The 124,510-nt window shown below is 32.9% G+C and overlaps 8 protein-coding genes, 1 long non-coding RNA gene and 1 pseudogene across 18 annotated transcripts; 7 read left to right on the top strand and 3 right to left on the bottom strand.

Annotated features, from left to right (window-relative positions):
- The first annotated feature begins 9,640 nt into the window (after positions 1–9,640).
- Positions 9,641–12,836, top strand: LOC18604945 (Ribosomal protein L7Ae/L30e/S12e/Gadd45 family protein). 2 transcript variants are annotated; one of them, XM_088804435.1, is made up of 5 exons: positions 9,641–9,890; positions 10,114–10,183; positions 11,265–11,370; positions 12,064–12,195; positions 12,436–12,836. In XM_088804435.1, exons 1-5 carry the CDS (start codon positions 9,755–9,757, stop codon positions 12,550–12,552), a joined length of 561 nt encoding a protein of 186 aa, XP_088660561.1. In that variant the 5' UTR covers positions 9,641–9,754; the 3' UTR covers positions 12,553–12,836. The 2 variants fall into 2 exon arrangements, with proteins under 2 accessions (XP_088660561.1, XP_017973410.2); XM_018117921.2 differs by lacking the exon at positions 12,436–12,836 and having other exon boundaries at positions 12,064–12,357.
- On the bottom strand, positions 12,813–21,719 carry LOC18604944 (Phosphoribulokinase / Uridine kinase family). Of its 3 annotated transcripts, none has more exons than XM_007037664.3 (12): positions 21,477–21,719; positions 19,898–20,272; positions 17,388–17,502; positions 16,991–17,186; positions 16,724–16,837; positions 16,431–16,604; positions 15,550–15,744; positions 14,577–14,699; positions 14,397–14,509; positions 14,064–14,184; positions 13,398–13,670; positions 12,813–13,185 (listed from the first exon to the last, which is right to left on the bottom strand). In XM_007037664.3, exons 2-12 carry the CDS (start codon positions 20,235–20,237, stop codon positions 12,967–12,969), a joined length of 1,983 nt encoding a protein of 660 aa, XP_007037726.3. In that variant the 5' UTR covers positions 20,238–20,272; positions 21,477–21,719; the 3' UTR covers positions 12,813–12,966. The 3 variants fall into 3 exon arrangements, with proteins under 3 accessions (XP_007037726.3, XP_007037727.3, XP_017973409.2); XM_007037665.3 differs by having other exon boundaries at positions 19,898–20,267; XM_018117920.2 differs by lacking the exon at positions 14,577–14,699.
- A 1,965-nt stretch (positions 21,720–23,684) lies between these two features.
- LOC18604943 (uncharacterized) lies at positions 23,685–27,661 on the bottom strand. 2 transcript variants are annotated; one of them, XR_001926906.2, is made up of 4 exons: positions 27,323–27,661; positions 25,601–25,958; positions 23,939–24,115; positions 23,685–23,842 (listed from the first exon to the last, which is right to left on the bottom strand). It is a non-coding gene; the product is annotated as an uncharacterized LOC18604943 (long non-coding RNA). The 2 variants fall into 2 exon arrangements; XR_016025275.1 differs by having other exon boundaries at positions 23,685–24,115.
- A 154-nt stretch (positions 27,662–27,815) lies between these two features.
- On the top strand, positions 27,816–37,181 carry EMB1873 (porphyromonas-type peptidyl-arginine deiminase family protein). Of its 2 annotated transcripts, XM_007037658.3 has the most exons (10): positions 27,816–28,191; positions 29,041–29,154; positions 29,251–29,340; positions 29,491–29,575; positions 30,117–30,172; positions 30,279–30,357; positions 31,632–31,766; positions 32,428–32,660; positions 33,112–33,270; positions 36,812–37,181. In XM_007037658.3, the coding sequence occupies exons 1-10, from the start codon at positions 28,105–28,107 to the stop codon at positions 36,893–36,895; spliced, it is 1,122 nt and encodes a 373-aa protein (XP_007037720.1). In that variant the 5' UTR covers positions 27,816–28,104; the 3' UTR covers positions 36,896–37,181. The 2 variants fall into 2 exon arrangements, with proteins under 2 accessions (XP_007037720.1, XP_007037722.1); XM_007037660.3 differs by lacking the exon at positions 29,251–29,340.
- A 605-nt stretch (positions 37,182–37,786) lies between these two features.
- PK3 (serine/threonine protein kinase 3) lies at positions 37,787–42,567 on the top strand. The gene is made up of 6 exons (XM_018118439.2): positions 37,787–38,206; positions 39,199–39,341; positions 39,563–39,706; positions 39,998–40,183; positions 40,604–40,728; positions 42,037–42,567. The coding sequence occupies exons 1-6, from the start codon at positions 37,993–37,995 to the stop codon at positions 42,260–42,262; spliced, it is 1,038 nt and encodes a 345-aa protein (XP_017973928.1). The 5' UTR covers positions 37,787–37,992; the 3' UTR covers positions 42,263–42,567.
- Positions 42,568–44,128: 1,561 nt separating this feature from the next.
- On the top strand, positions 44,129–46,788 carry LOC18604940 (zinc finger protein CONSTANS-LIKE 1-like; annotated as a pseudogene). The gene is made up of 3 exons (XR_016025577.1): positions 44,129–45,512; positions 45,859–45,942; positions 46,306–46,788. The product of XR_016025577.1 is annotated as a zinc finger protein CONSTANS-LIKE 1-like (transcript).
- Positions 46,789–53,106: 6,318 nt separating this feature from the next.
- LOC18604938 (ASC1-like protein) lies at positions 53,107–59,072 on the bottom strand. The gene is made up of 7 exons (XM_018118604.2): positions 58,765–59,072; positions 56,358–56,587; positions 56,040–56,195; positions 55,613–55,798; positions 54,496–54,677; positions 53,659–53,730; positions 53,107–53,525 (listed from the first exon to the last, which is right to left on the bottom strand). Exons 1-6 carry the CDS (start codon positions 58,930–58,932, stop codon positions 53,702–53,704), a joined length of 951 nt encoding a protein of 316 aa, XP_017974093.1. The 5' UTR covers positions 58,933–59,072; the 3' UTR covers positions 53,107–53,525; positions 53,659–53,701.
- A 26,526-nt stretch (positions 59,073–85,598) lies between these two features.
- On the top strand, positions 85,599–86,868 carry SOB5 (suppressor of phytochrome b 5). Its single transcript, XM_007037648.3, has one exon. The coding sequence runs from the start codon at positions 86,085–86,087 to the stop codon at positions 86,568–86,570; it is 486 nt and encodes a 161-aa protein (XP_007037710.1). The 5' UTR covers positions 85,599–86,084; the 3' UTR covers positions 86,571–86,868.
- A 17,569-nt stretch (positions 86,869–104,437) lies between these two features.
- Positions 104,438–117,201, top strand: SPPA (signal peptide peptidase). 4 transcript variants are annotated; one of them, XM_088804450.1, is made up of 14 exons: positions 104,438–104,950; positions 105,423–105,564; positions 105,649–105,798; positions 106,347–106,484; positions 108,870–109,040; positions 109,118–109,221; positions 109,660–109,727; positions 110,543–110,709; positions 111,815–111,884; positions 114,072–114,226; positions 115,190–115,295; positions 115,519–115,606; positions 115,719–115,862; positions 116,685–116,917. In XM_088804450.1, exons 1-14 carry the CDS (start codon positions 104,507–104,509, stop codon positions 116,697–116,699), a joined length of 1,962 nt encoding a protein of 653 aa, XP_088660576.1. In that variant the 5' UTR covers positions 104,438–104,506; the 3' UTR covers positions 116,700–116,917. The 4 variants fall into 4 exon arrangements, with proteins under 4 accessions (XP_088660576.1, XP_088660574.1, XP_088660575.1 ...); XM_088804448.1 differs by having other exon boundaries at positions 104,439–104,950; positions 116,708–117,201; XM_088804449.1 differs by lacking the exon at positions 106,347–106,484 and having other exon boundaries at positions 104,439–104,950; positions 116,708–117,201.
- A 436-nt stretch (positions 117,202–117,637) lies between these two features.
- LOC18604932 (G-type lectin S-receptor-like serine/threonine-protein kinase SD2-5) lies at positions 117,638–120,711 on the top strand. The gene has a single exon (XM_018116974.2). It carries the CDS (start codon positions 117,922–117,924, stop codon positions 120,364–120,366), a length of 2,445 nt encoding a protein of 814 aa, XP_017972463.2. The 5' UTR covers positions 117,638–117,921; the 3' UTR covers positions 120,367–120,711.
- Positions 120,712–124,510: the final 3,799 nt, after the last annotated feature.

Raw genomic sequence — 124,510 nt, 5'->3', positions numbered from 1 at the left:
GTTGATAGTGACATTATGCATTTGAAATACTTAAATGGTGTCAAAAGCGGAAAAATGAAGAAAAATCATCCTTTGATCTTAAATTGTTCTTTTCTAGGGATTTGCTCTTCAATAGAAGTAACCATAGTTGAGAGGATAAATGGCAATGTTTCATTTTCCCTTCACAAATGAGAAATTATCCACTTGCTACCCCTTTGAGCCTATTACATTATCTCTAAAATGCACCTCAACCAAGGATCACCTCCCACATTGGGGGGCAATATTGAAGAAAATTTTTTGTTAAAAACATGGATGATAGAAGATTCATTTTGAGGGAAAAACGAACATCTGTTATATTATGGGGAACAGATGCAAAGTTGAGTTCTTGAAAGTTTCGAACTTAATCCATCAACATGAAGTTTGAAAAAATGAATGACAAAGAAAAAATGAAAATGAAAATTGAAAAAAAGAAAGGAAGAAAAAACATAAAAGAGAAATGGTGGAAAAAGCATGCTTTGAGAAAGGACAAATATCTTAAAAGAGTCCTTAGAGCAGTAATGAATGATCCTTGGTTTAATCACCTTTAAATACATGTTTTGGGCCTGTGTATCCATTTCTTTCAGAACCTTTAACCATAGCCTACATTACGTGCTTGAAGAAGTCCATTTTGATCAAGTGTGGATACTTAAATTAAAGAGCTATCTTAGAGAAAAAGACCATCAGATGAAAGATGAAACTTTAACTTCTTTTCTTTGCTAAAATTACATTCTTGAATCCCTTTAGTCGTTTTGGACTAAGTTTGAGTTTTTCAAGTGCATGATGGAACAATCGATCAAAAAAAAAGAAAAAAAAGAAAAAAGCAAGTGTGACAGATAAAGCTCTAGGGTGAAAACTCGAAAGGGCAGTCTAGAGCAAAAAAAAAAAAAAGTGAGTGAAAAAAATGAAGCTTTAGGATGAAAATCCAAAAAGAAAGTCTAGAGCGAAGATGGGAATTTATGAAGCCATTCATAATTCCAACTAAGGTGATAGCAAGAAGCACTAGAGATGGACCATTTCAGGGCAGTTGAATGCGTTGGGTACCTTCCTAAAGGTTTAAGACTCTCAAGCACCCTTAAAGATTCAAGATCATTTGAAAAAAAATCCATACTAAATTTTGAACCTATCTCTTTCAAAATAGCCTTCTACAATTTTAAGCCTACAATAGCTGGACTTGACATTTATCATCTTGTCACACATCATGAGGCTTAGAGAGTGTCAAATTTGATTGTGATTTGAAAGGAATCTTTTTGCAAAAAAAAAAAAATCAATATACCTTTGTGAGCTCAAACAAAGAAACTTCAACTTTTCTGCTTTTCCTCATGAAATGGTGAAAATCTTTATTGTTTACCAAGACCTTGATGTGTTAAACCATTCAATCCATATGAAAGATCAGATTGTTATTTGGCTCATCCAAAATAATTTCAAACAGTAATCATCAATTTTCAAGAGATTTAAGTATTACATGTTGAAAAAATTTCAAAATGACTCAGTTTTGTTCCAAACTTGAAGTACCTTTAGTCATAAAAAATTGATTTTAAGGAGCAATTTTATCAAAGTGCAAGATGCTTTGAAAGTAATGGAGAGTTCTTCATTTTTGTAAAGTAACTTCTGCTATTGTAGTATGAAGATCAAAAGTTTTAAATGATGAGACAAGCTTTTTTGTGAATATTTTCTCAAGGATCAAGAGGCATGGAACCATTGAAATCAAATTTGAATTAGCACATGTTCTCATGGGGGTATCCATATTTGGGAAGTAACTTCAAGAATTGGGAATGATATGACAAGACTAGCAAGAAAGTTCTTTTGTGATAAAGTGATTGGCAATTGCACAAAAAGATCATAGAAGAGTGTGCAAAGATAGGAAGAATGGCTTTTAATAGAGGAAAACACTAAAATGAAATGATGAGATAAATGTAACTTTCCCTTCTGTCATGCAATCATGCATCCATGCACATGACCATACAACAGTGAGGTTGGAAATTTTCTGTGCAATAGTCAATATTCACACATATTTCTATGCATTGGGAAAGGAGAAAATCCATGCAACACAAAAAACTATGCAAAGACATTAAGCTTTGATTAATTTGAGAACCACTCTGAAACATTTCAGATAATTAATGTAAAGATTTTTCAAAGTTATGTTGCCTCAGTTTTCGAGGAGCCACATTTCTTAAATCCTCTGGATACATTCTGAAGACCTCCGGACACATTATTCTCTTAAATTCTCCGGGTGCATCTTCTAAAACCTCCGAGTAATTAGTGTCAAGATTTTTTAAAGTTACGTTGCCTCAGTTTTAGGGGAGTCACATTTTCTAAATCCTCCGAGTACATTTTGAAGACCTCCGGGCACATTATTCTCTTAAATTCTTCTGGTGCATCTTCTAAAACCTTCGAGTAATCAGTGTCAAGATTTTTTAAAGTTACGTTGCCTCAGTTTTCGAGGAGCCACATTTTCTAAATCCTACAAGTACATTCTGAAGACCTCCGGGCACATTATTCTCTTAAATCCTTCTAGTGCATCTTCTAAAACCTCCGAGTAATTAGTGTCAAGATTTTTTAAATTTACGTTACCTCAGTTTTCGAGGAGCCACATTTCTTAAATCCTCCGGATACATTCTGAAGACCTCCGGGCACATTATTCTCTTACAACCTTCGGGTAATTAGTTTAAAGGTTTTTTTAAGTTGCGTTACCTCAGTTTTCAAGGAGCTACATTTTTCTCTTAAAACCTCCGGGTATATTTTCAAAACCTCCGGGTACATTTTCAAAACCTCCGGATACATTTTCAAAACCTTCGGGCACATTTTTTCCTCAAAACCTCCAAGTAATCAGTTTCAAGATTTTTAAAGTTACGTTGCCTTAACTTTGAGGAGCCTCATTTAAACGACAAAAAAATAAAAAAAAATAAAGAAAAACACAAAAAAAAACAAACACAAAAAAAGAGAAAAAAACAAAAAAAAAACAAAACAAAAACACAAAAAAAAAAAGAAGGAGCTTTGATAAGAGAATTAATGAATTAGATCAAGTACAGTGTCTACGTCTTTACACTATTTCGGTTTATCAAAATATGCAAAGAGGGGCAGCTGTAGACACTATAATTTTGCTTAGATAAATAAAAAAATTAAAAATTAATTAATTAAATAATTAGAAACAAAACAAAAAAATTAAAAAAAGAAAAGAAAAAAAAAGTACTGACAGGGCGCGGACGCCTTGCCAGTACCAGGCACCACTACAGTGCCAAACGCGACAAATTCGCTTCTGGCAGTGTAGTGGAATGGAGCCTGCAAAATGAAGCATGAAGAATGGGGTATAAAAACCCCATTGTAGCACAACAAAAGATGGGCATTCGGGAGCAAAAAATAAAAAAACAACAGCAGCAAACACAAAAAAAAAAACCTTAGTTTAGCAGTCGAAATCAACCTTAAAACAAGCAAAAAACCCATAAAAAATACACAATGATAAAGTAGAGAAACAGAGTAGCTTGGTTAAAGGATATTTTTTAGTTTGAGTTTTTAAGGATTATTTTATTTTATTTTATTTTTGGTTTTAGTGAGGGATTTCGGTGGTAGAAGGTTGGCAAAGTAATATTGTGGGGGTTTGGTGACTGCACGGCTAGCGAAATGAGGGAAGATCGAAGTTATTTGGACCGATCTAGACTTTACCGGCGGTGAAAGGAGGGTGAGGAAGGAAAAGCTTAGAGAGAAGTAGCGAAATTGGTGGTTAGAGAGAGAAACAAAAAGAGAAAGTGAGAAAAAGAAGAGAGAAAGGAAGATGAGAAAATGGGTTTGTTGACTAAGGTTTCTCTATCAAATGGCACCGTTTTGGTTTTAGAAGCAAAAGTGAAGTAAAAGAGGGCTGTTTAGAGAATAAAGGGAGAGCTGGAGGCTTGGGAAGTGTATTAAAGGAAAAAGACTAGATCCGTGTAGCACACAGAAGGAGGCCTGAAAGTCTTTAAAGCCTAGTAGTCTCAAGCTATTTCTAAGTAAGTTTTAATTCTTTTCTTTTTGGTTAATCTGTGAGTTTGAGATTTTGAGTTTATTTATGTGATTTATATATGTTTGAGTCTAGCAAAGTTAGGAAAATAAAGAAATAAAAATAAGATTTTTATAGAAATAAAATAAATTGAAAACATAGAAAGATTTATTATACGTGTATATATATATAGTATGGATATTAAGAACAAAGAGATAAAAATAAAAAAATAAAAATGAATAGAAAAACTGTAGAAATATATATATATATATATATATATATATATATATATATATATATATATATATATATATATATTTAGTATTGATACTTTTATGTCAACGGCATTACAAAGAAGTTAACTTCATTGTGTTTGTGAATATAAAACATTTAATGTTTTTAAAGAAGTCTATTGTCCTCTAGTTGATTCTAGGAAGCATAAGAAAGGTGGATTACTTTCCAGTTTATCAACTTTTAGTATGATAAATTCATAACTTTATGGCTAGAGTGGCATAGTGTCATTAGAGACTTGTTTCTAAAGTCTGTTGAAAAGAATAGTGAAGGGTCTGGAGTTAAATTGGAATAATTCGTTATGGTTCAAAAATTTCATGGAACATGAACTTAGGAATTTCTTATGTGTTTTTTTTTTAAAAAAAGGGGTATATTTATGTAAATAAAGTATAATAATGTAATAAGTATAAAGAAATAAGAAAAGTTTTGGTTATTAAAAATAGAGTAGGAAATAACATATATATATATATATATATATATATAATATAAGTATTGAAGATAACATTAAATTATACCGATGATGGGATGATTGGTCGGGACGTGAGAAGTCGCAATCTAGGGCTAATTTTCCCTAGGTTCGGAATCCGAATTAAGGCTCCACCAGTACAATTGGAGGGCCTTGATTCTGAGTTTTCGAGATTTTTATTTTAAATAAATAAAATTTTATTATATAAAAAAAATTAGTCAAGAATAAAAAATATATAAATAATAAAAAATAAAAAAATAATTAATTTCACAAACATAACATATATTTTTGTTGCATCAAGCATATCATTGCACATAAATATTTTTGTTTTCGAGTTTAAGCCCCGATGATGGGATTTTTCGAGGATCTTGCGAAGACGAGAATTTCTCGAAAAGTTTCCTAGGTGAAAAGATGTCCCCGAGTCCCACCAGTATGATGGGAGGGCTCGGAGAAACATCTTTAATAAAAGACTTTCGCTCGTATTAGGTTCATTATTCACGAAAATATTATTTAAAAAAAAACGTACGATAACCCCGATGATGGGATTTATTCGTCGAAGTTGTGAAGGCAAATTTCTCGGATAATTTCTTAGGTGAGAGAACACCCTGGATCCCACCAGTATGATGGGCAGATTCGGGATAACATCCTCAATAAAAGGTTATTCGTCCAACATTTTTATCTCATGCCATGCATCTCATCTTTCCTCACATTTGCATTCCATTTTAGGTTAAATATGAGATAAAATAAGAGAATAATAACTAAGAAAATATAGTGAACTTAAAAATTAAAGCCTCATAGGATAATCTAAAAAAAATGGTACCGTTCATGGAACGGGCGTCCCGGGAGTGCTAATCCTTCCTCGGGCGTAACCGTACTCCCGAACCTAGATCTAGAAAATCGTAGACCAGTTTAAGATTCTTTCGACGGCCTTAAATCTAATTAAGATTCTGTTGATTATAATCGAGTCAATAGGTGGCCAATCACACCTAGTAAAAAAAGATTGGTGGCGACTTCTAGTTTCTTAGAGTTTTCACTCTCGTTTGGCGGTCGGGTTGTCGAACCCGCACAATACGACAAGGGTGAAAACAATCAACTGACGACCGACACAGGAGTACCTGGTGAAATAGGAAAGTTTAGGGCCAGATGAGACCACCTAGGAAAATGAAGCCGACCTCCGTGCCTTCCAACAGAAGATTGAAGAATTCCAAGCTAACTAGTCAATAAGGACGTCGACAGATTGAGTTAGGGAGGATGTCATGAGCCAACCTTGTATCGGATTATGATAGAGTAGAGTTGTCTAAGAGATTGAGTCTTTTGTACTTGTAAGGGAAATGTCTCTCTTTCAAACATTATAATGGCTCGTGGTGACATCTCTAATAATACTTGTTAAGTCTTTAAAGGGAAAAACCCTTTAGGAAAAGAATGTCTTCATTTCAAGCATTGTAATGGTTATTGGTAAAATACATGTTAAATCTCGTAAACTCTTTATAAGGGGTGAGTAGTCGACAGATTGTTGGGCTACCTCACTGATAAAGGTATGTTTGTAACAAGTCATCTAGGGCTGCCTCTATGGCCTAACGATGGCGTGCCTTGTTCCCTTTTGTAATTATTTTCATATAAATAAAACATTTTTCTGTTTTATGACTTAGTGGTTGCATATATGGCATTCGGTATGCCTTATGATTTTAATGCGTATTCTCTTAGTTTGATTTGTTGTTATTATTGATGTTTGATAAGATATAACTGAGTATCGATTGACTTGCGTGGAAGCGTCAGCTCAAGTGCTGCACAAAATATCGCGTACTTAGGCGAAAAAGTATAATTTGTGACATCTAGCATGTCATCCGCATGTAACTTAATTACAAGTAATGGTGTACCTTTGTTGTTTTAAAAGGGTTTTAAATGTGTGCCAACTTCCAATGAATAAAAATGGGGTTGCGCTTATATGTCCCTAATCTATCAAATAAATTACTATAGTTTTCGTATCATATCATAATGATATTTAGTGTATGAGTTTAGACTTTTTTTCACTTAATTTTTTCAAGTTTGACCATAGTTTATTTATAAATCATTATTGATTTTTTTTAAAAACAACCTCTTTTAGAACTATGAATAAAATAATTTTCTGATATATATATTGTTTGAAATTAATTAAATTAAGTATTTAAAATAATTAAATTAAAAATTAATTTTTTTTACTACAGAAAATTAAAGTAAGAGACCCGAAATCAAGCAATGGTTGTCTTTACTCAATTGTAATTCATCAAACAACACATTAGTCTATAAATTATTTTTGTATTTAATTATCACATAATAATTTATTGTAAGTTCACTTTAAAAATACATAAATGATAAGTGATAAATTTACATCCTTGATTATCACTCTTTTTTTTTAATTTTGTTTTAAAGTGGGTTCCAATTTTAAACTCTTTAGAAAAATTTAATTCCTACTTTTAAATTCTACTAGTTTGAAACTCTTGTTATGCACGAGATAACTCAAGCTACTTCTCTTAGTTTGAAATTTATGTTATGCACGAAATAACTCATGTTAATTCTTAAAAAAAAAATATAATGAAAAATTATTTATCAAAATAAAAAAATATTTTATATTAAAAAATATCTAATTAAATCAAACAAATTTATTTGTGACGGGTGACATTAACCAATTAAGACCATCGACATTAAACCATTAACTTTTTTTTTATGAGAAATTTATGAGTGTTATCTTATTAAGATAAGATAACACTAATAATAAAACTATGTTTGTATAACAAATGGAAAGGCTATTTCATATCGATTGGTTTCTTTCATTTTTATTGAACTTAATTTTTTAGCATAATATCTAAAAAATTTCTAAATTATTTAAAAAATTTAAATAAATTTTTATTTTTATTACTTTTAATTAAACTCTTATTCTGTACTTAACTAAATAAATTTTTATATTTTTAAATCAAATAAGCCTTTAAAACTAATTTAGTTAAAATATGACTTGTTATTTAATATCATTTGATATTAACGTGACATGTTGATATAATATGCTGATATGATCATATAATATTTTCACATTTGACTTCAGGATTAGGTAAGAATAAAATAATAAGTGATATTTCGATTAATTACATTTAGTCAACCATTAGTAATAATAGCTTATTTAATCAAAAATAAAAATATAAGAATTTAATTGAACTTCATAAAAGAATAAAAATTTATTTAAATTTTTTTAAATAATTAAAAAACTTTTTCATTTTTTTTATTTTTATCATTGTCCTTGAACTTCATTATACTTGTTACAATTACCCAACATAATCAACACTCTTAACATATTTGATTTAATTACTACTTTATACAAATGGAACTACACATTTCTCACGTTTCACTATTTCTTTCCTTATAGTATTAAACTTATATTCTTTCTTTTTCCTTAATTAATTCATTTTTCTTTTCTAGAGATGAGGAAAAATTATTTGCTTCCTTTGGTTTTGAGACAAAATATGTACTTCATTTTCATTATATGTGATCTAACCTCTCAAGTAATTTTTTGGTACATTATGAGGCAAATAAGAACAATCCAATATTACTTGTTGTCCTTTTAGTGAAAAACATAGTTTGGTTGTCATCATCTTCGTTAAAGAAACGATAAATTATATGAAATGTTATTTTATTTTATTTTTAATTGAAAGAAGAAGAATTCAAATTTTATTCTCTAAATAGAAAATTATGCATTAATCAATTAATCAAATGCTCAAGTACTGAAATGTTATTTTATTGGAAGGGCATTGACATTACTATGTCATCTGATCTATTTTTATAATATCTATAATATATTTGTTTATAATCTATATCTATATATATAAGAATGAACATTATTTTTTTATTGATTAAAATATTGATCATATTTATTTATTATATTTCTAAATTACTATTTAAATATTTTTATTATTAATATTAATAAGATTTATCTAATTTGTAATATGTGAAAATTCTAATTGTATCAAATGACTTTTGCTAAATATATTTTTTATTATAAATATTAAACTTATCTAATTATAAATAAATATTTAAATTTCATTCTTACATTTTAAAATATTTTTCTTAATTCTAATACTGTAGTATGGAATGATTTATAGATTACCATTACAATATTTCAATTATATATAATTGAAACGTTATTTGCTTTTTTTTTATTTATAGACAATTAACTTTACACTCTATATATATATATATATATTGTATTATATTTTTATTTAAAAATAAATAAAAACAAGCATTTAGGTGAAATAAATATCTGTCTTTCCTTAAAAAGTGTATGTTAAAGTTTCTATTGTGACATATTGACAAATGGGCGCACAATCAAGTTTTCCTAGCCTAAAACAAACTTGTAGTGATCATCGAAATCTCTCTTGTAAATGTGAAATGATGCAAAATCTTAAAATTTAATTGATGTGAAATTTATTTTATTTTTACTAATCATTACTATTGGATCGGTGACGTGATTTGAATTGATTCTTATTTGAATGTCCATTTGTACAATTAATTCCAAAAAAAAAACATACATAGATTTGTCGAGTTTATTAACAAAATAGTGATTTGTCAATTTTTTTTATTAATTCAGGTCAATTAAATATAACTTTTCAAATAATATTAAAATCTTACCTAACTTAAATTTTAATACTAATTATTGATTCTTTTGTGAAAATTTCACTAAAAACATACATATTTTAAATATAACTAAGAAACCCCAAAGTGAATTGAGGTAGGAATTACTGAAAAATATTTGCGAGAACACTGAGATCCAGTTACAAAAGCCCAAGCTAAAACGTAATTGCAATGGGATCGACAGAAAAGCCCATTACGATATAAAGCTTAAACCCTGGAAATGCTAAACATACAAAAACCCTAATTTCCGCCATCACTCTGTTTCACATTATTATTGGTTGTACATTCATAGATTCTCTCTCTTGGCAGTGCTCCGTTTTTCCATTGTTAGCGGAAAAGAGAGAGAGAGGGAAATGGGAAGCGATAGCGAAGTAGAGAAGACGCAACAGAAGGAGAAGGAGAGGAAGAAGATGTTAGCTGTTGCTCCCATCGCAAAGCCCCTCGCTGGCAAAAAGCTCTCTAAGAAAACCCTCAAGCTCGTTCGCAGAGGTATCCCATTTTTATATATACACTCAACTCTTTTTAAGAACATCCGTAAGTTTATGGTGTTCCTAAGACCCAGAGCTCGAATAGTGGAATTTTTGTGATTGATGTAATGGATGTTTGGTGGTTTAAGTATTTCGGTGAAATTGTTGATTGTTTGAGTTTTGAATAGATTGTCTTTTTCTCTTTTTAGTTTTTCTTAAGAATGTGTTGCTTTTTATTGTTGTAGCCGCTGAGCACAAGTGCTTGAAGAGAGGAGTAAAGGAAGTGGTTAAAAGTATTCGGCGTGGTCATAAAGGGTAAGTTTTTAAACGTTTCTTACTCTAAACTGTGCCTTGATATACATTTACGTGGATAAACATATAAAATAAGTTTCATGGTCCGAGAAATATTGGTCATTCTGTCAGGGGAGTGGAAGTCTATGACTCTGTTTCATTATTTTGTTGATAATTGTTACAGTAGTAAATGGGGTTAAAGTTATTTATCTGTGTTTGGACGCAAATAGAAGTTGTGATAAATTGTGGTTATGACATATGGCTTGGTATCAGTAATGCGTTATCTGTTTTAATGCTATCATTAAAGTGATGACACCTATATATTTTGCTAATAAATTTGTACTGATTACAGTGGAAAAGAATGTGCTGATTTCAACATTTGTGCTACATTGAAAGATGTAGAGGGAATACTAAGGATATAGAGAAAAGGGGGAAGGAGAAAAAATTTATAAATTGAAATTAGCTTAATAATTTGACCTGTTAGTTTCTATAAGCGTGTTAAATGATGTTTCTAATTAAGAACATGGCATGAGTTAAGTAGACTATAACCTTGAATTTGTCGGACTATGCCTGTAAATGATGACTATGAGGCTATGACTACATCATCATTATTGCTATAGTTGTCATTGCTGCTTTAAGGGTTATCTGAAGTTTGTGGCTATAACTGCTCAACTTCATAGCTAATATATAAGAAAAGGAAATTTGTCTTATGGTCATCTGAACTTTGTCCTTAATATATCAGAATTTGAAACAGCATAGTTGAGTAGGAAAAGGCAATACTTTGTGCTGTTCCAGTAACATGTTGGCACTTTTGAGAAGGAAAAAAAGGTTAACTAAATGCTTATCTCGGCTGTATTTGCTTTATACAGCAATGTAATGCAGCTACACATGGATGCCACCTGTTTTAGCAGCAGTCCATGCTGCCAATTGATAAATTATTGAACAGCTTTTGTCAAAAAAAAAAAAAAAGGAAAAAGAATAATCATTTCATATTGCTTTTTGTAACACATTGCTGATAGGGCATTCTTTCTTGATTCATCAAAATTCAAACTTATGATTATGTGTTTTTTCAATCATGTTTTTTCAATCTTTTTGGTGGATGCAGATTATGTGTTATAGCTGGAAACATATCTCCTATTGATGTCATAACTCATGTTCCAATCCTATGTGAAGAGGCTGACATTCCCTATGTTTATGTTCCCTCAAAAGAAGTAAGCTGAAAACACTCTTTCTTCCTGTCTAATTTGGTGGCATTGCATGCTTAAAGTGGTTTAACCCCTTGACTATTTGAAACCCCACTGATTTCTTATTTATGTTCTAGCTTCCATATTATCCGCCATTGTCACCTTTGTAGAAAAAGGGGCAGGGCATGTCTAACCAATTTTTTTTCCCATTTTTTGTATTTATTTAACTGAGTTGCATTCTTTTATGTTAGGCAAACATGGTTGCCAATATGCCCGGAACATTCAGGGTTTGTGCTAGGAAATATTTTGGTTAATGATTTACAGTTATATAATGAGTCTGTGTCTATGTATGTATATGAAATATTTCTGCCAACATTATGGTATTTCTATTATGAATTGTAATCTTTGGAATTTTGTTTCATGTTCTGTGGAACTTTGTAAAGCATTTCAAAAGCGGGTCTGGAATGCTGTATATGGCTTTCCTTATGGCTCGTTTTTGTGAACCGAAAATTATATATGCTTGATTAAAGACTCTTGGTTTTTAGTCCACATATACAACTAGTTGGATCAGTCCATCCTGCAATTTGTCCCTGAACATGTGTAGCACATTTTAAGGCACTTTGCAGATTAGTCTTTCTTGTTTCGTTTGGTAATGTAAAATGAACTTAGCAATGAGCTCTCTATCATGCACCCTATAATTAGTTTCTTCTGCCATTTCAGGATCTTGCAACTGCAGGAGCTACCAAGAGACCGACATGCTGTGTTCTGGTGCTAACCAAGCCCACTAAAGGGGAACTAGGCCCTGAGGATCAAGAAAAAATAAAGGCTGATTATAGCCAGATAGTAGCGGATGTAACTGAGCTTACAACCACCCTTTTTTAATTAACGAAATTTTTTTTGTTGTGCTTGTTATCTAAGCTTTTGATGATGGCACCCTAGTTTCTGCTTCTTATGCAATGTGCTTTAGTTGATACTTATTGTAGTATACTGCTATTTACTTCTTCTTTCTTGGTATTTGGCTATCTGCTTTAACCAGGGAGGCTCCGGATGAAAACTTTCTTTTACTTACTTTAACCCTCCTGGCCTTTACAGATGTGTCACTGGTGCGAGTACAAAACTCGTGACTTTGCTCTCGCTACTTCATTCCCATGCAGTGTGACTCGTTACTTAGCGTGCATCACCAACGTTCCGCTCCGTTGCTTCAACTAAATGGTTTGCTTCAATAAGTTATTCTTCCAATCAATTGAAGAAGCAAAATCCGTTATTGAGATGGTAATTTTAAACAAAAAGTAGAAGAAGTTCGAATAACTAATGTTCCATTTCCCTCCTACTCATATACTCTGTTTGGTTCGTATCCCTTCCCTCTGTTTTCACGAGTCATTAATAAAGTACTATAAGTCAAGGGATTAATAACTTGGCACTCCCTGAAGAGGCACTATTCTAATTTACCATTAAATAGTGTAGATATCTTGAATATAACCCTAATTTCAGAATTTCATATATTTTTTTCAATATTTATGATTTTGCTATACAATGTCTCAAGAGTAACCACCAATGTCCCTCAAAGCACAAAGGGTGGTATAAACTTCCTCTCTACGCCGAAAATGACTGTTAAGTTTGATGTCACTTTTGGGATGTCGGACTCCTGAACAGAAAGACACCCAAACCACCAATTGCTAAAGTAAGAATCAGAGGAACACTGATGGTGCCAACGTCAATTGTTCTGTTTGTTCTCTGTGTTCTTTCCCGCTGAGACCTTCCTCCCCAGTATTCATGTAGCAGATTGCTCAGATTGTCTAATTGATGCATAATCTGGCGTTGACCTCGTGCAATAAGTAGAACCTCCACGGATAAAAACAGAGAATTAAATTAAAGCACAGTTTAGATGCCAAACCATGATATGGAAAACGTTCAGAAAAACATGATGATCGATGCTACCATAAAAACCAAGAATCAGACACAGTAACTTGGTCTATCTAATTCTGATATAAAGGATAAATTTTCAAAAAATAATGTGGGGGGGGGAAGAGAGACATGAAGTTTATCAACAGTACCTCTTCCACGAGTGGGGACTCCCGAGCCAACTGGGAAGAAGATGAAGAATGAGGCATTAGTGATCCAGTTAGTGAACCGTTACCCAAGCCAGTCACAAAAAGAGAAGTAGGTCCAGAACCATTGCTGGCTTCAGCCTGCACAGCTAAGTTTTGTTGGCTAGCTGAAACTTTCCTGGAAGAGAACTTGGAATTCAGCTCTTCAATACGAGCTGTGAACTCATCCATCCTTTCATTCAGAGTGGAAATTTGCTCTGAGAGCTGCGTAACAACTCCCTAAGATACAAAGGCAAATGAATCGCCAAAAATTAACACATGCCATCAAGTAAGAGGAAAGGACAAACTTATCAAGGAGGGAAGGAAAGAAACACCCGTTATTTATTTAAGAGAAAAAAAAAAAAAGATATAGGTACAAATATCTTCATGCATATAACACAATATTTTTAAGTGTGTATTCAAAGAGGTTGATGGGAACAAGTCTATGGAGGTTGTAATAACACCCTTTCTGCTAGTGCTATTCACCATTTGCTTCTAATCATACTTAAAATAATTAACTTTTGTTATCTTTCCTCCAATTTTTTTGCAACCAGAAAGAATGAAGGGTTCTTTGGCTGTGAATAAAGAAACCGCTGTTATATTCATTAAAATAATTTGAGGCAACGTACTCACCGGATTCACTAGTGGGGAAGGTAGCTCAGGTGCCCTTCCATCAAACCTTGTACTATTAATAGCAAGCCTTGTCAGCTTTGGCAAATTCTTGTCCCGCTGATTTGTATATGACTGTGAGATACTGGAGCACCACATTGATAGATGAATGTCACCCGTGATTGTTATCAGGATTTAAACATGTATTCTCTTAAAGAAAAATAAAACATAATTCCACTTTACATTGATCATTCAGCTGAAGCAGCTGAGAGACAACTTTTGTTCTTTTACCTAGTTTTTAAAAAATTTTCATTAAGGTGGAAAATTAATACCATCGTGGCTCGCAAAAAAGATTACCGGCTGAGATACTTCATTCTCCGATCAGCAGAGGCTCGAGAAAGGGCTTCTTTAGGACTTGAAACTACGTCATCATCAATGCTAAGCTTAGTTTTCAGATCATCTGGCAGTGCCTGCATATTTCTTGAATCAGCAACATACAGAGCTCAAAAATTTCATAATCAGCTCAGAGAATTATACCATAACATCATTTACAAGCTTCTCCAGCTGGATTTGTTCAATGTAAGTACGGGGAACATATGAACCTTCCAAGTTCAGTTGCTCAGCAACATATTTAACAAACAGACGATCTCGACCTTGCACCTTATAGAAACAGCATCAACATTATAGTTAGTTCTAAGCTTTGCAACATGTACCCAATAAGTCATCCTAAAGAACTTAAACGGAAGTACAGGCCAACTTTGAAGCTGCCTTCCATATTTTCAGAATTTAAAAAGAAGTAAAAAGGTATTTTGCTTGGGGAGGATGGGGATTCTTCCAATAGATGCTTTGTATTGCAAAGCAGCAGACATCCTTTGTTGAGTTACCCTTTGGCAAGACAGCTTTGCACCTTGATGTATGTGCTGCTGAGAATTCAGAGCAGTGGCAGGTTTTGTTAAGGATCAATTTTGGGCTTGGGGAGGTGTGCATACTTGTACAGATAGCAGAAAAGTAATAGAATCAATCCTCTAGCTATTTTTTGGATTTTATGGAGGGAGAGAAATGTAAGGGCATTCAATGGAGAAGAGTGATCCCTATAAAGTTATAGCTACTTGGTTCAATACTATATTTCAACAGGCAGCAGTCCTTGGATATGCTATGGTATTTTGTTGAATTGTTGTCTACTACGAACTAGTCTTGTTCATGGGTTGGTAACCTGCTGGTTCCTTTTAGTGCAGTGGTTTTTTCATTTGTCAAAAAGAAGAAAAGCAATTGTTTATTGCCATAACAAATATCATGCGGTTATCATAACCAAAGACTTCTAAATACTACTTAAGAACAAGAATGTTGTCAGGATAAAGAAAAAATGCGACTTTCAAAATAATAATAATAAAAGGAAGAAAACATCACATGGTCCTGATAAATAAAACATTTCGAACTTGCTCTGATAGAGGAAATTGAGGGTTATAAACTACAAAATAAAAAATATTCAGTGCATTAAATGATACGATACCTGAACGTATTTGCGATTGAGTTGCTCCAACCAATCAATCTTCACACAGACTTTATCATCAGAAAAGACATGGCTACTTCTTTTTAGGATGGTCGCAATTGTATACCCCAAAGCCATTAGTCCTCCAAGAAGGCGCACACTAACTTCAAAGGTTATTCTAGGTGATATTATGAACGGACTATCTGTTACCCATTCCTGAAAACCAGCCAAACTGGTCAGAAGCCCTAAAACTTACCACATTTCTATCAGACTTAAAAGAATATTAAGCACAACTCTAAAGGATGAAGTTAGGACAAATCAAACATTCAACATGGAATTAATTATCACAACCAACTCAAATTTACTTAGCTGTGTTTAGAACTTAAATTTGAAAGGAGGAATTTTGATATCAAATTTTGCATAAATTGTGCTATAGAACTCGTAAAAACATAAAAGTCAATTTTAAATCATCTTCTTCTACTCTCTCAATTATATCAATATATTGAATCTTTACTAATATTTACATAATCTTTGCATTTGTCATCATAATTCATATAAGAAACCAAACAAAATCCACTCTCAAATATTCATGCTGCTAAACATAGCATGTAATATTGAGCGTGCAATTATTGTTTAATTTTTATTCAAACAAATAATACTGACATACTATGTATAGATCTGAAAACAGGTGCTTTCTCCTTAGGTAATGATGGTAAAACCTAGCATCTAAACCCCATTGGAAGCAAATGCAGTAAAAAGCACTGAGCTGGACACATCTCATTGCTGACATAAAAGAAAAAATATTTCAGTAAATGCTGCTATATTCTGCTCAAGGTTAATTAAGAAAATGTTACAATGCATACAATAATTTGAAGAAGATACTAAGAAAATGACCATCCAACCTCAAACATGAGATTGTATTTGCCATCCCTATTCCTCATCCTCAGATATGATTGACATGCTTCAGGATCTTCACCAGGAGGTAGAAGATAAATGTCATAGGTTTCCTCCATATGTTCTTTATGTTCATCAGATACAACTTCCTTAATTTGATCCACTGTCACCATTCTTGTAGACTACAATGATAGAAGTCACTCAGCAGTTGTGACAAGGAAATACCATAGCAAGGAATGTATGACCTACAGAGTCATAGAACCTTTTATTCTGAAATAGGAATATGGAGTTAGAGCTTGACCTTTAAAATATAAGTAGGATTCTGAAACCCAGTGAATGGATTAAACTTGTTAATGATTTTAATATGCGCTGTTTGGAGATCTGGCTCAATAAAAGCCTTATACATAGGATATACCTGTGTGAAAAGAAGTGGATGAGAACTAGTATAAGTGCTATCTTGAGGAATTTGATTTTTGGAGCACTAAGGCTACAATTAAGTATATGATTTCATGAAGCAGTTAAATCAGACTCCTATAAAGAATTTCTAAAATAGGTTATGTAAAGAAACCGTTTCAGAGATTTGATGGATAATTTCTTCAGGCTCTTGGCCAGCACGTTGAATATCCCGTAATACTCGCTTGACAAGGTCAAAGTGAACCCCCCCAGTGATAGATACACGAAGATCTAGTAAAGGTCGCAATTTTTCACTTAAGGCATAGATTCCTTCAATAATCACAATGCGGGAGCTAGGCACTTCAACTGTCCTGTAATCATGATGAATAAAACTAGATCAAGAACATTCACATATTAATCACTATTTGTTTCGAACAGTCCACACTTTCCTATCTCTCTTTTTCTCTCGTCTTTCATCCCTAGCAGGTTGAATAAGCGGAGACACATTAACCCTTATGGAAAGAGTTTCCATGTCTTACAAAATAGGAAAACAGAAAGGAGAGATACAGAACCTGTATCCTGTGCGAGAGCTAGACTTGAAGTCATATATTGGAACTTGAACAGGTTTCCCTGCTTTTAAACCATGTATATTTTCAAGCAGTGCATCGTAATCTGTCAACCGTGGGTCTGTTTCATAACACCATAATAATCAGAACTCTGTCATGCATTCCCTCCATTCTTTTATCACTGAAATACAAAATCTTTCTATGAAAGAAAATGGATCCCACAGATTGGTGTAATTTGTGGCACATGGTAAGCCAGAACTAGTGTTAGATATACCAATCAATCAAGCTACCGATGGGACCATTTTATATGTTGACCAAATTGAGTTATCCGAAATGAATGATGCAATATGTATACAAAATAAATAATAAAAATGATACCATACAATTCAGCCAAGCCTTAATCCCAACCTAGGAAGTAGGAACCCTCAACTACATTAATCCTTTTCTCCACTCCATCCAATGAAAGGCTACATGAAGAGATTTGGAGATGCCAAATCCTTCCTAACTGCTTCAACGCATATGATCTTAGTTTATCTCTAGCTCTCCTCATTCCTTTAACTTGAAATACACTGGTGCAATCACGGTTCTATATTTCACATGACCAATCCATCACTGTAGCCATTTTATCAATACATCCTTAATCTACCACTTTTACCTTCTAAAGAATAAGTCCATTTCTTATTCGTATTTTCTTTTTGGCTACCATTTGTCTCAACATTCTCAAAGAATAGCTTCGTTTCTTATTCTATTTTTCCCTATATGATATTGACTACACCATTACATTGGAAAGGATTCTAAAAGGTGTAATGAGCCTCCATAGATTGGGTTGGAGGAACTACTTATATGATATGAATCTATGTCAAAGAGTTAAGAGTTGTAGATAACAAAATCATGATCTAAAAATTAACTCATGAGAATTACTATTAGAAGTTTAAATCAGTCATCGAAATGATCAATATTTGTTTCTTGAAGAGAGGCAAAATCAAACTATAGAATGCTAATAGCTATAAAAATGAGTTCAATGTAACTCTGCAGCCCACAACTGAAGTTATATTTTGCTATTATTAGATAGATTTAGCAATAAATTATCAGCAAAGGTAGTGAATGACATCTATTTATAGCATCTTTCCACCAACATGAATCAGCACACCGAATTAAGCACTAATAGAAGAATGTATAATTAAAATTAATAAGATAATCACCAAAAAAGAAACACATCTGCATACCTACCTAATCTTTTCACTATTTTTCCCAAATTCAATCCATCCCTAATTCAATAAGGCTACTATAACTGAAATTCTAATCTGTTCATTGAAATAAGTATACCATTTAAAATCCAAAATTTTCACATGCATATCTTCTAGGAGTATTCAAGTATTCAATGTATATTATACCAGCTAATCTTGAGGAATTACATTAAGGATAACCTTTACAATCACCTTGCAGTACCTAGCTTTTGAGTGTTGCATCTTGTACCTCGAAACTACTTCTACTAACAGGTTTTTCTTACTCAAGGCTTCTTACTTTTTCTAAATTAATATGTCATTTCAGTTCTTTAATTGGGCTTTTCTCAGTCTTTCTTAAACCAGGACTCATGGAACCTACGTTCAAGGCCTGTTGAGCAACCAATATAGTTTTCAGCCCAAAACTGTTCTCTTATCTGACCTAGGAAGAAGTACCCTCTCTGTCTTAGGCTCCAAAGTAAAACACAGCACCTATAAAATGCCTTAAGCTTAAACTAGGCTGCAGCAAGAGCATCTTAAGAAAAGCTTCAATGTACCAACAAGAAGAATTCACTAAACAGCATCCGGGAACTAACCATGCACAAACTAAACCAGCCACTGCCCAACAACCTACCACAGAATGCCAGAGTTTAGCAACCTCAGCACAACTGTCCTACAAACCATACCCTTTGAGTTCTTAGGAAAGCTTATGGTCTTGATCTCATAATGTCAAGGACAAATCATATCATAAACATGGAATCAATTATCTTATGGAGTATATGCGGTTGAATCTAATTGATTTGGACCTTATACTATAATCTTTTCTCTTACTAATTACAATCAGGCATGCATTATTGACAGTCTTGTTCATGTACTTAGTTGTCTTTCATACTCAACAATCCAGAGTACCACTTCATGTTCTGTTTCACATATTGCTTATTCCATTTTGTACATTTGAATCAATAATCTCCTTTCAATTGTCTATCTCAATCTTATTTCAGAGTAGAAATGCAACAGCATTAGCAGACAAAAGCAGCCCTTCCTATTGAAGTTCCATAATCATATCATGCTACAATTGTCAACCACATGTTGCATGCAATATCTGATAGTGCCCATTTTTATCGTATATGAAACAAACCACCAAAACTTTTAAGATGGACAAGAAAGATTATTCTCCTCATTATTCAAACTAGAGGATCAATTAAGACGCCACCAGTGACAACAAACCTTGACAATTATTATCACGACCTTACAAATTTAAAAAAAAAATAGAAAAAAAGAATTTGAGATTACCATCAAAGTTTCCATCGATAATACGGCTAGCATCATTATAGTTGTCCATTGTTATGACAGCTATGCTGGGCAAGAAGTTGAGCACCTTCTCAGTAAACACTGTTTTTCCAGCTCCAGATGGCCCTGCTACTCCAATTAAAATCAATCCATCATTCTTTTGGGCCAACAATTGGCATGCACGAATTACAATGAAGAAACCTTTATCAAAGGATAATGGATCTTCAATTGGAACAATTTCATAGCGATCAGAGTCCTTTTTCTTAACCAACTGGACCTGGTCCCGCAGAAGACCAGAACGTCGTCGAGGTGATTCAGCAGCAGAAGATGTATCTTGAGCCATTAAAAGATGAAAGTAAACTTCGAGTTTATGCTGCACTGAAAGATGCAAAGGTCCAAAATACATTTTCAGTGCAAGAGGATGACATAGCAAAGAAATCAAGGAGTTCTTGATGAGCATGACTTTCCATATACAAAGCTAGAAGTCAATCACTAAATATAATTAGTAATTAGTGACAGTAAAATATGAGGTAATGATTGAAAATTCAACAAAAAAACTGTTATATAAAGAAGTTTAATAACTTTTACAAATTATAAAGTGATAAAATCTAGCGGGATTCATAAAATGTGAAAAGGACAAAAGTTAAGATTGCTTAAACCACAAACACATGAACCGGTTTCTAGATCAGTAATAGTGAAATTAAGGAGTTTTCCAATGAATCCAGATGCCAGATTATACACGAAATCCAGCAAAACATGTAATGGTAACATTGAAATCAGTAAAAGAGAAATCAAAGCATTATTTATCTTTCGATGTTCCCCACATGCATAATGCATAAAACATGTTATGACCAGCAAAACATTTACACCCTCGGCCAGATTTATGAACATTAGTTCCTCTTTCTTTTACGATTTTCCCTGTCCCCTCTATAAGAAGCTAATAACAACATAATAAAGAACGTGTTCAAAAGAGCAAAAAGTTTCTGTATGACACAGAAATGCTTATGAGCTAACTTTTAGATATCACATGGCCCAGAAACTGAGAAAATATGCAGTCAAATTGAAGGATAGTATTCTTTAGCAGAAACTTTCATAATTCTAAACATAAAAAATTAAATGAAAATTTCTGGCATTTCAGGGCACCTTTTTTTTATCACTAATCATCTATCAATCGAAATAATAATGACTCTGCATTCAAGTGAACCACATAAGATGTTGATTCAATATAAGCAATTATACCAAGGAAAAGTAACTAAGAATATGATCAAGAATCATGCTTTTCATTTCCTTTTTGCTCTTGAGTGAATGAACACAAGAAACAAGCCTGGATTAAATTTAATGGTACAAAAGAAGACCGAACTAAACCTAAAAAAATTGGACGTACAGGCACCCAAAGATATGTAAAATATTCAACGCCATGAAATCCAGCGACAACCAACCAAATAAACACAAATAGCAAATTCCCAGAAGGGAAAACTCAAAAAACAACAAGTACCCAGAAGTTAAACTCAAGCAAATATCACTATGTAAAAATTTCTGGTAACATTGAACCAAGTTTTTAAGTATTATAATATCATCATACCTTTTTCTTTGTTATGTCCTTTCTGTCTTAGTTCTGGTCTGCTTAGTATTAGGACCTCGGAGTCTATTAACTTAAGACCAAGAATAAGATGGGCAGCGGCAACTGGGATTTTTATGTAAAAGGCGACAGGGGTGTTAAGATTCTTGTGATCACTATGTGGACAGAGAGAGTTACAGTCAGGATGTTGGTGGGATGTTAGTGGCAAGAAACAAAAGGATGCGCTGCCTTGCCAGCTTGCGGAATTCAGACAAACGCATGAACTGATTTTGGATTAGTAAGAAAGAAAATTGGGACCACATTGTAGCCATGTCATGTCGTCTTTCATTAGTAAAAGATAAAAATATCCTTGGTGGCTTTCCTTTTTTTAAAAAAGGAAAAGGTGAATTCTCATAGAAAGCTTTTGAAAGTTTCGGATACTTTTCCATGGAAACCTTAGACTTTGGCAACGGTTACAGTATAAGGGATATGTTGTCATTTTTTTTAAAAAAAAAGGTTATTTGATTAATATCAATAAATCAACATTATTTTTAATTTTTCTTTATTTTATTATTTTTTATTCCTTTCATTCCCATTCTTCTCATTTTTTTTTTCAAAAATATCTCCTTTCATACATCCTCTCTGTTAATCCTTTTGCCCCTCACTCTTTAATTTAGGGCTGAGAAAAAAAAATGGAGAAAACCGATTCCTATTATAATCTTCAGTTCAATTCCAATGAGGTTTTATGGTACTCAATTCACTTGTGGTTCCAATATCAAAATTATCTATTCTAATTTATTTAATTTTAAGTTCACGAGGTAATGAATTAAAATTATCTAATTCAAAGTAAATTACTTTTTTATTAATTTTATATTTTTATATATTAGAATGTAATAAAAAAATGTCACATAACATGATTTAGAACATCTTATACTCATAATATAATAAAAGTAACTACTTCATCACATTACCAAAATGAGTAACGTCAGCGTTGATGTCATTTCTTTTTAACAATAAAATTAGATGTCGTTAAGAGAGATATTAAATCAATTTTTAAAATTAAAAAATTAAATTATTTTAATTTAAAATACATAGACTAAATTAAATAAAATATATGAGTATAGGGATTCAGTGGGTATGTGATCTATTTTGATTAATTGTCGTTAGTCAAAATAATTTAAAATATAAGAGCTTATTTGACTCAAATAGTTTAGAATATTTTAATTAATGACAATTAATTAATTATTAGTTATAAAAATTTATCTTACTCAAATAAATACAAGATTTTAATTAAATAAAAATTTATTTAAAATTTTTAAAATATTTTAGAATCTTATTTGATCATTAGGTTAGAAGAAAACAAACTACAATCCTACTTTAGCTTGTTTATGTTTTGCCTCACTCCTTGACCTATTTACGAGTATCTTTTTCATTAGTGATAAATTACCTAATGATAATTTTTTTTTTTAATTTGAGAAAGAAAGATTCCAGTCCATCTAGAGATATGTGATATGTGCATTTATGATCGAGCACCTGTATCTATCACTAAATTAAATGTTACATTTTTTTATGATCACCCTCTTTATTTCTTTGTTTTAATTTGGTTTTTTTATTTTTCTTTTTTTTAAGGAGGAATTTAAATCACTTATGGCTATTTATTTTATTACTAATGAGGATAGAGACGTAAACGAGTACAATATGTACTATTTTTGAGATATCAAATCCAAAAGCGTTTAATTATCAAAATATCTAAATCTTATTAAAATTTACATAAAATTATAAAATATTATCCAAAACCAATTCTAATCCAAATTCATTATATTATATATATATTTAAATTCAAAATTAATTATCCGAATTCATTGAATACCCATTTAAGCTCAAAATTAACAAATATTGAGTGTGTCCTGTCCTCATATGAGTTTAATACTTATTAGCAATAAAATTTTACATATTTAAATTTACACTATTAAACTAATATAAATTAATATTACTTTATAAAAAATTAGGTTAGTTGAGATTGTAAAAATTATCTTAAGATAAGAAGTACGAAGGTTGAAATCCCACAAAATCTAAAATTGTTGTAACATTATATAGTGACACCTGAATCCGCCTATAAGAAAAAAATCAGTGATTGTATCCGTACCCTATGGCCACTGCTTTACTATTGCTTTACTATGGTTTGACTCTTCCAACACTTCAGCATTGTATAAAGGCAACTGTAACAATATATGAGCACTTTCAATGAATTATTTCTATATTAAACAAAGCTATGAATTTTGTACAAAATTCAGCATGCTGATGGAACTAAGATCAAGAACATGTACTAATCACTATTTGTTTCCAATAGTCCACTGCTTGTTTGCTTCCTTTTTCTCTTGTCTTTCTTCCTAGCAGGCAGAATGAGTGGAGAAACCATTAACCCCTATGACAAGAGTTCTTATGTCTTAGAAATACAGCTAAACATAAAAGGAGAGAGACAGGACCTGTATCCTATACAAGAGCCAGATTGGAACTTGAACAGGTTTCCCTGATTTTAAACCGTGTGTAATTTTCAAGCAGCGTGTCATAATCAGTCAACGTTGGGTGTGTTTCATAACACTACAATTATCAGAGCTCTGCCATGCATCCCTCTCCAGTGTTTAATCATTGCAGTACAATATCTTTCAAGGTAAGGAAAAAGATTCCACAGATTAGTACAATTTGCAGGACATGGTAAGCTCAGAATTGATGCTAGATGTACGAAGCAATCAAGTCATAAATGGGATTCTTTTTTTGAGGAAAAAAAGTTATTCTAAAAATTAACGAGATTCAATGTGTATGCAAAATAATAATAAAGATGCTCTGTCTTTACAACACTTGACTATTATACCTATAACTGATAGCTACAAAGCAATGGGGTTTGTCCAATTTCGGTTATCATGAAATTCTGTATTCTAACATAATTCAGCAGCTTTTACTGAAGCACTATAGTTTACAAGACCACCATGCCAACTTTACATGCCTTGAATTGTTACTCTTATAAATAAAAAGAATTCAGGCCAACCTTTCCAACATTTTTGCCAACTCAGTTCATCCCTAATGGAATAAGGCTACCATAACTGAAATTCAAATCTGTTTCATGGAGATAAGTATTCCATTTAAGATCCAAAACTCTTGATGTGCATAACTTCCAGGAGTTACTGCAAGTATTCAGTCTGTATTAAATCATCCATCCTCAGGAATTACATTTAAGAATAACCTTTGGTATCACCTTAAGGTACATAGCTTTTGAGCATTACATCTTGTACCTTGAAACTACTTGTACTAACAGCTAATGGTTCAAGGCTTCTTACTTTTTCTACTTATACAATTCATTTCAGTTTTTTCAGTAGTGATTTTATGCGTTTTTCAGTCTTTCTTAAACCAGGAGTCATCAAATCTACCTTCAAGGCCTATTGACCAGCCAATAATGTTCTCTAATCTAACCTGAGTACACGTAACGTCTGTCGTAGGCTCCATTCAACACATATTAAAAAATGGCTAAAACCCAAAACTAGGCTGCAACAAGAGCATCTAGAGAAAAGCTTCAGTTTACAGACACTGAGAATTCACTTCAGACTTTAGGGCATCCTGGTACAATGGTCAAACAAAAGCAGCCACTGATTGATATGGCTGTGTAAGTGATTGAAGTTCATTGAGTTGGACCTTACCTATAATTTTTTTCTCTTACTGTCAGCCCTACATTATGGACAGTCTTGTTCACATACTTAGATGTCTTCCATACTCAGCAATCCAGTGTAAGTCATGCAGCTTCATGTAAAGTTTCACATACTGCTTATAATGCTACATTTTTCTATTTTATATAATAGAATTGATAATCTTCTTTAATTGTCCATTCCAATTTTTTTTCAACATAGAAATGAATCAGCCTTAGCAGCCAGATGAAGCTCTTTGCTATAGATGTTTCCAATAGCATACCATGCTGCAAATCTTCAGCCCACTACCAGCAGCAGGTTATATCTGGTAGCGTCCACTTTATCATACATAATTATCCTTGATATTCAAACTAGAAGGATCAAATAAGAAGCCACCAGTGCCAACAAACTCTGATGATTATTTTGATTTTATGTAAACAATCAGAAAAACGAAAGAATTTGAGATTTTACCATCAAAGTAGCCATCAATAATATGGTTAGAATCTTTGTAGTGGTGGTCCATTGTTATGACAGCTACGGTGGGCATAAAGTTGAGCACCTTCTCAGTGAACAGAGTCTTTCCAGCTCCAGATGGTCCTGCTACTCCAACTAGAATCGATCCATCATTCTTTTGGGCCAACAATTGGCATCTAAGAATTACGATGAAGAAACCTTTCTCAAAGGAAAGTGAATATTTGATTAGAACAATCTCATAGCGATAACCAACCGCACCTGGCCTCGTAGAAGTCCAGAATGTTGCCTTGATGATTTAGCACCAGAAGAAGTATCTTCAGCCATTTAAGAGATGAAAGCAAACTTTTCCTTCAGGCTGCATCGAGAAAAAGTCAAAATTTATAGTTTGTTTCTGCAAGATGGCAATCAAATTATTGAATTTTAAGAAGCACGAATCTGCATTCACTAAGGTAGAAGTCTGCAACTAAATATAATTAGTATCTGTAACAGCAAAATATTAGGTGAAAATGGTAGTGAAAATTCAACAAACAAGCTGTAATATCAACAAGTTTAATAACTTTTGGGAATTCTAAAATGTGAAAGAGGACTTAACCACAAAAGTGAAAAGGACACAGTTACATATATCAACCAGTTACCAGATCAATAATCATAAAATTAAGGAGCTTTCAAATGAATCCAGGAGCAAAAGCATACTGGAAAGAGAAGTTTTATCATGATTGTCCTTTCAATGTTCCCATCATCAAAAATGTATAAAACAATTTTTCTATCAGACCAGCCAGAGTTATGGACATTAGTTCCTCTTTCTTTTTAACCTCTTCTTTTCCCCTGTGAAATAAGCTAAGAACAATAATCCAATAAATGCTGATCAACTAATTGTCAAATACCAGCAGATAACATACACTGAAGGATAATGCCCATTAGCAGTGAATTTCATAATCTAATAAATTTCAGAAACTAAGTGAAGAATTTGTGCATCTGACAGCACTTTTTTACTACTAATGATCAATTACTTAAAGCAATAATAACTCTGCATTCAAGTCTACTGCAAAAATCTACCGATTGCATGAATACAAGCAATTATCCCCAGAAAAAGTAGCTAAGAATACGGCAACAAGAGCATGGTTTTCAATTTCTTTTTGGTGCTCTTGAATGAATTAACACAACCAACAACCCTGAACTAATTTCGAGGTCCAAAAGAAGAACGAACCAAACATAAAAATTTGACTCGCATGCACCTAAGGATATGTCAAAGACTCAAAGCCATCAAGTTCAGCAACAAATGACAATCAATCACAAATAGTAAAAAGCCAGAAGCCGAAACTCAAGAAATAACAAGTACCCAGAAGTTAAACCGAAGATGAGATGACTATTAAAAATTTTCCGGTACTTTTTCTGAACCAAGTTTCGAGAATCATAGAATTATATTTTTCAAAAAAGAAAAAGAAAAAAAGAACGAAAGAAAGAAAAGGAATCATTGAAATATCATTATACCTTTCCTCTGCGTTTCCATTCTCTCTTTTTTTTTTTTGGAACGGAAATTTTTATTAATTTCTAACCATTCTTGGGAAACAAACTCCCAATACATCATTGAACACCCTTGAACTGATTTCTGGAGGTGGTACATCAAACAAAATAAAGCTACTAGCTAAATTAAAACCACAGTTGGCCATACCATCAGCTACACATATTTCGTTCTCGATAAATATGAGAAAGTTTTACCTCCCAGTCGAGTTGCAGCAGTCCATGAATAGCGTTTAGTAAATCAGAATTCGCACATGGATGCGATTCACTAGAGGTAATTGCCTGAACCACGATTTTATTGTCCACCTGCAGCCATATCCTACGAAATCCTTTCTCCCTCGCTATACGAAGGCTATGTAGGACTCCCCATAACTCGGCCCTACAGGAAGAACACTTCCCCAATTTTGTAGCAAAGCCATCCATTCTCTCATTAGTTCATAATATAAAACAATTCTTTATTACTTATTTCCCCAAAGAAATATAGCATTTATACAAGACTTCCTTTTCTTCGCATTGAAACATGGAGTATATAGAATTATTGAGAGCGGAAAATGCCTAATAGAAACATCCTTAAAAAATAAAAAAATAAAAAAAACATTTTTGCTTAACACAGTTCAAAGATAAAAAAAAAAATAATAATAATAAAAAAGAAAAAACAGAAACTCTTCTAAAGACTCAACAGTACATACTATACTTTACTTATTTTGTCACTCAGGGCTTGCCTTGTCTCCCACGGTGGAAGGCAAGTTCAGGTACAATAGTTACAATTAGAAAAGGGTAAAATATTCCCGACATGCTCTGCTAAATTAATTGCACCTTGCAAAATAAATCAGTATCTCATAGGTCCGTCGGCTGTCTCTGCAGTCAGTCAGTAAATCAGTTTGAGTCATCATCCTTATATACACATATATTCTCTTCTCTCTATTTTGTCAAAATCTCGAGATCGGAAGTGTTGGCAGATAAAGTGACAAGTCTGGGGGATGGAGATGAAAGGGACTCCCTCTCAGCTTGGCTACCATATGCCAGCAGAGTGGGAACCCCATTTTCAGTGCTGGATGGGTTGGCCTGTGAGTATAATTTCCTATTTGTTTCCTTATTGATTCTTAAACCAACCCTCTTTTTTGTTTGATGTTAAGAGTGTTTAGCTTGTCTGTAAAGACTTTTCTCTCTGTTTCATCTTTGATTGGCATGGGTCAGAATTGAAGGACATCCTTTTGTTTGATGAGTTTCTTCTGATATTTTGCCTATCCTGACACAGTTTTCTCTTCCAATTTCATTGCATGTCTATTGGCTTTTGCCTGATGTTGCAGTTTTTTTTTTTGTTTTCAAATCATAGTCATCAAACTGCTTGATGCATTTGATTTCTGTGCGTGTTTTGTGGTGTTTTCATGCACTGGGTTTTATTAGTTAGAGTTTAGAGCTACATCTATGAACTTCTCGCTGCTTACTATATTGCTAGTATTTTTTTTCCTTTTAGATATTAAATTGAAATCAATATTTGATCTAGAAGCTTTGAAGTATTTAACTGTTGTCTTAGGAATTTGATACACGTTAATCTGGTTGTACACTGCAAAATTCAGGTTTTTGATATAGTTTTGTTGTAACTGAGCATTGAGCAGCCTCTGGTTATCAGCAGTACAGCTTCAATCCTGTATTAAATCTAAAAGTTTAATGCCATCACATTCTCAGCATGCATTTGGTTACGCTGCTAAAATACTGTTCATCTCCTCTGGTCCATGGCTGCAATATATAATTTTTCTGTCTTATAGTTCTTGGGACTTATGCTGGTAATTATCTTTATTTAAGGATATAGCTATCCACTTTTTTGTCTAGAAGACTAGATGGTTTTTTATGTTAATTTCATGCTCAGAGTTTGTTACAAGTTATGACAAATTTAAAACTGTCTTGCATTTCAGGAACGTCCTGATAATTGGAGAGATGATGCAGTGCACGGTCAACACGTGTTTGCTAAGGTTGCAACTGCAATCTCAAAGTTTGAGTTTGTGACCGTCTGTGCAAGTGCTGCTCAGGTTGGTAGAAGTTCTAGAGAGTAAATCCTGTCTCATAGATAAGTCATAAATGTGTTTTCAACTGAATTTTAATGGATTAATTAATTTTAAGCACAGTGGGCCAATGCTCGAAGTCAGTTACCACCAAATATCAGGGTTGTTGAAATGAGCATGAACGACTCTTGGTTTCGTGATACTGGGCCAACTGTGAGCTTCTCTTCTTTTTTATGATGTCACCTGGTCTTGAATGTGTCACAAAGGATTGTCTTCAGTTGGATTCCCTATTGTAACCAAGAACAGCTTTTTCCTTATAAAAATATTTAAAAGAATTGTTGTTTATTTTTCCCCTTCTTGCAGTTTGTTGTAACTAAAAGAGAACCAAGTTCTGATAGTCCTGAGCAAAAGATTGCTGGGATCGATTGGAATTTCAATAGCTGGGGAGGTAAGAATAGAAGTTACTTAATGTACCTCAGGCAATCAATCTATTGAAACTTGAAATGATTGTAACTTATTGTGCTTCAGTCAATCAATTTATTGAAACTTGAAATGATGGTTTTACAGTTAGCTGGAGTCATATTATCCTAGAACTAATGTAACATAATTCAACATTTAAGTGTTTATCAAATATGGAAGATGGACAGGTAGATTTGTATTCTGTATGTGAAATTGGATGCCCAAACTTATGGGTTAAAATTACCATCTTACCTTCAATTTTGCATTTTATATCGTTTGAATTAGTTGGCTGGAATTTCTGCAAATGATGGTTAAACTCTGTATATTGAAGAGCTAAAAAGTGAAAATGGAATGATGAAGCTTATTAATTTGTTGGGTTAAAACCTCTACTTTGATTGCATATTTTGTTGATCATGAGAGTCTGGCCTTAACTTTGACAATACCAATGTATTAGTATTTATCATGTTTCACTCTAGCGTTTTATCTCCTGTGTATCTTCTCTGAAAGGAATTCATCATGGAACTTTCTAGGGGTTGACGACGGTTGTTATAAAGATTGGAGTCTTGACCTTTACGTGGCAAGGAAGGTTAGTGCTGGAAAGAGAACAAAACTTGCTACCTTTTTTAGTTATATACTTGTTTAATGCATCTTAATATTTCAGACAGTTGTTCTTTATCTTTTATTCTTTGTAGATATTGGGAATTGAGAGGTTTCCTAGATTTTCACATACTATGATTCTTGAAGGTGGAAGCATACATGTAGATGGAGAAGGTGATAATCTATATGCTGTTTGATTAGCTTTTTTGGTTTTATCTTTGATTTCCAAAAAAAATCAATGTAAAATTAGCTTGCTAATTTTATGTGATCATGCAAAACTGCTAGTTATACCATCCTTTAGTATCTGCCTGGATGATGAGTTCTGCAATGAGAGCAAGACAAAGCTGCTTGTGGCCTGAGTGGTTCATCTGGAGCTCTTTGCAAACAAGCAAATCTGATTGCTTCATATGAAGCGCTTTGCAAAGCTGATCTCTCTTTTCTCATAACATCTAATAAAATATTAATATTAAAAGGTTCCACCTGGAATGCCTTATGTAGAGGTGGCAAGACTAACCTGAATCCAAAGAACCTGTCTGACCTTTTTAAACCTGAACTCGTGTGACAGAACCTGACCCAAATTACCTGAACTTAAATTGATTTTACTATAAAAGTCAACAACTTGAACCCAAAATGACCTGTACCCAAATAACCTGAGTATGAAACCTGAAAAACCTGAGTACAAAGTGACCCACCCTGCCCCGTCTAATTGCTATCTCTAGCCTTTTGCAAATTATTTTAGTTGCATAGGAAGATGAGGTCTAGTTGGCTTGGCTTTTAGTGTTTATCTATTTTTTTAATCATTTAGTCCTAAAAACTATTATGAGAGCCCTGATAAGAGAATGACTGTGATGGTCCAATCGTCACGTGTGTATCTCTTGAGGAGAACTTTACTCAAACCTTAACAGGAATTCAGTTAATTGCATCTCTTTTTTCCGTTTACTTTTGTTTGCTCTCTAACCCTACTTGTAAACGTAGTCTGTTTTCCATGCAGTCTGAGTCGAATCTGCAATCATCTCTTTCGTTCTTTTGTCTAGATGCTTTCTTTGGCAGCCACTGGTTTTGAATGCTTAAGCTATGAAAAGGTGGAGGGTTTAGATTATGTGCTTGAAAGATGACTTGCTCTGCTCTTCCTTCTGCAGTCCCCTTTCCTGTTCTATTAAGGAGAAGTTGTTTGCAAAAAATGTTTTTGCAAGTCAATAATGATTTTTAATTGTTTCCAAATCATGTACTGCGATGCAATAATTGGTGTCAAATCCATCCCTAAAGAAGGTGCAAAGGATTACATATATCTTTTACACATTATTAGATGCATCACTACACAATTAATGTCGTATGTTTCAGAAAATGATGTTGTTCTGTTAAATGAGCAACCCTTCAAATTTTAAATGCTTTTTCCCTCTAGCAATGTGTCATTTTTAGAATTTATTCAGCTTTTGCTTTTCCCCCAGGGACTTGCCTTACCACTGAGGAGTGCCTTTTGAACAAAAACAGGAACCCAAATATGACCAAAGAACAAATAGAGAATGAACTTGAGGCATATCTTGGGGTCAAGAAGGTTATTTGGTTGCCTCGTGGATTGTATGGTACTTAATTCTGTCTTGATTCCTCTTTGATTTATATTTCTCAAATTTCTTATGAATTCACAAGTGCTTGATATTTCTTCTTTTTGTTGGGTTGGGTGGAACATCATTTCTTCCACCATTTCATCTTTATATGATCTCACTGTCACACTGATAGATACATGACTACAGATAAACATGTGCATTGTTTTTGTCTCTTTTATTGCACACAAATATCAGTCAAAACTCTTTGAGATAAACCTCAGTAATATATCAAGAAATCTATAAACCTCTTAAACTTTGGAATGATTTTTCAATTGAATAACTTCAATGTTGTAAATGTGTACTATTTGTGTCTCTTTTATAGCACACAAATATCAGTCGAAACCTTTAAAATGAACCTTAGTAATACATCAAGAAATCTATGAACCTCTTAAACTTTGGAATGATTTTTCAATTGCGTAACTTCAATGTTGTTGTTTATCCTTGAGCAAGTCTACTTATCTGAAATACAAACTCCTTCGAGCAAATATCTTTAACATTCTAAGTCTGGAACAATTTCCTTGGAGGATAGCTGTGCCTTGCAGCAATTATTGACTATCCACTAGCACAAGCAAATCTGAAGATCTCTTACACACATTTATATGTCTACTGAAATTGAAAGTATCTATTTGGTTTTTAACAGGTGATGATGATACTAACGGTCACATTGATAATATGTGCTGCTTTGCGAAGCCTGGTGTTGTTTTGTTGTCTTGGACCGATGATGAAACAGACCCCCAGTATGAACGTTCCATGGAAGCCTTTTCTATTCTCTCAAATGCTACAGATGCTTCTGGTCGGAAATTGCAAATAATTAAACTCCATGTTCCGGGACCACTTTTTATGACGGATGAAGAAGCTGCTGGAGTTGCTCAAGTAAGCATTTCTTTTTACCCATGTCTCTGCCTCTTAGTCCATCTCCATCCACATCCAACTTAGTACTAGGCTACTGCAGCTTTTATGATTAGCACAGTTGTTTTTCTCCCTGTTAATACAGCATTATATATTATAGCTTCTTTGAGAATTCATGACAAAAGTTACTATCTTCAGTTTTCTCTAGTTCTGAATATAATTTTGCTCATCTTCTAACAATTTATTCTAATTTTGCAAATAAAGCTATTATTGGATTGACCTTTTAACTTGTATCCTCCTCTCTTTGGTAGTGACATAAACCTAGTGAAAAAGAGCACTATAATGCCAAATAATTCAATAATCAGATACTCAATTTATGCTTTAACTTTTTATCCTTTATTATCTAGTTGTTCCTGCCTAAAGAGAAGGGTCTTATTGTGCATTCTTTCCTGGCCTATGATATTTCTAACAACAGGATGGTGAGGCTAAACCAAGACTTCCAGGTACAAGACTTGCTGCTTCATATGTAAACTTCTATATCGCCAATGGAGGGATCATCACGCCACAATTTGGGGACAAAAAGTGGGATGATGAAGCTGTTCGTGTCCTTTCCCAAGCCTTTCCAGACTATGAAGTAAGCAAGAATTTCTGTTCAATATGTGTTTGGTAGGAACCATAATGGGTGCAATATTTAGGTTCATTCTAGTTATGCAAGTAAAACGGAAATATGCTAAGGATGAGAATGATAAATAAAAAAGTTTTAACTGATTTATCAAATAGTGAATCTTAACTTGCATTCATTGCTTGGAGACCTTGTGTGTCACTTAATGGGTGGATTAGCAGATAACTGTTGATACAAAGTTTGGTACAAGCTTGACGGTCTAACCTTGATCAAACAATCTAAGGGTTCTCACCTCTGATAACTATAGCAGAGATGGGGAGTTACAAGTTTAAAGGCTAAAACTGTTGAAACTAGGAACTATGAACTAAGGCTAAAACTATAGAAAAGCTTAAAAAATGTTAAGGTAAAGTGCTTTGTTCTTGTTTCTGGAACCCTTTCTTTTTCGAATCTTATGCTTATACTAATTGAAGCTTGATACAACCTTGCCACATGTAATCTGCAATTGAACACTTTTCCACCTTCCTGAAAGGCTGAATATGGGGTTGATAACTACCCATGATCTCCTAAGATTTAGGAACCGGCAAAAGAGAGACAGAAGAGGAGAAAGGATGTTAAGTTAGCTTTCTTGACATCCCACAAAAGACGTCACTTTTAAAACCTGAAGTTTTCAGGCTCAGCTTTCCTCACTTGCTCTACTTAGCTTAGAAATGCCTTAGTCTTTTCTCAGATCATAAAATAGGTACAACCTTTCCTTATTTAGTTATTTTTCTTATGTGATGCTTAAGCCTATGAAGCATCAGGTAAGGGTGACATCCTACTTATGGTCTTTGGTTGATTTATGCAACATGGTCGATCTTTTAGCTTGACTTGAAGTATACCTTCTAATAAATGGAATAATGTGCCATTGTTTTTACTTTTGACCTTGGCCATGGCTAAACTTCATAAAGGTTTGAGCCTTCCAAACTTATCACCTTGTGAACTTTAGTCAAGATTGAGAATCACTTGAAGGCCTAAGCTTACTAACTTGTAAATTTGGATAAGCTTAGTCCTGACAACTTAACATTTCAATCAAGATCAAGCTTAGTTTCTCAGGCTTAACAATCCTACAACTTTGGATACACTTCATACCTAACAATGTTTTCTTGGTGTAAATATCCACTTGGTTGAAACGTAAGAAATCCCCCTTACTTAGTTTGACTAACCATATTCCAATTCTTAAAGCCTTAAGGCATTGCAACCTTGCAAGCTTTCCAATCTTGACACCTCTTAAGTACAAACTTTTAAATCTTAAAACCTTCTTACCTTACAAGCTTCCCAATCTTGAAATCTTTTAACCTTACAATGCTTTCCTATCTTGAAACCTGCTAACCTTCTAACCATATTTCTGTATGCACATCAGATAATCCCTCAGTTTACAAGCGATTCACACATGGAAAGTATAAACTAAATCAACAAATCTGATTGGTTGCTGGCAGTTTATTGTCAACAGTTTCATTGTGGTTCCTATTTTATTGTTAGTGGTAGTTTTCCACTTCATGTTGTTGGAGGTTGTGTCTCCATCCTATTTTATTGTTAGTGGTAGTTTTCTATTTCATGTTATTGGAGGTTGTGTCTCCACCTTTCCACTTCATTGCTTTAAGGGTGGTTATTCCACCAAGCTGTAGTTAAAAAGGAGTGAAGTTAATAAAAGAGGGTTGTTCAGAATCAATTCAAGTTTTTGAGTACTTAAAACTCAAGAGATCTGCAGGTTCTCTCTAACGAGCCAGCACTACAAACATAGGTCGAAAAACGAAACCTTCCACCCGAGTACCTAGTGTACCTCAAACTAAACCAAACCCTTCCACACACCGTCCCATAACTCGATCCGTTTCAAGGGACTGTATCAATTTCCCATCATGACGTTTTTAACCTTACAATGCTTTCCAGTCTTGAAAACCTTAAAGCTTTCTGATCCTGACTCCTTTTAATTTTACAATGCTCTCCAATCTTAAAACTTTCTAACCTTACAAGCTTTCCAATCCTTAAGGCTTTTCAATCATACTCCAATCTTTAAACCTTATAACCTGACATGCTTTCTGATCCTCAAGGCTTTTCAACCTTGACATGTTTTCCAATTCTCAAGGCTTTTCAACAGTGAAACAGTTTTTCAATCCTCAAGGCTTTTGACCTTACCAATCCTAACATTTTTGAACCTTGCGTGCATCTCAATCTTGAAACCATTTTAACTTACCAATCCTAAAACCTTTTAACCTTGCACATCTTGAAACCTTTTAACCTTACCAATCCTGGAACTTTTTAACCTGCACATCTTGAAACCCTTTCGCCTTACATGCTTCTCAATCTTGAAGCCTTTTAACTTTACCGAATAGTTTCATTTCTCCTTAAATTAAAACGTCGCTAACAACTAAACTTGGTTAAGATATATTTTATTTATTAACAAACATCTTAATCTTTTGAATTTAACTTCATGTTATATAATCAAAATTTAGTTGAGGGAATATATCAACTTCTATACTCAAACATTTATATGCAAATTAATTGCTTAATGAATTTTACATCTTCAACAACTTAGTACATTTAATTGGCTAAATTAGCTATGTTGAAAATACATCTCAACACACCTTAACCAACTTAGTATATTTAATTGGCGAAATTCATTATGTTGAAAATGTATGTCAACATATCTTAACCAACTAAGTGCATTTAATTGGCTAAATTAGTTATGTTGAAAATGTATCTTGGCAATAACATAAATACAAAAGTTCCATTTGTTAGTGAAGAAAGCAACCCCAGAAGATGAGGGGCATGGCCAAGATTGATATAGAATTTGAGGAAAAGGAAACTGGGATAATGGTAAAGATTTGAATGTTGAATTTAAAAAGCATAAAAGTGTTTTATATTCCCCGGTAGAATTTACCTGATGCTGAGTTTATTTCTTAGAAGTTAAGATGATTTAAAGCTAGCAGTTCCAAACTATCTGACAATTTTTTTGATATACTAATTCTCTGGTCATGTACCTGGTACTTAAGGCTTTTGACTAAATTGTGGCTCATGTATATGAACTACAGAAACTTCATTCAAGTAGCTGTTCTTTTATTTAGGCTGTAAAGAAATTATCACATAATACGTGCCGTTCCCTTGCTGTCAAATGAATGACTTCCAGGTTCCAAACTATTCCAGTGATCAAGTTCTGGGAGACTTTTCACTGATTAGTTTGGTGTAAGCAATTAATCTTTCTCATTTCAGACTGGTTGACATGATCTATAATTTGCAGTAGACTTGCACTGCAAAATCCAAAAGGACCATCCATTGGAATTGCGTATTTCAGAAGAAATAATTGATTAATATTGACAAAAAGATGCAAATTCTTCCTTTCTCTAAACTAAATACATGGTGATATTTTCCACATGATAGGATAGACTTGCTTGAATTTCCACAGTAGGTGAAGCAGATGACTTCATTCCATGTTTTCTGGGACATGATGTCTTCTTGGACTGCATGAACTTTGTTTCGGTTATCTATTTTATTTTATATATTTTTGTTTGGGGTTCAGGTGGTAAGAATTGAAGGTGCTAGAGAAATTGTTTTGGGAGGTGGCAACATACATTGCATTACTCAGCAGCAACCAGCTACTTAAACCAACGGTGGTGTGAGATCAACCAAATAAATTACTTTACGTTGATCTGAGGGAGCAGCAAAGATTTGTGTTGTACCAATGGGCCAATTCATACAAACGCACAAACTCACTTACACAATGCTCTAAGTAATTCTTTATACAACAGTTTCAATGTCCTCAAATTCATTGTGATATTTTTTTCCCATATCATAAGTGTCAAAGTCAAATACTTATCTAATTCATTTTTATTGTTGCACCGGATTAGAATATTCAGAAAATTAAAAAAAAAGGGTTAAATTTTATTTTATGCTATATAGTATTTCACCGTATTTATTTTTTTCAACAAGAACAATATTCTTATCGTATCATATACTAAACAGTAAGACCTTTCTTAGTATAAAATCAAATACTAAAATTAAAAATAATAGTAATAATAATAATAATAATAATAGTAAAATCCCTGTTAAACAAGTTAACAGGTAAAAAATGCTCAGATCATCATGGTTTTTAGCGATCATCTCCGAAGAAAATGGTTGTCTCTACTTTGTCTAATAAATGGACGGTTTCCATTATATCAGATGTGCCCAGAAATGTTGCGAGGGTTGAAGTAGAACCACACTTACCAAAACTCCCGCGTCAGTGGCGCCCGCCACATTTTCATGCGTGCAGTCGCGTGAAACTGACGGTAGCCAATCCCAACGTAAATAACGGAGTGGAAGAGTCAGAAAGTGGAGTGTCAAAAGCAAAATTGAAAATCCCGTGTGTCAATGTTTTATAGTGATTTTAACGATCCAATTCAAAATAAAAAAAAGAAGTGTTAAATAAATAAATAGTAAGGGCAGCAAGCAATAGCAAACCAACCATAATACTAAAATAACAAATAAAAACCCGAGTCTCATAAAACTTATTGTTGACGTGAAATTGAAAGCTTTAAAAGCTGAAAACTATTAACTAAAAAACTATCCAAAGTCCAAACAGAGGGTAGAGAAGGAGAGAGAGCTTCTCGAGATCTACCTTTTCTACATTTCTCCAATTCTGACAAACCCATAAGAGAAAAAATGGGAGCTTGAAGATCTAAAGGAATAATTTTTGAGTTGAAGGCATCAACAGTGAAAATAATGGGGTGTACATTTTCAGGGTTGAATGCATTATACGACGCCGTCAATGGGGGAGGGGACGTTTGGATCAACGACAACAGGTTCAGGATCGTTAGACAACTGGGTGAAGGTGGGTTCGCCTATGTTTTCCTGGTTAAGGAAGTCATGTCCGATTCCTCTTCAGCTTCAGCCTCTGGCTTAGCCAAAAAAGTCAAGGACCCTTCTCATCTCTCTGGTTCGTTCCCCTTCAAAAAGTTTTCTCTTCTATCTTTTTAGGGATGTTACGATTTGGGTATTTCTCTATTTGATTGGTTTTTGAGTGATCTGGGTGTTTCTTAAATCTTAATTACTGATTGCTTTCAGTTGCTAATTAGTTAGAATCTTCTGTTTAGCTATATGTTTTTCTGAATTGCGCATTTGTTGTTCTTTGTTTGATTTGTTTGGGGGATTTGATTATCTGAGCCTTTTGGTTTGTGATCTGAAATGATGTGTTTTTGGCTTTGGTTTGGAGGGTTTTAATTGATTTTTTATTGTAATTTAATTGAATTCTGGTGTCTGTTATCTTGTTTTTTCTAACTTATTATGACTGAAGTTATAGATTCCTTACATTCTGTTTTTTATAATTGAAGTTTGGGGATATTATGTGGCTGTTTTATTGGAAATTCAAATATCTTGTCTATGTAAAATTGAAACCAGTATGATATAACCTTAAGATTTTTATAGTAAAATTTTGGGTTTATTCTCTTGTGGCTATTAATTGCTCTGCGGATCTTCTTTGCCCCTATAGGTACAGTAATCTAATTATCTCATAAAATTAAATTTTTTGGGTATAAAAGTGGAATCCTCTGTGATTATCAAATTACTATCGGTGGACTTATTTAACTAAAATTATAGATCAGTTAAAACTTTGATCTCAATTCTGTTGTAAATGCTATGGCTGGTTTGACATAGAATGTTGTACTGAATTTGGTGTTATCATGTCCTTAACTTATGGTGGTTTGACTTCTTGCTATCAGATTCCAGATTTATGCATTTGTTTCTTTTTATTATCTGAATTTACATCTTAAATGGATTTGCTTACCTTTCTTTGTTTGGGGACTTATCAAGGATGGTGACCTTCGCCATTTGCAGGGTTTTATTATTTTATTTAAAAACCTGTGCACTCATCAGATCAAAGAGTAAGTTAACTTAGTGTTGGAACTGACTTAAGTGGGGTTGCATTTGCAGATGATGGAACTTATGCAATGAAGAAAGTTCTCATTCAGAATAATGAGCAGTTGCAATTGGTTCGGGAGGAGATCCGTGTTTCCTCCTTGTTTAGTCACCCTCATTTGCTTCCGCTTCTTGATCATGCTATCATTGCTGTCAAGGTAATTATTCAGATCTCTTATTCTAATTAACCTCAAAAATAGTTACGTGTCTTAATGTTTTTGAATTTATCAACTTATTTACCAATAAAAGTGGTGTGAAACTTGCAATGGGAACTACTTTTGAAGATGCTCTCTTGTTCACTTCATGGCTTATTTCTTCTTCTTCATCTTTAAATTCATGCAATTGTATTTGTCTAAATCAATTTGATTTCATTGGCTAGCCTACACAAGAAGGATCATGGAATCATGAAGCATACTTACTATTTCCTGTTCATTTGGATGGAACTTTACTGGACAATTCCACCGCTATGAAAGCTAAAAAGGAATTCTTTTCAACCTCAGATGTTCTTCAGATATTTCGGCAGGTGCGTTTAACAATTCTAATCATTTTGACTATGTGATGCCATTCCTTTTGTAATGCACTTTTAAGGGCTTGAAATAACGTTCTAATTTAGATTGATATGATAACTATATGGCACTTATTATTAGTGGATGCAGTTCTTTATACTTTAACATCTGGCTTCAATGTTCTAATTGTTTCTCTTTCTCTGTTTTAGTATTCCTCTTAATAGGGTTTCGTATTTTTGGATTTATTGATGTCATAACTGATTGGAGATGGCTGTAAACATTTTGACTGGACCAAATTATTTCCACAGCTGTGTGCAGGACTCAAACATATGCACAGTCTTGAGCCTCCATATGCACATAATGATGTCAAGCCTGGTAATGTTCTTTTAACCCGTAGAAAAGGGCAACCGCCTCTTTCTATATTGATGGATTTCGGGAGTGCTCGTCCTGCAAGGAAGCAAATTCACTCTCGTTCTGAGGCACTACAGCTTCAGGTGCTTATTTCTTCTTTATTTTTCTCAGTGCTGAAAAGTCTACTTTTATTTATGTGCTTTATAACTTCTTTCTCATCTTTGCTGGAAAATAACCCAAGTTCTTTAAATCTGTATGCTTGCTGTTCTACTGACAAATATACACTTAATTATTTAAACATATATCAAATGACGTACAAATACACGATGTGCTTATTTCTATGATGCATTCACCTTTTTATCATCATAAACAACTTAATATTCATTTTTTTTTTTTATTTTAAGCACCATAATAATTTACTGCAGTGTCTTATGGCACTACCTATTGTCATCCTTACATCTTATGCTTAAGTTTAAATGTAATATTTTAAGGCACATTTTTCTGTCTCTCAGCTCAATGCATTTTCCATGATGCTTATGGTTAGATTTTGTTTTCATATGTAGGAATGGGCATCTGAGCACTGTTCAGCACCTTTCCGAGCTCCTGAGTTGTGGGATTGCCCAAGCCATGCAGATATTGATGAGAGAACTGATATTTGGTCATTGGGCTGCACCTTATATGCAATAATGTAAGAATTAATACTTATACATGCACTTATGCAGTGTTTGCTTTCATTTTATAAACTTTTTTTGTTGTACTTCTGTCATTTCATCGTTGTTCATCAAGTTTCTTCATCAAACAGTATATTAAACAACATATCTGGGGAAGTTTTGTGGCTGGAATTTATTTATTGGTTCCCTTCTAGCTTAATCTGAGGAGTAGATTTAAAGTATTAGATGTGAAAGTTCTATAATGCTAAGCTTCTGGATTTTCATGAAGTTGTTCATTGGTGTTGATATGAGGAGTGATGATTGCATCCAACCTAATTGATTGAGATTTGGCCCTGGACAAGTGGTTTTGCCCCAAAAAACCATTTATTCACAATAAATAGCTATAACTGCGTGCTTCAAAAATGGGACATTGTGATCTCATGTGCTTCAACAAAAATGACCTTGTGAAAATTATGGTTTTGGAAAATCTTAACAAGATGTCATCTGATGTTGAAGTGTTGTGAGTGTGCATCATGTTATGATTGGTGTCTTGAAGACTTTTCCATGTAAAGCCATTGTGCATGGACATCTCTGACCATGAACCATGAGAGTGCCTAAAGAATGTGTGAAGAAACTAATCAATCTACTTTTTTGTTTGATAGCCTTTGTTACTTCATTATCTTCATGGAGAGTAATACGTGTGAATTGAATCACAGTAGCAGAGGCAAGACAGTAGTTTAAAATATCTTTACAGGTTGTTCTACTGCATATCTAAAGTTTTGCCACATCTTTTACCTGTGTCTCTTAACAAGAAAATCAGTTGTAATACACATGTAATCCATTCATATAAACTCATTTATAAGAACTTTATGCATTTATAATGTTAATCATTAGTGGGCAACTTATGACATGTACTTTATGTTAAGCACACACGTGAGTTTGACATTACAGTAAGCAGGATACTCACAGAAAGTTGGGCCTACTAATTTGTTTTTTTAATGATACCTTGATAAAAACTCTCTTTTCTTGTTGGAGTTTTATGTTCCTTCCTTCAGTCTTCAAATGAACTAATTCTTCTTCATTCACTACTGTTATTTTTCACTTCTTTTTGTGTGTGTGTCAGGCTTGCACTGTCTCTCTCTATACCTTGGATGTAAACATAAATGTAAATGCTATGCAGAAACAAGTTAAAGCAATTGTAGTATTTGTACTTTTATGTGGTGCTATAATTTCTCTTTGGTACTTATGCCTTTTGATAATGCTTTTATCCTCTGCAAGTGAACCTTTTTGGTATATATAGTTAGCAGCTTTACTTGTATACTGTTGTTAATTGTCATTTCTTCCAGGTATGGGGTATCCCCATTCGAGTATGCACTTGGAGAATCAGGAGGAAGCCTGCAATTGGCCATTGTAAATGCACAGATTAAGTGGCCAGCTGGACCTAAACCACCATATCCAGAAGCTCTTCACCAATTTGTGACATGGATGCTTCAGCCTCAGGCTGCTGTTCGCCCTTTCATTGATGATATCATAATTCATGTTGACAAGTTGATCTCAAAGTTTTCACAGTGATATCATATAACTTGAGAAAGGAAGGGCATTGAAACCAGTGATGTACAAGTTGACCGTGCACATTCTAGCAATGTGCACCATAAGAGTCGGTTACTTTGCAGGTCATTTAAATACTTCAGAAGTAAAGCGTATATGAAAGCAATAGCAGTTCCTTATTTAAATATTACATAGATAATCCTTTTTGGGGTAATTGTGGTAGTTGTGCATCGATTCGTTTATGGTAACTATTTAACTTCATGATCTGTAATTTATTGAAGTCCAGATCTCTCTCTGCATTCAATATTCAATTTTATAGGAAACCTCAATAATTTGTGTTATCCATTTATTCATGTTTCACGTATCTAAGTCTTTTGATTGCAGACCTACTTAAAAGTTAATCAGGTATGGCAGTTTCAAGATTTTCCGATAACTATTTTTTTTTCTACAAACATTTGAAGGAATCCAGCATAGTATGCGTACATGGGAATAGAAATACATTTCTGCACCTCTTTTTACTTTTAAAACCAAGTCTACATTGGTTTCAGAGATGGTGTTTTGTCAGGTCTCAACAATTCGGATCAAAGAAAAATTATTTGAGTTCAGTTCTTTCAGGCTTAAGTTAATCGATTTTTATCAAATCAAATCGAATTGGATTTTGATGAATTAATCACATTTGGGTCATTTTGAATTAATTATTCAGATGGTTGGAGTTCAAGTCGTTCTGAAACTAGTTTAAGTTGAAGTTGAGTGTGCTGGGGTGGTCAAACATCCCCTCTAAATCCAACACCAAGAAACCTGCGGAACGACATTACCTCTGCACTTTTGGAAGTAAGATTTGGTTCGGTTTTTTGGAATAATTATTACACTCATATGAAGAATTCCAAGTTATGAGAAGTTCACTTTATATCTGGTCCACTCACTTTATTATTAGATCAAGTTGCAGAGTTATTTATGCCCACTAGTGAAGTCAGTGTGAGAACAAAGCTGACGAAGGTTCGACTCAGCTCACCTGATATCAGCTAAGGTCTTTCTTCGTAAGAGTAATGCAATTTTATCCGGTTGCTAAAAACAGTTGGACTATTGATAAGGAATAAATGTTAATGGAAGTATTCTTCATATCCCATTATTCAGCTTATTAAGCAGCAAAACAGCTGCTTCAGCCTGTCTCGTCGAGACAATATTAAAGTGGAGTTGGCATAGTTGACTGGGCATTTTAATATTCCAATTACTGAATTGAGTGCACATTTTTTTGTTTTCCTGGTAAAAAGCTGTAAGATTCCAGGAAGGAAGAAAGGTCTGAGCCCCCACGAAGAACCTCTCCAACCCCACCTAAAACAACATGCAGCCACAAGATCATGGGCCAATTTGTTTCAGCCGCCCAAACCCATCACGCTTTTCACTTTGTGGGATTGTTCCAGTCCCTGTCCCGGGTCTCTCTTTCTTTCTCACCCAACAGTATCACCACTCCACCCCTCTCCTACTTCACTCGACGACATAAATTATGGATAATATTGGACCATTTACCCTTTTTGTGGCTACGGATGGACATGCATGGCCAAAAGCCACGTAGACTAGAAATCCTCCAAAAGCTCTTGCACGCTGACGAGCTCAAATGATATAAAACAACATTGAGTGTTTGAAAGGCATAATTTAATTGAAGGTCATATTTTTCTAGTGAAAAAGTGATTTTTAGTTCAAATCCTTTTTTACCAGTAATAAAAGGGATATGAAGAACATAATTCATATTTCTCTTGATCATGTTATCTTGATTATCTTTTTTGAATTTTTAGGCAAAACTTATTTCCCTTTTGATATTTGACCTCCCAAGTTTATTTTTCTATTTGCCTTGTAGCAATTCCCTTTTTCATTTGTAGGAGCTAGGCAGCTTCTTTCTCCCTTTCTTCATATTTTCTACCTTTTTGTTGTTCGTGGCAAACACTACTCTCATTGGAATTTTAATCAACTTTTTATTATTCTTTGTAAATGCTGAATTGTTAAGAAAATTTGTGAATGATGGGAAACAACTTCCCAGTGAAAAGAACATGGTAGAATCTGAATCTTTGGCTTGATAACGCGTGGACCTTTTGTGGCTAAGTGGAGACTTGTGGCTACAATCCATAGAAAGTTCCTTGAAAAGTTTTTTTCTCACTAACAATCTCTTAGTTTGATGCCAAAACCCAGTGTTTAGATTTATGAATCTTGATTGAACTTCCACTTTATCTTCATTACGTAATGGTTGTAATTCCTTTTAAGTAGAAGTCATGGACTCATGGCTGGATTATAAATACTAAAAATACTTCACACTAGTAGTAACGCACACTCCTTTCAGTCACATATTACACTATGATTAGAGTTTTCCTCCCCCACCAAAATACAATCTTCCAGTCTCAGGATATTTCTCAAGCAGCTAGAGATAAGAAAACATTACTACGCACCTTATAAAAGTTGTGAATTACCATTCTCCAACATGAAACAAGCATGTTGAAGGTCGTCTCTGGTGGAGATGGTTACGTACCAAGCCAACTGGGCTCGTACTTGTGATACATGTCAAGCTGCAGCCTGCACACTCTACTGCCATACTGACTCTTCTTACCTCTGCAACGACTGCGATAAGCGAATCCATGCTGCCAATCCTATGGCCTCATCACACCAGCGTGTGTGGATTTGCGCTGTGTGCGAGAATGCAGCAGCAGCTGTCACCTGCAGGGCTGATGCAGCTTCACTTTGCATCAAATGTGATATTGAAATACACTCAGTCAATCCACTGGCCCGCCGCCATATCAGGGTCCCTATTCCTCCACTCTCTGGTCTAGCATGTTCTTCCTCAAGTACTCACCAGGTTGAGCTGCCAGGTCCCATGTTTGACACAGAAAATGAAATTGCAGCTGGTACAATAAATGAGGAAATTGATGAAGACGAAACTGATTGTTGGTTATTGCTTGAGCCTGATAGCACTGACAACCAGACCATGAGTGGATTTACCTACGGTGAGCAAGTTGATGAGTATATGGATGTTAGGGATACCTGTACCGAGTATCGGTGCCAAGAACAGTGCAGTGATCAGCAACAACTTCTCTGTGTTAATAATCCAGAAGACAGTGGAAGTGATATTGATGTTCCAGTTCAAACTTTTGAATCAAAGAAGCAATCACAGCAACAAGAGAAACAACTGCAGCGGCAAACACACCAGCAGTTACAGGGTATTTACTTCAATACAGAACATAGGGGATCAAAAGCTGCATTCATTTATACCCCTTCAAGTACTCTGAGCGTAAGATCCTACACATTCTAAATTAACTTGTCCTCAAGTACTCTCGTTGAAAGTTTAACTTTACATGCGTTTCTGACAGCGACTTAGGCGTTATCTGTTCATAACTGTGTAAAACTACATAGTTGTTTAGCTTTAATTTCCAGGATCTTATCCCTCTCCCTCTCCCTCTCTCTATGTGTGTATATGTGTGCGTGTGTCTAGCCATGTCTATGTCTGCATTCTTGCATACATGCAACTATGTACATATATTTTGTTTGTTTTTTCTTCAACTGTGAAATGATATTAGCTTTACCCACAGCTCATTAATTGTTCTTGTTGTTGTGATTGTTGTTGTTGGCTGATAAAGGCTCGGGGAGCTCAGCCGCTTCACCAATGTTCAAGGGATTTTCCAAAGTCTGTTAATGAGGAACAGCAAACTAATGGCATTTATGTAAGTCCATTCTGAAGCTCTCCTGAAATATGACAAATTGGCCCTTGCTGAAGTTCTTAGAATGCGAGACAGCATTAGAATTCAAGATCATAATAGCTTCTGACTGCTTTCATCAGAAATTACTGCCATTAGCAACTTGACTATAGCACAACCTTTCAGCTTCTCCCCCACTCCCCTTTATTTTCCTAATTATTTATCAATTAAACTTTAGAAACATCTTAACCTTGTTGTTTGCAAAGGTTTTTTCCAAGCTATCATTACTCCATCAGAGAGGTTGCTTCTAGACTTGTTCGTATTCTCTGCTATAGCTTGCCGGTATCATATTTTCATTATCTTAAGATTCTTGTTTAATTTTACACTTAGGTCCCCATACCGCTCATTACTGCTGGCATTTTACCGAACGCGACAAGCAACATCCCGAGTACATACACTGGATTTCCAAATGGGGCAACTGATCTCTTTCCGTATCCCTTGCCTCTGATGCCACTCCAATTTACACCAATGAACAGGGAAGCAAAGGTCCTACGTTACAGAGAGAAGAGGAAAGCGAGAAAGTTTGAGAAGAAAATAAGATACGCCTCCAGGAAAGCCTATGCAGAGACTCGACCTCGAGTCAAGGGCAGATTTGCAAGGAAAACAGATATGGAAATTGAGGATGATCGGCTGTTCTCAAAGGAAGACTATGGCTATTGTATTGTTCCATCATTATGAAGTAAAATAAGAGGCTAGGGTAGAAAATCATTTGATGATGGAGAACGAGTTAATATCTCTATTAATGTAGTGCTTTGTAGTCTTTCCATGTACTTCAGTGAATGAGAAGAATAATATCTGTGTGTTTGCTGTAAATTTTATTTTTCTCTACACTTATCTATTCATATTCATTGAAATTGTACTGGTTTATTCTTCTTGCATTCATCGTGAAGTTGTAATGCAATCATCAAATTCTTTCTGTATCCGCTCCAACTGTTTACATCGATACATGGGAGGTTTTCACTTTACAGATAGTTTTGTACTAATTAGCAATTATTTTTTGAGAGAATATGCTCTGGATCCTTTTATTAATCAAACAAAGAAACATATGAAAAATATCTTTAAGAGTATGGTTATGCAATTAATGGTCATCAAAATATCGCCTGTTTGTGGCACTGGTTTCAACAAAAATTTAGAGAATCTAGAGTTGATCTTTAAGAAAAAGGTGTCTGCACTTTTATAGCTTTCTGATGGGAAAGCTGTGTATGAAAGTGGAAGAAAATTGATAGAAAGTAATGTATCAATTGAATATATATACAGTGGACACAATGTTAGGATAACTGAAAAGCAATTGCATAATGATACCTTCCCTTGATGTTATTGGGGTTTGACTTGCGGTTTTCCACCTTAAATTTAGGTTCCAATTCTGGCCTAAATCTTGATTGCCAGAGGAAATACTTCTGAATTAGTTGCAAATGACACCCTGAAATTATACGTAAGCAGTTGGGCCACACGCAAAACAACTCAGTAGTTTCCTGAATCACAACAGTCCAGAATCCTAGCTGATCAGATTCTGGAAGTTGCATAATAGCTGTCACTGTTCACATAATCAAACATTCTTTGTTGATAACAATTTGAAATTCATCAAATTACTGCTAGTTTTACCTTGAAATCAGATGCTTCGTATTGTTTCAGCTCGTTCTGAACTGATGCATTTTACCTTAAGTCAACCTTCTTATTTCATTTTTATGTTTTGCTTTTGCAGAAGAATAAGTTTTACTTACTAAAAGCCTAAAGAAATCTACTCATCATGTGAAACTGAGTCAGATATTTTCTAATCTGCCAGTGGAAGATAAGGGTTGATCAAATAGAGGGGCTAACTAGAAGCAACCATTCCTTGGCACTCCAAATTCTTGTGGAACCACTAAAAGACTTTCAGCTAAGCTAGCTAGTGCCTTGGATATTATGTAGAAAGTTCATATTTCTTATTCATATCAGAAGGTAGGACAGTGGCACTGAAACAGAGATCAAGTGGGTCAAGTTTGATCCTTGTCTGAGGAACTTTAAAGAAAAGACAATTGCACTTTTCACTTTTCTGGTAGGAAAGATGCTCACAAAGTAGAAACAAAGCTCCACCACATGGAAAGGAGTGGGCAACAAAGGCTATGGTGAAGGCAATTGCAAGTATAAGTCCAAAGTTTTATAAAATACCTCCTTATCCAACATGAAAATTAGCTAGGCTTTTGTTTTTTGCCCAATGATTTCATCTCACCCATTAGAATATCAGTTTCAGCCCTTCCATTGGCTGGCCTTGGTGCTTTTAGCTCCACTCATAAAAGCAACCAAACCCAGATTCTTGCTTGATTTTGATAAAGTACAAGAATTCAAGCCACCAAAGTGGCCAAAATGAAGAACATCCATATTCTCCAAGAAAGGTGAAAAGAAACAAAATGCTATATTCTCCACTAAGAATTTCTGGCCCCATGCCTCTCTCTTTCATTTCTTTTGGGTGAGATCACTCTGTCCTCTCCTTCTTGGTTTCTTTTTTGGAACCAGGGGAGCAATGTTAGTTACAGCTAGCGACAAGGAGTGAGGCTGCAAAGCCAAAGGGAAAGAAGAAAAGAAATCAAGCAAACCAAGGCAAGAGCTCAGGACAATTTTGCAGCAGCCTAGGAGTCTGCCTGGTCAAGCAACAGCAGCCCGTTTTGTTTGGTGTCATTCTTTTTGTTTTGTTCAAACATAATTTTACTATTTCTCATTTTATATTGAATTCCAACTGCTATTTTGATAATTGATATGTGCCAAGTGGAATAACTACTCCAAGTCCTTGTTATAGTGGGATATTGGAAATTTTCTGAGCTTTTTTTGGTGTTCAAGACAGAAAGAAATGAATCAGTGTATTGCTTATTTTTCATTTTGGAAAAGTTGCAGTCTGATTTATGAACAGGCCTATAATCTATCTTTGAATTTTAAGAGAAATCGTTCATAACATTGAAAAAGAAAAGGAAATGTATCAAGGCTTGTTTATCAATTTATTGATCTCTTAGACAAAAAATAAAAAATAAAAACTTCAAATTTACCCGCAGTTGATTTCAGAACAAATACAGTATATACAGTGCCAACCAACATGATGGTATGTTTAAGTTGGTCACTCTCGTGTGCACTGAACCAGTGTCACAAATATTGGCCAAAAAACATAAAATCCTAATGCCACAAAATACTATAATGGGTTTATTTTATTGATCTTTTGGGTTAAAATATTGTTTCCAGTATTTTGGAAAAAGATGTATGTATTTTTTTTAATTACTCAAGTTATAGGACAATATTTTAAGTTCAAAATTTCCATCACAGATATATAAAATATTAATCCTTAAACTAAACTCTAGGGTCGATTAGAGAAAAACTTAACCAAGCTTGGGAGCCTGATTTGGGGCTCCCTTGGATAGTCTGATTGGGGTTCCAAGGGAGCATCGGATCTGGTGCTCCCGTGGGAGCGCAAGGTGGAGATGGGTGGTTGGTCAAAGAAAGGGATGCTGCTGACGGACCTGAGAGAAAAAAAACTAATGAAAAAAAAATATATTTTAGACATTTCATATTTAATATTAATATCGTTTAGGTGTCTATTTTAAAAATTAATAAGCTTTCGTATGATTTTGATTAAAACTTAAAAGTGTCTAAATGTTTTACCATATTAAAATTGAAAAACAATTGCTAAAATTTAATTGAGTCGAGCATGAACTACTCCAAATCCATCCCAACCTAAACTTGTTCATGCTTAAACGTCTAACCTTTAGATGTGTATCTATTTCAGCATTGCCATTGGCTGTGGGTCTATTTATTCCAGCTACAAAAGCACTCAAACCTCAGATTCTATCATGGCTGTGACTAATGGTACAAGGGAAATCACCAAGATAGCCATATGAAAAATATCGATATCCTCTACAAAGGTCAAAAAAAAAAAAAAAGTAAAGTTATTATGATAGATATTCTCCACTGAAATTTCTGATCTCATATATATGCTTCCCTCTCCCATTTCTTTTGTCTGGGAACCGCTTTTTTGCCCTCCTTTTGCCCTTTGATAAGGAAAGGAATTTCAGTAGCAGGAACAAACTGGAAAACTCCTCTATAAGAAGAAATAAAAGATGTGGCAAAATGCGAAGCAAAAGAAGGCATGGCAGGGAGTCCAATCCATTTTCAGCTTAACAAGAATATATGCACTAACGATATTGATTTCTCTAAGGGCAAAGGACAGTCTGGGAGCATGAAATATACTCAATTGCATCAGGTTAATTTATCACTAAAGAAAAGAAAGGTAAACCAAGCATGAAAATATTCATTGAATGTGCCTTTGATCATACAAAAAGCTTAAGTGATACTAGCTAATGAATACCAAAGTTGCAGATAAGTTTGACGCTGTTCCAAACACCTCCAGTCGCCTCGCCTCAAGCATTTGACAATCGTATAAATATGGGTAAAGTACTTAGTTTTTTTTAAGTTTTAATCAAAAATTTGTTGCATGATTATTTTTGGTTGGATACGTTAGTGTTCTGTTAATGTTTTCGTCGACATAGCAATATTTTTTTCATAATTTTATTTTTTATTAATTTTAAAAATTACACAACATATAAATTATAATTTTTATTTTTAAATTTTTTTTCCTATTAAAAAAAAAAAATCTTTTCTCCCTTATTTTTTTTTCTCTCAAATGTGATTGATCGACACCACTCCCATTCGCCGATGGGCCACCCTTCAACCGGATCTGGCCATGAATGACTAGATCCGATCAGATCTGGCACGCACCCCTTGGGTAACGCAATTTGGCTGCGCTCTCTTGGGGAGTGCCGATCTCATGCTCCTCAGGGAACGCTCAGGGAGTGTGCTTGACACTCTTTCTAAGAAGCGCGATTAGTGCTCCGCTAGGAAGTGCCGATCTCGCACTCCTCAAGGAGTGCCAGAAGAACACAGCCACATCGCATCCCCGCTAGATTTGGCCAGATCTGGCCATGGATGGCGAGATCCAGTTTTGGGGTGGCTAGTTAGCGAATGGTAGCATCGTCGACAGACCACATCGTTTGAGAGAAAAAAAAGAAGAAAAGACGTTAAGTCTTTTTCATATTTGCTGGTATTTGCACTTTTGAATCTTGTTATCCATTTTGTGCACTTTTGAATCTTGTTATCCATTTTGTGCACTTTTGAATCTTTTTATTCATTTTGAAAACTAATAAATTCGTGTAAAATTATATTTAAAAATTAAAAAAGTCTAAATATTTTACTTTATAAATATTTATATTAACAAGGTAAGTATAATTCGATTAAAACCAAATTAATCAAAACAATCCTATTAAAATCAAATTGATCAAAAAATTTTAATTAAAATAGTTTGTTTAATTCAATTAATGGGATCAGTTAAATCAATCGGTTTCAATTTTTATTTTTATTTGTTGATTAATTTAATTAATCAACTTTTAAATAAAGATTAAAAATGTAGTCCATGAAAATCAAATCCACAACCATATTAACCTTTTGTTAAATTTAGATATTGAAAAATAAACACTTGGTACAAAAAATAATAGTACCTACTTTCATTATAATAATCTAAAAAATTAAAAAAATTAATATAAGAATTTTGATCTTTGATTTGAAGGGCAAAAACCACGATTTGACATGCTTAAATAGGTATATACAAATTGCTTCTTTATCTAATACATTGGCATAAAAAGTTTAAAAACTTCTTGAACTAATTTGTTGTTAAGATTTCATACTTTAATTTAATTTTATTTATTATGTAATTAGCATAAAAAAATAAAACTAAAAAATTAGGCTTGAAAATTGAACTTGAATATATTATGACTCATGATCCAAAAAGATATCGGTTAAAACAAAATTTTGATGCATTTGATTAATTTTCCATTAAAATAAAATTTTGGCCGGGTTCAATTAAGAGAATTTTTTAAGCAAATTAAATGAAAGAACACTTTATTATTATTTTTTTTGAAGAGCAATGCACACTCTTAATGCATTAATTTGTGAAGCTACATTTCAACAACCTTAATAAGAAATAAAAAAATATTGTAGATTCTGGGGGAAGACAACTTCAAACACTATAAATACTACATATAATTAGCAAAGAAGCTGAAAAAGAATGAAGTTTCACTGGCCTGAAGCCCCATGCAATTTGAACCCAACTCATAAACCATAAGGAAAGAAAATCTCACCTACAAATCAAGGGTTCAACTGGAGATGAAACCTTTTGAGTACTCTCTCTCTCTATATATAATGTCAATTTTGATAATCTAGGATTCAAATTCTAACATATTTCACCTTGGAATAAGAATTTATGATACAAGTTTCTTATGTCCCTGTTTCCTTCAAAAAGAGATTCATTATCTGGATATTTTTGGCTGACAGTCAGCCTACTGCAATTCTCTTTCCTTAATGTAGGACCAGAAATATAAGAGATATGCCAATCAACTATAACAAATACTATGGAGAACCTAGCTAAGAGCATTTAAAGCATGTATCATCAATGCAATGAAATAATAGTAGAAAACACTGCAACTTAAGAGGAAAGATTCATGTATATCACAAAAACATACAAAGCCTTTTATCCACAACATTGTCAGCTATATGGATTACAACAAACAAAGCCTTTCACCAAAGAAAATTTTGCATAAGAAGACAAGCCAACTACTTGAGATTGTTGGAAGGTCGATGTTTCACAGAACAGTGACCAAACTAGTAGTGCTCCAAATTTTATATGAAATTATATAAGAAAGCCAAAGAATTTACCAATGCAAACAATTTTTCAAGCTGAAACCACCATAAATATCTATCCCTGCATATTGGCATTGACAAATCAACAGATTTGTTATCTTTTGCTCGAAAACCTACCAGGCAAACCTCATGGTTTAAACATGGCACCACCTAATTTAATAGTTTTCAATTCTCTCACCATTAGCTGTATAACCCTAAACCCTAGACCAATTAATTTGTTAACTAACTACACACTAAAATTAAATATTTATCAGTGTGTGTGTGTGTGTGTGTGTATGCAAAATGCATAAGAATACATTCAACTTATACTAAATTATAAACCAGATTAAGGAAACCAATGTGATTTCAAGAGACCTGATCATCCTAGCAGTGTCCTTGATGCAAATATTAACTAGGAAATACAGTCACCTACAGAGTATATTATAAAGAAAAGGAAATTTTTAATCTTTGCATAAAATTAGTGTTGCAACCCTGAAGGAAGGGGAAAGGGCCAGTAAGAAGCTCAGTTGATCCCCATGCCAAAAATCTTGAGACTACCTTAAACATATAAGGTGAAAAGAGATATTGGACAAAAAGAATATTCATCCTTAAAAATTTGCAAAAGTAAGAGGCCAAGTACTGAGTTGACGTGACAAATATTACACCTTAAGCCCTTCAGATTTACCTCGACCTATCAAGATCTGTAAGTGTTTTTATGTTGATCCTTGCTTTTTGCAGTACTTGTCTGTCACACAATATAGCATGCAAACTCTGCCAATCAGAATTTGAGGCTATACCGACTTACATGTAGAAATGAAAGAGTGAAGACAAAGATGAGCATGCCTTTTGTCAAGGTCCATCTATCCAAGGAAGAAGGAAAACAAGAAAAATGGGAACAAGGCTGCATTAATCTCATCCAACAAAGAAGAAAAGACAGAAAGTTAAAAGAAAATTACTTTTTACAAAATGATGGAACTATGTTTTCCTAAATACCTTGGCATACAAGTATATATGGTGTTCTGAAATATTTGTTTATTCAATCATCATGTTCATCATCTTCAGAATCTGCAGAACAACAGGATATTCAGAGTTGGCATTACGAGATAAAGTAATAGTATCCTCTTCCTAATTCATATAATGTAAAAATTTGACTTAAAATATAAACAAAATGAACTGCTTAAATGCTGCCGCGATATCAACAGAACAATTTTCCCTGCAGTCAAATTTCTTGCATCTGAGAGAATTTTTTCTGTTCTTAGGTAACTAGCTGCTTTATCATGTTTGAACATATAAAAACCTACTATTTTCGAATGACAATAACAACAACCATTTCAGTCCATTTATTTAGTCCTCACAGCCATGCAGGAGTTAAGACTTTAAGCATCATCAACACAAACTTTTCGAGTTTTCCTTGCTTATGCTTCAAAAAAGCTTGAAACATGTTTTCTCCCTCAGGTTGTGAAAGCATAATTATTATCAGTGAGCAAAACACACATCAACAGGTTACAACTACATGTGTACAGTTGGGTAGCCAGTTCGATGCTCAGTAAAGAAGAGTTATCCAGAATGATTTTCTTTTCTGTGCAGTGTTCTCCACATAAATCATAGTCTTGCAAGCTCCAAATTAATAATTCACTTTCTAGTGTTGATGTCAGATATCTATTCCTTTCTCCTAATGGTGTTAAAGAAGAAAATGTTTTACATTCTCATAAATCTAGAATTATCCTATCAATGCTTTAACTTTTACTTCTTTTTCTTCTTTCTTCCCTTAGATATGTGTTCCTAATTGAGCCTAGCTGCAATTTACAATCATTTCTAGATGGCTCATACCTGATCGAACATCATCAACCTGTCCTCCAGAATGGATTTGTCTGATAATCACTCTTATAATCAAGACCCACCAATAAATATGAAGAACAAGCAAGGAGAACAAAAGAGTGTTAAACAAATAATAGTATATAGATCCATCCACCATGTGCTTCTCCATGTCCAATGTCAAAAGAACTTCATAGCTGTGAAACATAAATTAAAAAAAATTTGAGGGGTTAAAATCTTAAAAGAAAGCAAGCAATTCACATAGCCTCCAACTGGAGAAAGCAAAACGCTAAAGGTAAAGGAGGATAAAGTAAGGAGTTTCCCAGTGACAGTGAAAAGCCAGTGATATCAGCAGGCCAAGCAAAGGTGTAGTAAAACAGCCAGTTAACAATGAAAATAATTAAGTACAAAAAGGAATGACAAAATGAAAAACAGACATAAAAGAAAAAAAAAGAAAACAGAAAATGATACAGTTCAGAGCTTCTAAACTTGGGTTCTCAACTCATAGAGAAAACTAGAACTTGAAGATTTTAATTAAAAATTAGAAACAACATTCCAATGATTAATTAAGAATTTAATGTTATGCAAGCAAGAGAGAGAAATATCTAAAAACCGGGATTGCTGAGAAAAGTCGCAATAGCTCTTTGTCTCATAATAACCAATAACAAATGCAAAAGGCACAAAAATGAGCCTCAAGGGTAAACTTTGCTTTATTCTTCCACAATTCTACACATTTTGTTGAATCCATTCATTAGCATTTTAAAGAAAAGAAAAAAAAGTAGCTGAAACTCGGGATATATGATGGGGCCATGTTCTGATGCAAGGATATACGGAGATCGGCAAACAAATGTAATCTACATCTAATTCTATTAATCAGTTTCTATATTCTTCAAAGTTTCTTTGTCTTGGCTGTTCTGGAACACTTTTCATCTACCCTATGGCATTGAATTATACTTTCATCAGACCAATAATTTTCCTCGGTTAATGCATATACATTGATATCATAAAATAAATGGAGCATGAATAATTCATTGTTTCATGTCCTGTAGGATGTTATAAAACAAAGGCACCTAATACAGAGCAATAACCATAAACATTAAAAAGTTCCAGTTAAGCTCAGACCGAGGCTCACCTTGTACTCCAGATTACCCAGAATGGGAAAAGAATCAAGCGAAGAATGGTCCAAGAGAGGGCAAAAAGAATAAATGAGACACTAGCAGGCCATTCAAACCCACTATATTTTGACATCTTTCCAATTTCTAGGAACACATCACTCCCATCATGAAGGGCAAAAGCAACCGAACCTACACGAGCAAACCTGCAACAGGCACAAGAAAATTACTAAGATGCAAAAGGATGAGAGTATTACTTCAACCAAAACATTAATCAGACATCAGAAAAGAAATGGTAACAGAGAGCACAAATATTATAGGTTTTGAAGCACAAACACACACACACACACACACACAATCCTTTATAAGCAGTCAGATGTAACTCGATTCTTCACAGAAAATGTAGAAAATGGGAGCTGTGCCGCATTGGTACACTGAATGAAATACCTGCATATGTAAGATAGCACGATGAGAATGATACTTGCTATGTGATGAACCATGGACACCACAAAGTCTGAACGCCTTGTCTCCCAAAATAACAATGCAAATACGGAATATGTATAGAATCCACCAACATACATGTATAATCCTTTCAACTTCAATCTGAGCATCAAAAACAAGCAAATCATCTACCAAGAAAACATGAGATGTCTTAAACGTGACTAAGAATCTGAGAATACAGATAAGTGTCAGATCAAACATGAAAAGATAATGCTAAATGACTTTGATATAGAAACATTATATATACATGAGTCAGGTGCTTACTTAATTTTTTGATCAGGCCAAACCTGCTCTCCAGGCCCTTCCCAAAAATACTTGGTATTGGTAAACCAAGGCTCACCATAGGAAACATAAATGGTCAAACATTCTGATGAAAGAAAGTAGACACACTTCCATGCTGATTCTTTGAATTTATTGAGTTTCTTCCTACTATCATGCGTATGAACATCCTGCAAGGTGTGGGCTTTGCCAAGGACCAGTCTCCTAGCCAGATTCTGCATAAAATATTAACAGTGACTTCAAATCAGGCAAACTTTTGAAAAATGGAAATAGCAAGAGATGAGAAGTAGAAGCCATAATTCATGAATGCAGGTTTCAATTAACACCATGAATGTACTTTTACCAAGTATCAGTCATTTCTCACTACTATTTCATGATCTTGTCAAAATTGTTCAAAGCAATATCAAAGATTAAGAATTTATTGATTATGCAAGAATGGTCCTAACTAAAAGAAATGGAACAAGTAAATATCAATAACAAGGACCCTGTATGGAAAGATGTTTGATGTAAGCCCAGATGCTTTTGAGTAACTGCAAACATCCTCTCTATTGTTCACATTTTATCATTGCAATCATCATCAATTGAGAGGAGAATGGACATAGAATCCGCTGATACTTCAAAACAAGACACAAAATCCCATACCACCTTTCCTCTTTCTTGTTGAACCATCAGCACCCCGCCCTAGAGGGTAGAGCATTTCATCACAATGTTAATGGTCATATGATCATATGACAACACATGAATATTTGTTCTTATATTTACAATTTTCATGTTAGCCTTCAACCAACAATGGTTGTGGCTTAAATCTAAAAAAGGTAACTCTTAAGTGGCTTGGTGGGTCAAAGGTCACCAGTAGTATTTGTTAGGGAGGGTAAGATTCATGCTCATTAATCTTGGCAACCAACTTGTCACCATTATATCCTCCATGAGACTAAGATTTGAGTATAACTTAATCCCTTAAGGGAGCACATATGAACTATTTGGTGGATCAACAAGGAAGATCTAGATCCATCAAAGTATGGATTCTGCAATGGATAAGAGTTATTATAGTCAAGGATAAAGAAGGCAACATTGACCATGATCTCCTTATCCCTTTGACCATGTATTGGTATGTTTTGCAAAATAGTTTTCTTACAGCTTCATCTAATTTCTACACAAAACCTTTTCCTAGATAAGACATCACAGCAAATCAAAATATTTTTTCAACAGTTTCATTTAATTTCTACACAAACCCTTTTCCTCTATCAGACATCAAAGCAAATCTCCAAAACTGTCCTCCATGTTAAATGTAGATTGAAACTTCATTACAACATAAAGATTTGGAGATACGTGATTGTATGAAGGCTGAAGCTGCCTCCTTTCTGAAATCAACTTTAGCATGCTTTGATAGATATACCCTAAAATAACTGAAACGCTATAACCTAACATTAGCAGTCATGACTCATCAAGCATGGTAGGTTGTCTTTAGTCTATGAAATCAAATAGTGCCTATAGCAAACATTAAGAAAGCAATTTACTGTTATAAAAGGAGATACCATAGGGTCACTTTAGTACTTGCCACAACACCAAACTCAAAAACTTGATCTCCCAAAATTAAGCCAAATAGCAGAATCAGTGTCACACGAGATGGCAAGTTATCAAAAAAATATCAAAGATTGAAGTTTTCAATCCTTTTCATCCTAAATTTGCTTAGTGAAAAAGTGTTTAAATCCCTTCAAAAGAAATCAATGATCTATCATAAAAATTAGACCAATTTTAAACATGTAAGTCAACAATGATCAAAGAATTGAAACCAAATAATTAAGTAAAGACTGTAAACCCGATCTAGTCCATCAAGACTAGAGAAAAAATTCTGAGTTGAGAGATGTGCTGAAGCGTGATTTTTGAATATGTCACAAAACCAACTAGATTGTGAAAGTTTTCAACATTCATTAATTTCAACTGTTCATATAGAAAAACTTGAAAAAAAAAAACATAAAAAGTAGTTAAAAGAAGTTGCTGTGATTACGTTAAATAACATAATGCAGTTCATACAAATCCAGATTCCAATCCAATTTTCCAGCAGTTATGTTATAGAAGTGAATACTTTCAATTCCAAGTTGAATAATTGAATCATGTTAACCACTCTCTCTAAACAGGGTTATTCTTAGAAATCAAACTTATACTATTAAAACTATAAGTAGTTGGCATAGAAAGGAAAGGTCTACGATCATAATTCATTCAACAAAAAATCTAATCGCAAATCAAAATAAAAGTCAACAAGGAATAATAGCGTTGAACTAAAATCCTTTTCTTTGACCCGCAATTCCACCATAATAGCAACAATAAAAAAAAAAACAAAGATGAGAGTCAAAAAAACAGAACGGTGAAGAAAAAAATGATAGTTATATACCTCAAAGACAAGTTTGTTTAGGAAAAACCTGACAGCAGGGAAGAAAAGTGCAAAGAAAGGAAGAAGCAAGAAATCGTTGAGTTCTGGGTAGGACTCTGACTCCCAGTTGATTGAGTTGGACAATCCAAAAAGACCCATTTGTTTGTAACGAAAGAACTTGGAGTACATTGAGAGAGAAAATAAAATTGATAAGATTTGTAGTGGTGAAATGAGGAGTAGCTGGGGTGGAGAGAGACAGCCATGTTTCTTCTTTACTATTTCGGAGTTGAAACCATGCTCTTTTTTCCTATGGAAAAGTGCGCACGTGAGGTGACCCATAGCACGAAGGAAAAAAAAAACAGAAATTTAACTCTAGTGGGCTGGAGACGGCACAGGAGGTTAAAAATAGTGTGGTGGGTGAGTCGTCAATCCCGTAATTTTGCGCGCCATTAAAGGATGACGTGGAATTATATGGGCTTAAACTTAAAATAGTTATATTTTGTGTATTAATTATTTTGATACGATTAAAATATGATAATTTCATATTTTAAATATATAAAATTAATTAATTTATTTTATTTAACTAATAAATTTATCATATAGACTTGTATAATTTATTGATTTATGATTCTATAAATAAGTCATATAAATTTTTTTAATATTATTAATATATTATTTGTATTTTATAAATAAATTTTGTGACTCAGGAATTATAGGTGCAGTGACGAATGAGTTTTCAATCTTTGAATATTGGTGATTTATTATGTTGATAGATTATGAATATTATTTGGATTTTATTATGATTCTCTTGTGTTCATGTCAGATTTTATTATCTTTTTGGTTAGTATTATGGATTTCTCACATACTTGATAAAAATTATTATTTTATTATAATTGTTTTATGATTTTTAATTTTAAATGTGAATGATAGAATTATATTTTATTTGTATTTATATTAAAATTAATTTATTAATAAAAAATATTTTAATTTAATCATATTAATTGTTTATTGTTTCAAGAGTTATTAATCATGTCGTATAAAATTTAATTTAATTTATTTAATAAACATATTAAGCATATCTTATAATAATACACATTTAATAAAAAATTTGTACAAATATTTATGATTTTGATTTGTTTAATTAATTATATTATATTTTTATTTACTTATATAAATATTAATAGCTAATATTTTCATAACATGGCTATCACGTACAAACATGATTGTCAAGTTTAGCATCATTAACCGAAGTAAGATGTTTAAAAGTTTACTTTTTACTTAGCAGTGGGTAAAAGATAAATTAACACTAGGCTTTTTTATTTTTTAAATGTATGAATTTTTTTACATTGGAAAGCTTACCGGGCTTGAGTCTTGTAAAGACAGAAAGTTCTTTCACCATTAAAACGTCTGTACATGAACTCTATGGTTTTTCTTCTTTTTTTTTTTTTTAAGTTAGAAATTCGAGCAGGCCTAACTATTTTGTTATAATTTTATTAATAAAATAAAATAAAAATACAATCAGGAGGGGGCATTTTGTCACTAGTTTGAAACTTTAGTCAAATTTCGTGTGTCGTTGTAATCTCGTGCTCGTAAAACTACATAAGCTTAAACGAGGTTTATTGACAATCGACGGGTAACATAAAGTAAATAAATATAAAAAAAAAGATTTGAGAGAATAAATAAGTATCATTACTCTAATGAGAGAAAAAAATAAAGTACCTAAAATCTAAACATAAAGTAAATTGTTTAATTCAATAAACTTGATTTTATTGCCTTATAATGACTCCTAATGATATTATTTATAATAACCTTCTTGACCTAAACTTAGTGTGTAAGTAAAAGTAAATATGAAAGTATCTAACCTAAACTTTTTTTAGAGTACAAGAAACGTAAAGTTGTAAAACTATACCTCCTTAATAAGTAAGTAATCAACAAAGAAAACTTTATTTTTGAAAAATATTTTAGTTGCACTAGAATACTTTGCTTGGCTGCCAAAGCAACAGCTGATGGACCCTTACATGTGGATTGACTCAACAGTCTTTACGGGCTGGAATTGTCATGGATCTGCAGACCGTGACATTCTTTTCTACTTGATTTAGGCAACGCCCTCATTGTCTCATGGTCTTTTTCCACTACAAGTCTTCATCAGGTTTCCCACAAGTGTCGTGGGTATGTTTGAGGTAGTTTTTCTCCAATTGTCTCGAGAACACTTCCAAGTTAGGATGCATTTTGCCATATGGATTATTGGCTCGCAATTGGCTAGTGTCATCCAAGTACATAGTTCATATGTGTGCAGTGTCTCTGTTTGCGACGCATCCAAAATTTGAGCTTGACGCGTAAGTAGTGTCAAAATTCAGTGAATCAAATCTCCTTTGCCTTGTAAGGAAGTCATGGAACACGTCTTCTCAATACTTGTCTGCCATCAATTCATCTAACCCCACATTGTGGTGAATCAATGAATCCATCGTGTTGTGCCATCCTTCGCAAAGCTCATTGCTATTAGACCCTAACTGCTCGACGTTGTCTTCAACCCATTCGAAGTTGCTCCACACCTCGTGATTGATAACTGTCTCACAACAAGATACACGGTTATTCAGTACTTGCAAAATGTCCTCAGACTCTTAACACTTCGTGGCACGTGTGTGCACAATTTTCCTATTTGCAACGTTCACACTATCTTGAACCAAGGTGTTCAAGCAGGATGTGGTATGGTCACCAATTGATGTCATTCGCTTACTCAATCTCTAAACAGTGTGATACTTAACTCTGGAAAGTGTTGCTCTGATACCAACTGTCACGAGCTTGGAATTTTAGCCAAGTTCCATGCGACGCTGTAGTCTCGTGTTCGTAAGACTACGCAAGCCTAAACGAGGTGTATTGACGATCGAAGCTGGAATGTAGAGTAAATGAATATGAAGAAAGAGATTGGGGAGAATAAATAAGTATTATTACTTCAATGAAAGAAAAAAACAAAATACTTGAGATTTAAGCACAAAGAAAATTGCTTGATTTGACAAACTTGATTTGATTGCCTTACAGTGACTTTTAAGGGTGCTATTTATAATAGCCTTCTTGACCTAAACTTGGTGTAAAAGTAAAAGTAAATATAGAAATATCTAATTTAGACTTTCTTAGAGTACAAAAAAAATAAAATTGTAAAACTATGCCTCATTGATGAGCAAATAATCAACAAAGAAGACTTTATTTTTGGAAAGTATTATAGTTACCCTAGAATACTTTGCTTGGTTGCCAATGCGACAACTGATGGACCCGTGCATGTGGATTGGCTCAACGATCCCTACAAGCTGGACTAGACATGAATCTGTGAACCGTGACACATTTACTGAACCTCCAGAATTACATAAGATAAGGAAAAAGAATTCCTATTTAGATAATTACTTTCTTTGTAGTTTTTTCTTTGAATGCATTGAATAAGTAATTTACTGTATACTAAAATCTAAAATGACAAATAAAATTAAAATAAGGAGTACTACTCGACTATATGGTTCTTTATATAAAAACATCATTCTAATTTCAATTATCATTATTACCATAACAGCAAGATCACTCGTAATTTTGGATCATTATTTTGATACAATATTATTAAATAAATGCAAATTTTTAGAAACTATTTTTTTATGGTTTTTGTAGTACATGAAATTTAAAAATCATGGATAGTGATAACCATATTTGGAATTAATAAAAATTGTTTCAATATGAACAATACACAAATAGGTAGAGAAATTTTTAGTTAGTCAAAATAACTCATAGGTCTCTATATTATAATGTTTTCATTAATTTAGTCTCTTATTCCAAAATTGATTAATTTAGTCCTTTGAAATTTTATGCAATTAAATGCTTCTATCTAATTCTGTCTAAATTGACCTTTAAGTGGTGTGGAAATATCAAACCATGCTGATATGGCGTTGACCTATTAGACAAAAAATATTTTTTGGTATAATAAAGTTTTGTTTAATTTAATCCTTATATTATAGATTTTTGTTTAATTTAATTCATGTACTCTACAATTTTGTACAATTTAATTTGTATGACGTGGTACAAAGAAAATAGTGTGGCAAAAAATTTTTTTGTTAACGTGTCAGTATCACTAACGGTTAAGTTGGAAAAAATTAAACAAAATGATTCAATTGCACAAAATGTTAGAGTACAAAATTACATTCACTAGTTTTGGGGTAAAGGAACTAAATTGATAAAAAAAAAAAACGCTGAAATATAAAGATTTGTGGGATATTTGGACTATTTTTAATTAGTAAATTTAATAAATTTTTAAATATAAAAAATAAAAATTTATTTAATTATTTTTTATCATTATACCAAAAATTTTCTATCTAATAAGCTATTCTATTATGCTTAAATGCTAAAACAAAATCATTTTCATTTTACATAAAACAATAAAGCATCGTCATATGAAGTTTTGTTTTTTCTCTAATACCAAACTAAGAAAGTTTCGTTAAAGAAGAAACAGTAAAGTCGTTAGAACACCAAACATAAAAGCAAACAAAAGAAGAAGAGCAAGGAATAATTAAGAACACCATACATAAAAGCAAATAAAAGTGAATAATTGAAACCAAATTATCAACATTACAACAATTACAATAATTGATGCCAAAATTAATCATCAACTCATCTTGAATAAAATTAGAACAGTTAATACAAAAATTCAAAGTCCTCTAGAAAAACTTTACTAATTAAAACTTGCGCTAGGGACAAAACTTGGAATGCCCAGGTATGAACCAAACAAGATGCTTCCGCATGCCCTTTAACTTCAAATAATTCCATGAATTAACGCATTCCTGGCTAATGGATAACCTGATATGTTTATAAAACCCTGTTGTTATTTTGCAGGCTGGAATATTACGAGTGGAATGCCTCCTTCGAATAGTTATGACTCAGTTTCGAGTGGCCCTGAAAGGTTGCATTGGAACCCTGCCAAGGAATGCCTCTTCGGTCTGCTCATTGTGATAATTGCGTTCATGGCCGTATTACTGCTGAAGTTGTCATGTTCCAAACCTCAGCCTGAACCAAACCCACCTAGCTACCAGTCAGAATGGCCAGAGCAGGTGGAGCACAAGTTAGCAAATGATGTGTCTGATGAGGTCTTTGTTATTATGGCTGGAGAACAAAAACCCAGTCGCTTGGCTAAACCGGTGCCTTCCTCCACTCAGCCGTGTGAACAGGTATGAGCAAAGCTATGGGTATAGAGATTTTACACCCTCCAATGTTTGTTACTAAGAGATGCTGTTTCCTCAGCATGAATGGATGCAGGATGAGAGTGATTGCAATCATACGAGACAAGGATATAGCAATTTCCTTCCATTTTATAATTGAAATAGTAACAAATTAAGTTGTAAATGGAGTAGTTTACCACATATTTCTCCTCTGCATTAGTGAATCTCACAGTTCAAAGAAAAGGGTGATGCTATTTTATCTCACAAAAACTTTGTGGTTGTCGAACTTAAGACAAAATAACAATTGCATAGGATTAATTTTTTATGATTAGTATGATAGTTAGACTATTATAAGGTTTAAATCCTAATAAAACTTACATATTATATCAGTTTATTGAATAAACTCCTTTAGATCAAATTTATTGTATTCAAATGACATTTTAAATTTTTATTTTGAATCAAATAAATTATAAATTTTAACAGAAAAATTAATCACTATTATTAGAATTCAATGTCTATTGGTATTTTTATTCATTGCCAACCAAACGTAAAAAATCCTATTTTTCAGTTCCTCACACCTCCCTCTACTAGTCTTTTATAAAAAAAATAAAAAAAAACTCTCTTTTTCCCATTTTCTTTCATGGAAAAACTAAACCTAGATCTAGTCACAAACGAAGAGATTTTGTCGATTCCTTTTTCCTCTTCCCTACAAGAAAGAGAAGGAAAGGAATAGGAAAATAGGTTTTTTAGTGATTTTGACTCTTTTGAAAAAGGAAAATGGTTGTTGGACTTTGGGTTTTGGATTTAAGTTTTATCATATGACTACTTCAATTAATTAGGTCATGTGTTACGTGGGTAAAAATAGACAATTGATATTAACTCTAATGATGGTTCAATTTTTGTTAAGTTGAAAGGTTTGTTTAAATTCAAATAAAAATTTTAAAATTCATTTAAATGCAGCAAAATGTGAGATAATAGAATAAACAGATATAATACATGGACTTTTTTTAAGGTTTATGCCTTACAGAAAATGAGATAGAGAGAACAAAACAAAGTCTCAAAAACTTGTAAAAAGGTTTGCTTTTTTTTTTTTTTTTGCCATGGAAAGTTTGGCCAGTGAGAAAGTGAGTAAATTACTACATTGCATCATTAATTCTTGATCTTTTCATAAAGTTTCGTTTTGATCCGTAATTTAAAAAAGTTAATTTTTTCATTTATAATTTTTTGAATTTATTTGAAAATTTATTCATTAATATACTGTTAAAATTTGAATGGAATATAAATGAAATTTATCATATGACATTTTCATAGACATGGTAAATTCTGTTCAAATTTTAACGATACCTTGATGAATTGGGTGGATTTAAAATCAATTAAAAAATCATGGATTAAAAAAATTTGAGTTTTTTAAATCCCTGATGAAAATAAAACTTTGTAAAAAAAAAAAAACCTAAATTAATGACTTAATTTGCTCTTAGAGAGCAGAAAAGGTCAAGCTTTGCATGTAAACATTCCAATTCTTTACCTAAATCAACCGTTTTCTTTCCTTTTTTTTTTTTTTCTATAAGAAGTGATAATTTATTTGAAGATCCTTTTATGTATATCAAATGCTAAAATTTATCCATGTGATCATAATCCTTTGACGTCGACTTTATTGTTTGGATTAAAGGGAGGGGTAAGGGAAGGGAGATTTATATTCCAACTTACAACTGGAATAATTTTTAAAAAAATAATAAGATTTTATTTTATTCATATATCACTCTTTAACCAGATAACGTTTGCGGTTAATATATCCCTTTCTTGTCTTTCTCACGTCTTTTAAAATAATCAAATCAAGGAGAAATTATTCCTTGTCTTCTTTCTTTCCCTCTTTCTCTCGGCTTAACTCACTCTCGTATTTTCCAACTAATCCCATATGGAGAAAGAGTTAATATTAACTAATATCATCTAATACTAATTCCATCAGTCAATAGAAAACTATTTATAGGATCATCAGCCATTTTCCTTGCGAAAAAGGTTTAAAAAATTTCAGAGAGATGCTGTGCCTTACCGTCATTCCAAGATTTGGTGACTAGCAGCCATGCCCAAACCCAAACATATATTTTGAGTAATTTTCAATTACATGGTGCAAGTCTGCATTGCAAGATGATTCTTGCGTCGTCAAGTTAACTTGGAAAACTTTCCACAATCAACCCAACAGCTGTACTTGCACCTTAAGCCCTTGTAGAATATCAGCAGACGTCGAATAGGATAACATTGGAAATTTTTACTTTTTTTTTTCTTTTGTATAACATTGGAAATTCACCCATAAATATATATGTATATATAAACAATTCTAGATTAAGAAAGAAGTACAAAAGAGAGTGAGAGGATTCGCAAGAATTAAGAAACATAATTGTTAGAAATTGAGAATAAAAAACAAACAAGAAAAGAGGCAATTTGGTATTGAGGCATGAAGAGTATTTCGACACTCTCTAAACAGAAATAGCGAAAATGTTTAAGGAGAAAAACCTTTATAATTGATGAATAAACATATCTTTTCTTAAGCAACTGTAATGAATAGTTGTTTATTTAATACGACTTTTCCAAAATTAAATAAAATTGAATAATTTAATCTTGTTTAAACTCTGAAATTAAAAAGTAAGAATTAAAAGGTTAAATTTATTTGCCAAACTTTGATATTAAATATCCATTGGCCCACTAAGATAATCCTAACAACCCCGTTCACACTTGGCCCACCCAATTTCACTTAGCCCAAATGGTTATGAATTAAGGGCTTGTCTTCTGTATAAAAGACATACAAAGAAAGGGGATTCTGTCTTGATCTTTAACTATTCCCTACCCTTCCCTCCTCCGGTTGTAGTTCTCAAGCCTTTGTAAAACATCTGAAAACGATTGTTGACTATCAAACAAATTAAGGGTTTGATTGATCTGCAGCAAATCTGTTTCTAGTTACCGCCTAACAAAGGGATTCTACCACATTGAGGTTTTGATTGTTTAGCATACTGTTCTTTAGTTTATTCTTGAAGCTTGTCATTTTCAACTCAGCCTCCTGCAGGTGCATGACATTCTAACTCCACTTCTGACAAGATCAAGATATGCATTCATGCAATATTCCACATTTGTCAAAATCAAACTATTCTCTTATGTGTCATTATGGTATCTATAATTTGGTTTGACAGAAGAAAAATGAGTCAGCCAAATATTAGATTAACTGGTACAAGAATCTTATCCCATTAATCTTATCACTTTTAGGTGAAAAACTTTCTTCCAAATGGTTTAAAGTAAAATTTAATATTAATTTGTCAAGCAAATGAAAGAATTAGAATTGATTCCCCGCTCTTTAAGTCTTTATCAATTTACTCCATTGTCACTACATTAATGAAGTTATCCTAACTAATTGGAAGAATAATTTTTAGCGAGTTTGCTAGGACTATGAGAACAAAGAAAGAACACAAAAGAGGCATTCACTGGTCAAAACAAATAGTACAGGATGTCCTTTGTCGTTGGGAATCTAATTATAATATTTCAACATGTGAAAAGCTTATCCTAAGTTAATTTGTTCTTGCAAAGTAAAGGAAAGGGCTGCGATTGTAATGCTATGGTATATTACTCTAAATTGTCAAAAGCCTTCGGAATCTTCTCCAGAGTAAATGGATTCGGGAAGAGAAATAGTGCAGAGTAAATGGATTCGGGAAGAGAAATAGTGTTGTCGAATCTGAAACAGAGGAAAAGAGAACAAGTAGGCCAAAAAAAGATTTGTGCAGGGCGTAGAGGATCAAGGAGTGCAAGAATGAGATTTAGACGAGGAGATATGTTTAGATGAGCTACGATAGAAGAGAGGAGATGAGGTCTAGTTTGATACGAGAGAGGAGAGGACTAGGGATTGAAAAGGTTGCAAGGATGTTAAGCCACGATGTGGCCTAACATGCCAGGCGAGACAAGAAAAAATATTAGAATAGTGATATAAAAAACATCACGTCTATTAAGTTGGAGATACACTGGATATATAAATATAATAAAAATCTTTTTATTTATTATTTTTAACTCTGATATTTGTTTTAAAAATTTAATATAGTGTCAAAATAAACATTATTCATTTCATTCTTATCTTATCTGTCTATAATCATAAATTGTCACATAATAGGTTCGTTGTCTTTACATAAAAAGACGGGTGTTAAATTGATTATAAAGAACTTTCACATTTGTTAAATTAAAAATTCTCTAAACATATAAATATAACAAACAAACTTTCATCTATTACCAATTAATTTTAATTGAATATTGATATTAATCCAAAAAGGTGATAGATTGGACGGGCCAAAAAGCATTTTCCTTAAGATAATTATACATTGAATCCTTTCTTTTCCAAGCAACTTGGTCCGATATTCTCTGAATGTGAACTGCATATATGAATTTGTAAAGATGCTTCTGGTGATCTAAAGATTCTACACTGTCCGAAAAGTAAAGGGAATTAGTCTCCTTGCTTTCTTACTTTTGGTGTTTCCCGGAGCTAACCCTCCCATTACTTTTGACAATGAACCCTCCAAGTTAAGATTCTAAGTTCTTAATTAGTGGATACAATTTCGATTAAAGTTCCTAGGAATCTATTATATTCTAAAGTATTACTTAATGTTGTAATAGATTTTTTATTTTCATATCTTTAGGTCGTGGCAAGTACCCTTCCATACAATATTTTTAGCGTAATTGTTTTTGCTGCATGTGCATTTGCATTGTACATGAATGTCCGGATCATGATTTGATTAATTTTTTATTAGTTAAAATTTAAATTATTAAATTAAAAAATATTTTCATGAAAAAAATGTTAAAATTCAATAAATTTAATATCAAATCTAAAATTTATTATATAGAAACAATATATTATAATTATTTAAAATTTAATTAATAAATTTTTTGATCATAAAAGTACAAAGGAGAAGACACAAGAATTTTCAAAGATATCCTTTCAGCAATCAATAATTACTCAGTTAATTATATATTTAATATAAGGAAATTGTGATCATTCATCAAGATACACAATCCATTAGCTATTGAAAAGATATAATGTGAAACCTGAAACCTGATTTTCTAGTTATTAATTAGGAAATATTAATCCATAAAACATTCTAAAAATATATATGAAGCAATTAAAATTAAAAAATTAATGAAATTCACTTCAATGTATTATTAGATTGTCGAAGAATTATTTTACTTACAACAATTTAAAATATACGAGTCATTGTCTCAATGTAGTAATCAATTAAATTTATTTAAATACTTAAGTGATTTACTATATAACTTTTAATATCGAATCTTGATATAAAGCGACTAAATACTCAAATTCTACTCTTAAATTACAAAAATATATTACAATAAAAGTCTGCATAACACATTTGGATTTAAAGTTTATTCCTCATTTTAAATCAAATAGTTGTTTTTATATAATTTTTTAAATATTGAAATACTTTTGCTCCATCTACTTTGATTCATTATTGTTTATTGAAGAATGGAATATAAAAACTTTAATATTAATATTTGATAGGCAGGGGCGGAGCTAGTCAATTTTTTTTTGAGGGGGCCAAAGGCTAAGAAGAATAAAAGTTAAAAATTTTTAAAACTAATATATTGAATTTAACCATTAATAATAAAAAGATTTATAATAAATAATAATTTTATATAACATGTAAATCAAAAGAAATAAAAAAGAAAAAAACTTATAATAGTATTCTAGGAAAGTTTTGCTCGACGATAGTAATATCTTTCTTAATATAAATAATTAAATTATCTTTAAGAAACTTATCATTCATTTTGTTTTAGAGTCTTGTTTTTCTCAATATAAACGATTAAAAATTAATGTAGTCAACATCTAATATTCTTATTTTATTATATTCAAGCTTATAATACTGTATATTAAACTATAATGCATAAAATATAAATAGTTAAATACGATATACAGAATTAATAATTTCTTCTTATACTCGAGATAATTTTCTTTCAACTAAATATAAAACATAAAACACATTAAAAATATATACTCATGATAAATTTTTCTTATATAATTAGGATTAATAAAAAATAATATATTGGTGAAATTTTAAATGATAACCAATAATGAAATGCTAAAACTTATATTTAAGAATTACATATACAATAATTTTTTAATTTTTAAAAATTAAAATCATTAAAAATAAAATCCACATAACAAAAAAAAAAAAAAACATGACAAGTAGAAGATAGAACCTACATAACAAAAAATATATATATATAGTTGATGATTCATAGAAATTTAGAAAAGAAAATCTATAGAACTTAAAACATATGAGCAAATAGAATAGAATTAAAAAAAATAATAATAATATAAATAGAAAAAATTAAATAAAAACTTTATTTTTTTTATAATTTCACAATACAATGATAGAAAAGAAGAGAGGAAAAGATGGGTGGAGTAACTTAAAAAATTTTAAAAAATTAAGAATTTGAATAAAATTGAATGAGACTTGTAAAGTTATTTTATTATTTTTTAATTATATTTATTATTTAATAAAAAAATAATTTAAAAAATCACTAAAAAATATATAATATTTAAATTTTTTCAAAATTTTCGGGGGGCCATGGCCCTCTCATTACAAAGGGAGGCTACGCCCTTGTTGATAGGGACATAATTAGTCAATTTTTATTGGAAGGGCCAAAGGCTAAGAAGAATAAAGATTAAAAATTTTAAAAACTAATATAATGAATTTAACCATTAATAATTAAAATATTTATAATAGACAATAATTTTATATAACATGTAAATTAAAAGAAACAAAAAGAAAAAAGATTTATAATAGTACTTTAGGAAACTTTTGTTTGACGATGACAATATTATTCTTAATAAAAATAACTAAATTATCTGTAAAAAATTTATCATTCATTTTGTTTTGGAGTTTTGTTTTTCGCGATATAAACGATTAAAAAATTAATGCAATCAACATTTAATATTCTTATTTTACTATATTTAAGCTTATAATACTAAATATTAAACTATAATACATAAAATATAAATATTTAAATGCGATATACAAAAGTAATAATTTCTTTTATACTCAAGATAATTTCCTTTTAACTAAATATAAAACGTAAAGCACATTAAAAATATATGCTCAAGATAATTTTTTCTTATATAATTAGGATTAATAAAAAATGATATATTGGTCAAATTTTAAACAATAACCGATAATGCAACGCTAGAACTTATATTTAAAAATTACATATACAATAATTTTTTAATTTTTAAAAATTAAAATCATTGAAAAAAAATCCACGTAATAGAAAAAAAATATATGACAAGCAGAAAATAAAACCTACATAACAAAAAAAAAATATGGCTGATAATTCATAGAAATTTAGGAAGAAAAAGTCTATAGAAACTTAAAACATATGAGCAAATAGAATAAAATTGAAAAAAATTAAATAAAAATTTTATCTCTTTATAATTTCACAATATAAAGACAGAAAAGAAGATAGGGAAAGATGAGGCTTGTAAAGTCATTTTATTATTTTTTAATTATATTAATTATTCAATAAAAAATTATTTTGAAGAGTCACTAAAAAATATATAATATATAAGAAATTTCAAAAATTTTAATTAGAAAGGGACGCTCCGCCCTGGATATCTTACATAACTTGGGCAATTGTCAAAAGGATTTTTATATATATGGAAAGCAAATTTCATTCTAAATCTTTTTTCAAATCTTTTTTCAGACTTCAAAATTGATAGTGAAATGCATTTCTAATATTTTTTAAATTTGAATGCATTATAAATATCTATATATTATAAACAATTAATAATCTAGTATAAGTCATAAAAAATATCTTTCATCTAAACTCATATTGTTGTAATTCATACTATTTTGATATATTTATCATATATTATGATTTGAAGGTATTACTTATATAAAACATGGGTTAAAATCTCTTTCATTATATTTGGTCTATTAGTTTCGAATATACTTATATATCATCGGAAAAAATTCCACAAGAAAAAAGTTCCTTGCATGGATTTTTAAATATGAAGTTCTCCGTCTATAGCCAATTCTTTTCAAGTAAGATGTCTAATTAAAACTTCACAAAAATTCTTTGTTTTACTTTATTATGATTTTATTTTATAAACTTTTATCTCAGATGCTTCACTAGAGCTTCATCTTGTACAAAAAAAAAAAAAAAAGCATATTAAACCTTCAAATTTGTTTTGGATTTATAATTCAATCAATGTTTGTCTTTCATATTTTTATTTCTTGTCAACCTCCTATAATAGTTTAGATCCGTTCTTCAAACTCCTTTGTATATTAATTAATTTGATTGTCTTGAGTTTTCTTTTTTGAATTTGAAAATTCTACCATTAGTATATAAAATAAGAATCTTAAAATTCACATGATTAATACAGTAATATTTAAATAAAAATAAATAATTTTTTTTTAGTTTTAGAAGACTAAACAAAATACCATGATATTTAGATTAATGTAATTTATTAAGCTTTAATAGCGAGGACTTGGAGTTTGGGAAACTGAAAAGTGGAAAGGATTGGTGTATTCCAAAATGATTGCCAAGTAAGAACGTGAAATGTCATCGGCTGCGCAAGTCACCAGTTGTTCCTTGAAAAACTTTGTGGCTCAAGTTTGTCCTTACTTCCTTCCCCCAGATTAGTTGGGCGCATCTGCTGGAATAGATCCCTTGCCAAAGATGCTGATCATGGCATGCTTAACGACATCTTCAGACAACCTAATGATGAATAGGAAAAACGATCTTCATTCATGACAACAAAGCATCAGAATTACGAATAGCATCAGGGACCCATACTTTTTGACATCCTACTACTCCACTTTAGCTATACAATTTGAGCCAAGGAGTTGGCCCTTCCGTTTCACGAATCACATGAGAGAATAGACAGTAGCTAATACAATCTGAAGCTGAGGCTGTGATATCTTTTAATTACCAAGTATAATTTAGAAAAGAAGCATCTTTCAGCCAAACTAGGGGCATTTTAGTAATGTGATGAATAACAAAGAAAGAACCAACATGGCCTAACTCATCTGCTGGCCATTTTCATTCATATACTTATACACACACACACATATATATAAATATATATTGATCATTTTTGTGATCATCCAAATTAACCAACGTCCTTTGGCACAACAAAATAGTGTAGGCGCAAAGAGAGAGAGAGAGAGAGAGATGAGCACATCAGGTAGTTCGACGCCCGGTTGTGGTCTATTGCGATGGAATTCTCCTATTCCCTATGTCTTCGGAGGCCTTTTTATCATTTTCGGTATCATCGCCGTCGCATTGCTCGTCCTTGCTTGCAGTCCCCAAAGGCCATCCCCTGAGTTTCCAAACGGCAAAGAGGACAAGTACAAAGAAAGGATACAAGCATCAGCCACTCTGCAGCCAAAAATAGTGGTTATAATGGCTGGAGATCACCTCCCCACATATATAGCAAAGCCTTGTCCTCGAATTCCTCCAATATAACAATCTCTCCCGATTCCTCTCATGTTTTTGTCGTGCAAGGGAAACTAGTTAGGCGTATAGATGATCGTATTCTTATTTTTCAGAATTTGGTGGTCTCCAGCCTCCATTGGGACCGACGCTGATCGAAAGTATAGCAACTATACAAGATAAATTTGAGTAAGTTGGAAAAATATAATTGATGCTCTTAAGTTTTCTAATCAATTAGATATTAACATGTAAAATTTAGGGTTGATTATATTAATTTTTGAGGGGCCATTAACTCAATCTAAAAAAAAACGCATAATGCTATACATAGTTAAAAAAATTAAAATTCTTGGGAGGGCCATTGAGTCTATTGTACGTATTTTGTGTATGCAAAATCCCTTTTTTCTAGTTGATATGAGCTTGTAACTTTCATGTAATGCAATTCACTTCGTATCTGAAAAAAAAAAATTCATATCCTAATATTAGGTCAGTAGGCCTTCTACAGTCAGAGATGCCTTACTGCAATCGAACCATGTTCCATATGTCTTGAGAAGCTTACCAATTATTGGCATCGTTCCTCTTTATGTAGTCACCAAGAGAAAGATGGGAGTGGCAACTGATGACTTGGCTGGAGATGACTATCTTGCGTATGTAGCAAAGCTTTTGTGCTTAAACTCCCCCATTTTGAAACAATTTTAAGATCCCTTCTCTCTTCTCCCTCTGTTTCTTGATTTTTCTTCTTCTTTTTTCTGATATTTTGAAGATGGTAAAATTAGTTAATGTCCCATATATGGTACTTTTGAGTTACAAAATGAAAATATTGGGTTGCACAATTTATACCAGCCTTTATTGAGTACACTTGAAGAGCGTTTGACATTTGTTGCCTTAATCGGTACCCTTGGATGTATGAACTGGTTGACATGTCGGTAAAAAATTGTTGGAAGGGGCTGGATTTTTGGGTTTTAATTTATTGGTTGCTATGTGTAGCATCTGTTTGTATGGAACTTGGGTGTTGTGTGAGTTATGACTAATTATCAGTGGGTTGTGTACAATATATTAAAGTTGCTGTTTTTTTCTTTTTGTTTTCTCTAATCTTTTTTTCCTTTCACCCAAAAAAAAAAAGGGAAAATAAAAATTCTTATGTTTCCTTTAGGAAAGAAATAAAAGGAATAAATTAATAAATATTAATTGGATGTTTTTTGTTTGAAATTTTATGTTCTTTTTACTCATTTCTTCCTTCAAAAATGAAAAGGGAACCGGGAGGGAAGGAAATAAAAGAAAATTATATGAAAGGAAGGAAAAAGAAAAGAAACTAAAAAGAATTAAAGATTTTGATGTTTGAAATTTTTATTTTCTATTTGACATAGAATTTTTATCTTTAATTAATCTTAATTAGGTTGTTTTATAATAAACAAATTGAATAAAATTTTCTGATAATTCTATGTTGGAAAAAACAGATAAAAATAAAAGAAATAACAAAAGATTGAACTAAGCCATTTATATAATAAAAGTAATAGAGCATGTTGCAAATTGAAATATTCTTACTTTTTTATCCTTCTTGAGAATTCATATAAGAAATTATGATTTGAAATAATTTAAAATTTTTTATATTATGAAATGTAGACATTTCACCAAACAACTTATATAATTTTTGAAATAAAAAGATCGCACCCCTAAATGAATCTACGGTGAAATTTTAGCGGAAGTTAATCCTTTCCACCGTTACAACTTTGATGATTCAATTTGGAAAAAAACAAAAGCAGTAATGATTTGACAATGTGACCACATGAATTTGACACGTTATAGAGCTTGATATGGTCGTTAATGCATTACAAAAGATGAACTATAATTTTTAACAATTTAATGTTAATTTATTTGTTTATATTTAAAAATATTTTTAAAATTTTATTAGATAAAATTAATAATTTAACTTTTTGTGGGAATAGTAATTGTTCACAATAAGTATGTTAATGAATAATATATATATATATATATATATATATATATATATATATATATATTCTTTTTTAAGTTATTGGGAGGTGAGCATATCTTTTAAGATGAATATTTCAATTTATTTTTAATCGCAAAAGCTTGTCTTACGAATCATTTTTATTTACACAACAATATTTTTACTCTTGTTGTTATGAAGTGGCTACTAAAACCTTTCACAAAAAATTGAATGTTCCAAAACTCGTTAACTTTGATGATGCCTTAAGAGTAAAGAGAAAAAAGCTTTTGCTTTTTTTTTTTTATTATTTAGAAAATAACTCACGTTCACTCTTGGTTGTGTGTGAAAAATCACTACGTCTGTTTAATATTTATAGACATATTAGAGATATAGAGATAGGATATTTCTTTTAAATTTAAGTAAATTAAATTTAAATATAATCGATCCTTATTTAAATTTAAACAAATTAAATTTATATATAATGGATTATTACATAGATAATTCTTATTTAAATTTAAATAAATTAAATTCAAATTTATATCCTATCTCAAACGTTTTTTAATTATTCAATTAAGAAATATCATAACAATATCCAACATTAATTAATTAAATATTTTTAAATTATTCACATATAATTAACAAAGTTGTATAATATGTGGATGCACTACATTTAAATGCAATATCTCCCACTCGTACACATTGGCATTAAATTATACCATTCTCAATTTAACTCATTCTCCATTTATTGTTAGGGAAAACAGAACATGCAACCAACGAGAAAATAAAGGTACTAGTGAGCAGTGAGATATTAAGTTACCATCTTACTAATATAACATTGCTCAAGTTCTCATCATACCATAAATCATTTTAATCACACAATATTTTGCATCTCTGATCCCTTATATATGTAAGAGTTATGCAAAATCGCCTGATATGTCTAAACTCATGATTATATCTAACAACTAATGTTTTATAACCATTTGGGCAATGAGTTATAGACCATGTATTGGAGATAGATAATGACTCTTCCTTGGATACTCATGTCAATCCATTAGGATCTGATTGCTTTTCTAGTCATGTTTTCCTATATCATATCATTTTTGACCCTTGCAAATCATGCTAATGTAGTAACACCAAATCTCAACTTCATATCATAGATTTAAGTCCCAAAAGGTACAAGATTTGGTATACCTAAGTCCTTAGGGCTCACACAATGATGAAGCAATGATCTATTCAATCACTCTCTTCCATTAGTCAACTAGTAGCACATACAATATGAAATATATGTTATGGTGGATCTTCCATTTAGGGTTTGTCACGTCAAAAGCACCATACAGATCTTGGTCCCATCTCTACAAAAAGGATTGATCACCTAAGATTCAAATCCGACTATCACTAGCTCCATGGAGTGTGGATAATCTCCATTTCCACTCTTGCGAGCCTTATATTGACTCTAAGTCAAGGTGACATTGCTAAAATCCTTGCTCATAAATTATGTGACAAGGAGATCACAAAATGCGTGGTACTTTGTGATTGTTTAAGTCTCATACCACACGCTACCGCTACATTGGTGTGATTATCTTATGTGAGAGGAATAATCTATAAAGCCAGGTGATAATAATCATTTTAGATATATGCCTTAATTAATCAATAACATTTGATCAAATAAGTCAACATAAACTTAATTTATTAAGTCAAAAACAATATTACATGAATATCAAATGTGTAATAACCCTAAACCCCTAATATGCTTTTGGAAAGCATTTCTAACAATAGGTTTAGTGAATGGGTTTGCTAACATATTAGTTGTGGAAATGTACTTCAACATAACAAAACCTTGTGCAATGATGTCACGAATGTAGTGATAGTGAGTATCAATGTGTTTGGCTTTTCCATGGTACTCAGGATCCTTTGTATAAACTATGGCAACTGTGTTATCGAAATAAAGTACAACAGCTTCACTAAAATGCCTTGTAATGTTCAAGCTTTACAAGAATCTCCTTAAGTAAACTACCTCCTGTACTAAACGTAACATGCTACATACTTTGCTTCCATAATATATAGAGCAGTACAAAGCTGTTTCTTGCTACTCCAAAAGATAGCTCCGTCTCCAAGTATAAAAGCATATCTTGAAGTAGACTTTTGATTATCCTTGTCATCGTCATGATCAACATCACTATATTTGACCAATTTTATACTTCCATCTTTATAACACAAAGCCAAATTAGAGGTTTTTCTTAGATATCTTAGTATCCTTTTGACTATAGCCCAAGGCAATCTTAGGATTACTTCGGTATCAACTAACCATACAAACAGTAAAGCATATGTCTGGTCGAGTACACATCATAGTGTACATAAGACTTCCAACATCACTTGCGTATGGTATGTTTGCCTTTTGTTTCTTTTTTTATTTAGGTTTATGACATTGTTCCATACTGAGATATAAGCCTTTCTCTATTGGAGTGTCTATAAGCTTGGAGTTCTACATACGGAATTGTTCTAAGACCTTTGAATGTAATTTTCTTGAAACAAACTCAAGAACTTCTTCAAATGATTTCTCGAGATCTTAACCTCAAAGAAGTATTCCGCTTATCCCATGTTCTTCATCTAGAAAATGGAGGACAACCATTTTTGAGTGGTGACAATTAACTTCATGTCATTCCTAAATAATGCGATCATCCACATCTAATGAAAGGATAAGGAATTTATTCCCTAAACTCTTTACATGTACACAATGATCCTTTTCAATCATTATAAAGCCTATGGAAATGATGGCTTGATGAAAGCGAAGATACCATTGTCGAGATTATTGTTTTAGGCCATAGATAGAACGTTTCAAGCGACATACCTTGTGTTCTTTTCCTTTTAAACTTGAAAATCAATTGGTTGATTCATGTAAATCTCCTCATCAATTTCTTTATTAAGAAATGCAGTTTTGACATCTATTTGGAACAATTCCAAATCTAAATGTGCCATTATAGCTAAGATAAAGTGAATTAACGCAAATCTCATCATAGGAGAAAATGTCTCTTCATAGTCCACACTTTCTTTTCGGGTATTACCTTTTGCCACTAAACAAGCTTTATATTTGTCAATTAATCCATCCGCTTTACGTTGTACTTTCAAAATCCATTTGTTTTTGATGACCTTATGCTTAGGTGGAAGGTTTAACTAACTTTCATATTTGGTTTTTAATCATGGATTTCATTTCATCTTCCATAACAAAAGCCACTTGTTTGATGATGGCGAGTTTAAAGCTTACTCATAGTAAGATGGTTCATCAACATCCACAGAAAATACCTAAGAAAGACTGACATTCTATCTCGAATCGTTTACAAGCTCTTTGTTCATTTTCACTTCTTTGCAATTATGAATCTTGGTGGAGCTCAAGTGGTGTATTCCCACTGACCTCAACAGTTTCTTAGATAGGATGTGTTTTCACATGCATTTCCTTATATTGGGATATACTTTCTTGAGACTCCTCAATCTCATAAAACTCAAGGCTTTCTTTAACCTCACTTATGCTTGGGAAGTCATCTTTTAAAAAGTCAACATCACGAGATTACATCTCAATTAGCCTTCCATTAGGGTGTTTCCCATATATCATGTAGTCCTTAGAATGTTCTAAGTATCTAATAAATACACATTTATTAGCTTTAGGGCCAAGTTTCCCATACTTATGAGATGAGTGATGTACGTACCTTGTTGATCCTTAAGGATGTAAGCCTTCCAAATTGGGCTTACTTTCATTCCATAACTCATATGGAGTTGTGGAAACAGATTTTGAGGGTACATGATTGAGGATGTATGTTGTGGTCAAAAGGGCATCCCCCCAAAAATTTATTGGAAGGTTAGCTTGTGCCATCATCTACCTAACCATATCTAACAAAGTACAATTCTTTCTCTCTGCAACATCATTTTACTGTGAAGTTCTTGATATCGTTAACTGTCGACGTATTCCTTTTTCCTCACATAATTCTTTAAACTGATCAAATAAGTATTCACGACCTTTATCAGCGTGAAAAACCTTAAGTTTCTTTTTTTTCTAATTCTCAATCTCTGCCATAAAGCGTTTGAAATAATTCAAAGCTTCATAACAATGAGAAAATAGAAATATGGATCCACACCATTAGTAATCGTCTATGAATGTAATGAAATAGAATACACCATTATGCGTTCTTTACATTCATAAGCCCACAAATGTCTAAATAGACAAATTCTAGAAGATAGGTGGCCCTTTTAGCCTTCCCGAAAGGTTTTCTGCTAGACATACTAGTAAGACATGGCTCACGTGTAAAAAGTTTAATTTTAACAAGTAAGCCTACCAGCCCTTCTCTATCTAATCTGGACATTCTATTCTGCCTAATATGTTCTAATCTAGCATGCCATTTCATAAAATCATTTATAACATCAGAAGAAGAATTTAAAACAAAAGCAACATCATTATTAGAATTCAAATATAATATAATCAAACCGTCTTTAAAATAACCATGACCAACAAACATGTTTTCAAGAAAAATAGACAAATTATAATTCTCAAAAGTAAAATTAAATCCTAAATCCATCAATGTTAAAATTGAAAGTAGATTACATCGTATAGACGGAGTATGAAGCACACCATGTAGGACCCATTTTCCCTTATTGTGCATTATGAGTTGATAGGTTCCTACTCTTAAGACCTCTTTTGTGCTTCATTCTCCATCATGACAAAGTGTCTACCTATTGGTAAACGATGGTAATCTACATATATATCTTGCACGGTTGTAGTTTATGTGCTTGGATGCTTCTGTATCTACAATCCAACCAAGGAGAGCATGGGCTATAAACACATAAGAACATACATAAGTTCTGAAGCAATTTAGAAAACGAATCTTCTTAGGCTTAGTGCACTCTTGAGCAAAATGTTCCTTTTTACCATAATTAAGGCATTTCAACTTGGACTTATCCTTTTTCCCACCACATTTACCTCTTTGGCGTTTGGTGACTCCATCACTTTTAAGCTTTAGATTCCTAGTTTTTTTCTTCTTTTGTTGTCTCTTTTGCTAGGGAACATACCTTTTGCGATTTTTAGCTTGAGCTATCAGGGCATTGTTGTGAATAGCTTCTTTACACTCTACCTCAAGCTCTAGATGGCAGAAAATGTCATTAAAAGTCTTTATCCCTTCATTGTGTGTTAATACAGGCTTAACATGTTCCCATGAAGACTTAGGGAGTGACCCGATGACTGTTAAAACCTACTGCTCATTTGTGAGATCATAGCCAGTTGCTTTCATCTCTCTTATAATGGTTGACATAACCCTTAGGTGCTTAGCCATAGTGTGCTTGGTGTTCATTACATATTGATTGAACCTAAGTGTTAAGGCACGAAGCCTCGTAGCTATGGCTCCACTATACTTGAATTTCAGTTGTTCTCATAATTGTTCTGTAGTTGAAAAGTTCTCAAACTCCTTAATGAGATCATTATGCATGCAGCTTAACATCCTGTTTGTACTGGATTAAAGCCTATTCTGTCAACAAAATACATATAATATATCATTAGAAAGGAAATAAAAAATATATAAAAATACATATAATATATCCTTAGAAAGCAACTAAAAAATAAAACATATCTATTACAGATTTGTAGGTAATAAATCACATACTGGTAATTTAAATTAAACAAAATCATTACCAAAACAAGCTTTCAAAATATACACATTCAAAGAATGAAAGCAAGTCAAAACCTGCTCTGATACCACTGTTAGAAGGTGGGTTTATCTTTCAAGATGAATATTCCACTCATTTTCTGATCGAAAAAGCTTCCTTTACAAATCTTTCTTTGTTCACACAATGATCTCTTCGCTTTTGTTGTTATGGAATGACTACTAGAGTCTTTAACAAGAAATTACATGTACGTCTCAAAACCCTTTAACCTTGATGGTGCCTCAACAATGAAGAGAAAAAGAGAGAAAATAGTTTTTGGTTTTTTTTTTTTGAATTTATAGAACAACTCACGTTCACTCTTGGTTGTATGTGAAAAATCAATACGTCTGTTTACTATTTACAAACATATTAAGGATATAGAGATAGGATATTTCTTTTAAATTTAAACAAATTAAATTTAAATGTAATCAATCCTTATTTAAATTTAAAGAAATTAAATTTAAATAAAATAGATTATTACATAGATAATCTTTATTTAAATTTAAACAAATAAAATTTAAATTTATATCATATCCCAAACGTTGTTAAATTATTTGATTAAGAAATATAAGAATAATATCCAAGATTAATTAATTAAATATTTATTAATTATTCACAAATAATTAACAAAGTTGCATGCCATGTGGATGCACCACATTTAAATGCAACATTTACCTCGAACCCTATAAACATTGGATTTAAATTTTTGAAATTATTGCTCACACCCATAGAACTAAACGCTATCCATTAAATAGTTGAACGTATTAAATATTAATTAAAATCCATTTTAAATCAATTTTTTATCTTATTAATGAAAATTGGATTAATAAATTAAAATTAACTCATAAAAAATAAATTGAAGTTTAAAATCAATTTTAAAAAATTTAATGAATTTTAATAAGCATTACACTAATTATAATCAATTTATAAATAAAATATTAATAAATAATTAAAATTTAATATTATAAATTATAATTTTCTATATCACTAAAATTTAATATTATAAATTATTATTTATAATTAAATTTAAATAATGAATATCCTAATATCACTATTCAAATCCTCGAACTCGTTTATAGACTATTTTAATCTTATCTAATGATAAGATACTCCTAATGCACAAGATGTTAATTCAAAAAAAAAATAAAAAATCTCATGCGAGAAAAATTAAAATTATAATAAATATAAGTGAAATTTATTTTTAATTATATAGAGAGAGAGAGATACAGTATTATTCAAATATTTTTCATTATGATTCTCAATGCCATTTCATTCCAAAATGCCTATCCTACAAGTAACCTTTGGATGTGGTCAAATTGAATGATTCTGAGTTGATCTACATCTCATGTCAGGCTTCTTTAATTGCTACACAAGAGGAACAGAGACCTACATTTTTCACCTTGTCACGCATCTGCCACGTCACCACTGAATTGGCTTTACTCATTCCCCTTTCTATATATCTGTGATTTTCTTTCTCATGATGATCTGGAAGGCATTAATTTCTTGATGTTCCTTTCATTTAATTGTGGAAATTAATTGGAAGTCATATCATTGCTACTAGCAATAATTTCAATTCATTTTCATGTCATTTCAATCTGCATGCTAATTTATACCTTATACAATCAATCAATAAAAAGCATTCATTGCTCTCATTTAGAGTAACATTTTTTAATTTAATATTGGATTGCAGATATTTTTTATTAAAAAATTTAGATTTGAATTCTTTTCTTCCCTTCTTTTATTGAAAAGTTTAGACATAACTCTATTGATCACATATTATATTTTTTTTTTTTCCTATGAGAAGAATAGTAAGGAATGTGAGTACTTATCTAAGTTCAATCCCAAACTTAATTACTGCGTATCATAAATATCCTTTTTCCATCGAAGCAAGAGGTCCAACTCATGCATTGACAAACACAGTGTATTTAAAGAGCACAGAGTTGATTTAATTAAAAGCTAAACTTACATTTTCCTTAAGTTTTAATTCCATATATATACCTTTTTTTAAAATATTTTTTTTATACTATGATAGATTTGAGAGAGGAATAAATTTAAAACTAGGATTTTTCTTCTTAAATGTGAAGCAGGGCTTTCAATTAAATCATGTATCAACTATAATATATTGTATCTACACTTGCATCAAAATGAAAATGAAACTGATAGTTAATAAGTAGTAAATAAGGTGGCTTCTTCCTTGAAGACGATCCAATTGTGGGAGTAGTAGCATAGTCAAGAGATTATAAATGGAAAAGTAGATATAGATAGAGGTGTTTAAAGGTCGTATAAAAATATTATTTGTATAGTTGTAATAATAAAAATAATAATTAATTGGATGAATTGAGTAGGGCTTGAGTTTGGTGTTTAAAATGAGAAGTTGAATAAGTTTAGTCTGATTCATGATTATGAACACCTTCAGGTGTAGTATAAGAGGAAGAAGAGGATAGATGAAGAAAAGCTAAAAAGAAACTTGGGTGGGAAAACGAAGAAAGTGATGCTAATGGCTAACCAACCAAATTGACAAAAGTCGCACTGCTTTACATTTGAAGGTCTACATGACAACACCCAAGTTTTACATATAAATATAAATAAAGTCGTCAAGTTGTAGATAAGTCTCCTTATTTTATAAATTTTAACTTTTCAAAATTAAAATTTGAAGTCAAAATAATTTTTAAATTGAAATTCCAAGTTTTAATCATTAAATGTATATCGCAATGCCCAAACTAAAATCGACAATTCTATATATTACATTATAAAAAAAAAATGATGATATAGTTCTAACATGTAAAAGAAACCCAAGAAAGAAAACATGAAATTGGGGCTTGACTCATGAGTAGAATAGTATTTGTTTTCATCCCATTGTCTCCATGTGATATATGACACATTTTTAATGCAGATATGTATATCATATATAGAAATTAGCAGCGGGGTGAAATAAAAGTGTGAAAGTAAGTAGAGAGAGCGAGAAAGAGAGGGAATCAGATCTCCAGCTTTGAAAAGGTTGTCCTTTAGCAAGCAAACCCCGTGTCCTGAGTCCCGACGTGGAGCCCAAGAGAAGAGCAGCTCAAGATGTAAACCTCCAAAAGCACAAGCAACAGGAATAATGCATGGGCCTTTTCTGTCTGGTAATACCACGTAATAAGTCATGGGAGAGAAATTGAAAAGTGGGGAACAGCTACAAATCATGCTTAGAAGCATGGGGACAAGGAGTGCCCCAACCCACTGGATTTGAACTCTCTCTTAACTTCCTTTTGTCCTCGCCCTTCTTATCAACGGGGGACCCGCCCACCCAAAGTATACTCAATTATCTCTGCTAAATTACATCACTAAACCAAGCTATTGCTTTTCTCACTTGATTGAAATTTTGGAGCATAGTATATGGTTTAAGAGAATGATCCTCCCAAATTAATACACGTCTCTTTCTCTATAATTGATTTATTGATTATCTATTCAAGTCAAAGCAGTAAGCATTTTGAAATTTTTTGGTTGGATTTTATTAGAGAGAAAGAGGGTTGTTTACTTGAAAAGTCCAACTAGTGGATATAATTATATGAAAAAATAATGAAGTAATGATAATATTGAAGTGCAGTAACCCCAAAAGTTTGATATAGTTATAGTAGTAGTTAGTTTTGCATCATGTTTCCAGCACAGGCCCGCATGCTAGCTCGACATAAAAAGTCAAAAATGTACAATGACAAGACTGGGAGATAATGTGAAATGAGACGCAAAAATTGCATTACCAAAACTTTAGAGCGGAAGAATCCACCATGAGATAGGAAAGTGTGCAAGTTATGAGAGAAAACATACAATTGGAGTTTGAGATAAAAGGAGGCCCATCGACCATCTCAAAACATGTATAAAAATTAAATAAAAAAAAAAGACAAAGGTCATTTCAACAGTGAATGCAGAAGTAAATTCTGGAAGTTATCTGTCTGATCACTGTAATTTCACCCATCAGCGCTCAGTACTTGAAAATTAAAAATGTATCCTTCAGACTAGTCCCTAACATGGTTTCCAGCCAATTGATTCATTTGTAATGAAAGCATGTTTAATCGGCAACTTAATTTGTCTATTGAGGTTTACAGGACATAGATTGTATAAATTTTGAACCCAAAATGAAAAAAGGGGATATCTTTTAAATCTAAGATATAGTAAGTAAAATGACAAAAGATGGTCAAGGACAGTGGTAGAAAATCGTGGTGACTCACTTTTTATAACTCTAGAAGAAAATAACTGGATTTCGAAAAAGACCTTATATTCCTTCAATTGAAAACAAGAGACATAATCCTACTTCCTGAGAAGACAGGCACTATCAAATTAGAGGAGGACAGAAGAGCAGAAGCGGAAAGATACTTGGACAGGTTCCTCTCACATGGTCTCATCTGAAACCTAACTCCAGTTGGGTTTCGTTTAGTATTATTACTTTAATCTATAGTAAAAAGCCTGCTCAAGTTTTAATGAGAGGATAAAGGAGAAATGAAAGGTGTGAAAAGCTATATGGGGTAGTAAAGAGGTCTTGGTCTAGCCTTTTTTAAAACACAGGTCTTATATTCTCCATAGTTTTAGTAGACTGAGCCAATCTGTCTTTGCATTTAAGGCATCCCTTTTTTATTAATGACAAATGCAGAGAAGTAAAGAAGATTGTATCTTCACTTGTGAATACTAATAACCAACAACCCTTGTCCTTTCAAATTCAAGAAACTTTGGTATTTATGCCTTTTGTAAGATGGATTTCACTTTCTTTGACAGCTTCTAGCTGTCTTCTGCTGATTCCAAGTCAGAGAATTAATGGGTCTATAGATTTCCAGGTGGTGAAATTATCCTAGCCATTTAAGATAGTGTGGTTTTGTGTAGCTTTCAAAAAGTGAGATGGGTATATCTGTTCCTTGTCTAGAAAGATGGTTTGGACAGGGAGAGGAACGTTTTTCAGGCGTCTAAATACGGCTCCCTAATTTCTTATATTTAAGAACTCAAAGCTTTTGTCATCTACTTGATTTCTTGGTATATATCTCTCTAGTGCTCCCTCCTTCTCCAATCGCCTACAGTGAATGGAGCCTTCCAAAATCCTTGGAGGCACCGAAGAATGCCACAGCAGTGAATCGGGGTGGACAATGTACATTGGTTCCCCCATCCAAGGTGGTGACGACGACGACGACGACGGACACAGTGACGCTGATGCTTATGCTGCCAATTATGGTGGTCATGCTGATGAAACAGAAATCAATCACGAAGCCGACAGTGATGATTCTATGGCTTCTGATGCTTCTTCGGGTCCAAGTCATCAGGGACATCGTTATGGAAATATGGAGGAAGGTCATGGCACGTCCCATCTCAATGACGAGGTTGAGGGGGAAGGCAATTATTACTTGGACAAGGAAGCTAAGAAATCACTGGAGAAGCAAAAGCTTGGAATGAAAAAGAAAGAAGACAAAGAAGATCAGAAAGAGCGGATGACTCTCAAGGCAAAAGGAGCTGCTACTCCTCGAAGTGGTTCCAAGGTAAGAAAAAGCATCTGGCTAGGAAAAAGAAAGTAGAACTAGTTCTTTTTGTCCTTTTTTTCCCCCTTCCAGTTCTTCCGGTGGTTTTGCAGGGATGGTAGCATGTGCTTAAAAAGTGTATCAGATAAAAACCTATCTATATGTTGTGTGTTATCAAAGCTCAGATGTTGGAGTTCAAGCAAGAAACATAACGAACATATTCCCCTCGTAAAATTAGGTTTTATTATAAGCTTTTCTTTGTGCTCCACTGCTAGCAAGCTTGCAATGGATTTGACATGCCTGCGGCCTGCATTTATATATTTTTATATGACTTTGAATTGTTTTAGTGTATGTATTCCGCGAGCAGGTCTTTACCAGCATTGATAGTTCTAACACTTTTGGTTTAGAAATTAAAAGACTCATTAGTATATGAGCATTTCATTCGCGAATTCGTTTATGTCAAAATATCCTTCTCACATATGTTGACAATTAAGCAGATAGATTTCTGTAATTCACGCCGTGCCACGTTTATCCCTGATGAACACTAATTTAAAGTTGAACAAATGATTGTTTTTTTTTTTTGAAGATTAAAAGTATTTCCATTAAATCAGGTGAAATCCCCTATGTACACAAAAAGGAAGGGACTAGGAGAGACTTGGTTGGTTCAGGTGCCCTTCCTGAAGCTTGGCATACAAAAAAGCCAGCTGAAAATAAAATACTATATAACTACAAAATATGATATTAGCAAGACTCAAGGAAAAACATTGAACATTTGAACTAAAGCTCCAAAGCCAACAAATCTTGATGAAGCGACAAAAATGAATGTAGCCAAAGTGACCCCTTTGATATCTTGCAGAGAGATGGCAACTATGTGTAAGGTAAAATCATTTAACACTTTTATCTTTTGGTCATCCAGAAAGCGAGGTTCAAAGCTGAAATGGATTAGGCAATTAATGTTGAATCAAGACTTAATTTGGGCTGCAAAATTTTCTAAATGCATCAATGGATCAAATTAGAAGAGGAGATGGAGATATGAAGCCAGTGATTTATTCAATGCAAAGGACTAAATCAATCACCCGCCTAGCTAATATATGTGGAAGTTATTCCTAGAGAAATGACAAAACCTTAGGCAATATAAACCTCAAAATATGTTTTGCCATTCACAGATTATTTTGGTTGTAGAAATGAATGAAGTTTATAACCATGGACAATAATGAAGCAGTCATATTCACACATTCGAAAGTTGAATCCAATAAGAATTGTCCAGAACACAATAGCTCCGAGACATGATGTTCTTTGTATTTTAAGTAGATCGTTTAGCATCATTGCGGGAAAGCAAGCGGGGCCAACTGTGGAACAAATATTAGCTCTAAAATGGACAAAATCTACACCAAAAAGTTCATTCAAATGAATAGACAAAGCAACACATCCTGGTGGATCCAATGGGGACACATTGCCGTGCACGTGGGGTGAAGGGAATTTTAGTAATTCGGCCGAAGATTTTGACAATTCCACGACGGCCAGCCCAACTCACAACAATAGCTCTTGCGTGGAGGGTCCTCGTGAGAGGCAACAACTATGTTGCTTTCAGCTATGCTGGTTTGCTAACATTGCTTCACCAATTCGGCTGCTTTCTGCTTTGAGTAGTCTTTGTTTCGCTAGCAAACAAATGCAATATTCACGTAAGCTTCCATTCCATAGCCCCCGCATTTTTCTGACAAAAAAAAAACTTCCATTCCATAGTAACACATTTTCACAATGATTAAAGTTTGACCAACCCAATCTAAAGCACACTGCAGACTTGTGGTTCATTTAATAATTAATCATAGAATCTTCTGTAGGGTGAAATTTCCGTTTAGTTTAGAAGTTCAAAATGGTAAAATGTGATAAAAGAGGACCAATATAGTTTGCAATTCATTTTCTACAATCTTCCTGTCATGAGGCACAACTAATTGATTGATACAGGGGATGTCTTGTCTGCAGCGGATAAATATTGGCGGAATGGCCTTACTAGATTGTCGAGTATAGCTTTAGTACGCAGCGAAAAGTTAAGGAAGGGGGGGTGAAATTGCAGTTAGAGTTTTAAACTATTTACGACATTCATTGCTCGATCCAGAACTTGTATAATTAACAGCAACTGATTCAAACCAAAGTGAAAATCAAGCCAAGCATGTTCCACAAGAGCCATTAATGTAATTAAGATTAACTCGTTTAGTCACAAACGGAACTCATGAAAATTAATATCCTAATATTCCAACTAAGGAAGATCAGAAAGTGATTAACAATCATAAAATGCAGGGTGCAAGGCACAATTTTGTAGTAAACGGCCAAAAGTGTAATGCAAAGAGATAACAGGGAGAGGGAGGTGGGGTCCTAATCGAGGCGTAATGGGATTTGCAAAGAGAGCAAGTGACATCATGGCTTGCAATGGCCAATGGACCCGTAAGATCACCGTAAGAAATAATATAGCATTAAAAAGCTCACTACAGGGCATGTGACCACTTGTTAATTTTAGCTCTGCATATTTCCTTTTCAGGGTTTCCAAGTGCCAATCTCCATTACTGAGGTCGGGCTCCACGGAGCTCGTTCCATCCCCGTAGGGTGACAATGTTGTTTTCCATAAAAAAGAAGACTTTAATTTCGTCAGCCTATGGGAAGATGCATATGCCGAATTTCCATAGCAGAAGCTAGCTAGCTGGCTGGCTATGTCCAGCCTTCCAGATCCTGATCTCACAATTGACAGCCACGAAAGAAAAAGATTTGAGGCATGAGAAAAACAAACATTGGAACTTGAACCTGGCAGCATCTCCTCATGACATGTTTCAACTCAAGGAGATAGTCTTAAATGTGTTAACATGGTGTGAGAGTCGCTAGAAGAATAAATTTTGATAACTAAGGAATAATATCTTTGCCTAAATTGCTTTTCTCTGATCCAATTATAGACTCAACTAAAATAACCAACTTGAATTGAACTCTGGTATATCACAAGCAAATTTATTGGTAGGTGAGGTGAAATGAAACCATGAATTAATCAATTTTTACATTTATTGGTGTATTGTTTGGTCAGCTCTATATATCAATCTAAGATTAAGAAAAATAGTTTTTATTTACCCATTTCCAATGGGGAAACTTTGTCACTAAAGGAACTTCCATAGATTTTGTCCAGATTAAAAATTATCGTTGATCATAATAATCCTTGGAGGAAGGAAGAAGCTGCCTAGCTATATAAGTTTATGTAGAGAAGAAGGATTTTATAAGGATTTTATAAGCTGCCCAGCCAGTTTAGCAGGTAAATTTTTGGTAGTCCCTGTACCAAAAATTTAAAATTTAATCCTAATTTCGTTAAGATATAAGATATTTATGGGATGTTACGTAATATCCCTCTAAGAAATTAATTAGTGAAATTGTTATGAATGAAAAAAAATTGCTGGGAATTTACTTTTAGTTTTAAAGGGGAGGGACGAGCACCCCACTCTCTGATAATAAATTCTACTAACACAAATCTGCCACTTGTGAACTCGTGAACTTGCATGTATATACCTTGCGGCAATGATTCCATGTATGACATTTTCTCTAATAAAATGATTATCTACTTCAATGTAGTTAAGTGGTGTTTGATATTTTACAATGCAATATAATTATAGATAATATGGTTGCAGCAATGTGATTGCATATAATATAATTATAAGGAAGATAACATTATAGTGTTTGGTATATAAGTAAAGTAATGATTAAAATGTAAAAGAGATAATATTGTAGCGTTTGATGTACAAATATTTTACTGAAAATGTAATGTCAATTTTCAAAATTATCCTTATTTATTAAAATATAAATTTAATATACTTATATTTTTTTATTGTTAATTTTTATATAATATCATCTCTTAAATATATTTTTAATGTCATATATTTTATTTTCATTTCTTATTATAATTTTATTTTTATTTCTTAATATAGTTTCCTATATTATATATTTTATTTTAATTTCTTTTTCTTTTAAAAGACAATATAAATTTATTGATAGTCACCATCCACCATCCAACAAAGAATGGTTATTAAAAGTAATAAAGAGACATCTCTCAAAATTTATATAAAAAAACAAATTATAACATTGCCAAATGTCTTTAACAAAGTAACAAAGTTGAAGGGTAAAAATATCTTTAATAACATTATATAGTGCAATATAATTTAATTGCAATGGTTTTGGAATGCAACTGCAATCACATTACATTCATTGGTTGTAACGTGATTCACATTACAATTTTACATTATAGTGTTTTGTTGTAAAACAAACACTGCAATATAATTTAATTGGGCACATTGCAAGGAATATGCTCATAGAGATGTCAACGGGTAAGGTACCCGCTAATTTTGAGATACTCAAACCCAAACTCGATTAGTAAATGGGATACTCAAACTTTATAATTATCCAAATATTTTTGAAAGTTCCTACTTGAACTCGAACCCTAATATATACCTACTACTCGATAATTACCCAAACCCATTTAAAAACCCGATTATGTAAAAAAAATTATTAAAATGTCCTTCATGGGTATCTATTACCCAAACCTGAATCCGTACTCGTATTTATATACAATAATATTTTCATCCATATTCCATATAATTTACTAATAATTAAATTTATAAAAGCACACAAAAAAATTTAAATTTAAATAATCAAAAATAAATATCTCAAATATCAAGTTAAATAACTAAAAACAAATATCCAAACACCAACTTAAACAACATTACAAGTTTAATTAACTATAAGGGATTGTTATTAATTACATGAAATTAAAAAAAAATAGTTAGGTTCCAAAACTATTCTAATCTCATAACTTTTTTTTAAATATATATTTTATAAGTTTATATAAACAAAGGTATATATATTATAATTAATAATTTTATAAGTTATAAATTTTGTAATGTTAATACAAAATAGAAAGTAAATATGTTTATGTATTCAAAGTATATATATATATAATAGTAATTATATTCTTTATAAATTAACACAATATATAGAGTATATGTATTAAAAGATATTACAAGTTAATTAATAATCATAGTTTCATGAATTAGTTTAATTAACAATATAGGTTTGTCTTTAATTACATAAAGTTTTAAAAAAATAATTAGATTCAGGTATCGGGTACCCATGGGGTGGTACCTGAACCCAACACAGGTAGTGAAATTACTACCTGAACTCGATTATAGGGTACCCTAACCTTATATAATCAGGTCAGATTCTTGCGAGTACCTTGTAATAGGGTACCCATTGCCATCCTTGTATGCTCCCACCTCCCCCGTACTAAATGCTACCTTAGTCTGTTCATGGAATATAAGATTTTGGTAAATATGCATATTAGATTGATTGTCACAATGATCTAAATTAATTGCTTTTGTGTGAACAACACCAAAGTCTTTGAGCAAAAATAATAACTGTAATACCTCACAACTTGCTGCTGACATGGCTTTATACTTAGTTTTAGTAGAGCTTCTTACAATTATTGATTGTTTCTTAGATTTTCAGCTAACAAGAGAGTTTTCAAGGAAAAAACTATAGCCAGTGATTGATTTTCTTGAATCTTGGCACCTTACCCAGTCATTGTCATTGTATGCTCTCAAATGTAAGCTTGAATCTACTAATAACAAGATCATTTGCCTTGGTGCCCCTTTCAAGTACTTTATTTTTAAAGTCAAGGAATCGGTATATTTCATCGATAGATAAATAACAATCAAGTAGACGTGAGGGCTAAATAATACTATGCAAAAAGAAGCACCCTTGCAGTACAGAATACTTGAGCCCCTTTCAAGTACTTCAACACTTTATAAGCTACTTGTAAGAGCAATTAACTAGGTTTGTCCATGAATTGTGACAGAGCCTATACTACGTATGCTATGTCTCACTTTGTGAAGGTCAAATATGACAATTTGCCAATTAGCTACTTATACTTAATTAGTAGTATCAATTAACTGCACTTCATCATTAACCTTGGACAGTTTATGATTGTAATCAATAGAATGGTTATTGGCTTTGCTCTTAGCATCTTCTAATAACTCCAAAGTGTTTGCTTTAGCATAGGAAAACCTTTATATATATATATCTGACTACTTCAATCCTTAGGAAAACTTCAACTTCCTTATATCCTTGAGTTTAAAGTTTGCTCTCAAATAATTCTTCATTTCACCAACTGTCTGGATAGAAGAACTATTAATTATGATGTTTTCCACATATACAAGGAAGGCAACAAAATCACCATTGATTGTAACTTAGGTAAAAAGAGAATAAGTTGATTTGGATTGGCATGATCCAAACTTCAAGAGTGAGTTTGTAAACTTGGAATTCCATTGCCTTGATGCTTAGTTCATGCCATAGAGAGATTTATGCATCTTACAAACTAACCTTGATCTTGGTGTCCACTTTAACTTCATACCTTTGAGGTAGTTCCATATAAACAACCTCTTCAAGATCACCATTAAGGAAGGCATTATTAATGTCAAGTTAGGAAAGATGCCGATTTTTGATCGCAACCAATGCTAGGAAATTCTTACTATTGTGCATTTGGCAACTACGCTAAAGGTTTCTTGATAGTTTAAACTTGCCCTTTGACTATATCCTTTAGCCACAAGCCTTGCTTTATACCTTTCTTAGGCTCCCATTTGTAGACCTATTTACATTCCACAACATGTGAACCAACAAGTAGGGGTACAATTGTCCATGTGTCATTCTTTTCCAAAGCACTTAATTTTTCTTTCATAACCTTTTGCCAATGAACATGTTGGATAGCTTGATGGTAGGTATAAGGTTCTAATAGGTTTGTTAATGATGTGGTGATGGCTTTTTGAGAAGTAGCTAGGTTTGAGGATGAAAGATAGTAATGAATACAATGAGTTGTAGTTGTGTTAATGTAAGAAGGTTGGTGATATTTGTATACATCAAGATATTTAAGGGATGTCTCTTGTACTTTTTCTAGGAATAGGTGAACTATTAGATGTGGTATAGTGGTCAAGTAAATGAAGAATAGGTGAATTTTGAGTTTCAATGTGTTCACAAAAGAAATTTGAACTGTTTGATTTTATATCACTATGTGAAGAAGCATCAATAGATGTTTGAGGTAAAGCAATAGATGAATTTGAACTAGAACCAAACTTATTTGATGAAGGTTTGATATGTACATTATGAAAATCATCATTGTATGACCAATTATCAATAAGTACGTCAGGGAAAATAGTGAATCTATGCTCAAAGTTTGTGCTTTGAAAAGAAACACAAGCTCATGAAAAATTACATCTCTAGAGATAAAGAATTTCTTTTTCTTCAAACCATATACTTTATTGCCTTGATTCCATAAGACAATAAAAAAAGATGTATTTAATTGCCCTAGGATCAAAATTTTTTTCTATTGTGATTAAAGGTAGAATCAAAACAAAGAGAAAGAAAAACTTTAAGATATGGGTATAAGAGGCATTTTTGGAATAAAATTTTATAAAGAGTTTTATTTTGTAAATTAATGATGTGAACAACTACAAGAATTCCATCATCTCAAAACTTTAATGGCAAAAATGCTCGAAACGTTAAAGATCTAGCCATTGTCAACAAATGTTGATGTTTCCTTTCAACAACCTCATTTGTTGTGGGGTACCTACATATGAGAGCTGATGTATGATTCTCTTTGAAGTGTGAAACTCTTCAAGGTTGAATTTAGAGCCATTATCAAACCTAATTTGTTTAATGAAAATGTTGAATTGGTTTTGTACCATATTGCATAATGAGGGTGAATATGTTATGATCATCTATTATGGTTAGAAAATGGTGATGACCAACAATAGTAGAGATATAATAAGGAACCCAAATGTCTGCATGAATTAAATTAAAGGATGAATTTGCAGATTGAGAATGAATAGGAAAGGGAAACTCTTTTTGTTTGGTTAAAAGGCATATATGTAAATTAATATTTTCTTTACATGTTACATCAGAACACATTTGATATATTAACTGAATCCTATTGAATGGAAGATGTCCTAACTTAAGATGCCATAAATCAACATTCCAAATATAGAAATGGAATTTAAACAAAAATATTGTTTTGAATGAAAACATGATTTACGAAAACATTATTTTGAAAAGAAATTGAATCTTTAAGATTAAAATCCTTCTTTAATGTGCCTCGCATGAAGTGCAATCCAACTCGTTCAGTAAGTCTAATAATTTTCCATTTAGTGAGATTCTGAATGATGTAATGTGTGTTAGTGAAGATTAAACAATGCCTTTTCTTATTTGTAAGGCTATTGACATTCACAAGACTAAATTTGAAAGAGGGAACATATAAGACATTTTCAAGGATCATAGATGATGTTAATCTAACAAATCCTACATGAGTAACAATAGCTTTTGAATTATTTGATAACTTACCATTCATATCAGTGACTTTTCTAAAAGTAATGAAAAATTCCTTTTTTTTTTTTAAGAGAGAAATGGACAATTCTAATGAACAAGCAACATGATTTGAAGCTTCATGTCTATTATCCAAGAGTTATGATTTATTAGAGATGTGCTAAATGATGCTTATAAGGTAGAATTAACCAATAAGAGTTTTGTTTGTTGATTGCTTAATATAAGAAGGTCATCATCCTTAGTGTCTGACCTATGTTCACTAATTAAAGCCATAAGTTTCTAAATTTGGTGCTTGGTAAGTGAGAGCTTAAACATGGAATTAGCAACCAATTTCGTATTTTGATCCTACTGTGTGGCCATCACAATACTATTAATAGTTGACACATTCTTCCTAAAATTGTTTTTGTTCCTTGTGAACTTAAAATCAATTATAAACCTAATGATTTTATAGCATTTTTTCTTCAAATGTCTAGTTTTTCCACACAAACTACAACCTAACTCATTTCTTGTTTTCTTTTAGCATCAAACATAATTACCATTGCAGAGGCTTCAATGAAAGGTTGACTCTGAATGTGTAAGGACCTTTAAGATTCTTTTCTTGACACTAGATTATAAGCTTTATCTAATGTAAGAAATGGCCTTATCATGGTAATATTTGATTTCAATGTAGAGTAAAACTCATTCAATCCATTTAGAGATATCTTTTTTATACTAATCAACATAATTTTGAAAACATTCTCTATAGAAGGTTCCACATTGACAATAAGGTAGGGGTCTATAATTTCTCAATTCCTCCCATAAGCTATTCAATTCAGTGAAATACTCATCAACTGACCTGGGTTTTTCCATTGATATTACATAATGAATATTGTAAATTACAGATTTTAGCATAATCTAGTTGGGATAAACTTTTCTCGAGAGTTTCCTAGATTTGAGTAGCGAAATTCATGTAAAAGATAGTTAAGACAATCAATGGTGAAATGGATTCCAACAACCAAGCAACAATCAAGTTATTGCACCTGGTCTAGGAATGTAAAAATAATCTATGGCTATTGGTCCTTTAATTGAGCCATTTAAAAATCTTGGTTGGTTTTGAAGGGCAAGTAAGAAGGATTTACTCCATGATGTGTAGTTTGTCGAGGTAAGCTTAGGGTTAACTAAGACAGATTTATGATGATCTAAATGGTGAAGAAAATAGGATGAATAAGGGTCCTCTATTAGAAAGATGACCAATCATGACGAAGAAGTTAGCATGAATTAAGAATCAAGATTTCTGAAGATTTTTTATTTCTTAGTAAAGGAATTATTATGATTTTAGATGCAGATTCAATTGAATATAAGGAAAATTTCTAATGAAAATCATTAAACTCACTTTAGTACCATGTAAAATTTAAAGAGAAAAATAAAAAATTGATGGAGATTGAAATTGAGAATTGAAGAGTTAGGCTGCTTGTATTATTGCCTTCATTAATCAATCTGTTTGATACCTTGATCTATTTTATTAATGGAAAAGACAGAAGATAAACAACTGTGCAAAGGGTTGAGGTAGGTGCGAATGAGTTGAAAATTTCTCACTTGCAATTTGTTGATGACACATTGATTTTCTATGATCCAGATCTTGATGTGCTAGGAAATGTGAAGAAGGTATTAAAGAGCTTCCAATTAATTTCAGGGTTGAAGATAAGCTTCAATAAGAGTCACTTTTTTGGGGTAGGTATGGATCAATATGTGGTTAAGAGTTAGGTTGAATGTATTGCTTGTAAAGTTGGCATTCTTTCTTATAGCTACTTAAGTCTTTCATTGGGGGCCAATCCTCGGTCAATAGTCACTTGGAAACCAATTTTGGAAAAATTTAAAACTTGACTTGAGGGGTGGAAATCTAAACTTCTTACTATAGGGGTTAGAGTTACCTTACTACAATATGTTATGGTAAGCTTTTCGATGTTTTATATGTTTCTATTTCAATAGTTCCAAGGGGTAAAGAATGAGATTGACAAAATTCAAAGGCAATTTTTATGGAGTGGTAGGGGACCAAAGAATAGAATGCACTATGTTGACTAAAATAGTGTGTGCAGGTTCAAGGAGGGAGGAAGATTCGGTGTCTTGGACTTAGAAATTAAAAATAGGACCCTTTTGAACAAATGGTTGTGGCGTTATGGAAATGAATAGTAAAGCTTGTGAAAAGAAATTATTTATGCTAAACCTGGTGGCAACTCTCTTGATCTCTTTTCCTTTGTTAATGTGGCTCAAAAGTGCTCTTCAATCTAAAAAAACATCCTTAATCCTTTTTCTTCGTTTAAGATTTTTTTTTCGCAAGTGACTTCTACTTTAGGTATATGGTAAGGAATGGTAAAAATATTTCTTTTTGGAAGGATGAATGGGTTGAGGGTATCATTCTTAAAAATCAATTTCTTAGGTGTTTACGTTAGCGGTTAACAAGTGTGGTAGGGTGTGTGGGTATGAGGTGTAAGTTAATGAGGCATGGGTTTGGAACATTGAGTTAAGGAGAAGAGTGTTTGGGTGGGAACAACAACAATGAGACAATTTTTTCAACACTATAAGGGAATTTAATTTAGTTGAAGGTAAATTGGATAAGCTAATCTAGAAACCAAAGGTTAAAGGAATCTATTCGGTTAAATCTTTTTGTAAAAAAGCCCATTGGTGATGAGAATGGAGAGGACAAAATTTAGAGTTATGTTTGGGCAAAAAATGCCCCTCATAGGGTTGAGGTCTTCATTTGGCAATTGTTATTATGGAAAATGTCAATGAAATTGGAATTAGTTAAGAGGGGAATGCTTAGAAATGACCAAGCAAAGTGTGTGCTGTGTAGAATTGATAATGAATCTGTCGACCACCTTTTCTTTCTCTATAAAGAATCTTATAAGGTTTGGACATATTGGTGCAACATGTGGAATCTCCACTACGTGTCTCTAACAAGGGTTATTGATTTTTTCATATCTTGGAATGATATCAAATTTAAAAAAGGCGACAAAAGAATTTGGGAAATGGCTTTCTTTGTAATCTGTTGGACTATTTAGCTGGTGTGGAATGATATTGTGTTCAATGGTAAAGCTTGAGATCTGTTACAGGTATGTGATGCTTTTAAATTGAGAATGGCTTCATGGGCATGGGTGTTATGGTCGAAGAACAATCTCTTAACATTGGACATTGTTAGAGAACCGAGAGCTGCCATGTTACTTGACAAGCCAAAGAAAACTGATAAATGTATTGAGTGAAAAAAGTCGAGGGTTGGCACTTTTAAATTTAACGTTGATGGTGCGACTAAAGGGAATTGGAGGGAGGTTGGCATTAGAGGGGTTCTTAAAGATGATAACGACACAGTCAGAATTGTTTTCTCCAAGTGCATTAAGGCTGTTAATGCCAATTTGGCTAAAGAACTTGTGTTTAGGGAGGTTATGACTATTTGGGCACCTTTTAGTTGGGCATCTTCACACCATTTGACAGTGGAGAGTGATTCCTTAAATGCTGTTAAGTGGATTTTTAAACCTTCTAAAGCCCACTAGAAGCTTCGAGAATGGATAACTCAAATTGAGGTAGTGAAAAATAGGATTGTCAGTTAGAACATTGAGCACATGTTGAGAGATGGTAACTAGGTCTCAAATAGTTTGGCTAAGTGAAGAGCTAGCTATATTGAGGATTGATCGGAGGTTTTCAATGTCACGTGAAGGCTAGTGTGGAACTGATGCTTAGGCTTGGTTTTGTTTTCTGATGTGCCTTATCTAGGCTGATATAAGTGTGTAGCATGATGTCAAGCAAGGCTCCTATATGAGAATGAGGTCGAGATTGTTGTTAATATGGTTGGGTATAAACTTTTGTTTACGTTTCACTATTGTAAGGGTTTCAAGGAAGCCCTTGTGTTTTATAACTTTCATTGCTTTGTTGTATTAGTTGAGGTTTTGTGGTGTTAGGATGAGTTTGTGACTGGTTGTAGGGGTTTAGTTGCTTTGTATAGTGACCTTAGAGTCGAGTGTTTGTTGATGGTTTTGGTTTGGTTCTTGGTTATTGTAAGAATTTTAGGCTTGTATGCCCTTTATTCGTTGGGAATAGATGTTGGGATGAGTCCTATAGCCAATTGGAATTGGTCGAGGCTTGATTCCAATCATGCAACAGTATAATTCATGTTGAATGATTAGAGGTTTTCCTTCATCAATAAGACATCAATTATAATGAGTTCTAAGTCATAAGTCTAATTGGATGAAGTCCATGAGATTAATACGCCTTACAAGGAAACTGTAATGGGTTTTAGTTATAAGATCCTTATGCATTAAAGCATAATCTCAAAATGTTCCTAATCAATGTATCATTGAAACTGAACATCAATGATGCTTAGAGCCTAGTGTATTCTATGTTCCTTACTTTGAAAGTAAGCAATCAATCTTATAGATTGAAGTATAGAGATACTTGGAACTAAAATATAGGTGCTTGCCTAGGAGAACAAGTTCATTGAACATGACCCGCCATAAGAAGTGCATTTGGTAATACACTCCAGTGTTTATGCAACACTTCTCTTGTGTCAGTCATGTAAATACTCCCTAGACTTGAGACACCAAGTTGTCTTATATGTGGAGTGCTATACTTTGATTTCATCTCTACAGGTGCTTAACCAAGGATGCCAAAACAAGATGCTTTTGGATATAGTATGAAGCATGTGAAGAGAAATGAGTGGTCAAGATAGGAATCATCACCTCAAGTGTTTTAGAGGACATATCCTATCAGTTCTTAATTAACATTAGCTTATTGAAGTCCTTGGCTAAAGCGACATGGAGATTGTGAAAAAGGTTTCTCTATAAAGCTAATGCTATAACTGCAGGAATAAATATGAAGGTAAATAAGAGAAGACACAATACCAAGCTTTTATCATATTCGGGATATATGGTAAGGGAATGAATTATATTGATAGATTGTAAGCTGAAAGATTGTTAAAGAGCCCTTTGACTCTCTTAACAATTGGGTGGCCATGATGCATTGATAGATGCCAATCTTGGTATATGGAATTGATTATAAATTAATTGATTGAAATTTATACTAATAAATTAAGTCATTAATCAATTCCATTGCCAACATGTTAGGAACCTAATGGGTCACACACAACGATTGCATTTGAATTGAATTAGGAGAGTGATGATTTAAGTTAGACTTAAATCACATGCTAGGTAATTACTTTTTATAAACTTAATTAAAAGAGTTTAATTAAGTTTTTGACATAATTATAAGGCCTTGATTGCAAAATATAAAAGAAATTAATTTTGATTTTAATTTTTAAGGACTTAATTAAAAGAGTTTAATTAGGTAATGGGCCTAATATTATAATGTGTTATAATATTGAGGGCTTAATTGCAAAATTGAAGTTATTGTAACCTACCTATATGAGTCACCTTTTAACTATTTTATAAATGAGAGTTTTTTTACAATTGAAGAAAACCTAGTTTTTGTCAGAAAAAGAAAAACGTTTTCTTTCTTTGCCACTGCTCTCTTTGTGTGAAAAAGAAAGTTGCTTATTAAGTAATTTTTGAGAGAGATTCAGCTAAGATTGTGAAAAAGAAGAAAATGACAATTAATTGTTGTCCTCTTTGCTAGCACAAAGTATAGTTAAAGACTCCCTCCTTTGTTGAAGATTCAGGTGCAATCGTGTGTACTAACTTTGGAGGCCAAGTACTTGATTAGCTAGGGTTTTTCTCATTGTGGTGTTCACATGATTGTTTTAGAAAGTGCCATTGTGATTATGAAATTACTTAGCAAGGTAACTTTCTGAATAATAGTTTATTTTATACTTTTATAGGTTAAATATCACCAAGGTGATCCATAGGTGGAGGCATGTTTTGGTTGTTTAGTTAAAAGTTTTAATTTTCTTTCTACTGTGTTTTTTGAGCATACTGTCTATAGCCAAACCTATCAATAGATGCCTCAAATCTCTTTGTTCCCTAGATGAGAGGTTATCGTCAATGATATAAAATTCACTTTTCAAAAAAAAAAAAAATCAATTTGTTTATAGAACAAGTGTTTTTATACTTGTTTACAAATCTTGCTTTACAATCACTAATCATTCCCTAACTAATTGGAAACAAAATTAAATTAATTAATTAACTTTTAATCAATTAACCTTTAAGTAGATGCTCTTCATGTGTTGTAACTAACTTAGCATCCATCAATTGCCATTAGGATAAAATACCTAAACCCTTTAAGTTTTAATCAAAATTCGATACAGGTCCATTAGTTTTTGAAATAGTCACACCCTCCAAAAAAATATATTTCACTGGATACATAGGTTTAGCCATTAGTCAATTGTTAGTGTTTTTGTTAGTTTGATGACATGATAATATTTAAAAGGTAATTTTACTTTTTATTAATTTTAAAAGTTACTATCGTATAAATTTTTTTTTCAAAAAAAAAAAAAATTAAGGTGCTCCCAAAGGTGCTCCCTTCCCCTAGGGAGCACCTAATCCGTGCTCTTCTTCCTTGGGAAGCACTTGCCGTGGGGTGGCTAGTCAGCTACATTGTTTGAGGGAAAAAATAAGATATTTTGGTCTTTTTATATTTTTTGTTAATGATGTTTACACTTTTGAGTTTATTTTGAAAATTAATAAATCTGCATGAAATTTTTATTAAAACTTGAGGATCTAGGTATTTTACCCTAACCACTATGTGCTGCACAAGTGTTATTTTGTTGATATCTTCAAGAAGAAAACCTACAAACTAATTGCTTGAATTCATTCCTTATCTCCACTTGATTATGACTATATTAGCCGCAGTCACAATGACAATTTGATTTCACAAATATTGTTATGGGGAGATACTATTTTACATCTGTGACTAGAAATAATGTAAGTAGTTTGTTGATGAACTATCTATGTTTCTTGTCATTACATTTCACGTCAAAATTCTCTCGTACAGGCATTATTTCTCTACCTTAGGTTTTCCTAGTTAACAAAACAAATAAAAAACAATGGTGGTAAAGTACTTTCGCGAATCCTAATTGGATCTTTGCCTCAATTTTATGAACAAATTGCTTTTGTGGCTGAAACAAAAGGAAAAAGACATAGGCTTCCTACATATGCCGGTGGGATTTTTGCAAGTTATAAAATCGATTTTGTTTTATTTTCCCTTTTCGCTTGCTTGCAGAGAAGTTTAACTATAAGAAATTCTATGAAAAAATTGGCTTGAATAAAGAGGTCATAACTCCAAATTCCTTGGTGAACCTTTTAATTTCTTGGTACGTTGCATAAAATTTGTTTTGTTATATATTTCAATATGATAACTTTTAGGATGGACGATGTTAATCTTTCAGATGTCTTTATGTTCCTGTAGTTTCCTTCGTTTAATACATCAGGGATAGCCAAATCAATATGAAAGGAGACCTAATGTTTTTGACGTGTAGCTGGTGTATTAGTGCCCTAGAAGGACCTAGACCTCTGCATCTTATTCTCCTCGTGGTCCATGAGATTCTTTCTGTTTGTGCCAAGCAACTATTGTTTCTCAGACTTGTCGGGAGAAATGCCATAGGATTGAGCATCACTCCTAGAATCCATGTGCCCAAGGCTAATGTTGTGGAGGAAATCAATTTCTTGGCAATGTTAGTTGGCCACCGCTTGTAAGCAATAAGGAATTAGCAACTATTAGTTGAGGGTGATACAACTGCTATAAAATAGATTTGTAACCTGCCAAATAATAAAATGAGCTGCTTTCAAAGAATTATCCACTCATATGGTGTTGGAAACTTATACTCTCAATGCTTTAATTGAGCCCAGTTTATGAAATAGCTTTTTAACTATTGCAAAAACAAAAGCAAAGTATTTTACTATCAAAATTTTAAAATTTTTAATTATTGTGGAAAGTTCATTTGAATTTTTAGATAAAACTACAAATCAAAATTTTTAATATATAGTAACAAATATCTAATGAGATTTCTCTATGTTTTCACTTTATCTTTTAATAATTCATAAAATTATAAAGATAATTATAATTTTTTGCATTCAATTTTTTATTTGGTACAATTTTTTTCTCTTGATTTAATTTCTGTTAATATTTTAATTAATAAAAATTATTTTATTATTATTTATTTCTTTCATTTTAAAATTTATCCTTGTTTTTGATAAAACTGACTCTTTTATTTTTTCATTTTTTTAAAATCAATGAAAATAGGTATAATACTTTAAAAAGTCTCTGAAGTATTTAAAAAAAAATTCGATCCCTTATATTATTATTTTAAACTAAATAGCCTTATGACTAAATATTGATTAAAATATCACGTCATTTTATTCCCATATAACGCTAATGTGATGTTGATTTAGAGTATAAAAAATATCATCTGAGCATACCATCATATCATATAACATAAAAATGATAAGTAATGTTTTAATTAACTGACAGTTAATCAATCATTAATAATAAAAGTTTTTTTAATTCAAAATAAAAATATAAAAATTTGATTAAAGGTAATAAAAAAATAATAACTTATTTGAGTTTTTTTAATAATTCAAAAACTTTTTCAATATTGTACTATTAAAATATTATTAAATACATTTTAACATGTTTGTCCAATATAACTTTAACCTCATATTTTTTAAATAACTGTAGTTCAATAACATTTGTTACAGAAGTTCCAGGGAACCAAACAGGTTCTAAATATATCTATTTAGATATATGGGTTAAGTGTTTTGTTTTGTCATGCTCAGTTGAGGACTGATTTTGCATCATTCTTCATCCAAATACTTACGTAAATTACGCTTCCCCAATGCTTTGCAAAGAATCTGTATTGATGTCTCTGATATAATGCATTAGGTTACACTTGTTGAGTTGTCGAGACCTGGCATGAAGGCAGAGATCTTAAGTGGCAAAAGGAATTCCATAGTTGGAGTAGCAGAACAGTAAAAGAAGTGGTGCATGACTTGACGTTTTCCTACTGAGTTCAGGTCCGGATGGACGGAATCGTGTTCCAGGGGCTCGAGCCTACACAATTACGTTATTGTCTTTGTCTTTTGTCTACCTTCTCTTATTAGTAATTCTCAGGAGACTCGATCATGTAAATGGGTCATTTAGACAATTGTTGATAGACAGGACGAATTCATTTGTTCATTGGAGTAGATCAAATTTCATTCAGGAGAAGAAAGGCAAGAAGAGGTTGCTCTAATCTTCAATATTTTAGGCATTGTGTTTCGCATATACGTTATAGAAAGATCAATGACAAAGTTCCTTTTCGTCTGTTGGAATTGTTTTCTGGGAAAAAGTAGATAATATGCCTTAAAGATAATGCACTGGCTGAGTTCATTGATATTCGATTAGACCAAAACTTTTTATTTTTGCAAACAAAAAGAAAAAGCATTGCAATTGATCACCAAAATATTTGTTATACGTTCAAGGACAAGCAGAAGAAGAATAAGAGAAGAATGACAGATCATTTTGGGCTTTGGCCCAAACGATTCACGTAAACACATATCCAGGACTATCTGTCATGCCCAAAAGTGTGACGTGGACGAAACTGCACCTTTTTTCTCCATTCTTTGCCATCCATCCTCCTTTGTTTCTGCCTTCGCTCTTTTCCCCTTCAGTTCCTCTCCCTAAATTAAACCAAAAACATAAAAATGTCAAAACTGTTACTCTTCCACACTGCTCATTCCACCCCCAGAATCCACCCCAGAACTTTCACTTCAATCCTCTCAAGGCCTCTTTCAGTCCCTTCTCTTTCCAAATGCCACTCTCCTAGTTCTCTCTTTCCTTCTATTTCTTCTCCAGCTCTCCACCCCCGCCCCCATCTCCAAAGACAAAACTTTTCATTCTCTTACTCCTTTTCCACCCGAGCTTTCGATGATTCCTCATCCTCCGCCGAGACCCAGAATGAAAAAGAAGAAAAAGTTGGGAGTCAAAGTGGTGAAAAGTTTGAGACTGAGGAGTATCCGAGTGGAGAAGTGGAATATGAGAAGATGAGTGGGTGGAGGAGTTTTGTTGTTAAGTTTAAGATGCTTATCGCATTCCCTTGGGAAAGGGTTAGAAAAGGCAGTGTCTTAACCATGAAACTGCGTGGCCAGGTTTGGTTCTTTGCAGTTTTAATTTTTCCTTAGGCCCTTTCATTTATATGTATATATGTTTTGGTTTTATTTTTGCATTGCATTTTTTATGCATTTGGTGAAGCAATAAATGAGGTTCTACAGATGCTAATGGAGTTGCTACTTTAAGGTGAAATGAATACAATTTGCAGGAATTGTTTTGTTTGTAGAATCCTATGTATATGGATTGTCATTTTTCTGAAAAATTGAGTTATTTTTAATCTTGTTTAGCTGCGTTGTTGCTGGAATTGTAGTTCTGTGATACTAGGAAGTCTTCAAGTAATATGCATCTGTGGTGCTACCCCTCTACAAGAAATCTGATTGTTTGATGATCATTTTTTCTTTTACATTCTCACCATATTGTTTTCTATTTTAGATTATTATGTTTTGCAAATGAAGTGAGGGAAAACAGGTCATCATGTAAGACAGAACCCTTTGATTTTTGATATTTCAGATTACGCATACGTCCAGAGTGAGAAGTGTCCAAGATCTAAAACTTGCTAAAATGGCATCTGGATTGGTTCAGCTGTACCCTAATGCCATTAATTTATATTTAAGCTTCTTTTTCCTGAGAAATTGTTGCACTGTAGCTTTTGGTATAATTGTTATATTTTGGTTTGAAAATTTGTACTGTTTTCATGTTCAGATATCTGATCAGCTAAAGAGCCGTTTCTATTCAGGACTGTCTCTGCCTCAAATTTGTGAGAATTTCGTAAAAGCTGCATATGATCCTCGTATTTCTGGTGTCTATCTCCACATTGAACCTCTGAACTGTGGATGGGGAAAAGTTGAAGAAATTCGGAGGCATATTTTGAATTTTAAGAAATCAGGTAGCCTCACAGAGTTAATTGTCTCACTTCAATTTTGGATATCGGTGCACATGAATTGAACTGTTGGACCTTGGGTATTTGAAATGAGTGAAAACTGGTGAGTTTATTCATTGAGAAGGGTAATAGCTACTGTGGCCGTAACCACATTTAAATAACATTAAAGCATTTTTTTATTGACAACTAAAAGATTCTGTGCATTCATACATGGATGCTTGTGAATAGAAAAGGTTTTTTTTTTTTTTTTGGTGTGTAGGGGGGAAGGGGTGTAATCATTTATCTGTACAGTGAATAACCTCTGGTACAAATGTGCTTTAGTTATTCTGTGCAAACGTAATGACGATACCTTAGCTCATCTTGCAATGTAAATTCTTTTATCATTTTGATTTTTAATTATGTTTTTCAAGCACTTTTCTCATTAATTAACAGGTGTTACCATATATTAGATATCTGGAGGGTAAAATTTGTTCTATGCATAATGTTAGATATTATTTAACTACATAGATAATTGTTAAAAGGATTTATAGTTTAATCTTTTATGAAACTTATAGGTAAATTTATCATTGCATATATCCCTGCCTGTGGGGAGAAAGAGTATTACCTTGCCTGCGCATGTGAAGAGATCTATGCTCCACCAAGCGCTTATTTTTCTTTGTATGGTTTGACTGTTCAAGCATCATTCCTTGGAGGTTAGTTGGCATAAATTTATCTCACTCACTTTCTTATTGTTTCTTTTGTCATTTTTTTTTTGTTTTAATTACTATTGAAAAGCTTGTATGTATGGGAACCTTAATCTTTTTATTTTTCTTTTCTACTTGGCTACATCTAAAAGGTGGCATGTCCAACAATGATTACAGTTCAAACTTTTATAGTTGTGGTGGACATTATTTTCTGTTTCTTTGGGCTTATATAAAATCTTTGGTCAAGTCAATTTAATTAGCAGGTCTAGCTAGGGAGATAAATCAGATGCTTCATGTGGGACTAATTAATTATTTGATTTGAGTTAGGTGACAGGTTCCTAGTGGACAATCTGTCTGAAACATTTTTATCATGCTTATTTCTTGCCACAACTGACATAATACGAACTTTGCAACTTTGATGCAACAAAATGAATTCTTTTTCTTTTGGAAATTTAATGGACCTTTTTGTTTTCTAGAGCCTTCTAAATATCCCTTTTCACTTCCTCCTATTCTGAGCTCCCAGACGTTTTGTACATAGAAATAGCCAAATAGGAACAACAATAGCAACAAATCAAAATTTTTCCAGTATGTGGTGTTTGTCTTCATGGATCCTATTATGCCATTGTTCTCTTTTAAGGACTATATTCTTTGTAAGATCAATAAAAGAAGTTTCTTTTTGATAGTTTCTGTCACCTTAGATGGCATCATATATTTAGTAGCATCTTCATACAAGAGTACTTGTAGGCATTCGTCTCCATATCCAAATCACCTTAGATGTTTCTCTTGTGTTTTTCTACAATTATTACAACGTCACTCTTGTCTTGGATGTATTTCTTTTATGTCATGAGATTCATCTTAGTGTCCTATATTTGCAGCACCCAATTCTTTGACATGTTGATACTTTCCTGCCAAATATTCAGTTCCATAAATCATGGCTAGTCTTGTTTGCTTGTCTTGCAAAAGGTTTTCTTTTTCCTTATGTGTGTATTTTTTTTCTCACTCTAGACTCAAGATATGCCACTCCATTTCATCCAACCAGCACAGATCCTTCAAATGAAATTTCCATCAATTCTAGTAGTTTCTAAATCATTGATTCAGGGCACTGAAATTGCCTATTTTGTGGTATGTCTAGACCTCCAATTCTCATTATCACTCTATTACATATATTTTCTTTACTAAATCTACATTCTGTGTACTTTGTATAGACCTACTTTAATGGAAACTCTTTTTAACTTCAGAAAGTGATTTGATGTTTGCCTCTTAAACTCAAGCTTAGCACTGCCATGGTTTTTTTCACAACAAATATGTTTAGTAGGGAGCATATACCAAACTTTTGTGTCCTGGATACACCAAATAAGTTTGTGCAATGCTAAGGCAAAAGAATAAGAGTCAAAAGTTATCCTTTGATCTTCTGTAAGCCTCTGTGTTCCTATCATTGGAATAGTTTATGGTTGCCAGTATTGCTAACATAGTTCAACCATTTGACAAGCTACATCTTTTTTTTTTTTTGTTATGGTTAAGTTTACAACAACCATTCTAACAAAGGTAAGTACCCGTAGATTGGTTTGTCCAACCATAAATTCTTTGCTCAGTATCTTGTGAACACTCTTTAACTGTGTTTTTTATTATAAGAGTTCCAACCTTTCAGAACCATTAACTTGCTAAAACTAGTAATTTTTTCCATGCTGAAATTTCAAGTGAGATAATTCTAAATGTTGCAAAGAATAAAAAATTAGAAAGGTGGTTGTGAATTTTTTAGCCATTTAACTTATATGTAATCATTAGTCCTGTGGTTGCACTGCCATGGAGGATTTGGAGGTGCTAAAAATTACTTATCGGTTGATAAAGCAATTAAGTTTTTTTTTTGTTATTATCATTATTATTTATTTTTTAAAGCATTTGTGGAAGATATTAGTTTAGAACCAGATGGAGAAACATTCATGCTGCTGGCCCTAGTTAGCTGGTGATTATGGCTTAGTTCAATTGATTTCTAGCAGAGTTTTGATGGCCTTTATGACAAAGCGTTTCAATATCCCTTCCCTTTGCCAGAAGCTCTTCTTTGGTGATGCAATGATTGTAGTTGAGTGGTTCTTTTAAGATTATTATTGTAATCCTTGAAAATGAAAATCATGGCACCACCTCTAGTTAGTTATCTTGAAATATGAATAGGTGGAGGGCTATTGATGGAACCAGTATGTAGTTCATTTGCATCTCATAGATGCATAAAATAAATCATCTTGCTGTTGCTATATGTTCTTTTATGTAGCTCCCTGGTTGATGGTTATACTTTCACATTTTCAACTTTTAGCCTACATCTGTTTAATAGTATTTGTCAATGGCATGGTTGTGGCTTGCATTTTAACAATAGATTGGTGGTATAAAATCTATTTGCAGGTGTTTTTGAGAAGATAGGAATTGAACCACAAGTGCAACGGATTGGTAAATATAAAAGTGCTGGGGATCAGCTTACACGGAAGACTATGTCGGAAGAAAATTGTGAGATGCTTACTTCGTTGCTTGATAACATATATGGGAATTGGTTGGATGTAGTTTCTTCTTCAAAAGGTGCTTTTTGTATTTTATAGTTTTGCTTTGATCTCAAATATTAAAGATGATTTTTGGCTCATGCAAATCTTATGCAGGAAAGAAACGAGAAGATGTTGAGAACTTCATTAATGAAGGGATCTATAAAGTAGAAAAGCTGAAAGAGGAGGGCTTGATAACGAATATACATTATGATGATCAGGTAGAATTATCAGATGCTAATGCAGTGTGCTGTTGAAATAAACAAATATATGGCATAATTTCATCTGGTGTTGTACTTGGTAAATCTTATTAATGTAATGCATACAGTGCTCCCTAGCTCCTTAACAGTTGCTTATGGTGGAAAAATTTCCCAAGATCTAGAGCCTCTGAGGGATTAAAAGAAAGAACAAAGTTATCAAGACATACTAATAATCTAGCTGACATTATATATAATTTTATTGAGGTATATAAACTTGGCGGTTCAGACAGCTTGCTATATGTACCATTTACTAACCTTTGATGCCTGCTTTATGCATTATATTGAAGAATGCGGCAGAAAGTGGTCAGAAACTGGTGTTAGGGGTTGGTCTCCAGTTTAATTTTTAAGCTAGCTCTCTAGATTTATATGACTAATATTTGATGTTTGTAACTTATGTAGGTTATCTCAATGTTAAAAGAGAGGCTTGGAGTCCCAAAGGATAAAAATCTTCTTATGGTTGATTACAGGTAATTCCTGTCATTTGTCTCCATAATCTTCAGGCATTGAAATTTTTTACTCTGTTATTTCAAGTTTTTTGATGATAATCCTTTTCTACTATGGCCCTTAGGGAATTCCAGCAGTTGATCTTTAAATTTTGATTTTAAGGTTTTAGACTTTTAGTTCTGAACTCCTTGGAAGGGTTCGAGGTGGGGGGGGGGGGGGGGGAGAGGTGGTTATCTACATTGTGTGGCTTAAGCCCTAGTTATATGTACCTCAACAGAGATTTGTTTTTTTCATATCACAAGTTGAGCGTAATGGTTATGAATCCTACTGTTCATTTTGTCATTTTTTGATACATTGATGTAAAAGTTTTAATAATTTCAAAATTTATATCTTGTTAGAGGTCCTTGAGTGGCATATTGGTTTTTGCGTTTATACCGTGTATAATCTCCTCAAGGTCATAGTTACTTTGAAAACTTTAAAATACTGGTTCAATGATCCAGGTAACCTAAGACTTGCATTAGGAAATGCTTTATAATGTAACTAAATTCTGTCTTCGACAATCATTGCTTTTCCCTTTTCTTTTTCTTCTTTTTCAAATGTGTACGTTGTGTTGCAGCATGTTTAGTCTGTTGGTTCTACAACTTTCAACTATAGACATGTGTATGTTACATTCCTGATGTTTCATTGAAGAAGTATTATCTTTAATATTATATATTCTTTTTTTCTTGGTGATGATTTATGCCACACCAAGCCTACTGTAAAATTTAAGCCATTGCTTGCCAACTCAAAATGGCGTACATGTTAAATTTACTTAACTTTTTTTTGTTGGAAAATGTAGGAAATACTCCAAAGTTAGGAAGTGGACTCTTGGTTTAGCAGGTGGTAGAGACCAAATAGCTGTGATCAGAGCCTCTGGTAGCATTAGCCGTGTCCGGAGTCCATTAAGTGCGCCAAGTTCTGGTATCATTGCAGAGCAAATCAATGAGAAGATTCGTAGTGTCAGAGGTATTACCTGATTTTACCTTTCATGCAATGATGTGTAGATGAAATAAACTCTAGCTCTAAATTTTTCATTTAACAGGACCATATCCAATGTCTAAGCAACTTTATACTGACATACAAATAAGTGCAATTCATAGAATTGTGTTTGAAGCAGTCCAAAGTTGTCTGATTACATGGTGGCATGGGTTCTGCCAGTAGCTAAATGCATTATGATAGAAACCTGGATCTTGACAACCTTAACTGTTCAAATGGAAGTATTTACTTATTTTGAATCTCAGTTGCATATGCACTGGTTCCACCTTCAAAGAGGGAATAAAACAATAAAGCATATTGCATGCTTTTTCATCCTGAGTTTACAAGGCTTAAAGTTTGACAAATACAGAAAAAGGTAAAATATGATTGTCTTATTTGTGAAGTATGTTTCTTCAAAAAGGTAATTTGGTAGTCAACTTGAAATGTTACCAGGTAGCTTCATAACACAACGGTCCATGTAGAAGAAAGTACTCAAAGAGCAGAAAATGTGACATATAAAATAACGAGGACCAGAATTGCAAAATATTAGAGAACTAGGATTCGGTTGAGAGAGAATTAGGATTTAAGAGAGAGGGAGAGGGAGATCAAATGTTCAGTCAAATAATATCAACCTTCTGCAGTGACTGAAAGAAAATAGCCCAAAAGACATAAGTCCTTAAGATTTAAATATTTGTCACTGGCATGAATGGTGTTTTGCTGCATTTATTTGTTAGTTTACTTTTGAATGATAAAGACTATTAAATCATATTCACTATTACTATATGCTTTTACAATAGTTACATAAATGGACATTAATGTTTGTTTGATGAATTGAACAAAAAAAAAAGAGTAAAATCATGGCTTTTTCAAAGCTCACTAGTGTTTATGTACTACAAAACAGATAGCTTTTACAATCCTTCTTTGGTGGATATTATTAGTTATATCCAAAGAACATGTGTGCATTTACATGTACAAAGTTACTATAATTTAGTTTCTGCATGGGTGTTGGCTTATTTATGTCAGTTACTACTAATCCCCATTCCTCCCACCCTTAGTGATTTTTTTTTTTTAACAATTAAATTGACATTTACTGCAGAGTCGAAAAGATACAAGGCTGCTATCATCCGAATTGACAGCCCTGGAGGTGATGCTCTTGCTTCAGATTTGTAAGTGCAGCTATAATTTGACATTTTCTAGTAAGTGTCATTTTAAGGATCTAATTATTGTCAGACAACTAAGAATGTATAACCTTTTGTTATCTGTGCAATACTGCAATGTCTTGTTTTCCTCCTACATTTTGTGGTACATGAAACTTTGTGGAGTTAGTAGTGGATCAGTTTTGGTTTTTAGCATGGTAAATAAGCTTGCATTTGTCAAAGTTTACCATGTGTATTTTCTGGTGGTGTGGCTGGAGAAGTGGTTAGTCTGAAAACCTCCCCTGCCCATCATACTACTAGTGTAATCTCATTGGTGTAACTATATTTCATGAGTTTCAAATAAACATAGGTATTTTATTCTAAAATTAGATAAATCACACGTGAATATTTTAAGTTGAAGCATGTGCCCTCAGGTAGGGAAGGAACAGTTATTTGGGTCTGTGTTGCCAGTAGCCCAGTAGCAATGTTCCATGTTCAAGATTAGCAAGGTTCGCAATGGCTCATGAGTGTTCCTGAGTAAGTGGGTAAACTTTTGAACTTCTAAATGAATCAAGAGAGTTTTGGCTTTTGAATTTATCAGATCGTTGCTGATGATAGCCTTGCTGATATATCCATCCGACTAGTCTTCGGTCCTTCGACATATACCTTACCTGTTGCTAACAGTGGCCTCAAACAATTTGCAAACAATAAAGAGAGTTTCTACCATTGATCTTGTAGTGCCTGACTGCCATGAGTAAGCAAGCTAGTACATTAATCTCTATCAAATGTGTAGGCTAAATGCTACGAGTTCCATCAATTTGAACCTGTAAACTTTGTAGGCAATAGAGTGGGAGAATGATGTAGGAAGCTAACTAAAAAGTTGGAGTGATTTTAATTAGGGTAAAGAAGAGAGGATTAGTTGCATAGTCATCTTAGAGTTGGAGGATATGGCAAGTCATTCTGCCTACATGCTGCAGTGGACAGCTCTTTCTTCTTTCCACGTCGAATCAGTTGCGGATGTTCTGAAGCTGAAAATTCATCTTTATTTTTCTTTTAAATGTCCAAAATGTAAAAGAAGAGATGATATTCGACTGTTGGAGGTTGTGTGTGTCTAGGTTTCTCTACCTCAGGAGGTAGGTGAGCCTCAGTGCTGGATTTGGTACAGTAATGTTCACTGCTGCTTGCTTGCAGTGTGCATTAGTTCCAGTGTGGCTTTGTTAACTGCATTCACCATTACTCTTTTTTCAGCTTTTTTATGCATTGCATTTCTTCAATGTCTGAGGTCCGATAGAATGTTTTAATTTTAAACAGTTTAGGAAGGGAATATCAGATGCATAAGTATACATAATGATTTCAAAATCACAGGATTTATACTTGAATGGCCATGCTTTGCTGCTGTATCTATACCATGTTGCTTCTGATGGCTGCATTGGCTTTTATTGCTCACTGGCTATTTAGATGCTTTCATCTAATTCAATTCTGTAAGTCAGCTGAAGATGAGAAGTTCCATACCAACTACCTGTGTTTTATTGCTCACTGGTTATTTAGATGCTTTCATATAATTCAAATCTCAATGTCAGCTGAAGATGAGAGGTTCCATACCTAGTATATCTATGACAATGCATCTTGGTCTTATTTTTAATTTCTCTTTGCAGAGCACTAATGTTTGTGGTCATCATGTGGTCCTCCAAGCCATTGTTTTTTCTTTTTTTTTTTTTTTTTAATTTTGGCAGTGAAACTATGTTTTTGAGGCAAATGATTGGCTTAAGATATATAGAATATTATATATGTTAACCTTGGATGATTATCTGGGACCAAAAAAGAGAAGTAAATGAATCTATGTGAAAGATTGACAGATGAGGAACATAGGTTACTGATGTTCTCAGATCTAAATAGTGCAAAGAAAGTGCACCAAAAACTAATAATCCAGCATGCATCCTGGTCATTTTTGCATATTATAATGAGAGAATGACATAAACAAAATAAACCATATCCCTATAAAACGTGTAGAACTTTGAGAATTTGGATATAAATATTTTTTTTCTGACATGTCATTTTTTTTTTGATTCATTCTGAATCATGTCAAATTTGGAACGTTGGTATCATATGCTAACAATCAGCATTTGTATTGCTTTTTGAAATAAAAAAATGGAATATGAAAAAGAAAATCTATTATGGTCCATTGGCTAACTATTGTTGATGTTTTATCATATCCAGAATGTGGAGGGAAATAAGACTATTGGCTGAATCAAAACCTGTCATAGCATCCATGTCTGATGTGGCAGCTAGTGGGGGATATTATATGGCTATGGCAGCTGGGACTATCGTGGCTGAAAATTTGACTTTAACTGGTTCAATTGGAGTTGTCACAGGTGAACCAACTCTCTGAAATTTGATAAGCATGGAGTTTCTATGGCTGTAAAATAAAGAGATTGAAGTTGGTTGGGAGTCAGAAAACTGCCTATAAGTAAGCTACATATGAAAGGGTGTTTTTTTTTTTAAATTTGTATATTCATTCTTTTTCTCTCAAGACATGAGTAATACATCTAAAAAGAATATTAAATATTTGGCCAGAGGGAATTAAATAGAAATATCTAAAAGATACAGATCGGTTGGGTCCTCGCAATCAGAAACTTGTTATAAGTTTTGCAACTTCTGTAAAAACCTTGAAAATCAAATATTTTTCCATTGAGTTTGTCCTCAAAACCAAAATATCCAAGCCTTATACCAGATTGCCAGTTGCAGATATCTGAGAGATGAAATGATCAAATGTCTCATTTTGTACATGGTTCCTACTTTGTAAAATTTTGATAATTTTTTATTTTAATTGAATGTCCTTGTTGAATTACAGTTCAATTGTGATGCTAATATAATGCTTCTTCAACAAGGAAACCTGCAAACTAATTGCTTGAATTCATTCCTTATCTCTAGTTTATTATGACTAGACTAGTGACAGTAACCTTCAAGATTCTGGTTTCACAAATATTTTTATGGAAAGGTACTGTCACAGATCTCTGACTAGCAATAACCAAAGCAGTTTGTTGATGAATAATTCAATATGGTTTTTCTCACCGTACACCACACGAAAATACTCTGATACAGGAGTCAATTCCTTGTTGTACTGCTATCTTCATTTGTCTGTTCCAACTAACAAATAAAAAGAAGATAATAGTAAAATGCTTTTGTAGATCTTAATTGGCCTTTTCCTCGTTTTTATGAACAGATTGCTTTTGTGGCTGAAAACCAAAGATGTTGGCTTCCTACATAAGCCTTTTGGATTTTTGCAAGTTATAAAATCAATTTCGATTTTGTTTTTCCTTTTTGCTCGCTTGCAGGGAAGTTTAATCTGGGGAAATTATACGAAAAGATTGGCTTCAATAAGGAGGTCATATCAAGGGGAAGATATGCTGAACTTTTTGCAGCTGAGCAGCGGCCTTTAAGGTGAATGTTTTTGTTGGATAGTTTGATTATGTCGAAAGTAAAAAGATATCCAGATTAGAGTATGATTTGATATTTGAGTTAAAAGCCAAGTTCTGCCCCTTGCCTGTTAATTATTCTTTGTCCTATTACTGGTCTTTTTTTTTCTTTTTTCTAAAAACAGTTGTTATTTTGTTTGGATTTTCTTTTTTAATAGACTAAAAGATAACTAATTTTAATATACCAGATTGGATGAAGCCGAGCTTTTTGCCAAGTCTGCACAGAATGCTTATAAACAATTTCGAGACAAGGCAGCTTTCTCAAGATCAATGCCTGTATGTTTTTCCTTTTGATCTCCAGTTTTAGAAGCAATGCCAAGTTGCCTCTCTATTTTTCTTTAGAAGGGAAAAGGGGGAAAAAACCCTCTGAATATGAGTCATTCAACAGGTAGAAAAGATGGAAGAGGTTGCACAAGGCAGAGTATGGGCAGGTAGAGATGCAGCTTCACGTGGTTTGGTAGATGCTATTGGGGGGCTTTCTCGGGCTATTGCCATTGCAAAACATAGGGCCAATATACCCCAGGACAGGAAGGTTAGTTCTTTACTGTTCATTTTATCACATGGAAACTTATTCCAAGGATGGATATTACTATTGTTCAAATATCATTTTGAAAAAGCACAACTTACTCCAGATTGGTTTGGTAAACTCTGTAAATTTATGATACCTGACATGCGTAAAGATTTTTTCTGTTATGAAATTTGATATTATAACCCCTGGGATGGATGATATGATGAGTTAGTCTTCAGATATCATTATGTTCTTGTAGTTTCCTTGGTTTAATACAACAGAGATACTGCTATGTGGATGGCCAAATCAATATGAAAAGAGACCTAACGTTTCTGTCATGTAGCCGATGCAGTACTGCCCTAGAGGGACCTAGGCTTTTGCATCTTAGTCTCGTAGTTTTTCAATCGTGAGATTTCTATTTGGTGGTTAACAACTCTTGTTCTCAGACTTATCAGGAGAAATCCTGTAGGATAATCTATGTTTGCAAGGTTGGTGTTGTGGAGGAATCAGTTTCTTGGCATTGTTAGTGGCCACTAGGTGTAACTTGTAAGCAACAGGGAATTAGCCACCGTCCGTTAGGGCTGATACAAAATGCTATATGATAGAACTGCATCCTGCTATATAATATAGAATAGGACACACGTTCATGTTTTTCTGCATCCAAAATAAATTATGCACTCATATCATGTTAAAAACTTATGCTCTCAACGCTTTGCACATAACCTATTTGGGTTGAGTGTCTTTTTTGTCTTGTTCTTGTTAAGGACAGCTTTTTACATTTTTCTTCTTCGAAAATAAATTATACATCATATGTCATGTGGGAAAATTATGCTTTCTCAAATATAGATGAATGTGATATAATGGAGTAGGTTACACTTGTTGAGTTGTCGAGACCTTCTCCGACACTACCAGAGATCTTAAGTGGCATAGGGAACTCCATAGTTGGAGTAGACGGAACACTAAAAGAGGTGCTGCAAGAGTTGACGTTTTCAGATGGAGTTCAGGCCCGGATGGATGGAATCGTGTTTCAGAGATTGGAAGGATTGTCTAATGCTACCCCACTCTTCAGTTTGATAAAAGATTACCTCAGTTCACTTTGAGCTTTAAGCAATTGCCTTGTCCTTATTATTTTGGCTGCTTTCTTATAGTAATTCTCAAGAGAGTATTTTGAGTTGATAAATTTTTAGATGGATTCTTTAGACATGGAAATTTATTTCTTCATAGGAGTTAATCCATTTTTATAAGAAAAGAAAGAGACTTCTCTATTGTTCGCTATTTTCAGATATTTACAGCGATGGAGCATTATGTTTCACATTTAACGTTGTGGAAAGATAAATCATAAAGTTCTCTTCTTCTCTTTGAATTGTTTGTGACCTTTCTTTCTTTTATGAATTGGCCTTAAGTTTATGCACCGACTGAGTGTTCCCTGTGAATGTTGAAGTCCACAATGGTTGCGGACCTGACCGAAGTTTTTTGTCCGTTTCGTGCTTCATTCCACATCTCCAGGCTGGTCAAATCCAGCCCAAGGGGGAAAAAGAAAAAGAAAAATTCATATTCATAATTGTCGTAAAAAAACATGTTTATTCCAATATATAACATTTTTTTTAAAATATTACATTTAGCTAATTTAATTTATTTATTTTTAAGTAGTTAAGGATTATCTAAACGTCCTCTGCAAAAGAAATAAGGTGTTCGCTCTTTTTGATGGAAAAAAAAACACTATAATTGGCTTTGGCATTTCAAGTGATTAAAAAAAAAAAAGTCGCTTAATTTTCTTTCAACACAACGTACCCGTTTAGCAGATCAATGCGCTTCTCCTTCCCGGCTTTTTCCCAATAGTTGCTAGTTGCTAGTTGCTACTTGCTTGCCCCTACTGCGTTGACCAGTGCGAGGAAATGATATTCTTCTTGTTTCCCCTCTCTTTCCAAACAAAATCACTGTTTTCGACGGACTTTTCTTCTCTTTCTCGGTGTTAAAACTGATTTTCATATGATAACATGAATTGTTAAATTACATTACCCAACTTGACACCATTCTTGCAGCTTATTCTCCAATTTGTAAGGCCATTGACCGTCTTAGAGCAATGACGATTGGCAGGAATACCTGTAGTTACTTTCTAATAATACTTTTGATTCTACTTATTTCCTTATCACTTCTGATCAGTGCTGAAATAGTAGACTACCCATCATCTGTCGACTTCCCGAATTCCTGGAGAAACATTCCGTCATCTGACTTAAGTTTCCCGGAGGCAGCTGGTGTGAGACCGATCCTTGTTAATGGAATGTTCGTTTGTGGCTTCAGCTGCAGCTTTGTGGATGACAGTTGCCTATTTGCTGTCTCCATCTTCAAGACCAGTTATGATGATAGCGCTAGCTTTTCTCCTCAAGTGGTATGGTCTGCTAATAGAAACAATCCAATTGGGCTTGGAGCAATATTGCAACTTACTAGAGAAGGAAGGCTAATCTTGCAAGACGACAACGGTGCAGTGGTTTGGTCCCCGAATACAGTAGGTAAGCCAGTTTCAAGGTTAAACTTAACTGCAGAGGGAAACCTCATGCTGTTTGACAAAACCAATAACATGGCTTGGCAGTCATTTGCTCATCCAACAGACTCTTTAGTACTTGGTCAAAGGCTAGTGACTGGGCAGAAGTTAAGGGCAAGTGTATCGACATCTAACTCAAGTGATGGTTCGTATGCATTGGCTATAACTGATGGGGGGTTCACTGCTTATAGGGAGGCAGATCCTTCCCGAATCTATTACTACAGATATTTGGATGAAAAAATGAATACAGGGAAACTGTATGCTGAGTTTCAAAGTGGAAGGTTTGGGAGTTTCATCGTGTCAGATTCAGCTAATTTTATACAGTTGGGAAGTGACGGTCACTTGAAGGCATATGAGTGGAACGAATGGAAATGGGTGGGGGTTGATCTATTGGATATTGATCGATGTGATTATCCATTGGTATGTGGAAAATATGGCATTTGTTTAGAAAAAGGATGCGACTGCCCTGGATTTGCAACTCAAAGTGATCCAACTTATTTTAGGCCAATAAATTATAGAGAACAGGATCTTGGGTGTACTGCAAATTTACCCATTTCTTGTGATCTAGCTGAACATCAGAGCCTTCTCGAGCTCCGGGACACTGAATATATTAGGAACCAATATAACCGTATTTTTAGTGGGATCACAAGTAAAGAAGATTGCAAGCAGGCCTGTTTAAAGAACTGTTCTTGCCAAGCTGCTATATTTTTCGATCAATATTCGAGCTGCTATTTGATATCTGAAGTCTTCTCCTTCAGAATGACGGCTTCTAATTTTAATCCACCTCTGATCTCAACTTTTATAAAGGTTCAAAATAATCCAATTGCAGAGAATTCTAACAAGAACCATTCACTACCAAATCTTCCTAAAAGGAGAAGAAAGGATATAGTGGTTATTCTGGGCTCAACTCTTGGAGCTATCTTTGGTGTGTTTCTTATATGCATTTTCCTTTTTCTACGAATTAAAAAAGGGTTCAAAGAGGTTGAGGAGGATTATCTAGACTACATATCGGGAATGCCAACTAGATTCTCTTATGAAGAGTTAAAGAACGTCACAAAGAATTTTAGCAACAAGCTTGGCGAAGGAGGATTTGGATCAGTTTTTCAAGGAACATTACCTTCGGGTTCTGAAGTTGCAGTGAAACATCTTGATGGCTTTGGTCCAGTTAAGAAGTCCTTCATAGCGGAAGTTCAGACCATAGGAAGCATTCACCATTTCAATTTGGTAAGTTTGGTTGGATTTTGTGCTGAAAAATTTAGTAGGCTTTTAGTTTACGAGTACATGCCTAATGGGTCGCTCGATAGGTGGATCTTCAACAAAATCCCAGAGCTTGCTCTAGGTTGGCAAATTAGGAAGAAAATCATTTTAGATATAGCCAAGGGACTAGCCTATCTTCACGAAGAGTGCAACCAAAAAATAATTCACTTAGACATCAAACCCCAAAATATTCTTTTAGATGAGAATTTCAATGCTAAAGTTTCAGATTTTGGGTTATCTAAGCTAATTGGAAGAGACCAAAGCCAAGTGATAACAACTATGAGGGGAACGCCAGGTTATATGGCCCCTGAATGGTTAAGCTCAGTCATTACTGAGAAGGCAGATGTCTATAGCTTTGGTATTGTAGTCCTAGAAATTTTGTGCGGGCGAAAAAATGTGGATGGATCTCAACAGGAGGAAGATAGGCATTTACTGGGTGTTTTTAGTAGAAAGCAAGAAGAAGGGCAACTTCTGGATCTAGTTGATAACTGCAGCGATGATATGCAGTCAAATGCAGTCGAAGTTGTGGAGATGATGAAGGTTGCGGCATGGTGTTTACAAACTGAATATTCTAGGAGGCCTTCCATGTCCACGGTGGTGAAGGTTTTTGAGGGTTCAGTTGATGTTGCGGGTAACTTGAAAGACAATTTTCTAAATGAATTAACACCGGAAGCTTTGGGGACTTTTGCTTCAACAGTTTCACCATCTACGTTATCTGGGCCGAGGTGAAAGTCAAGGAAATCTTCAAATTAATTCATGAAGATGGGATGTAAGGTATGTTCCCAAGCTCAAGAGTGATAGTTCAATTCAATTCTCTGTTCGTTGCCATTGCATTTGCCTATTTGGATATGGTCGCCCCTTTTAATTTTGTGCATTGTATTGCTTTTACAAATCCCCTACCCAGTATGTTCGAAGCTTTGTTTTGTTTCATGCAGGATTTATCCTTATTTTCATCCCAACTTTTGGGTCCCAAGAAAAGGTTGTCTAGTTTGTAAGATATCCTTCAAGGCCGAGGCCAAGAAAATGGTAGAAAGTAATTTTTTCTAGGCAATTATTAATTTAAGTGAATGTAAATCCTTTCAACTGTTAAAATGATCTATTCAGTGCATACAACTAACCATAGAAAAAAAAATTCAAAAAGTTTTTCAATTAATTTTGTAATTCAAAATGTAGAAAAAAAAAAGCCAAGTAGGGCCATCTCTTTTAACAAAAAATAAAAAAGAAATTCAAAATTGGACACTATTAAATACGGTAGAGGAAATAAAATTCTAAAGTATCATTTCACATTAATTTTTGTTGGTTAAATTATAATTATAATTATTAAAAAATAAAATTTATCTCGCGGAAAAAATTGATAATTTCGTTGAGGAGTTTATTTTTTTTCCTACGTGATCAGTTTTAAGCAAAATTTAAATTGATTGAAAAAGAAAAAAAAAAATTAGACTCAACTGATCCTTACGATGATTCACTGTTAACTTTAGTCTCTCCCTCTCAAAATGACCATTTTTACAAGAGGGAGCACTATGATTAATATTTAAAATTTTTTAATTAAACTTTATTCACTTTTACCTCTTGAACTTAACTTAAATGACTCTTTCTTTAAATAATTTTATACATTTAAGTATTATTATTCTAGATTGTACAATTAAGAATAATTGATAACATGCCGATATCAAATTTAATATAATTTAATTAGCTGATGTGGCATATCCAAGTGGAATTTTTCAAAACTTGAATAATGTTAGGTGGACAAATATTTGACACATGACTCCAGGCAAACATCCGCGGAATATACTACGCTTTTACATTGCCACGGTAGTCGCCTTTTATGAATTTTCTTAACTGAAAAACGGAGTCAATTACAATAAATTAAGTGATAGAAGCATACACATAAATTAGAAAAATAAAGAAAAAAAAGAAAGATAAAGTAGCTGGAAGAAGGCAAAGAAAGAAAGAAAATTGAGAATAATAAATCAGCCAACTGTCTTTTTGACTCTAGAGTATACTCTTTTCTCTATTTATTGCTCAAAATTTCTTTTGTCAAGTTTCTTTTTTTCCTTGCCCAAAATGGATTCAAGGTCATGCAGCACTTCTCTTTTACTTCGCATATAAAATAACGTCATTAATCGAGGAAGGATTTACAAGAAAAAGGAGATTGAAGACTCAAAAGTAGTGGAAGATCGTGTCCTTTCCCTATAAATTATGCACTATAAAACACATTTAACCAGAGGAATCTTTAACTACTCTGAAATGAGAGAAGAACAGATCTTCACAAAAAATCTTTACACGGACAGCAAAACACCAATGCCAAAGACCACAGCTACCATCAATGGTATACAAATTGCACAACAAAGCAATCGAAAAGGTAGAGAAAGCCCAGGAAAGGATTGCAGCCTCGTTATCTCTGTCACAGTCATGAAGTTATGTGGATTAATTGATGTGCTTTGGTCATTAGAACTACTTTTTATTAATTTAGATTTCTCTCAGTGAATTTCATGTACAGCTTCCTATTTTGTCTTTCTTAGGCTCCATTTTCCTTCGACACTGCGTACACGTTCTGCAGGTCAATGCGCGTTTCGATCCTTTCATTTTCCCCGGTAGTTTCCCCAGGCGGACACGCCCCAACGTCCCTTTTACTTTTAGCCTTGGGTTTTAAGTCTTCTTGAGTTTGACATGAGTAGATATGCAATTTTAGCTAATTATTATTTATTGAAGTATTGAGATATTTTAGAGTGTTTGATTTAATAGCTCAAATATGGATGTAGTTAAGAGAACTTCTCTTAATCTTTTTTTTGAAGTACATGTACTTTACTTAAATTTTATGCATTACATGCTTATTCTCTTCAATTCTTTAAAGTACTCTTCTATGACCAGCACGTTCTCCCATTATTAAGCCTAACATCCAATAAGTTGTTTCTTAACGTGCTCTTCATGATTGCATGATCTCCCATGATTGAGCTTTACATCCAATAACTGATCTTTAACGTGCTCTTTCATGGCAAGTTCGCTCTCCCATGATTGAACGTGTCCTCCTACAAGTGCTCTCATTCTTCTAACTGCTCTTGAAAAAACGCTCTTATTTAGTATAAATAGGAAAGTTTGGAAAGTTGGGAGGCAATCAGAAATTATCAAAAATTCAACAGAGATTATTTTCACAACTCTCTCAAAGCTCTTCTAACTATTCTCTCTACTCAACTTTTTCCACACATCGTGCTTTGTTGCTTTCTCCACCTTTTCTTAATCCTCACGGCCTACCACCAAAACACTTACGTTTCAAAGATTGCTCCAATCATCTTTTCTGTCACATTTAGTATATTTTGTTTTACTTATTACAACACGCCATCTTTCCCTACGAAAAGGACCCTTTACATTTTGAAGATTCCACTGGAGATTAGCAGATTCCAGTAGAATTCTTCTCCTCTTGTGGTCTTTTTCATGGGAATTTACAAGATCTTTTATTCTGTGTCTCCCTACCTTCTTAAAAGAAATTTTTGTATGGTGACATGAGTACTTCAATATTTTTGTAGCTTTAATTTCCCAAGTCATAGGCCCTTCCAAAGCAATGGCCATTAGTAGGAATTATACCTATTTTCCACTCAAGATTTTAATTCCATACTAGATTTAACCCCATAATTAAATCTTTTAAGTAGTGATTGTAAAAATTTTTGTTAGAAGGCTAGTGAAAGATAAATAATTGTATTACTTATGGTTTATTTACAAAATAATTATAAGTTTTGTGTGATTTATAAATAAGGAAAAAGCATTAATAGAAATAGAAAAATTGTATCGATTCATAGCTTTAGTCGAATTACGACAATGATATATCTCTTGAAGAGTTTTCAACTCACATGTAATAGAAATGGTGTTATTGATATAATCCTACTAATTAATGTTTGACATATGTACAATTTGTCAATAAATGGATAAAAGCTATCATAACATGTACATAAATTGTTCTGCATTCATCAATGAGTAAGATGCGCAAAAAAAAGAGACAATAATCCTATCAATTAATATTAGACATATGTACAAATAAAATTTGTTACAAAATGTACAAAATAGTTACAAAGATAATAATTTTGTCAATTAATATCCGACATATCTACAAATAACATTTGTTACAAAATGTAAAAAAAAAAAATTGTGTACATCAATAAGCAAGCTGTTTGCAAAACATGATACAAGTATTATCCAAGGCATGGGAGTTTAAGAGGTACATGGTTCCCCTAGTGCCCTATTCAATATGAGGTTTAGAGATTTTCAAAATTACTGCACAAATCTTAGCAGCCTACGTCGAGAATAGAAGAGAGAATTATTAAGAGTTCCTTTAGCTTCTTTTAACTTGCATTAACGACCAAACTCCTTTATGATAGTTGTTTAGGAAAAACTACACCGCTTATTCTTTTGCAATCAATTTTGCTCTGGACTTCCAGATAATTTCCCATTTATTACAAAAACGACTTCATCTAATTTTTAATAAATTGCTTCATTACTCATAACATACATGGTTTTCAAATTTGCAAAACCTTTCAATATTCTGTAATTTTATTCGTTTCATCACACGTATGATGCTTATGTGCACATCAATAAGTTTTGCACAAATGCATTTTTGTATATACACTAAGTGCTTTCCAGGGTCTTCTCACCATTGCTGCCAGCATCTCCCACTTTCTTAGTCAATTCATCTTAGATTAATGCATTCTAGTCTTTGGTTATATAATTCTAATCTTTCTAAAACTCTTCACACATCTTCTACAAAATCCTCAAACATAACTAATTGTTTAAAAACTGACTCACCAATCATGAAACATACCCTAACAAGTTTTAAGATATTTCAACCACTTATTGTCTAACCAACTGAACCAAATTTGCA

Source organism: Theobroma cacao, chromosome 3, assembly GCF_053813885.1.
Source record: "Theobroma cacao isolate CCN51 chromosome 3, ASM5381388v1, whole genome shotgun sequence".
Classification (NCBI taxonomy): Eukaryota; Viridiplantae; Streptophyta; class Magnoliopsida; order Malvales; family Malvaceae; genus Theobroma; species Theobroma cacao.
Note: the sequence above shows the minus strand (reverse complement) of the source record. Positions and strands in the feature narration are given on the sequence as shown.

Coding starts and splice junctions, on each gene's coding strand:
- LOC18604945 (XM_088804435.1), top strand. CDS start 9,755: ATGGGAAGCGATAGCGAAGTAGAGAAGACGCAACAGAAGGAGAAGGAG. Junction 11,371..12,063: donor TTTATGTTCCCTCAAAAGAA/GTAAGCTGAAAA, acceptor CTGCCATTTCAG/GATCTTGCAACTGCAGGAGC. Junction 12,196..12,435: donor ATAGCCAGATAGTAGCGGAT/GTAACTGAGCTT, acceptor TGGCCTTTACAG/ATGTGTCACTGGTGCGAGTA.
- LOC18604944 (XM_007037664.3), bottom strand. CDS start 20,237: ATGGCTCAAGATACATCTTCTGCTGCTGAATCACCTCGACGACGTTCT. Junction 15,745..16,430: donor AATACAATCTCATGTTTGAG/GTTGGATGGTCA, acceptor GCTGGTTTTCAG/GAATGGGTAACAGATAGTCC. Junction 13,186..13,397: donor AGTCCCCACTCGTGGAAGAG/GTACTGTTGATA, acceptor TTATCCGTGGAG/GTTCTACTTATTGCACGAGG.
- EMB1873 (XM_007037658.3), top strand. CDS start 28,105: ATGGAGATGAAAGGGACTCCCTCTCAGCTTGGCTACCATATGCCAGCA. Junction 29,576..30,116: donor GAATTTCAATAGCTGGGGAG/GTAAGAATAGAA, acceptor GGAACTTTCTAG/GGGTTGACGACGGTTGTTAT. Junction 30,173..30,278: donor ACCTTTACGTGGCAAGGAAG/GTTAGTGCTGGA, acceptor TATTCTTTGTAG/ATATTGGGAATTGAGAGGTT.
- PK3 (XM_018118439.2), top strand. CDS start 37,993: ATGGGGTGTACATTTTCAGGGTTGAATGCATTATACGACGCCGTCAAT. Junction 39,342..39,562: donor ATGCTATCATTGCTGTCAAG/GTAATTATTCAG, acceptor TTCATTGGCTAG/CCTACACAAGAAGGATCATG. Junction 40,184..40,603: donor CTGAGGCACTACAGCTTCAG/GTGCTTATTTCT, acceptor TTTCATATGTAG/GAATGGGCATCTGAGCACTG.
- LOC18604938 (XM_018118604.2), bottom strand. CDS start 58,932: ATGTACTCCAAGTTCTTTCGTTACAAACAAATGGGTCTTTTTGGATTG. Junction 56,588..58,764: donor TAAACAAACTTGTCTTTGAG/GTATATAACTAT, acceptor TATTTTATGCAG/AATCTGGCTAGGAGACTGGT. Junction 55,799..56,039: donor GTGCTATCTTACATATGCAG/GTATTTCATTCA, acceptor TGCCTGTTGCAG/GTTTGCTCGTGTAGGTTCGG.
- SOB5 (XM_007037648.3), top strand. CDS start 86,085: ATGGAGCCTTCCAAAATCCTTGGAGGCACCGAAGAATGCCACAGCAGT.
- SPPA (XM_088804448.1), top strand. CDS start 104,507: ATGTCAAAACTGTTACTCTTCCACACTGCTCATTCCACCCCCAGAATC. Junction 109,222..109,659: donor ATATACATTATGATGATCAG/GTAGAATTATCA, acceptor TAACTTATGTAG/GTTATCTCAATGTTAAAAGA. Junction 115,863..116,707: donor ATATACCCCAGGACAGGAAG/GTTAGTTCTTTA, acceptor ATAATGGAGTAG/GTTACACTTGTTGAGTTGTC.
- LOC18604932 (XM_018116974.2), top strand. CDS start 117,922: ATGACGATTGGCAGGAATACCTGTAGTTACTTTCTAATAATACTTTTG.